Here is a 144179-nt window from a genome sequence, read left to right on the forward strand (position 1 = left end):
CAGCTCAGCAGAAATCTGAACTACAGTAGTCACGGCACCCACTGAGGCCCCAGTTAAACCAAGACAAGACCAGATACTGAAGCCAAAGGTGAGTGTAAGCCTGAATGGACCTCAAGATATACCCTGTTTGTGGGAGTTGAGTACAGAAAGTATGTACTTGAAACAACATGGACTGCAATATTACACTTTGGTTTGAATCTTGACTTAGCCACTTCCTAAGTATAACAGCTAGGCAACCTTGGGCAGTCCTTTAACCTAGCTGAGATTTAGTTTCCTCATCGATAAAATGTCAGTCATAACACCTACTATACAGGATAGTTGTGAAGATTAGAAATTCCATTTATGGCGTGCCCAGGACATAGCAGGTTTGCAAATGGTGATTATTATTATTACTGGAGTGTCTTCCAGGGACCCATGGCCAGAGTCATGGATCAGGGACTAGGGCTCTATCTTAGCTTGGTTCTAATGGATGGGGTGTCTGTTCCCCCACCCCAAATCCCCAAAAGGGAGTCAGATATAAGAAAGGGATATACTAAGGGATCAGATCCTTTTCCCCACCGGCTCCCCTACTTCCAATCTCGAACCCTGTTTGGCACAATTTGGCAAACCATGAAACAGGCAATATGTGCATTTCTCTACCTGGTAGACAGCCTATGAAACCTCTGTCCAATAAGTTAACTTTCAATCTCATTTTCTTCATCTGTCAAATAAGGGTAATAATAGTATCTTCCATGGAGGGTTATTATAGATAGGAAATTTAAATAATGCATATAAAACACTCATCAAGGAACCCAGTATATGGCAAGAGCTCAGTAAATACTAACTGTTGCTGAGGCTGGCGGCAGTGAAGGTAAGCCTGAAGATGCTAACAGTGAGGATGGTGAGAGGGATGAGGATGAGGGTGCAATGAAAGTGGCTTCCTGATTAAATCCAGGGGACAACCTGGGAGTTGACACTTCTCACACAGCCTTAGGGCAGAACTCTTTTTGGAGGGACGATGTTTAAAACGACACAAATTTATTCTCTTACAATGGTGCAGTCAGAATTTTTAAATCAGTCTCACTGAGCTAAAGTCAAGGTGTCAGCACGGTTGGTTCCTCCTAGAAGCTCCAGGGGAGAATCCATTTCCTTGTGTTTTTTAGCATCTAGAAGCCACCTACACTCCTGCGCTCATGGCCTTCGTCCATCTTCAAAGTGCATCACTCTAACCTCTGCTTCTGCCATCACACTTCCTCCTCGATCCTTTGACCTTCTTACCTCCCTCTTATAAAAACCCTTGTGGGGCTTCCCTGGTGGCGCAGTGGTTGAGAATCTGCCTGCCGATGCAGGGGACACGGGTTCGAGCCCTGGTCTGGGAAGATCCCACATGCCGCGGAGCAACTAGGCCCGTGAGCCACAATTACTGAGCCTGTGCGTCTGGAGCCTGTGCTCCGCCACAAGAGAGGCCGCAACAGTGAGAGGCCCGCGCACCGCGATGAAGAGTGGCCCCCGCTTGCCGCAACTAGAGAAAGCCCTCGCACAGAAACGAAGACCCAACACAGCCAAAAATAAATAAATAAATAAGCCTACACTTTAAAAAAAAAAAGAAAAAAACAAAACAAAACCGTTGTGACCACATTTATGACCCACCAGACAACCCCGAGTAATCTCCCCGCATCTCAAGATCCTTAACTTCATCACATCTGCAGAGTTTCTTTTGCCTTCTGAGGTAACCGTCACAGGTTCTGGGAATTAGGACGTGGCTTTGGGTGGGGCAGAGAAGGCGTCTCCACCTCCCCCGATCACCCGCCATCTGTCCCCACGTCCTCACGTCCTCAGCGTAGATTCCAGGACCCATCTCTGTGAGGCCCCCATTGCAGGCACCCTCCACACCCTGCCTCTCCCTTCTGCTGTAAGCTTCAACTTTACCCAGTCCTCCAGGTGCTTGCATCCAAGCAGCTTGACCAGTCTGGAGAAAAACACAACCGTGCCAGCGGGTCCCACCTTACGTTTTTTTGCCCCAGATCTGAAGCAGGCCCTCAGCATTACAGCAGACAGCTTGACACAGACCAGGGCACAGACAGGTAAGGGAGAGGTAGAATGACTCATTTTGAGATAATAAAGTCCAAGGAAAAAAAGAGAGCAAAGGTTAAATGGGGATAAGGCAATCTCATTTGGATTCACAAATGAATTGTGAGGACCATTTGCCCTGAGTGGGAAGAGTTTTTATGCAAAGCCCTCTGGGTGATGGAATTCTAAGGCAGAGGGAAAGTTATGTGGCCAATGCAGAAAAGGGGAATCTTTCCAGGTCTGCTAAGAAGCTAGAGGAAAAGGTCGTGTAAGTACAGGGCTTAAATTCTTATCAGGGAGACAGAACATGATAAGGTAAACACATAAAGATAAAATACAATGCCAGGTAGAGAAAAATGCTGATAAAAATAAAACAGGGAAGAGTACGGAAAATAACAAGGATTGTTATTTTAGAAAGAGGAGTTGGAGTAATGACCTATACGGGCAAAGAAGCTAAAAAAAGAGGGGATATATGTATACATGTAACTGATTCACTTTGCTGTACAACAGAAACTACACAACATTGTAAATCACCTATACTCCAATAAAAATAAAAAAAAAAAAGAAAGAGGAGTTGGAGAGGGCTTCTCTGAGGAGTGGCACGTGAGCAGTGAGGGAGGAGGAAAGAGATAGGCAGGGAAGGAGGGGAGGAAGTGCAAAAGCCCTGGGGCAGGATCTGGGTAGTGAGTTTGAGAACCTGCCGGGAAGTGGGTGTGGCTGGAGAGGAGTGAGCATGGAAAGGACTGCTAGGTGAAAGTGGACAGGTTTCCAGGGGTTGTACCCCGGAGGGTCTTAGGGGACCTTCTGTCTGCTTGGTTGCTCCTCTGGTGGGGGAGACAGATGCCCCTCTCCCCGTCTCAATGGCACAGCTAAGCTGCCTTCAGGAAAGCCCTCCTCATGTGTCATCTCTGCTGAGAAGCCCTCCTGTATCCCCTGAAGGTGTAACTGATCATAGCCGCTTGCATCCTTCCGTGGCCCTGAGAGCCCCCACCTCGGGCAAGTCTTTATTTCTCAAGATCCCAGCCTCTGCATCGGACCAGCTCAATCTTCCTGCGAGAGTCGAAAGGAACCCTCCCTTCCCAAGCCCTGATACCCAAGTCATCACCCCATGACAGCGTCTTGCAGAGGATTTGCTTCTTCCTCTTATATTTGGAAAGATATTTGGCTTTCTTCTCCATTGTCTGGTTTGCTTTACTTCTCCTATTGTTGATTTTGTTCCATGATTAGCATCTTGGACACAGGGGATGAAGGAGGACTCAAAAGTGTAAGTGGGGTCAGGGGGAGGTGGGAGAAAGCTGGGAAGGTGAAGCTGAGAACATGTGATTCAAGGAAGGGTAAAGAAACAAAACAGAGCAAAGAAGGAGAGGCCGACACCCCTGGGAATCAGCTTCCACACCACTGCTGCTCGCACCTTCTGCCTGGTCCAGGGGCCAGAGGGGACGTCCTTGCCTGTCCTCACCAGGTGGCTCAGCCCCGCCTGCTCCTGCAGCTGACATGCCAGAGGGTTGGGGAGCTCATCTTTGAGGATGTGGAGGATGAAAAATGGGCCACAGGGTTTTAAATCTGCTCATTACACTGGTCACAATTGAGGACTGAGGGCTTCCCTGGTGGCGCAGTGGTTGAGAATCTGCCTGCCAGTGCAGGGGACGCGGGTTCGAGCCCTGGTGTGGGAAGATCCCACATGCCGCGGAGCAACTAGGCCCGTGAGCCACAACTACTGAGCCTGCGCGTCTGGAGCCTGTGCTCCGCAACAAGAGAGGCCGCGATAGTGAGAGGCCCGCGCACCGCGATGAAGAGTGCCCCCATTTGCCACAACTAGAGAAAGCCCTCACACAGAAGCGAAGACCCAACACAGCCATAAATAAATAAATAAATAAATAAAAATTAAAGAAAAAAAAAAAAAGAATGGGGGAAACACCTTACTTCCTCCACACAAACGATATTTGGGTTGTAGTATTCTTTAAAAAAAAAAAATTGAGGACTGAAAAGGCAAAACCCAATATTAACAACAACATAATTACAAAAACCAAATGTAATTTTTTTTTTTTTTTTTTTTGGCTGTGCTGCGCAGCTTGTGGGATCTTAGTTCCCCAACCAGGGATTGAACCTGGGCACTGGTGGTGAAAGCACGGAGACCTAACTACTGGACCACCATGGAACTCCCTGAATGTAACTTTTGAGACAAATCTCACTACTCTGGTTTATTGTACAAAATAATCCAAAGAGTAGGCCAGCTAGGCAAGCCTGGGTTCAAGTCTGGATTCCGAAACTTCACACCTGTGTAACTTAGGTATCTAAGTACATTGTAAGATGTAAGTACAGGGCTTAAATTCTTATCAGGGAGACAGAACACGATAAGGTAAACACATAAAGATAAAATACAATGCCAGGTAAAGAAAAATGCTGATAAAAATAAAACAGAGAAGAGTACGGAAAATAACAAGGATTGTTATTTTAGAAAGAGGAGTTGGAGTAATGACCTATATGGGGAAAGAAGATTTACTTCTTACAATGTAAGAAGTTACATTTCTTCACACTTGAGTTTTTCTTGCGTGTAAATGTGGATAAAATTATCCAGCTCACAAATGCACAAATTAACAAATGAGATCTACCTAGCAAGTTGCCTAGCCTGTAGTTAGTGTTCTTTCTCTTTCCTTTCTAGCTTTCCCTCCCTTGGTCCCTCCCTTCACCCCTTCTTTCTGATTTTTTAGAGTGGTATGACAGTCTAAAGATATTTAGAAAGTACAGATATACCAAAAAGATTTTAATAAACATGTTGACATGTTTCTAAGAAAAAGTTTCAGTGTGTATAACAGGTGTCATACCAAACCAAAAACATTAAGGAGAGAGAGACGGAGAAAAAGAAGAGAGGAAAGTAAGAAGGAAGGAAAAAAGGAAGGAAGGAAAAGACTACATAATTCTCTTTCTCCCCTTCCTTTCTCTCTTGGAATATAAATTCCTGGGGGGTAAGTTTCCCAAACATATTCTTGTTTTTATATCAGCTCAAGTCAATGTATCCCAGAAAAAAGTTTGGATTTACTGCTAATCTTGAATTAAGCAGGCAAATGTTTCTCAAGCCCCTGTTTGAAGAGTATTGTTCCAAGTGCTGTGAGGTAATACAAACACGAATAAGAAATAAGAACTACCAGCAATCCCACTTCCGGGTATTTATCCAAAGAAAATGAAAACACTAATCCAAAAAGATATCTGCACCCCCATGTTCACTGCAGTACTATTTACAATAGCCAAAGTATGGAAACAGCCTAAGTGCCCATGAATGGATGAATGGATAAAGAAATTCTAGTATGTGTGTAAAAACAAAGTAAAGCTTGCCATTTGCAGCAACATGGATGGACCATAAAAAAGAAGGAAATCTTGCCATTTGCAATATAATAACATGGATGGAACTCGAGGGCATTATGCTAAGTGAAATAAGTCAGACAGAAAAAGACAAATACCGTATGACTCTCTTATACGTGGAATCTAAATAAACAAAACAGGGACTTCCCTGGTGGTGCAGTGGTTAAGAATCCGTCTGCCAATGCAAGGGACACGGGTTCAAGCCCTGGTCTGGAAGATCCCACATGCTGCAGATCAACTAAGCTCTGTGGGCCACAACTACTGAGCCTGCACGCCACAACTACTGAACCCGCATGCTACAACTACTGAAGCCCATGTGCCTAGAGCCCGTGCTCCGCAATAAGAGAAGCCACTGCAGTGAGAAGCCCGCTCACTGCAACAAAGAGTAGCCCCCGCTCACTGCAACTAGAGAAAGCATGCGCACAGCAACAAAGACCCAACGCAGCCAAAAATAAATTAAAAAACAAAACAAAACAAAACTCCCAAAAGACAAGCACATAGATACAGAGGACAGATTGGTGATTGCCAGAGGTGGAGGGTAGGGGTGGGAGAAATGGGTGAATGGGGTCAAAAGGTAGAAAAAAGCCAAACAAACAAATTTGAAAAACTTTCAACAGTGTGGATATATAATGGCTGGGGGCAGTGTACATAGTGAATTTAGAGATCTGTCTTCAGGGAGGGTTGGAGGTAAAGGGAGGATGGATCTCAGGTTCTTTCCTGATCTGAGCTGAATAAAGTTGCATTTCTCAAACTGGGTCTTAGCTTCTGCCACCAGCAGGAGTCATCGCCAAGCAGCTGGGTAGGATTCTAGCTTTACTGCTTGGCTGTGTGAGCTTGGACCAGTTGCTTGCCTCTCTGAAAATTTGTCTCTTCATCTGTAAAATATGATTAAGGATTCTTGCCTCATAAGATTAATGTAGGATGATATTTGTGAAAATGTCTGGCATATAGTAATCACTCAAACTAAGAGTTTATGACCTGTGAAATTTCAAGTTATACGTTTCTCTGAGTTCCACAGAGATAACACTCAACCTTCTACCCATGGCTTCCCCATCCTTAAATTTTGCTCTCTGCCTTGCAAAGCCCTCTGTCTTCAGCCCACCTGACAGGAGAATTTGGAAAAAGAAGCAATAGGGAATTCCCTAGTGGTCCAGCGGTTAGGACTTGGCGCTTTCACTGCCAAGGGCTCGGGTTCAATTTCTGGTTGGGGAACTAAGATCCCACAAGCCGTGTGGCACGGCCAAAAAAAAAAGCAATAGGAATTAGGGTGCAGTTATTTTTTAAAATTGCTTGTAAACAGATATACTTATTTTATTAGGGAAACAGGAATTTAATGCCTTAAAATGAAACTCATTTTTACAATTACTTCTAAGAGAAAAATTGCATAAAATACCATTTTAGCAGCCAATCAACTCATTTACAATTCTTAATTTTAAAAGCAGTAAATGTTTCTATATTAAAAACAGGGTCTAATTGATTTGGGAAAAGACATAAGAGGAGGATGGGTTTTTAAACAACCCTGTTCATAAATCAGTTCTAGAAAAGACTACATTAAGATACAAATATCCATTGTGTTCATCATTATGAATCTTTTATTTAATATTAGTTTTAGTGCTGTGAAGACAGATGGCTGAAAATCTCACAAAGTGACAACCACATTGTTGATTACTCTAAGGCTTTTGAATATTTCAGATATTTCCATAAAATGATTATTTTCCAAGCAAAGTTCATGCTGCTTTAAAAGTGACTTCAGATACAAGCAAGTTACTTCAATTGAGCCTAAGGCACAGTGTGTGCAGAATGTCCCCAAAATCTTAAGGTGGTTTCAAGCTTTCATTACTTCAACAGTATATATGTTACAAACAACAAAAAAATCATTTGAAAGTGTTAGTATTTCAATTTCTTTACCTTTATGCATTTTGGTGTATTTTGAATGACTTTGTTTTTTGTTTGTTTTTTTGTTTTTTGTTTTTTTGGCTGTACCACGTGGCTTGCAGGTGGCTTGTGGGATCTTAGTTCCCGGACCAGGGGTTGAACCTGGGCCACGGGAGTGAAAGCGCCAAGTCCTAACCACTGGACCGCCCGGGAATTCCCTTGAATGACTAATGTTTTCATTTTTGTTTGTTTGTTTGTTTTGGTCAATGTTTGTTAACTTCAATTAGAGGGACAAAAATTAAAATTAAATATGAATTATTCTGAAACATTAAAAAGTGTAGTAATTGCACGAAGAAGTAAAAAAACTGAACTTTCAAATGGTTTTTAAAGTTTGTAACGTATATACTTCTGAAAGTATGAACATTTAAAATTGCACTAAGACCTTTGGGACCTCTTTTGTCAAATACTATACATAGTAAGTGCTGTGGAGAATAAAAGTGAAAAAGATCGAATCAGAAGGGAAAATTCCCTCTAAAGAAAAAAAATCCCTTTTTCCTTAGATCAGTTGATGTAGGCAGGGAACCAAAGAACAATCATCCAAAAAAACCCTAAAGGCCCTTGAAGGGGTGAGGCAGGGTGTGTGTGGGATGGTGAGTTGGGGGGTATGTGATTATACTGCCTAAATTTCCATTGCTTTAAAGATTCTGGGTCCAATATTCTCTTGCTAATGAAGTTGTTTCTCTGTCCATTCCTCTGCATGGAAGAGATTATGGCATAATGAGAACATTACAGGTATGAACTCCTAAGGTACATGGATGATGGGCAATTCAAAGTCAGGGCCACTTTTCACAGCGCTGCAGGTGAAAAAGAGAAAGGAACTAATTTAATCACCTCACTGTTCCTGGGAGCGAGACAAAGATGTCATACCTTCAAATGATCGGCTATTTTATTTTTTCAAAGCATCCCTCTTTTACCATCCAAGAGAGAAGGAAGCTTCCAGAACCGTGCCTGCCTTGCAATCCTATTCCCATTTGATCTTATCCAAGAATGCCTTCTTTGTAGAATGTCATCATGGAGACTTGATCAAACCATGCCCATGCACTTAATCTTGCAATCTGTTGTGGAATTGGCTGATACTCCTTCTTAGGCCAGAGAACGGCAAGTTCTTAAATGAACTAGTTTAAGGAAACAAAGCTGTGGAGAAAACACTTAACCCAAGTCCAGGACACGGCACTTTGGCAAAACACAAGATTAAACCCGTTATTATTTGTATAACAGAACTCAGGATGTTTGATTTAAGGCTTGGAAAAGGAAAAGGTACATCAGGTGTGTTAACTGTTCCATGGTTTGTTAAACTTTCCAAGTTTGTTTCACTCAACAAATATTTATTGAGCCAGGTCAATATCTTGAATCTTGACTATGCAGATAGAAGATGATTAAGACATAAACTTTGGACCCAAAGAGCTCAAGATCTGGCCAGCGACACAGAGAGGTAAACTAACTATAGTATAATGTCATACATGCTATAACAGAGACATGTAGGATAAAACTAGAGGAACAACTGTCTTTCCATATGAGGGTAGAGAAGGTGAGGAGAGGACATTAGGAAAGGCTTCTGAGATGAGGTACCACTTGAGGTTGGTCTTAAAGGGTAGATTCATAGGGATTCAATAAGCAGAGGAGGGGAATTGAAAAGAAAACAACACCTAACAAAGGCTCAGAAGTATGACAAGGACAAGGTAGTTAAGAAACACAATGATCTAATGAGATTAGTGTGTAGAATCTGCGGTTTGTAGGGATTGGCAGGTAGTGGGGATGGAACTAAGCCGGATGTAGGAAGTAAAGGCTCTATGTGCCATATTTGTACATGTTTACTCAACCTTGTAGCAGTGGGGAGGGTTGAACAGAGATCAGAATGAATTGTTTTGTTAGGATTTTGAACTTCAAATTGAGAATAATGGGGAAACTTTGTTGGGGTTTTGGCGAGGAAAGAACATGACCAGATTTAGGTTCTAAAATGTTCATTATCCTTAGGGTGTGAAGAAGAGATTTATTGCAGGACTGAGAGGTCCAGGCAAAACTAGAGGCAGGGATGCCAATCATGAGATTTGTGTAATCGTCTAGACAAGAGGCCTTGACCAGAGCAGAAGGGATCTAGAGGAGGAGCAAGGGGGAAAAAATGACAGAGATAGAATTAGATTAGAATTAACTGAGATAGAATTAGCAGGTCTTCATGACCTTGGATGAGAGGGATGATGAATAACTAAGGTCTAGCCAATGGGAATGCTTCCCAGAAGACACACTTGGCAATTCTACTTGGCCCGAATTTTAGTCACATGGCCATACCTAGGAGCACTGGAGGCTGGGAAAAGTAGTCTTTTATTCTGGGCAGCCACATGATTGGTTGAAATAAGTATACACCTATAATGGGGCACAATAGCCATCTCTAACACTCAGACCTGCTGTACTATTTTAGTCATCTTTTAACCTTTCTCCTTCCTGAGACTGTGAATTCCTCAAAGACAAGATCAGTTCTTAATATTGTTTCTGCTGTACCCAACAGTGTCGGACACATAGGAGTTACTCAGTAAGTGTTGAAACAATCTTGTTGTTGCTTAGATGAATTTCATGCTCTTTTTCCCTTTGAGCATGGCTTTAAGCTGATTCTTGTACCTTTTGTATGCTCACACCTCTTCCCATCAAATTCCTGTCATTCATTCCTTCACGGATCAGCTCAGGATGTTGACCATAAAGCAGGCACTACTAAGAATGTGAACTGTTATTTTCATTGTAAAAAGTGGGCACTTACCATCTTTTTTTTTTTTTCTATTTTAAAGTCTCTTTATACATGACAAAACCAGACCTCAAATAGCTAAATCTGCATACTTCCTATATAGCATAGTAGGAATTCTACAGTGTTGGGTCCAAACATATATCTTAATAGTACTTAAATATTTCAGTGGATTATTTTATAATACATTTAACTACTGACCTGTGTGCAGTCGTTTCTGAGGCTCCTTTTCTTGCAACATAGCCTCTGTTAATATACTGAGGGTTTGTTTGTCACACTTCCTCTTAGCAGGGCTTTAATAGAAATACGCTTTTCAAAATTGTTTTATCAAGGTCCAAAATTGCTATTTGCCCGTAGCACACAAAGATGCTATGACTGGCAAAAATTTTCTGCTTTTTAGTAGCCAGCTCTCATCAATTTTAGGTCTTCTTTATGTAACTTAGCAGTTCATCTTTTCCCATTTGGTAACCACTTTTCTTCCACTGTTCTCGCAACTGCTGTAAGAGAGCTCCAATTTCTTTTCCGGAAGAAATGCCCACTTTTCTGATGTCATGGCCACTTATAGGAAATGGAGGAATGAACACTGCTGCATCTCCTTCAGAAGACCGTGCTCTCCTTGGTACTTGAGGAGTTCACACACACGAGCAGTTGCATCAGATTCTCTAGAATCTATAATGAAGTCTTGACAGGGTTTCAATGGTTCTGAACTATCTGTTGCTTTAATTAAATCTTTCCTGTTTTTACTATAAATAAACCAAGATTCTTCTCTTTTTTTGAAACCTTCAACCTCCGATCCAATTTTGTGATATCATCCTGTACTTTGAACAATGAGGTCAAGAGAGTCATTGGCTTTGGTGAAAAACCTTCAACACTTTTACTGACTTTGTTAAATTCTTCTAAACTTGCACTAGCAGATAAGCCTATGAAAGGAGCCACACCAAGATCACAGATGAGGTGAATCAAATGATTTACATGCTTACCAGTAAAAATTTTTTTCAGGTCCACCCAAATCCTCTCTCCCGATATTCCAGCCAAGCCTTTTGCATTTTCTGCAATTGCTTCCAAAGTCTCAGGATCGTGGTCACCAGGTGTGTCTACAATTTTCCCATAAAACCTGAAATATCTTAAATCAAAGATAATCTTTTTTTTAATCCTCTAGCTTGTCCAACAAATCTAACTTTCTTATTTTTTAAATCTTCATAACCATTAAAGTAGTCAAATAAAGTACCATCAAAACCTAAAAACATAGAATTTATAGTGAGATCTCTGCGTTCGGCATCTTTCTGCCAGTTGTGAATTCGACCTCAGCACGTCTTCCCTCAGCGGCAACGTCAATCTGTAGTAACTTAAAATTTTCTTCATGAAGCCTGACGGTGATCGTCCCGTGCTTTTTTCCTTTGTTGTTGATCATACGAATGCTGAATGTCAACCGACTGAAACAGCTCCTTCATTTGAGCAAGGGTTACAAAACCCACATCCTGCGGCTTTACTCCACTTAATAAATCCCTCACTGCTCTTCCTGCTATTCTTAGTTCATGATTTTCTTTGACGAATAATTCTGTCAGACTCTTCAAGCCTTCTGTGACAAGTGACTGGAATTCTGGAGACTGCAACTTCATCGTAAACAGAGAGTGCTTCAGGAGGCACAGTGTCGTCCAGCTGCAGCTCAGTAACTGCCTGCGTCAGGGATCCAGGCACCTCAGCGTCTGGGGAGAAAGTCACCAACCACACATGGGCCCCGCTGCGCCGTCCTCGCCGCACGCACTTCGTCCTTACATTCTTAACAATTGAAATTTTACTAGAATTGTCAAACATGTGCAGGATAAATTAAAAAATAAGGCAAAACTCAAGGCAAGATGTAATTTTGGTGATTTCTCTGGTGTCCAGATAGATAATCAGAGAAATGGAAAGACTGAAAATGGAAACAAGAGGATAGAAAAAGCAGATTGACTGGAAATGGACTAAGGGAGAGGAAGGAATTAACAATGACTTTGAGGCTGGGAAACAAGGAGAACTGGGCAGCATTGGCAAAAATAGAAAAATCCCGAAGCCACTATGTGTGCGAGGAGATGGGGGTTGAAGGGTGATTTTACGGCAAAGATAGGGCAAAGGTAATCCTTATGCGTTATTGAATTTCTATCCTTTCCCAGAAAATACACATGACTAAGTGACCATTCTGAAAATGTGGCAATGAGTTAATCAACAGTTGTTGAAGAAGTTTTACAAAGTGAAATGAAAAGCATTTATATATTTTAATTCAAAGTAATAAAAGTTTCACACTCTACTGAGATTCTAACTATTCACAATCTATCACTCATATAGGGAGACAATTATTTAAATGTTAGTAGTAAACAGGATTGAGGGAATTTTTCATCTCTCAAAGTGGATGTTCGATTTCAAATTTATGTGAAATGATGAAATCTGAAAGCACTGGAAGCACAATTCAGATTTCTTTCAGATTTCAGGAAGACAGACAGTTGAGAAAGGACTTCAACATAGGAACCCAAACTCTAAACTCTAAATTTGCTGGACTTCATGGAGTGAATCAATCAGAATCTACTTTGAGAAATGTAAGTTTGGATGAAAGGAGTTAAATGGACTAACAAACAACTGCTCTCTTATTTTTTTTTTTACACCTATGCAACTTCTTTTAAATAAGACTTTTTGGGGAGGGCACTCCACGGGGTTTGTAGGATCTTAGTTCCCCGACCAGGGATCGAACCCGGGCCCCTGCGGTGAAAGCACCAAGTCCTAACCATTGGACTGCCAGGGAATTTCCCAAACAAGACTTATGATGGTACTGACCAGTCATTTGAATTTTTGAAGAAATAATTGAAGCTGTTATCTATGGAGGCACAATGCATGTCCCTCCCTCTTTTGAACTTCTGGAACTAGCTAGAGAAATTCAAGTCCAAACATAATCCTTTCCCCCAAACTCCATATTTAGTGGTAATGTTTTCTAGAACTTCTTTGACTTTCACCAGAGGTTACATATTTTGGCTCTGCCTGCTCCAATATTTATGGACAACCCTTTTCTTTACTGACAGATGTTTGAAAGAACAGATTGGAATTAATCCTCAGATTAATTTTTAGCATCTTCCAAGTGTGCATAGGACAAAGGCCAAAGCACAATATTTTAATAAGAAAATAAATAGCTGGCACCTCTGCCTTGGTAAGTTACCTTCAGGAGTACTGTATTGAGTCTTGAAGCAGATAATTGAGAAAGTGTGTTATCTTGAAGTAGAAGGGGTCAGGGAAAGCTAGAAGAAGCCCAGCACCATAGGGTTCACAAATGAGTGGTATGAGCCAGATGGCCAAAGAGGTAATTTCAATATAGTGTGCCCTGTGCTGGCAGAACCTAGAGGATGGACACTGTACCAGAAATGGTGGCCACTCTCAGGAGACTCTGCCTCCCCCCAGGAGAGACAAAGAAAGGGAGGCCAGGTCCTCTCTCACACTGAGAAACGCAGGAGATGCCAACCAACCAAGGGAATGCTCCGGTTGCTCTTACTTCTGAGGCAGAATATTACCTCCCTCTGTACCCACTCACATCCCACAAAGGCATTTGGAACTCAACTCAAAATTTTTTAACACTTTTTTTGAGGGGAAGGGTGTTTCTTATCTCTGTGATAGTCTGATTCAAAACTTTGGATCCTTTATTTAGGAAAATGCACCGGCCCACGTATTTCAAGGATTTCCAAGACCTCTGGAAGACCATCCACGGACCCAGCTTCCGCGGACTCCGGGTTTGGAATTCTTTAGTCTGGATTTCCTTAACTGCATTCATTAGCCCAGAGGATTTCAAACTTTGCCCCATAATCTCCTCAAATCACCTGGAGAACTGAAAAAAATCCCAATGCCCAGGCCACATCCTGTTCCAAGTAAAGCAGAATCTCTGGGGTAGGACCAGGCATCAACGCGTATGTTTTAAACTCTCCAGCTGATTCTAAAGCGCAGCTACGTTTGAGAACCAAGTTGCTGGTCTCTTTATGGCACACAGTTGATCTAATGCTTTATGGTCGTTTGCTGTCCTTAATCATTGAGCCAGAAGCAACAGAAAGGCGTCTGTCGCGGAAAATAATTTACTGAGAATCATCTTAGAAAAAGGAAGTAAATTTGGGTCAAGGGTGTGCATACCTTCGCAAAGTTTTCCCCGGGTCAATAAGCAGCTGCAATTTCTTCGGCGAACGCCAGGCGGCATCTTCTCCCCCCTCGCTCCTCCTGGACCGCCTTCCCACTTCTGATCGCACAAAGAGCCGGCCTCCTTCGCGGTGACATCACAAAGGGCCGATTCCCCGCCCCTTCAGCACCACCACGTGTGTCCCCGCGCCCGGCGGCCACCCGACTCATTCCCTCGCCGGCCGGTCTGGGCAGCGGAGGAGGGTGGTTGGCAGCGGCTGGAGGCTTCGCTATGGGAAGTTGTTCCTTCGCTCTCTCGCGCCCAGCCCTCCTCCCTGGTTCTCCGCAGCCGCTGTCGGAGGAGAGCACGGGGAGGCGCGGGTTGCAGCCGCGGCTGCTTCTCCCCGCCCGGGCAGCCGCGCAGCTGGGCAGGTGCTGAGCGCCCCCGGAGCCTCCCTCGCCGCCTCCCTCCTCTGTCGGGCTGTCCGGCTGCCGCAGTGCACATGGGGTGTTGGAGGTAGATGGGCTCCCGGCTCGGGAGGCGGCGGTGGATGCGGCGCTGGGCAGAAGCAGCCGCTGATTCCAGCTGCCGGGGGGCCACGCGCCCCGGGCGCCCTGCGAGCCCCGGGCTCAGCCATGGGGATCTCCGCGAGCAGCAGCACCGCCCCGGCCTCCTGCAGCCGCATCGCCGGAGCCACGATGATCGCGGGCTCCCTTTTCCTGGTGAGACGTCGGGGTTGCTGGGGGCGGAGGGGGTTGGGGGGGAGCCGGGGGCGGCGGCTGCGCGGGAGCAGAAGGCACCGCGCTCCGGGAGCCGGGCGGGTCCCCGGGCCGGTCCCCGGGCCGGGGCTGCGGGGGGCTGGGGTCCGGCCGGCTGGGTCGGGAGGTTTGCGACCGAGGGAAGGCAACACAGCGGAGGGCTCGGATCGGGTCATTTGGGGGAGCAGTAGGGCTCAGCCGGGACTCCGGCATGAAGGCGAATTGTTTTCCTTGCAGTCTGGCTGCTCCGGGCGAGGTGCGGGAGGTGGCCACCGGGCTTCCTGCGCATTTCAGGGCTTCTCCCCCTCCTCTGCCCCTCCGGGGTCCTCCACCCCCTCCACGCACCCCCACGGCCACCGGCCGCTGTCCCCGCCGCGTGGAGTGGGGCTGGGGCCGCGGGGTGGGCGCCGAGGCTGGCGGCGGCCGCCGCTTTGTTGCAGCTGCAGTGTCATGTCGGGATGCTACCGCAGTGGGAGAGCGCGGGACCTGTGCGCGCCGGCTCCCGAGACCGCCGCGTGCAGCCGCGCCTAGCCTTCCGCGCGGGCGCCTCGCCCCCTCCCCCACCTCTCCGCCTTGGCTGGGTGGGTCCCGGTTTCGGCACGCCCAAAGAAGAACCCTGAGACCCGCTCTCAGGCGCCTCCAAAGCGCCGGCTCGCAGCCAGGCAGCCAGCGCGTTGGCACTTGTGTGGGGGGAGGGGGAGAGAGCTCTCCATAAAGGAAGCTGAATTTTCTCCAGTCTTTCCTATCCCTCGCTTACCTGTGGCCGGGCAGGTGAGCCTGCAGGGTGAGGCAGCTTCCTCCTTCTGCACTCGGTCTGCTTTCAGCTCCAGGGCGTGCCCTGTAGGTAGTCCTCTCCATCAGTAATCTGGTCAGAGCCTGAAAGCACCTTTGACCCAAAACTTATCCCCAACTTCCCCAGAAGCCTTCCCCTTCTTTGCAAATGTTAAGGGGGATGGGATGAGTTAGGGGGAAGAACATTGATTTAAGATCAAACCCAAGCCACCATAAGCTTCCTGTGCATATCTTTTTGTCTCCGCAAGGAGGATGGAGATTCTTAGCTAAAGACCGAACAAAAACAAAAAACAAGAGCCTATTTTCATGGCAGGGCTGTGTCAGGGAAAGGCAGGCTTGCTGTCTCCTTCCCGAAAAGGGCTTAATGCCTGGCCAGCCAAGATCTCTTAGATCCCAGGGCATTGCAGTTGCTATGGCCTGGGAATTCATCCTACAGACACTCTGGTTCCCTGTGTGAGGGTGTGTTTTAAAGGGGAAGAGAGAGACTAAAGAAAAGTTTGGTGCTGTTAGCATTTATAATGAGGCAAGTCCCAGTCTTCCTTCAAAGACCCTTTTCTGCCCATTTTATAGAAATGGCGAAGTCAAGATTTTTATCCTTGACACAAGGGTGGTGGATGATGAGTAGTAGAGGGGGAGGGTCTCATAAAGCAGTGAACCTGGATTGGACAGTCTTGGTGTGGAGAGAAACCCATCGAAGGCCCAGGGAACATTGACCCTAAGGTGAAGTAGGTCCATCCTTCAGCTGCCTCCTTGTCAGCCTTAGATCTACTACTGTACCCCGCTACGTGCCACCCCACTACATGCCTGTCCAATCCCTCCAACACATCTGATCATTATGCTCCCCATAGAGTCCATTTCTGGATTAAGTCTTAAGTCAGTGCACTATTTCATTGACTTTCCATTTCTGCATGAGATGCTTAAAGTAAGGTCAGAATGTAATCAAAGTGCAGCTTGCTTTAACCTCCGGAGAAAGAGCCCAGCTCCTTTTCCGAAATCATTAAGTCCGGTTGACCTAAAAATTGTGCACTGGATTTGCAACTGAAGACTTGAGAATGTAAGTTTGGCTGTCTTTTAAAAAAAAATGAAATTTACAGTGGAGTTTAGAAGCAATCTCGAGATATTAACTAAAATAAAGAGTCCTTATTCTTCTGCTAATTATGATAGAAAGGTTCCACTTCAGTTCATGGAGTGGCCTAGAGTTGACCCCTTTTCCTGAAGGGAAACTGACAGGGTGGACCAGGGGTCACCAGGGTGGGGAGGCAATGTCTTTTATTTTTCCCATTCCCGCTCTGCAAGCTCCAGTCCTCAGCCCAGGCATTGTTAGTGTATAAAATGGTGATCTCATGGGACTTCCCTGGCTGTCTAGTGGTTAAGACTCCACGCTCCCAATACAGGGGGCACGGGTTCAATCCCTGGTCAGGGAATTAAGATCTCGCATGCTGCAAGTCACAGCCAAAAAAAAAAAAAATGATGACCTCATGACATTGTTATAAGGATTCTTTATCCCACTGGGATTCTTGGCCATGTGAAAATGACAGACTCCAGGTACTGGAGCTCAGGTAGACACGGAAGCACGCTCAGAACACTACCGGGGCCAGTGGGGAGATAATGCCCTACCCATTCATTGCCGTTAGCTTCAAAAATAATAAACCCAATAAAATGTCTTTTTATTAGGGCTTTCCATCACTCCTCTTCTTTCAAATATCTCCTTTTTTGGGTGACAGTATTTGTTATTGTCATCATTTTTGACTATTTCTTTCTTGTGATGACAGGCTAACTGAAAGAGAACTTACTATAAGCTTTAAAAAAATCTTTATATAATATATAATATGTATATATATAACATATAATATGATTGTTATTATCGTATGTGTCAGGTGCTTTAGAGAGAGTATCTCTCTTACTCCCAACATCTCTGAAGCAGGTGGGATGATTTCCATTTTACAGTTGGGAAAATGGAGGCTGCAAAAACTTCACTGGTTGTCCTGGGCCACCCAGCTCCCAAGGGTTGATGGCACTGGGGCTGGGACCCACGACAACCTGACTCCCTCTCCCGCCTCACGCCTCCCTCCTGTGCCACTCTGCGGGTTTCACAACTCCAGATTGCCTGATGATGAAACGTAACAAGAGAGAAGGCTCACTGGGGGAGAGTTGAGCCTGGTGGTTTGGGTTGTTGCAGGACATTGATGAGAATTACATGAGTGCCTTTGGAGGAGAGTATTTTCGCTGCTTGCACTTCTGTTTCTGATGCGTTTATTTTTGTTGTTGGTTTTTTTTTTGGCCACACCACGTGGCTTTTTTGTGGCCACACCACGTGGCCACACCACCAGGGAAGTCTGAAAGCCCCTGTTTCTGATGCGTTGAGATGTCTGTGTGATATTGGAAAGTGAACCACACACTGAAAGGCAAAATATTGCGTGTTTCCGGGCTTCCCTTGTGGCACAGTGGTTGAGAATCCGCCTGCCAATGCAGGGGACATGGGTTCGAGCCCTGGTCCAGGAAGATCCCACATGCCACGGAGCAACTAAGCCCGTGCGCCACAACTACTGAGCCTGTGTGCCACAACTGCTGAAGCCCACACACCTGGAGCCCATGCTCCGCAACAGGAGAGGCCACCGCGATGAGGGGCCCCCGCACCTCAGCGAAGAGTGGCTCCCGCTCGCAGCAGCTGGAGAGAGCCCACACGCAGCAACGAAGACCCAGTGCAGCCAAAAATAAATAAATAAAATATATTTTAAAAAAACCAAAAGACAAAAAAACAGTATTGCGTGTTTCAGGCCAAAAGTCTGGAGAGCAGATAAATGAGACCTAAGGTTTGTGCCAATGTTAAGGAATGCCCTAGAAGGGCTTGCCCAGTATGACACAACACACTCAAAGATGTCTCTTGCCCTCAGGGAGTTGCTTTGACTGGACAGATAGAATACTGGCAGTGGGACAGTCAGAAGAAGGGAGCCGTAATTGATAAGGGAATGAGGTCTGACATTTTAGAAACCACTAATCTGCACAGATTATGAATTCCAGATAGGACAGTTGCTGTAAGATCCTTCGGCTGTGCTAGTCTAGAAAGTTCCAAGTATGGTGTTTGTCACTGTCTTTGAGACTAGATGTCTAGCTTAATGCCATCTCCTGACCTTTGCTTATCAAAGTTAATTATCTAGTATCTTGGCATTTGACTTTGGCTATTTGACTAGGTAGGTGTGGAGTAGCTGGCTGGAGCTGAAGTCCTGGATGGACTTAGTGACAAGTTCGAGGAGAACTTTAAATTAGAGCTGATGTTATATCCAAAAGATTTTCTCTTTTTTATGTACTTGAACTCCACAATCCTAGAGTGTGAAAACCGGAAGAGAAAACTGGAGGGGTAAAAAGAGCCTGGATTGGGGAAGCAAATTATTTTTTCACGTTGACAAACCTACATTGAGCGCTTACTGTGAGAGGCACTGTGGGAGCCCGGGGATGAATTAGGATTTGGATCTTGCCCCTCAGGCGCAATTCATATGGTGTATAAACGTACATGGCTATCAACAGTGCTGGTTGGGTTTCACGCGTTCAGAAAGAATCAGTGGATGAATGTACTATACTCAAAGTAATACACAAAATGTGATAGATGTTAACGTCTTTAAACTACTTGAAATAATTTTGGCTTTTAGTCTGAAAGTCAGAAGAAGAAACGTCTTCCTACTCTCAGAATCATATCTACTAGCCTTGGTAGGGAAAGTGACTTATGACTCAGAAGAGTAGGGAATGCAGACCTGTCCCGGAAGGCAGGGTTTCTCATGTACCCCGTGAATCTCCCATCCCTGTTGTCAAAATGTATAGAATGGGATCGAGCTTTCTCATCTGAATTCTCATCTCAACTGTTTCTAAAGGCATATGGCTGAATCTGTCTCAGGCCCAGTCCGAAACAAATAAACTAACCTACCGTGTAAAGAAAATACACAGGTGCACCAAATCAGCAAGAAAACGATTCCTTGTCATGGAATGCATGCTACCTTAAGTTGAGAAAGTACACGGGACTAAATCGGCATAGGTCCACCAACCGGCTAGATTACATATTTTAGTGTGGCTAAGTTTGGACAGAGTCTTTCAAGCTGGCTGTGGTTAGCACGGTTAAGGCTGTCTTTTCCAGCACCGTTTGCAGAAGGCCCCTTTCTCCAGGTGGATGGGGTGAGTGGGCATGGGCTTGCACTGGCTCCAGCAGGTGCTCTGTGTACCCCTACTGAGCGTAGGCTCAGTCTGCTTGTAGATCAGAAGACATCACATTTCACCTTACACTTGACTCCATCTGTGAGGATGAGAGGTAACATCTCTTCGGAGATTCCATAGAGAAGTTGCAGATTGGTTTTGTACTCAGCCGGCCCTTTATAAAGCATTCAAACTATAATTGGCTCAAGTAAACTTTATTAATTGTGTGTGTGTGTGTGTGTGTGTGTGTGTGTTTGTGTGTGTGCGTGATGGGAAATGGTCAGATGCATCATCAGATTATTCAGGGGCCAGTGTGAATTGAGTGACTTTTCTTTCTGTCAGCTGCCATGCCTTTTTTTCCAGTAAGCACTAACTCTGCTGGCCCTCTTCCCCCAAGCAGGCCTGGCAAACTCCGGTCATGCCAGGTCACCCGGCAACTTCCTGGAAAACTCAGGTGCTTCTCTTCGGTGACAAGAGTCTCTCATCATCGTCTTTGGGCATGTGCCCGATGACCATTTGGAGCGGATGCAGTCTGGAGCATTAGGCGCAGATATGTGTGTTTGACAGAATGAAAACGGAAGCCGTAATAGGAGTTAACCTGGTCCCCAAATTGAATCCCCATTTAGCGTTAGCGGGACACTGGGCATTATTGTTGCTGGGATAGCAGCTGCTGAGCTTCGATTCTTTAGGAGCGGGGTGAGATCGTGAATAAATACTGGCCTTGCCCCAGTGTTTGTATTTGTCAAATACCAAAAAGTAAACAGGCATCCTAAATTGGCTTGTGTGCTGCCACCTGGCTACTCTGCCACCTCCCATTTCCAGCCTGAGTCCAAGTGGAGAGGAGCCAGGCAGGGATTATAAGTAGGGAGGAACCTGGCAGATGTTTAAGTGTCTGCTGAACGCTCACGAGAGCTGTAGAAACCTGGCGCCCATGGATGTTTAGGCCGTTGCTTGAAAGCAGTAGTGATCTCACTCTTCGTAAGAGCTGCTGAAGGCCTCCAGGAACGGTCCATTCTCCTGGATTCTGGCTCTCTGGAGTTTTTCCACATGTCAGCACCCTGGCCTTGGAGATGATGGATGCTTGCAGTGATGGGAAAGTTGTGCTCAGGGGGTCCTCAAGCAGGGGTGGGATTGGGCAGGACATGGGTGGGGAGTCAGGGCAGTGTGCTATAGCCCCATCTTCTCTTGAGAATATCTGAAAATTTTGTCCAAGGCTTTGTTCTAAACGAAAAAAACAAAACCAAATTTAAAAAAGAGGGGGCTTCTGGGACTTCCCTGGTGGTCCAGTGATTAAGACTCTGCACTTCCGTTGCAGGGGGCATGGGTTTGATCCCTGGTCAGGGAACTAAGATCCTGCATGCCACAAGACGTGGCCAAAAAGTTAAAAAAAAATAAAATAAAATAAAAATAAAAAAGAGGGGGCTTCATAAACGAAGTCACAGCAAGGCTCGAGCTGATCTTGATATAATTTTTTTTAAATTTATTTAATTTATTTATTTTTGGCTGCGTTGGGTCTTCGTTGCTGTGCACGGGCTTTCTCTAGTTGCGGTGAGTGGGGGCTACTCTTTGTTGTGGTGTGCGGGCTTCTCATTGCGGTGGCTTCTCTTCTTGTGGAGCACGGGCTCTAGGCGCATGGGCTTCAGTAGTTGTGGCACGTGGGCTCAGTAGTTGTGGCTCATGGACTCTAGAGTGTAGGCTCAGTAGTTGTGGCGCGCGGGCTTAGTTGCTCCGCAGCATGTGGGATTTTCCCGGACCAGGACTCGAACCTGTGTCCCCTGCATTGGCAGGCGGATTCTTAACCACTGCGCCACCAGGGAAGTCCCGATACAATTTTCCATTTGCTCTTTTGCCACCAGGACTGCTTGGTGGCTCTAGTTCTTGGAGCCATTTGCTAATCTGTTTTGGGAGAAGGAGCCTGAGTTGAATGGATTTAGGAGAAAGGAAAGGAGTGAGTTCATGGGTTCTGGAATCAAATGAGCAGCGGTGGCTTCAAGAGGGCTTTGGCCCTGACAGCCCGGAGGGAAGGAATATTAATGGCTCTTAATATGAATCATCGATGTTGGTATTGTTAAACTTCTATTTATTGAGCATGTACCATTGACATTGTGTTGAATGCCTTCTACAAATGATCTCAATAAAACCTTCAAGTCCATGAGGTAGTAGCATTAGCCCCATTTTATAGGAAATGAGGCTTAGGAGAAGTTATGGTCAAGCAATTGTCAACTGGCAGAGAGAGAATTCAGATCTAGGCCAACCTGGCTTCCTACACACTGCTCTTTCTGCCAAGATGTGGGTAGGGCACAAGTAACCTTAATTTACTGGAATTTTGTTTCCCGTTAAAGGAATGCTTTTACCTGAGAGTCGAACATTCTCTTTCCACTGGGTGAACAGTTCTGCTCCACGATGGCATTTGGAAGTTTAGCCAAAAGGGCTGATTATGAAGTAAGAGCAACCTGTGTGTGTGTGTGTGTATTGAAAGGGGAGGGCATGGAGCTATTGGCAAGCATTTTCCTATGGTGTGATTCTGACGAAGAATGGTGCCATGGTTAAGATGGAAAGATACTCTTGCAAATTGAAATGTTATAAATAGGGAATAGACGCTTTGCTTTCCTGCTCCTTGGGTCATTTTGAAAAATATTTGCTTAGTGAGTAACAGTATGACATGGGCTCTGCTTAGCATGGCAGTTTCAACTCATCCTGAGAACTTGAGGACCTCTTGGGGTTTTTTCTCTGCTGCCAGCCTGATTATTTGTATAGGATCAGTGCATGGGTTTGCCTCATCTGTTATTAGTATTTTCTTTGTTAACTTTTCATTTCAGGTCTCTTAGAAACTGGTTGGGCTCCATGATTTGCATGGTCTTGTATGTGATGTGTTTGTGTGTGGTTTATCACGCTTGTAGTGCTCTCCTAAGCAAGGTTTTCATAGATTGTAGGTGCCGAGTAGACTAAAGAAAGGCATAAGGTGAGAAGAAATGTTATCATTGGTTCCAGGAAAGAGGTTAGCATTCTGGTTTCCCAAAGAACCCTTTAGAGACAAGACCATAATCTGTTATCAACTTAGGTATGGCCAGTTCAGCATAACCAGGATTAAGAGAGGCAGGAGGATGGGAAGGGGGAAAAATACTCAAAGGCAAATGGTGACAGGTTCCCAGAATAATCTAACTGGTCGTTAGTCACTCCTTGCTCTTCCTTTACTTCTGGAAGTCTATGGCTCTTCTCTCTTTGGTTGAAATCTTGTGTACCTGGTCCAGGAGAAATACCAAATAGGACGAGATTTGGGTATGCTTCCCTCCCCATATGGAATGCTCAGGGCCAGCGTTACTCCATTTCAGCTTCTTACGGATGACAGACAACGTGCTATTCATCTTTGTGTTTCTGGCTCAATGCCCTGACACATAGTAGTTAAGCAATAAATGATTGTTGAATGAATTCCAGAAGGATTTTGCTGTGAACTAACTGTTCATTCATTCTAGACAAGTTAGAGGGTAGAGGGAGCTTGATCTGTCTCTCAATACTTTGAGCTACATCTCAAGGGTATTTGAGTTATTAACAAGGAACATTTTATTTATTTATTTATTTATTTATTTTTAGCCGCATTGCACCGCTTGTGGGATCTTAGTTCTGTGACCAGGGATTGAACCTGGGCCCTCGGCAGTGAAAGTACGGAGTCCTAACCACTGGACCGCCAGGGAATTCCCAACGAAGAACATTGTAAACATAAGCAAGTTGGCAGACTAGAAGAGCCTAGTGGACGTGGACGTCTCTTTATGTGTCTTCCCAATTCATTCTTATTCTTGGATGTTACACAACCATTCATGTACAGCTAAAACTAATATGTGCATGCTTGTGCTCTGTGTTTCTTTATGTAGCTACTTTTCTGTGATCTTACAGGGATACATTTTTCATTCATTTAATAAATATTTATGGTGCATCTGTTAAACATCAGGCATTGCTAGACTCTGGGTATGTGATAGTAAAAGGCTATTAATGGGTCCTCCCTCTTGAAGTTTATAGTTTATCAGGGAAGACAGAAGGGTTGATATTTAAGGACTAATCTTCTGAAAGAGCAGAAGCGTGAATATTCCAGTAAGAGGGAGCAGCACGTGGAAGGGCCCAGAGGTAGGAAAGGGCCTACATGTCCAGAGACTGGAAAGAAGCCTATTGTGGTTGGTGCTCAGCGAATAGAGGCAGAGGGAGCACGGACTGAGGTCGAAGAGGTGGGCGGAGGCCAAATTGTACAAGATCTTTAAAGATACGAATATGTCAGGATATCACTCAGAGTACAGTGGGAAGCAGGGTTATAATATGGCTTAAATTAGATTTTTTTTTTTAATAGATCACTCTGGCGGTTCTGTGGAAAATGGGTTGGAAAGGAGGAACGTAGATGCAGGAGGCCAGTTGGAACCTTTTGCCATAGTTCAGGGGAAAGATGATGGTTCTGGGGTGGTGGCAGTGAAGATGCGGGGGTTACCAGTTAGATTTGCAAGAGTTTGAAGAGAGTTTCCTGATGGTGAAATACGAGCGGGCAGGTGCAGTGAAAAGAAAGCAGTCATCAAGCCTGGCTCCCTGGCACCGTGTGGCTTGTGGGATCTTAGTTCCCCGGGGGGCACAGGGGTCGAAACTGTGACCCCCGCAGTGGAAGCTCGGAATCCTAACCACTGGACCGCCAGGGAAATCCCATGACTCTCCGGTTCTTGAGTTGAGTCTTTGATGGTCTGATTCCTTTGAAGGGGAGGCTGGGGAAAGAGTGGGTGGGATTGGGGCACCCAAAGTTTGGATGTGAGTTTGAGGTGCTGTGATTTATGTCAGTGAAATCTTCATGCCCGCCAGTTTTTAAGCCCACCTCTTCTCTGGTTGGCAGTGTGTTGAGTCATCCCCCTGTTGTTGGACACTTGGGTTATTGTCATTGTTTTCCTACTGCAGGCGAGCAGCACTGATAGAGCTGTCTCTGTACAGACGAGTTGCTCTTTTTCCTTTTGGGTTGTTCCCAAAAGTGAGGTACATTTGAAGTGTATTCCCCAAAGTGGAATTGCTGGGTCGCAGGAAATGAATGAACCATTTTCTGGTTCGTGCTGCGTGTTGCCAGATTGTCTTTAGGAAGACTAAATTCATTAAGAGCATCACCAGGAACCTATAAATGTACCTTCTACCCCACAAGCCTGCCAACATTGAAGTTTCTCATTTTAATTTATTTATGCTGCTTTAATATAGACATGTAAAGGTCCTTGGCTGTGCAAATTTACATTTCAGTAGTTGCTAGGGATATCATCAATTTATCCATGGGATAATTTCCCTTGTAATTATTCTGTCTCAACTATTGAGTGGAATTTGTGTTAACCTCCTTTGCATTAATTCTTTACATTTTCAGTTATAAGCTTTTATTAGCTGTATATGGCATATATTTTTCCAGTCTGCTTTTAATGTTTTTATATTTCATAATGCAAACATTTCTGTTAATTTCTTTTCTTTTTTCTTTTTCTTTCTTTTTTTTTTTCAGCCATGCCATGCGGCTTGCAGGATCTTAGTTCCCTGACCAGGGATTGAACCCAGGCCATGGCATTGAAAGTGTGGAGTCCTAACCACTGGACTGCCAGGGAGTTCCCTCAGTTAATTTCTTAAACCTATTTTCTGAGAGTATCAGAAAATGAGAGTATTGTCTTTTGTGTCTGAGAGTATCTTCTTTTTTGTTGTTGATTTTTGTTTTCACAGTCAGACATTGATCTCCTTTTTTTTTTTTTAACATCTTTATTGGAATATAATTGCTTTACAATGGTGTGTTAGTTTCTGCTTTATAACAAAGTGAATCAGCTATACATAAACATATATCCCCATATCTCCTCCCTCTTGCGTCTCCCTCCCACCCTCCCTATCCCACCCTTCTAGGTGGTCGCAAAGCACGGAGCTGATCTCCCTGTGCTATTTGGCTGCTTCCCACTAGCTATCTATTTTACATTTGGTAGTATATATAAGTCCATGCCACTCTCTCACTTCGTCCCAGCTTACCCTTCCCCATCCCCGTGTCCTCAAGTCCATTCTCTACGTCTGTGTCTTTATTTCTAGACATCGATCTCTTTACAGATGGGCTAAATCAACTATTGCTCTTACTTTAAATTTTATATTTGATCTTTTTAATGTTGGGTTTATTAACCTTTCTGGAATTCAGCATCATGTTGGTGGTGAGAACTACATCAGTGTGTTCTGCAGAATGTTCATACTCCTAGTGTGAGTAAAGGATTTCATGGTCAAATAAGTTTCACCATATTCTGCAGCCCTCCCGCTGGGCCTCTTGGAGCCATCATCAGGTTGCCATTAATTGTGCCTCTGCAAGAGAGGGCTCCAATCAGGAGGTCTAACCTTTTAGACCAGGGGTTGGTGAACTTTATCTATAAAGAGCTAGATAGTATTTTCGGCCATGTAGACCATGTGACCTCTATGGAAACTACTCAACTCTGCCTCTGTACTTTGAAAGCGGACCTAGGCAATGCCCAGAAGAATGGGTGTGGCTGGGTTCCAAGTAAACTTGATTTGTGGACACTGAAATTTGAATTTCAAATCATTTTTTTCATGTGTCACAAAATTTTATTCTTCTTTTGATATTTTTTCCCCAACTATTGAAAATGTAAAAGCCGGAGTTTGTTCACCGGTGTTGTAGACCCTAGAATCGTGAACATCTTGTGGGACAAGATCAGGGAATTTCACTCTGCAAAGTGCTGACTTAACTTCTTCTCCCTTTGTCTCCAGTGTACCTACTAGTAACAAATCCTTTCTCCTCTTGTGTTTTCTCATTTGCTGTATAGTAAGTTTATATTCTAAATCTGTTTGGAAACGCCGGTTGGTCCTTGCTTGTCTTTTACCTCCTTGCCATGCAGTCTGTATGTTTTGTTTGGTGTGGGCTCCTAGCCTAGTAGGGTGTGTTTTAGGATTACAGTTTTTCTTTTTTTAATCTAGAGTCTTTGACACACTTATCAAGAATCGGATATTTTCGTGTTTTTTTTCTTTTTGGCCACACCACACAGCTTGTGGGATCTTAGTTCCCCACCTAGGGATGATGGAACCCATGCCCTCTGCAGTGAAAGCATGTAGTCCTAACCACTGGACCTCCAGGGAACTCCCGTGTTTTGTTTTGTTTTTTAATAAAAAGGAGGCTACACGTTTATTCTTTAGTTAGTGTTGTAAAAAAACAGGTATTATTCGTTATTATTATTTTTTTATTGAATGAAAGATTCTTTAAATTCTGTAGTGCTTTACAATTTTCAAAAGTTTCATACACATGATTCGTATTCGTATAATCCCATAGTGACCCTTTTTCCCCCATCCCCATATTGCTTCTCCCCCTTCCCTCTTTCCACTGGTAACCACTAGTTTGTTCTCTATTGGATATTTGTGTTTTAATTGGGGTGTTTTAAAAAGTTGTCTAATCCCAAGGGACTGAAGCTCAACTAGAGTAAAATGATAATAGGAGTGATGATTAAAATAACTAACATTCATGGAGAACGTCCTTGGGTCATGCGTGTTCTACCTGTTTTATGTGTAGTAACAATTAATTGTGAAAACAACCCTAGGATTGTTACCCTATGTATTATTTTTATTGCATTATTATTACAATTATTTAATTGTATGATTATTATCGCCATTATGTTAATGAGGAAATGGAGACACAGGTCAAACCACTTCCATACCCTCCCCCCCCTCCCGCCTCCCCCCCCAGCTCCAACTCAGGATCTGGTAGAGCTGGGCTTGCTCAGATGCTTCAGGCTAAATTAGGTTTTGTTTATACTTTCAGGCTGGAGTTGCTGGCCTGGCTGGTGGTGTTAGTTTTGCCTTGGTTTATATGAGGATTCTATAAATTCTTAGTGAGCCCAGAGGCATGTTTCCCCTACACCTTTACCACTGTCTTATTTATAACTTGGCTTCTCCATGTAGGTGGGGTCTTAGCCTATAGAACTAGCCATCGTGATGGATGGAGGGAGATGCGTTTCTGTGGTCCAAGGCCTGAAGGCTGAGTACACACCCTTCTGCATTGTAGGTTCCAGGGAAGACAGCATCTGGGTTAGTTCAGTCTTCCCCATTTTTTTCCCTTTTCCCCTGTGTCCCCTGAGCTTGCCTCCTTCCGGTCCTGTTGTCAGCACATTCTAGCCTCAGCATTCTCTAGATTTGCCAGCTTTAACAGCAGTCCCTGCTTTTGCCCTAGCAACAGAAGGCTTTTTTATATCAGAGAGGATAGCAGGCAGTGCCAGAGCCAACCAAATTTATATAACACAACTGAGAACAGGTCTGTCCGTGCTTTGTAGAGGCTTTATCCCTGGTGCCTTTCTCTTTGTACATTCTTTTTCTTTCTCAAGTCTAGAGAATTCCCAGCAGTCAGTGTCTTGCGATTACAAATTTAATGTGATGCTGAAAATAAAATGGTCAGAACTTCTGGGGGTGTCTCTACCCTGCCAGGCTTTTGCTGTTTGAGCATCTATTAGTATGTCTTATAGTCACCATCTCAGGAATAACTTGGTTCCCTTTTCTTTGTTATCGTATCCACAGTAGCTGAGATTCCTTCTGATGTACTAGTTTTAGGCAGCATTAAACAATTGCTCATTTTCCATGAAAAGTGATTGGAATTTGATAGGGAACAAGAATGACATAAACACGTTGTACTTATAAACTGCATGGAATTTTTTCCCCATTTGTTTGAAGGACGACGTCATGCGATAAGAATTGTTAAAGAGAAATAGGCATCAGTATTCTGACATGTATCAGCACATCTGGTGCTTCTTGGGTCCATCTCTGTGCCCCTAGAGTAGAAGTGATATAACAGGACAGGTGTGACGTGTATCACCAAGGTGAGTGTGGAGGCCTTTATAGCTGGTCATTTTAGAGCTACCTCTTCCCTCCTTTGAAATTTGCTTTGTCTTGGGTTTTCCCTTTTAATCACTTCATAAGTATTTATAGTGCTCCCATATCCTGTGCAGTTTGGGGTGGTACACTGATATTTGCTCATTTAACCATGATTGGTGGTGAAATAAGTGTCCTAAGTACATGAAATTTTTCAAATAACTAAAGTTGAAACTAAGATGGGACATAGGTGACTTCTGGAGAATAATCTCATTATACTGCTTATAATTCCAAGCACCAAGTTAGTGTAATCTTTTTATGAAATGAAGGGGAGATATTTGAAATTCTTCATTACGTTTGCTTGTCCTCTTAAGCACCACACAGAGCATAATTCTTTTTTTTTTTTTTTTTAAATAAAAAGAAATTCACGTTCTTTTATTTATTTATTTATTTATTTATGGCTGTGTTGGGTCTTCGTTTCTGTGCGTGGGCTTTCTCTAGTTGCGGCAAGTGGGGACCACTCTTCATCGCGGTGTGCAGGCCTCTCACTGTCACGGCCTCTCTTGATGCGGATCACAGGCTCCAGACGCGCAGGCTCAGTAATTGTGGCTCACGGGCCCAGCCGCTCCGCGGCACACGTGGGATCTTCCCAGACCAGGGCTCGAACCCATGTCCCCTGCATTGGCAGGCAGATTCTCAACCACTGCGCCACCAGGGAAGCCCCGAGCATAATTCTTATAAACCAGTTTTGGTTCTGTTAAAACAGAGTGATATCCTCAGGGGCTTTGGAGGTGAAACTAACTATTTGCCCTTCCACCAAAGGGTGCCAGCCTGCTTTATCTCTTTTGAGTGATGACGGCTACGTGGTGGAGGCATTTTGGTTTTCTCTCACTTGCCTTTATATCCGTGCTCAGGCCCAGCAACCTCTTCCATCCCCACCCTTTACTTTGCTGCTTCTAATTACTTATGGTCTACAAAGCCATTCATTCATTTAGCCAACAAACCCTTGCCAGTTATACCACACATTGGGTACTATCCTCAAGGACTTGGAGAGCATCAGAATGTAACAGAGAGTCTATTCTTATCCTCATGGAGCTTGTGGTCCAGAGGGGAAGACACACTAAGCAGATGAATGTGTAACTACAAAATGAGGGTAGTCGTATAGGAAAAACAGGAATGAGGGGATGGATAAACAACAAGGTCTTACTGCATAGCACAGGGAACTGTATTCAATATCCTGTGATAAACCATGCTGGAAAAGAATATGAAAAAGGATGTATATATATGTATAACTGAGTCACTTTGCTGGACAGCAGAAATTAACACAACACTGTAAGTCAACTATACTTCAATAAAATAAATTAAAAAAAAATAAAACATTTATTAGCCTAAAAAAATGTATATGAGGGGAGAATATGAGACCAGTTTTAAGTTGGGGAGGGGAGGGCAGGGACGGCATCTCGGAGGAAGTCCTAACTCTGGTCAAGATTTTGCATTCCATCGTAAGTCATGTGGGGGGAGCCATTGAGAATTTTAAGCAGGGGATGGAAGGATCAGATTTGGCGTGTCAGTTGGAATGGGTGTCAAGAAAGGAAGCCACGAACTCCATACTCTTTGCTAGACTCTCCGAGGAGGTATGAGTGTTTCTGTGAGTGAGCTCCTGGTCCCTGAATTTTTTGACATTTCTTTTGACTGCTGAACACAGGTATTGGCAGGCTTTTTTTTTTTTTTTCTTTCCTGTAAAGAGCCAGATAGTAAATACTTTAAGTTTGCAGCCATATGGTCTCTCTTGCAACTATCCAGCTCTGCCGTTATAGCATGAAAGCAGCCATAGACAGTAGCTGAACGAATGCCTAGGTTCCCATAACACTTATTTACGGGAACAGGGGGCACGTAGTTTGCTGACCCTTGGCTCAGAGGATGCTTTGTTTATCATTTCCATGACCTTCATCACTGAGGTGGTTGAGCAAGGGAGGAAATGCAATCTACGTGGTTGACCCTGGCCTCCAGCTGCTTATAATCATTATGGGAAGATAAATATTTACATTGAGGAAGCCATCAACTAACATTACAAGGCAATACGTCGTTAGGCACCAACATGATGAACAGAAGAAACAGGAAATGCGATGAAGAGTTTGCTCGTCGGCTTGGAATCTGGGTGTCTCGGAATGGTTGTAAAGGCTTCATAGAGAAGGTGGAACTTGATAAACAATCACAGACACCTTGAAGGCTAGAGGTGAATACAACCTAGTCCAACCTGATAATTTTGCAAGCGTGTAAAACCAGGTCCAATGGATCTTAAGGCAGAGTCTGGACAAGAACACAAGTCCTCTGTTCTCTAAATCTTTGCCCAGGTATTCTTTGTATTTCAGGTCTGGTGCTCTCGTAGGCTGAAAATACGTGTCTAGTAGATTCATAGTAATAAAGAGGAGAAGGAGTGAGAGGTTCCTAGTTATGGGTTGTATGGTGACTTCTTTGGTCCTTGAAGACAGGGGTTCTCAAAAGACTGTGAGAGCAGCATGGTTGTAGCTGTCATTTGGGATGAGAAGGAAAGAAAAGGGAAACTGGGGTGTGGAGTGGGAAGGGAAGGAGGCGAATACGGGTTATAGAAAGACACATGTGTACACTGACACATGGACAGAGGAGCAATCTACATGTCCTCGTTAGGAAGAATCTCTAAATTCTTTACCATGCGCATGTTCAAAGGCATATCCATACTGTTGAAGAGAACTTGACCATTATAAAGAAGGAAGTACCTACGTGTTCAGACATGGAAAGATTTCAGTGATGCAGTATTAGAAGGTGAACAAAAGCAAGTCACAGAATGGTGGGTATGGCCTGTCCCCTTTATATACGTAAACCAAAACCAAACCCAAAGTAGCTGAACTGGCCAACTGAAAGCATGTATGTGTGTTTTATGTGTAAATGCTCAGAAAATGGTCTGGAACGGTGCACGCCAAAGTGAACAGGGCGCTTCTCTGGGGATGGGTGGATTTGAGCAGAGACTTAAACATTTCACTCTGTTTCATAATTATTAAAATTGTTACAAGAATGTTTATTTTTGTTGTAAAAATAATAATTAAAAAAGAGCAATATTAAAACAGTAAAAAGTGCCAGGTTGGGTGAGAGGCAGAGGGAAGGGCTCTGACCGTGGACCTGGGCTGTCTCAGAATCATAGGTGATTTAGAGCCCGAGGAGGCCCGTCGTGGTTCAGGGGGTCTAAAACTTAGTTGGGGATGAGAATCACTTGGAAAGCTTAACAAGCAAACCAAACCAAACCAAAACAGATTCCTGGCCACACTGCAGAGCCACATGATCTCAGGTGATGGGCTGGGGATGTGGATTTTTAAAAAACTTCTCAGGTAATTTTGATGCTGAGTTTGAGGCCCAAGTTTCTGGTTTGAAGCTCTGATTTAGTTTCCCTGCCTCTGTATCAAGGAGAGAAGTAAGGATCTCGATCAGGGAGAACCAGCCTCAGGTTTTCTGGCTCCTGTTCTCCTGAACTTTTCTCAGTGACTGTGTCTCTTGATTCAGGTGTTTTCCCTAACATCACATTTTCGGTATCATCTAAATTTGTCTTTACATTTCATAGGGAACATTCTTAAATACTGTTTTTGAACTTGACTGCCTTCCTCCCCAAGTTTTGTGCTTGGGCTCCTAGGTGGCTGCAGGTTGACTGTGGCCTTCGGAGGCTCAACAAACAGGATGTGCATCTAAAAGCATTAATTCTATTATTTAAAGCTCGTTAAGAATGCCAAGGGCCTGCCTCTGTTTTACAAAACACAAGCAAAAAACATTTACCTTTGTCTATTGGTTAACTCCAACCGGGTCCCCTGTTATGGAAGTAGCAGCTCAAATATTTGCCATCCTGCTTCTCAGCTGACTTGTCTTGGTATCAAGAAATGGCCACGCAACATTTGGGTCATAGAAGGAGGACACTATTCAGCAAGTTATTTTCCTCGTGCATTAGGATTTTGACTTCTGTGTAGCATTTTTAATACGAGTCCCAAAGTGCTTTCACATTCATATTCTCCATTGATTTTACAATCAGTTCGAGAGGTACTGTCAGCTTCATTTTACAGATGGAAAAAAAAGGAAGCTGAGGCAAAGGTCAGGCAACAAAACCAAAGCTTCAGAGCCAGGAGGTCAGGCCCCCATACGGAACTGGGGTCTGTTTCTCTCTCTGTTATGTTGCAGCCGCAGTGTTAAAAGGGTACAGAACGGCTCAGACCTTTCATGGGAATGATGATGGTGGGGATGGGACTCTTCCATCCTTTCTCCTCCTCTTCCCGTGTAACACCTTCTTGGTTTTTGTCCCCCCACCTGCTTTTTCTTTCTTTCAGCTTGGATTCCTCAGTACCACCAGGGCTCAGCCGGAAGAGAAGGCCCCAAGTCTCATTGGCAAATACCACCATGTCGACCGTGTCACCGGCCAGGTGCTTACCTGTGACAAGTGTCCGGCAGGAACCTATGTGTCTGAGCACTGTACCAACACAAGCCTGCGTGTCTGCAGCAGCTGCCCCATGGGGACCTTTACCAGGCACGAGAATGGCATTGAGAAATGCCACGGGTGTAGTCAGCCGTGCCCCTGGCCTATGATTGAGAAATTACCTTGTGCTGCCTTGACTGACCGAGAATGCACTTGCCCACCTGGCATGTTCCAGTCAAATGGTACCTGCGCCCCCCACACGGCGTGCCCTGTGGGTTGGGGGGTGCGGAAGAAGGGGACAGAGATGGAGGACGTACGGTGTAAGCAGTGTGCTCGGGGGACCTTCTCTGATGTGCCTTCCAGTGTGATGAGATGCAGATCATACACAGACTGTCTGAGTCAGAACCTGGTGGTGATCAGGCTGGGGACCAAGGAGGCAGACAACGTCTGTGGCACGCTCCCACCCCTCTCCAGCACCACCCCTCCTTCCCCTGGCACAATCAGCCTTTCCCGCCCTGAGCACGTGGAACCCCACGAAGTCCCTTCCTCCACTTATGTTCCCAAAGGTAACTTAACCTCATGAGTTATGTATGTGAGGAAGGCTTTGTGCCCCGTGGAGGTACCGAGAATGGGCTTGGACCCAGGATGTTTTCTCCATCTGGTCTATTCCAAAGTCACCCCTTGAAGAAAGGGCTTGCGTTTTGTGGCTATTTAAAGTCTAGCTTCTTTGGACCTGTTAGAAACATTGAGACTCAGAAGTTATCTATTGGGGGGAGCAAGTATCTGAGAACTAGGTGACATCAAGCTAGAAAATAAAAACTGAGAGAAACAAGGTCAGCGTGTGGCCTTATGGAAGTCACTGAACTTCTCCAGGCCTTGGTTGCAAACTTGTCAATCATATGACACCATAAATGAGTGATTTAGCTGTTTTAAGGTCCCTTCTAGATTAAAAGTTTTCCAACACCCAGTCAATCCTCGGGGGAGACACAGCCTGAAGGTCAGAAGGAGAAGGGGAGAAAAATACCATGACATCTGGAAGGGAGGGATGAATGTTGGATCTGAGGTGGGCCAGAAAAGGAAAGTAAGGCAGAAGCTTCAGGAAACAAGTACATCCGTGTCACGTTGAAGGTAACTAGCATTCACATCTAGAAAAGAATTTCTTTTTTTCAAAGGACTTTATATCCTCCATTAAGTATATCCCAGTTTTCCTCAGAATTCATTTTGAACCTCAGGCAAGAATAACATTGTTTTTATTTTCAAATCCTTTTTGATTAAATTTAATTTTCATGAGATGACAGCCAATGTGAGCTGCGCCTTCCAGCAGACTCTCACGTGTGGTTACGTTTGACCTTCCTGATGACTCCATAAGGAGGGCCTTCTCACAACCGCCAGTTGAAATGAAGAAACAGCCTCAAAAAGATCCCGTGACCTGCCCAGGTTTCCTCAGGGGTTGATTCAGGCCACGTCCCGTCTCTTGGGACTCAAATTCCCAGGCTTTCACTCCTTAATAGAGAATGCTTGTGGAAGCTTCTCCGAAAGCAGTCCACTAAGCTGCCTGCCCAAATCTTGTTCCTCTTGTCACTAGCACATACTAAGCAAATCCTGCCTTATTTTATTCACTGACCTGTCTCACCAAACTTTTCACTAGTCAAACTTAGATTGGAGTTCGAGCTCTTTTCTTTATTTTAGTCATATTCTCCATTTTACCACTGCATCATGAAATAGCCAACTGGTGGGAGAGTAGCACTAAAGAAACTAAAGGACAAAGGAATTCAATTGGAACTAGTTTTCTGAATAATCAAAACAATTAAGGGTTGACCCAGTACGTGCAGCACAGGAGAAGCTGCTGTGAAACTCAGACACTGGATCCCTGAGGATGCCCTTGGTTTTGACATGAGGAAGTGAGTTTAGCTGTTAAGCTGAGTTTTTACCTTCTACGTAAAGGTGCTGTCAGGGTCTTTATGAAAATGTACAATGCCATTTATCTTAAGCTCCAAAGGTCATCTTTCCTTGGATTATCTGGCCTGGTTTGGAGATGACTAGGAAGAGGAGGGAATGTATAGAGCCCCACATATAGAAAAGCTCTTCCCCCCTCCTTACTCTTTTTTTCTAGGCATGAACTCAACAGAATCCAACTCTTCTGCCTCTGTTAGACCAAAGGTGCCGAGTGGCATCCAGGAAGGGACAGTCCCTGGGAACACAAGCTCAGCGAAGGGGGAGGAAGGCATGAACAAGACCCTCCCAAACCTCCAGGTAGTCAACCACCAGCAAGGCCCCCACCACAGACACATCCTGAAGCTGCTGCCATCCATGGAGGCCACTGGGGGCGAGAAGTCCAGCACGCCCATCAAAGGCCTCAAGAGGGGCCATCCCAGGCAGAACCCGCACAAGCATTTCGACATCAATGAGCATCTGCCGTGGATGATCGTGCTTTTCCTGCTGCTGGTGCTCGTGGTGATAGTGGTGTGCAGTATCCGGAAAAGCTCGAGGACTCTGAAGAAGGGGCCCCGGCAGGATCCCAGCACCATTGTGGAAAAGGCGGGGCTCAAGAAATCCATGACCCCCACCCAGAACCGGGAGAAGTGGATCTACTACTGCAATGGCCACGGTGAGCCTCCCATCTTTTCCCCTCGATACCAGATCCCCCGCCTCTCCCTCCCTAGTCCCTGTGGGCGGAAGGAATGGGAAATGCAAAGTTTCTGGAATCTTTGAATACCAAGTGCTGTTTGATCTCTCGTTGTGTGGTCAGCATTCGACATAATATGTTCAGAGAGAATAACTCCTCTGCCACCTGTTCCCATGGCACATTTAGAGGACAGTGTTTTGGCATCAGAGACGTGAGAGTGACCTTTAGGGACTTTGTTCGACCTTGTCATTTGACAGGTGAGGGAATCAAGTTCAGAGAGGTTTGGCTGCGTTGACCCAGGGGAGTCTTTTGTTTGGGACAGATGGGACTGAATCCATGTCTCCTGACTTTGGAGCCCTTGCTTCTTCACAGGAGACTGCTCAGAAAATTGAGGGAGGAAAAAAAACAACTTGTCTTCAATTTGCCTTTTTGAATTTGAACCTTGCTTTTAGGTTCCTATCACTTTTCTCACATGTACTTTTTCCCCCTTATATTTTTAGGATCCCATTTCTATCAGGAAGATAGAAAGGTCTTTTGGGTTTTAGACATTCAAAGCTTAGTATATCGGTTATCATCTGAGGCTGGGCCCTATATCTTTTACCTAGCTGTCAGTGTGTGTGGATACAGGCTGGACTATTTCAGTTCTTCCTCTTTTGAGGGCAAAAAATAGCTTATAGAACTTGTCCTAGCAGCTAAGTGTGATCTGAAGACTACAGTTTTCAGACTATGGCAGTAACGTCCCTTTCTTTAATATTAAATGATATTTCAGCTCAAAGTTTTGATAATCCCATTTGGGATCATTTTCCTTAAAGTTAAAGCTTAACTTCCTAAAAGGTGGTTTGACCTTTTGTATTGAGTCTTAAAAATGTTTATACTCTTTGGCCCAGCAATTCTATTTTTGTGAATCTATCATAAAGATATAAACCAGGAATACTAAAAAAAAATTTAAGCACAAAGATCTTGAGCTTTTAATTCAGCATTATTTATAATAAATAAAAACTGGAAATACTCAAAGGGCTGGTTTTAGGGAAATGGCTATGTAAATTATGGCATATCTATATAGTAGAATATTATGTTGACATTGAAGATTTTATTATGAAGTTTTTTATATTTTTTACCCATGACATAGGAAAATGTTTATACTAGGCTAAAGAATGGGGGGAAAAAAAGCTCAACACTACACACTTTATAGAATATTATCCTAGTTCTCTTAAAATTTGGGAATAAAGACTGAAGGAAATATGCCAAAATGACGATGATGTTTCTTCCAGTTTGGTGGGATTTGGTGAGATTTATGTGGATTTTTTTTCCTTCTTTATTAGTTTTCTGTCTTTTTCCCAAATTTTCTGTAATAAGTACATGTTACTTTTATAATCAGAAATGTAGAGAAAGTTTAAAAAAACAACTCATTTTGCTTCTTTTTGCTAATTTATATGAACGATCAAACCAAGTGAAAGTCAGACTGGGGTGAACCCCTGACTTGGGATGAACCTACACAGACTTGAATAAAACAACCCTTTGCAGGCAACCAGCTGGGCAAGGGAGGCTCCAATTCTTCCTCCTTTTTAATAAAAAATTTTAATTTGGATATAATCTCAAACGTATGGAAAAATTACAAAAATAATACAAAGAATATCTATATACCTGTGCCCAGATTGACCTATTGTTAACATTTTGCCCTTTTGCATTATCATTTGCTCTCTTTCTATAAAACTATAAATTTTATATTATAAAATGTGCCATGTAGAATAATCTATGTTATATATAATGTTATATAATATAACGTTACATAGTACACAATATATAGCATGTATATGCACATATATACAGACATAAAATAATTTTTCTGAACCATTTTATGACCATTTATGCCTAGATTCTTCAGTATGTATTTCCTAACAATAAGGATATTCTCTTAAAAAACCAGCACAGTTTTCAACTTCAGTAAATTTAACATGGATACAATATTTTAATTTGCTGTCCGTATTCCATAGTTGTCAGTTGACCCAGTAAGGCCCTTGATAGACAGCATACTTTTTCCTCTGGATCCTGCCTAGGATCCGATATTTCATTAAATTGTCCTTTAAGGTGGCCAGGCAGAACACTTGTTCTAATATATCTAATTAGCAGAAAACAGTGTTCACATCGTGCTTAATTATGTAAATATTTGGAATTCTCCTCTTATTTCATTTTATTTTTTAATAAATTTATTTATTTATTTATTTTATTTTTGGCTGCGTGAGTCTTCGTTGCTGCACGCGGGCTTTCTCTAGTTGTGGCGAGCGGAGGCTACTCTTCGTTGCGGTGCGCGGGCTTCTCACTGTGGTGTCTTCTCCTGTTGCCGAGCATGGGCTCTAGGCACGCAGGCTTCAGTATTTGCAGCACGCGGGCTCAGTAGTTGTAGCTCGAGGGCTCTAGACCACAGGCTCAGTAGCTGTGGCACACGGGCTTAGTTGCCTCGGGGCATGTGGGATCTTCCCAGACCAGGGATCGAACCCGTGTCCCCTGCATTGGCAGGCAGATTCTTAACCACTGCGCCACCAGGGAAGCCCTCACTTTGTTAAAGAAGCGACTCCATTCCTTTAGTAGCTGGATTTATAGATTAGATTATGGTCAGCTATAGTTCTAAACTCTCTTGCAGTGCAGTTTTCAGAATTCTTGAGAACACAGGGAGTTGTAGAAGTGAATCTGGTCCAGCAGCAGAAAGCAATTTAATACAATGATCTTAGGCATTCTTACGGCCACTGTAACCTTGTAAACTACTATGTCTGTGTCCTTGAAACAATCTTATTTTGTAGAAAGAATGGAAGTGCCAAATCAAACAAAACCTGACCCTACGTTCTGAGAAAGCAGTATTTCAGCAATACACTTTTCCAACTAAATCACAGTCCTCTCACTCAGATGTTATTATCTCTTCCAGTAGTTTAACCTTTTTCCCCAGGATTGTGCATTAGGAAGTTTATGTTTAAGGTGTTTTTTTAAGGAAGGTCTGTTTCCAAATTGCTATTCTCAAAGGTACACCCAGGTAAAATCCCATAACAAAGAGAGGTTCTGTTTCAGAAAAACCATTCCAGGTGCTCAGAGAGGCCTCTGGAAACAATACCTTGTTGATCTGATTGCAGTGAGTTCTGGGCAGCAGATAATCTTGTATAATAAGATCGTTTTCTGGTCCTTGTCCATTTCATGCTGAATTGTTCAAGAGGATGAGGGTGGGGATAAAATTGCCTAGTCCTGTGTATTCTGTATAAGAGGTCGTGTAGGACCTCACTTGACCCTTACCCACCTTAAGCAGGTGGTGCCGTGCTCCTGAATGCCATGTAGACCCCCAGCACTGTGAAGCCAGGCCAGTGGTTCCCATCTTTCTCACCAACAAGAGCCTCTTCTTTTGGTTCCACTCACCCCTCTCTGCCTTCCATGGGTTTATGGTTTTAAAGTTGAACTCCACAAAACCGCTACCCTACTTCCATGGAATCCTAGTGTTGGAAACACAGGACGAGACCTTATGTGGCCAGGAGGATGGGAGACTGAGGGGCTGTGGCATTTTGTATGTTTCCTTCCTTTCTGGAGTCATAGCAGTTTTCTGTTGGTAGATTGGGACTGTACTGTGGTTTCCTGTAATATGTCCTTTTCAGCAGCAGGAATTGAATGTCCATTCAGAATTTATTTAAGAGTTTATTACCAGGTCCAAGTAACATCAAGATGTAAGTCTATTGTTAATGCTTAATGTGCCATGTTTTTGTCTTTTTTTTTTTTGGCTGTGTTGGGTCTTTGTTGCTGTGCACAGGCTTTCTTTAGTTGTGGCGAGCAGGGGCTACTCTTTGTTGCAGTGCGCGGGCTTCTCATTGCGGTGGTTTCTCTTGTTGGAAGCACGGGCTGTAGGCGTGTGGGCTTCAGTAGTCGTGGCCCGCGGGCTCAGCAGTTGTGGCTCGTGGGCTCTGTAATAGTGGCTTGCAGGCTCTAGAGCGCAGGCTCAGTAGTTGTGGCGCACAGGCTTAGTTGCTCCGCGACATGTGAGATCTTCCCAGACCAGGACTCGAACCCATGTCCCCTGCATTGGCAGGAGGGCTCCTAACCATTTTGCCCCCAGGGAAGCCCCTTTTTGTCATTTTTGAAAACTTTAGTTCTTCTGATAACATAACCCAAGCATAATGGGGCAAGTGGGAGTCCAAAATGTTCAACTTAAAGATTAATGTGGGTTCATGCTATTTGGGAAGTTACACGGAAAACAATATTTCTTGTCTGATCGGTTTGGAAACAAAAAGCACCAAAGTAAGGAGAGTGACACTTAGCGTGTACACACTGGCCATCCATTGCGCTGAGAAAGTCTCACATGATCTTAAAACAGTCACCTCATTCACTTCGTTAGGATTATGGATCATACAGAACAGTGGTCCTGTCCCAGTTAAGGACAGATGGCTTGAGAACGGGAGCCAGTGCCATTCTCTCGTTGCCGTTTCTAATATGGGTCCTTGCTGTTGACTTTCCTTCCTTTGTTCCTCTCCTCCCTTCTGCCTTCCCCACTTCTCTCTCTTCCTATTTGTGACCTGTAACTATTTGTGTTAAGTATGAAGCTGGGTTCCCAGCAGCCCCGTTGCCCTTGGGATTTTGAGGGGAAGTTTGGAAAGCAGGTGAGGCGTGGAAATTGCCCTGAAATACTTGTGGAGGAGGTCCTGGATAGTGAGAAAGGGAGCAAAAAACGGACAGTGTCTCTCGGTCAATCGCATTCCCTTTTTCTTTCAGACTTCAGGCTATGAAGAAACATGAGGGGGAAAAAAGGGTGAGAGACAAAGGAATTGGATTTACGTTGTTTAAACTGCACTTAGTTCCGATGAGCACATTCGTAGTCCTGGATCTTAGGGAGATCGGAAGCATTTGACAGGGACAGTAATCCTTCCCTGTGTAGTTTTCTTAAAGCACGTGTTATATAAAGACAGCATCTCCTTTCAGTGGACTGCAAAAGGGATTGTGAAGGCAGCTGGTGGATGTTTTCTCAAGCAGACCGTTTTGTACCTGCAGCAGCAAAAAGGCAAAGGGCTCATTCTGTAGAACGAGATACTAAGATGCTATTTCTTTTTTTTTTAATTTTTAAATTTAAAAAAAATTTAAATTGGAGTATAGTTGATTTACAATGTTGTGTTAGTTTCTGGTACAACAAAGTGATTCGGTTATATCTATCTATCTATCTATCTATCTATCTATCTATCTATCTATCTATCTATCTATATTCTTTCTTAGATTCTTTTCCATTATAGGTTATTATAAGGTATTGAATATAGTTCCCTGTGCTATACATTAGGTCCTGTAGTAGCCTGTATCTGTTAAACCCAAAATCCTAGTTTATCCCTCCCTCACCCTTTCCCCTTTGGTAACCATAACTTTGTTTCCTATGTCTGTGAGTCTGTTTCTGTTCCGTAAATAAGTTCATTAGTTCATTTGTATCATTTTTTTAGATTTCACATATAAGTGATATTATACGGTATTTGTCTTTCTCTGTGTGACTTGCTTCACTTAGTATGATCATCTCTAGGTCCATCCATGTTTTTGCATAACTTTGTCATCCCAATCTGTACCTAAAGACTGTTCTTAGGGAAAACAGTGCTGCTTAAGGAACAGGATAGAATTGGCTTAGTGCACTTACTTAAAAGGTTCAGATATTGTCCTGGCACTGAGCTCTATTTTAGATCTTGAGTTTCTGGTAATATATTTTTTAATTTCTTCCATCCTTTCCCCCATCCACAACTCACTGCTCAAGCAAAGCAAAATCGGACATCATCCTGCCTTACCCAGCAAACAAGCAGAAACACATCCCCTCCCATCTCTGTTGTCTTTAGGTTTTACTCAGTAACGACCACGTTCTCAGTTCTGGGTCCTTACAAATTCCAACAATAGGCTGTGAATAAATGCTTCCTTCTTTAGGATTAGCCCAGTGTGGGAGAAGTGGTTTTTATTGGGGCTTATGAAGCAAAACCATCCCCCAGTTTCGCAACTCTGCAGACTTCATCCTCTTCCGAGGGGAAGCAGTAAGATGCAATTGAATTGTAAGAGTGGAATTGTGATTGTGTTTCTCTTATAAATATTTCCCCAAAGTTGCAGGGGTTGGTTAGGGACAGATGCTGAGTAACTGAAATCTGTGCCTTGGATGTATTTGAACAACATCAATATACTCTTCAATCAGGTTTCAGGAATGACATAACATTTCGCCTGAATTATTAAAACCACCATAAGCAGTGTTGAGAAATGAAGAACGAATGAAGTGCATTAGGAATTCAATAATAAGTACTTTTCCACTTTACATTTTTCTAAAGTGAGATTAGGGAGTGTTTGCTACCACCCACATAGGCAAGATCTTGAGGTGATTTTGGGGTGCAAAAGATGGAATAAACTGTGACTTACTAATATAATTTTCTAACCTTATGAGAAAGGTTTCTGCTACCGTTAAGTTTTTCTTTTTTTTTTTTAAAGATTTATTGATTGATTGATTGCTATGTTGGGTCTTCGTTTCTGTGCGAGGGCTTTCTCTAGTTGCGGCGAGCGGGGGCCACTCCTTATCGCGGTGCGCGGGCCTCTCACTATCGCGGCCTCTCTTGTTGCGGAGCACAGGCTCCAGACGCACAGGCTCAGTAATTGTGGCTCACGGGCCTAGTTGCTCCGCGGCATGTGGGATCTTCCCACACCAGGGCTCGAACCCGTGTCCCCTGCATTAGCAGGCAGATTCTCAACCACTGCGCCACCAGGGAAGCCCAACCATTAAGTTTTCATTGTCTGCTTTTCTTTAACAAAGACTTGTATCATGCTTACTGAATGCCATATCCTGTTCTAAGCATTTTTTATAAATATGAACTTAATTTTCTTGACCATATGAGGTAGACAACTATCATCACCATTTTGCAGGTGGGAAAACTGAGGTACAGAGAATCGCTTGCCCGAGGTCACACAGCTACAAAGGGGCAGTGCTAGGCTTTAAACTCAGGCACTGATCTGACTCTGGACACTGCCCCTTGATTCTTAGAATCTGGATTTATTTTTCTGGTTCTTGGAATCTGGATTTTAATTTTTCCAATGTTAGAAATTTCTAGTTTCTATTGTTGATTTTTTTAAATTGTGCTCAATCAAGAAAAATTTATTTCCCTTAGCAAAACCCAGCTTGTTCTGAAATAAAACAACTGAAAAATTGTCACCAATAATGAGTTTTCCTCCATAGAAGTCACCCCGATTTCCTCCTTTTCACTGTTTTCTTGGATTGCTTGAAATGGAAAAATTCTAAAGCCAGATACCCAATGGCTGAAGGCTCTGAGGGCTGTTTGAAAACATAAAGACTGTTTCAGATAAGTCAGAGGTGATGGAGTCGTGCTAATCGTGCTAATCGGAACTCACATCTGTTGAACTTGGGGGTAGTTTTCTCAGCCCCAGACAGCAGCAGCTGCAACCAAAGAAACTCTCCTTCCTTTGCCAGAAGGCTCCTGGACTCCAAATTCCAGACAGTCATCCTGTCTGTCAGCCCAAATTTCCTACGGGAAGTAGACTTGAAGTATAAACACCGGGAAGCCGGGCTGAAGGGAGCAGATTATTCCATTTAAGAGGTTGCTGTGCCCTTGCTCTGCCCCCAGGGCCGTAGTCATTTTCGGGGAGCAGGCAGGAACAGGCAGGCTGTTCTCCATCCCCCGCTCCCCAGCCCTGGTCTTTGCCACCTTTGCCTCCCGTAATGCTACTTCCAGCCGGATGGCACCTTTCGGTTGAACCTCTAGGATGTTTGAGAATTATAAAGCACACACAACCACTGCAGGAGAAAAGCCTCTTATTGCGACAGCCTCAAAAGCATTATCTCACGCACAGAGTCAAGGAAGGTGTGGCCTTTGCCCTTGGAAGGCTGTTGTCCTCCCCAGGCCCACCCACCAATGGCTTCTTCCTCTAGGCTTTAGAGGACAGGTATTTATGTTTTAAATGTATATTTTATTCTCTAATTTATTGAACAGCTTTTGAATTTAAGCTGTTTGGGACACTGAAAAACACATAAGCATCTTCCCCACGTAGGGCTAAAATACAAGTAGAAAAGAAAATCCTTACAGATGAGTGTCCTTGAATCAATCTGGTCAGGTATTATGTAAGCAGATTTTGCAGAGAAGGAGGAATTTCTCTAATTCTGTTGATTGTTCTTCACGAGTAATTGGTCGTTACCCTTGCAGCGTATGAACAGAATTTGACGTACTAGGTTGTTGATGGTATGTCAGATTGTAAAAATTAGGTGGGTTCAGGTTTATAAATTAGAAAAATAATAGTTCTTACTATATTTCGTCAAATCTAAGACACCACTGATTGTGAGACGCACCATTATTTTATATACCACTAAGGAAAAAAGCATACTGCCACCAAGCTACGGAAAGGCATTGGTTAAAAACATATATATCACTTATACGTGGAATCTAAAACACTGATACAAATGAACTTATCTCCAAAATAGAATTAGACTCACAGATTTGGAGAACAAACTTGTGGTTACCAAAGGGGGAAGGAGTTGGGGAGGAGCGAACTGGGAATTTGGGATTAACAGGTACACACTACTGTACATAAAATAGATAACCAACAAGGACCTACTACTGTATAGCACAGGGAACTATATTCAATACCTTGTAATAACCTATAAGGGAAAAGAATCTGAAAAAGAATACTTATCTATCTATCTATCCATCTATCTATATCTGAATCACTTTGCTGTATACCTGGAACACTGTAAATCAACTATACTTCAGTTTTTAAAAAGTGCATTTAGATGTTTTAGCACCTCTAAAATATGGTAGCGATGTTTTAGCCCCAGTCTTGCCTCTTTTTCACGCAGTCTGACAGCACGATTCTAACTGCATTGTTCAATTCTGAGTTTTCCTCTACGGCCTATTGGGTCCCCTGGTTCCCTTCTTCCTGAAACACTTCCTTCCTTTGGCTTCCTGGACTCCACCCTCTCTTGCTCTCCTCCCACCTCTCCGGCTGTTCCTTCTCCAGCTCCTTGGCTAGTTCCTCCTCTTGGACCCCACCTCTGAATAATGGAGAGCCCCAGGGCTCAGGACTCACCCCTCTTTTCTACCCGCACACACCCCTTCCCTGGGTGACCCATGGCTTTAAATGCCATCTATCTGCTGCTAATTCCCAAGTGCATCTACCCAGCCTGGATCTTGTACCTGAACTCAACATACAGATAGCCTCCCACCTGCCTGATGGACCCAGATGTCCAACAGGCACCTCTCACTTAAGATGTGAAAACCTGAATCCCGCATCAGTTACCCAGCGCAGAAAATGGCTCCTCTGGCCTTCCCGCTGCTCCGAGCAAAACCTTAGCAGCGTCCTTAACTCCTTTCCTGCTTTCTCACCCCATGTTCGAGCCATTAGCCAATCCAATCAGCAGTACCTTCAAAACAGATGCAGAAGGCGGCCATTTGCCCTCATTTCCACAGCCACCACCCTGGCCCAAGGCACTGTCACCTCCCTCCTGGATCATTGCCATGGCCTCTGGACTGGTTGCTCCACTTCTGCCTGTGCCCCTTTGAGTTTATTCTTTTCACAACGGCCAGAGTGATCCTGTCCAATGTAAGTCACATCGCCGCGGTGCTGTCCTTGAAAAGTCAAAATCCCCAGTGACTTTTCACTGCACGCGGAGCCGCAGCCTGAAGGCCCAGTGCAACCTGTACTCCCCTCCTGGCCATCCGTATCCGGCCTCTGACGCCCGCCACCCTCCCCATCGCTCATTGTTGCAGCCACACTGGCCTTGCTGCCCTCCTCGAACATGCCAGCACCCTCCCTCCCTTTGTACCCGCTGTTCCCTCCGCAGGACTTGCTCCCTCACCTCCATTAGGGCTTGATTCCAGCGTTAGCTCAGTGGAACCTTCTTTGAGATATCAGGGAGAAGACCCCATACCTAAAATTGCAGCCCTGCCCCCTCGGTCCCCTTCCCCTGCCGTCTTTTACTCCTTAGCACTCCTGGCTGTGCAACGTATGGAATATTTTATTACTTCCCGCGTTCCCCAACAGAATGCAGACTTCACCAGGAAAAAGGATTTTGTTTTGCCTCGTTCGCTGCCACGTCCCCAGTGCCCAGAATCGTGTCTGGTGCTCAGTAAGGGCTCAGTACATTTTCATTACATGAATAAACGAACGGCTTCATACAGAGGCTAAGACAGGGAGGAAGAGGGCATTTTTTGTTCTGTGTTGTTTTGTTTTCCTCCTGGAATGAAAGAAAAGGTTATTAGTTTTGTCCTCACAGCCTCAGTGAAATGTATATCTTCCATCTGGAAATGGAAATTTATATCTTCCATTCCTACTGCTTTGATAGAGTTTGCCCTTGGTAAACAGTTCTTCCATTAACCGCGAGACCTTTGCACGGTGGTTTTTAGCGGCTCCCAAGATTCATCTGAGCTTGTAATGATTGTCCATTGAACCTTCAACAAGATACTGATGAATTCAGCTTTGGAAATCACTTTTGGGGTTTCAAATGAAATCTAAACAGTTCCTCCAACTTTTTACCCCCATAGGGAAGGAGTATTTTTAACCTGGGGCAAACCAAGCTCCTGGCGTGGATGAAGCAGTTTCCTGTGTGATGCTTTGGGAGTGATCACTTTAGATATAGTGTGTTTTTTGTCTTTTGTTTTTGTTTTTGGTCACGCGGGATCTTAGTTCCTTGACCAGGGATCGAACCCGTGCCCCCTACAGTGGAATTGCAGTCTTAAACACTGGACCGCCAGGGAAGTCCTGATATAGCATGTTTTAACCATCCTATGACATGCTGGTTACTGCAAAAAAAACCATGCACATGTGGGGTTGTTGCTTTTAGGAGCATTTACTATGTTATCAGGCCAGACAGACCGTGGCCTGGATAGCTTATCTCTGGAGGAGGTTTCCGCCATGGTGGGACCTCTTTGCCTCGTGAGCTCTGGGCCCTGACATGGATTCAGTGGACTGCCCTCAATGGGAAGAGGGCACCAGCAGAGGGAGAGGTTATTGCACAACAGCTGGGTTCCTGTGCCAGGAAGCCCCTGTTTCCCCCATTGGCAGCCACACGTGGGCCTTCCTTCTTGTCATCATAGAGACTGTAGATCTGGCAGGGCTACACAGCAAGGATGTGATAGCATTTTGGTCCCTCTCATTCTCAGGGACTTAAGTTACAGGGCTAATGGGATAACAAATGGTGGGGAGGAGTTTCAGGCAAGAGGGGAGGGATGTAAAAAGGCTCTCATTCATTCATTCATTCACTCATTCAGTCAGAGATATTCATTGTACTTTTGTTATGTGCTAGGCTCCGGGAGTAGCTGGGGATAATGGTGTTCAAAGCAGACATGGAGGCTCGGGCAGAAGGTGGCCAGAAAAGGCATCTCTGAGGACATGACCATTGTACAGGGAAGACCATCATGGCATGCCAGACTTCTATTCACATTTGTGAACTTGACTTACAAGTTGTTGTTCTGTACAAATGTTTTATGTGTCATGTCCATCTTTGCCCTTGTGTCCGCAGTTGGCAAGCCTGGGGTCACAGCACTTGCCGATGAAGGGCATGTTTGGGGTCAGGCTGTTGGTAGCAGGGAAGTCGTTTTGAGCTCATACGGCCTGTTTTCGACATGTGTGTCTCAGGAGACTGTGTGTGTGTGTGTGTGTAAACCAGCAAACCAGCACAGGGATAACTGTGGAGTCATCTGTCGCGGGAGGAGTTTGTGTACTAATTGCCTCCATGGGAGTTTTCTCATTATTTGTTCTCACCCCCCCACCCCCGCCATTTCTTTTCCTAGCAGAATAATGATAACTGCCATGACATTTAACAAGGATGGGAGGTGCAGTGGGAATACCTGAATCTTTTTTTTTTTTTAAAGACAATCAGATGTTTATTTATTTATTTATTAATTTTTTAAATTGATGGCTGTGTTGGGTCTTCGTTTCTTGTGAGCGGGCTTTCTCTAGTTGCGGCAAGCGGGGGCCACTCTTCATCGCGGTGCGCAGGCCTCTCACTATCGCGGCCTCTCTTGTTGCGGAGCACAGGCTCCAGACGCGCAGGTTCAGTAATTGTGGCTCACTGGCCCAGTTGCTCCGCAGCATGTGGGAGCTTCCCAGACCAGGGCTCGAACCCGTGTCCCCTGCATTGGCAGGCAGATTCTCAACCACTGCGCCACCAGGGAAGCCCCTGAATCTTTTAAATGATGAGAATGTGGTACCAGCAAAAAGCTTATAAACACATTCGCCTCTTCGATGTACCCATTCTGTACGAAATATGGTTGTACAGCATGAAATCCAGAGGGCTGTGTCATGGGGTCCAGACGGCCTTTGTTTCCTCCAGTTCTGTCGTCACTGTCCTTCATGCCTCTTCCAGGGAAGGCTTTACCATGGCTTCTTAACGATGGCACTCATTTCAGATATTTATCTCCAAAAGGAAGGAGCGTTAATACCTTCTCTTGTAAAGGTCAATTCAGGTTCGTATTAAAAGAGGAGGAACTTTTTTTGCATACTGACGTTGACATTGAGCCTCCGATGAGGGTTGTCACCCAGATTATATCTGATTCAGGGTTTTATAACACATGGGAGAATGCCATGTCTTCCACGATAACCCAACTGCTCACCTCGTGCCTCTTCCTTGAGCTCCCTCACATCGGAGCTGGGCAGAGTCCGCTCATTCGGAAGAGCCCCCCGAGTCCTGTTGTGATGCCCTGTGTGTGGCAGGGGGGGCAGTGTTGACCTCTCACGTGTGCCTTTCTGTGGGTGGTGCCTCTCTTGTGCAGTGGTGCCCCTTCGGACATATACTGATGAGGTTCTGAAAAAACCCAGGAGGCGAGGATGCTGGTGCCCGGCTTCATTGTTCAGTGCCTGTGGTCCTGGTGCTAAAACCCATGTCTATGCAGAACTCCTCCCGCCTGTCAGCTTCATTGCCCCAGTGACCCTTGTCCAGAACTGGAGGGGACAGAGGAAGGAGAACCAAGGTGCTTTACGGGTTTAATACTTGACCCCATACATCTCCTTACCCAGCCTATGAGATAAGAGGTGGTATTTTCATTTTACTGATGAGGACACTGAAATCGTAGAGGTCATTTGCCCAAGGTCACACAACTAACAAGTCATGGAGTTTGAAACTGTATCTTGGGATTAGCAAGTTTATGATCTTTCTACTACCTGCACCTTAAAAGTCACAAGCCGTTTCCCTGGTGCCAGGACCACCTTCTCAGACACAGCCCCTGGCAAGTACAGCCCCTGGTTTATAGGGCTTGGCGGCTTCATGACTTCTTTGGAAACTTCAGCCATTTTCCAGAGCTCCAGGACCTGCCATCACAAGAAAAGCGAAGTTAAGCTCGTTGCCTATCAATCAGCACTTCCGTGGGTTGACGGTTGTATTGCTTTTCAACCTGTTGACGGTTGTATTGCTTTTCAACCTAAGAAAAAAGAGATTTGGCATCATGCTAAACAAGTTAGATTAATTCAACACATGGTGACTATCTCCATTCTGGATGAAAATTATCGGAACGCTGATGGACAGATGACCAGGGCACCCAGCCACGCAGAGATTTGGTCTCTATTTTACTATCATTTCACATTGAGATTAATCATTGGGGTAGGAACTTTCATTTTGGGAGCTTTGTGTGTGTTTGTGTTTGTTTTAACACAATGCTTTTCTAAATCTTTTTGCCGTTTGACAGTCTAGCTATGGTCTCTCTAATTTGCTACGGTTTCAGGGGTTGGAGAACTACAGCACATGGGTTCATCTGTACTGCTTATGGCTGCTGTCACCTAACAACAGAGTTGAGAACTTGCAACAGAGACTGTATGGTTCTCAAAGCCTAAAATATTTATTCTTGCCCTGTATAGAAAAAGCTTGCTGAAACTTCCTTTTTTTTAAAAAAAGGGTACCATAGTTTTAAAGGAAAAAACTACACTTGCTAGCCCTAAAGAAAAACTTTCCAAGCGTCTGCTTGGTCAGTAATAACAGGCCAGGAAGAAGCACACACACCATCGTCTATGCCGAGTGCATTCATATGTGGACTATGCCCTAGGAGCATAATTCCAGCGAATAGCAATGTTCCTCTGCGATACCATATTCCCTATTAACCACAACAGAGGTACCACTAACTAGCTGGGCAACCTTGAATTAGTCACTAACCTTTCTACATGAGATTCCTCACCAATAAAATTAAACATTTAAAAAATTATGTATCCCACATCATAGTATGTATAGGTATAAAGTATATGTAAATATATGTCTATATATGTGTGTTATATATATGTATGTAGCTTTAAAAGGAATAATAACATAAATATCAAATACAATCATAAAATAAAAAGAAGACCCATTTCCCCACCATCCAGCTTAGGAAATTGAACCTCGGGAATACCTTTGAAGTCCCCTCTGTGCCCCTGCCCAGTAGTGGACAGCTAACGTACCCCCCTCCCTCCCCAACAGTAGCTATCTCAATTTAGTTTAATCATTCTACTGGTTTTCCCTATAGTTGTATTGTTTAGTTTTGCCTGAAACTTGTTTTCTAAAGGAAGAGCACTTTCAGATCCCATCAAATTTTGTGCTTCATCAGTGTGACTTCATTTTCTTGGTGCTAAACTCTTTGTCTGAAAATCTCCCAAGGGCTTTCAGTCCAGCAAAACAAAGTTAACACACAGTGGCTGCTCCACAAATACTCTTGAAATATTCTGTAGGTTTTTCTTTTCCCTTTGGTGGCGATAGTGGGGTCGGGGCAGGGTACACCAAAGTCGTGGGCTAGTTCAGACTGGTCTTCCCTCCTGCTGCTGTGGTTTGTGATACTGTGCTAGGCTGAGAGGCTGGGATCTCCGGAGGTAGTGGTTGTCTCTGACATCTTTGTATTTATCAGCTCCGAAGTGGGAGGGGCCCGTGGTGAGGAACCTTGTTGATCCAGGCTGGCTCACATAAGTTGACTCCATGTTTACATAGTAAAAGAATAAGGTGAAACCTGATTTGTGGACCTAAAATTTAGCTTCCAGTCAATTTCAGTTGAAGGAAAATCTCATTGCACCCATTCTTCATGTTTTCTTTTTTTTAAAAAATTTTGTGGCAGAAAAAAAGTATAAATACTGGCTTTTGGAAGAAGGAGCTATTGTTAAGCGTAAACCTTTTAAACTCTGTAATTACTCTGTAAAGCCTGTGTGTTTCCATCAGAAATGCATTTAGTCTTAAGTTGTAGTGCCCAGTGTATGGAACATTTATAATGATGGGGTACTTCCAAAAATAAATCCACTCTATAGAAAATGTTAATCAGCTCATTCCCAGGGACCATACTGAGTATCTCCATTGTACAAATGAGGAAATGAACATGACAGTTAGTGGTCTGCCCAAAGCTACACTGTCACTGGCGCTACGAAGATTTAAGCAAAGGGCCCACATACAAGAAAACACAGTCATGTTTCCATGTAAGACACTGTGGGCCTTCGTTAACTTGACCTAAATTAAGATTCAGGGGCTAAGAAGACTTTTGGTGTTTGGAAGAATCGACCACACCAACCGCAAAGAACTGGCTTGCTCCTGAAAGTTACCTGCGGGGTTTTAAATAAGACATGTTTTTTTTTTTTTGAGGTGTCTGTTTGCTTGAAATCAGAGGCTCTGTATCTGGCTAAACATTGCTATGAAAACTGAAAAGCAGAGGGTTCAAGTGTATTTCACACTGCCAGGGAAAATAGTGTGGGAAGTACAGTCGGGTCTCAATCTGTGGCATTCTACTTTTACAGTTGACAAGAAAGCAGACTGCTACCAGGAACTTACTTTCCGAAACCATTTTCAGGAGGTTGGTTCAGGATGTACACGCAAGTCTTCCAAGTCATCTGCTTCAATGGGATTGCGTGGCAGAGGAAGGGTTTCCATGGAGGAACCACAAATTCCTCCACTTACGAGGAAACTTCGGGAATTGTTATTGCTCTTTTCTCAGGCAAAAGTTGATAGCTCATTTTATAAATATTTTCCCCAACAACTGATTGGAGCAAAAAAGGTTTTTTTCTTTCCCTCCCGACTAACCTCTATTTAACTGAAAACTTCAATTAACCATCACCGTAAGCTCCTCTTCTCTTCTTTTGCTTTCTTCCCCAAGTTTCACTTGGGAACTTGACTTCATTTTTTTTTTTTTTTTTGGCCTCACCCCGTGGCCTGTGGGATCTTAGTTCCCCGACCAGGAATCGAACCCGTACCCCTTGCAGTGGAAGCACAGAGTCCTAACCACTGGACCGCCAGGGAATTCCCCCCACCCCCCCTTTTCTTTTTGAGTAGTAAATGTTTTAAAGACTTTTTTTCAACTTTCCTTTTAAATTGAAGTGTAGTTGATTTACAGTGTTGGGTTAGTTTCTGGTGTATAGCAAAGTGATTCAGTTATACCCATGTATATTCTTTTTCAGATTGTTTTCCATTATAGTTTATTATAAGATATTGAATATAGTTCCCTGTGCTATACCGTAGGACCTTGTTGTTTATCTATTTTATATATAGTAGTTTGTGTCTGCTAATCCAAAACTCCTAATTTATTCCTCCCTCACTCCCTTTCCCCTTTGGTAACCATAAGTTTGTTTTCCACATCTGTGAGTCTGTTTCTGTTTTGTAAATAAGTTCATTTGTGTCATATTTTAGATTCCACATATAAGTGGTATCACATGGTATTTGTCTTTCTCTGTCTCACTTCACTTAGTATGATAATCTCTAGGCCCACCCATGTTGCTCAAATAACACTATTTCATTCTTTTTTTTTTTTTATTCGGCTGCACCGGGTCTTAGTTGTGGCAGACGGGCTCCTTAGTTGCAGCTCTCGGGCTCCTTAGTCACGGCTCACCAGCTCCTTAGTTGTGGCGTGTGAACTCTTAGTTGCGGCATGCATGGGGGATCTAGTTCCTTAACCAGGGATCAAACCCGGCCCCCCTCCACTGGGAGCTCAGAGCCTTATCCACTGCACCACCCGGGAAGTCCCTATTTCATTCTTTTTTATGGCTGAGTAGTATTCCATTGTGTATACTCTTTGTTAGCTGTAGTTAGCCAAGACATTGTTAACTATAATAACTCTGGTATCTGGTACCTGGGTTTGTGAGTATGGCCTCATTCAAAGATACGGTATTGATTCAGAAGACTCGTTCACCTGTTGTGATACCTACCAGAGCCCTTACTGTGGGGTTATATATACACTCCATGGATAAATTTGGGAAAAGCCAATGCGTAATTGCAGAGAGAAGGTGCCTTAAAGAGGAAGACACCAAAGTGTGCCACTCAGGGAAAACCCCACCTCACAGAGGGTCGGTGCCAGGTGCTTATCCTGAGTTGTCAAATCCCAAGATTTGATTTTTGGCATTTTCACCCTCTGTTCATCAGATCTGGGGATTGCAGACCCATGCTGATTGAGTTTATAAGTAACTGATGAGCCAGAATGACTCCATTTATAATATTATCCAGTAAGTTGGGTTCAAAACCCAACCCACCTACCTTTGTGATATTGGGCAAGTTGCTTGACTTTTCTGTTGTTTTTTTTTTTTTTTTTCTTACCTGGGCAATTGGAATGTTAATGAGCGAATGCCTTCACATAATACCTGGAAGATAATAGCTATTGTTAGTATATTGTCATTTTGCTGTTGTCTTCATTATTACTGTGCAAGTCAACTTTAGGAGACTGACTAATAGATCAGAAAGTTGCCTTTTGAGCATAGAATTTTAGAGCATGGGAAGTTAGAAGTTCTGAAGGAATGCCCCCATTGGGCTGGATCAGTTGGGAATTTCATCAGTTTGATATACTGGACACCATAGCCAGACTCTCACCACGCATTACCCAGACACTGCTGGATAAACTCCACTGCAGTTTGAACCTGTGGCTTACCTTTTCTAGATTTTATAAAGTCGCCACTTTTTTCATCTGAGAGTCTCTAATGTATTTGGTTCCAGTTTTTAGCAGTGATAAAGGAATCACTCTGAGTACTTTGTTTGGGTTTGACTTTTCAAAATATTGTTTAGGGGCGATTTATTTTTCTTCCAGGTTGCTTCTTCTGGTTCCATGTTCTGGAAGTGACATTTGCAGGAGGGCACCTAACTAGTCTCCAGGATGGCCTGCGTGTGCAGTAGGAGGCACTGCATCCCTTTGACGGTCGAGAGCCATGGGAAAGCATGCTTCTTTAAGTTCATTAAAACAGATTGGCCTTCTGTAAAGACCTCACATATCTGTATTTGTGTTTTATTTTATTTTGTGTCTGGTATAGGTATTGAACATCCTGAAGCTTGTAGCAGCCCAAGTGGAAGCCAGTGGAAGGATATCTATCAGCTTCTGTGCAATGCCAGCGAGAGGGAGGTGGCCGCTTTCTCCAACGGGTACACGGCGGACCACGAGCGGGCCTACGCAGCGCTGCAGCACTGGACCATCCGGGGCCCCGAGGCCAGCCTGGCCCAGTTAATTAGCGCCCTGCGCCAGCACCGGCGCAACGATGTCGTGGAGAAGATCCGTGGCCTGATGGAAGATACAGCCCAGGTAATGCAGCCCAGATTGTGTGTCTTTCCCACTAACCTTTAGGTCCCTGTGCTCCAGATTTTACCAGGTATATGTAATAAGGAGAAAGAACTGATAGTAGGTGTCTAGGTTCTCTCTCTCTCTGTCTTACTCACACACATACACCCCTCTTCTAGGGCAGTACTTCTCAATGGTTTTCCATTAATCATCTATAGAGAACTTTTAAAAAATTTTGGTATTTGGACCCCACTGTAGACCAGTCACTGTAGAATCTCTAGGGACAGGACAAGGAACCAGTATTTTTAGGAATCAGTATTTTTAAAAGTTCTCCAAGTGATTCTGATGTGCAAAGTTGAGAATCTTTGCCTTTGGAGTGGATTCTGGCATCAGACTGTATGGTTAGATCTATTCCTTGTTACCCAATTTACAGTTTCATTTTGCATAACACACTTTGAACAAAAGCAAGAAGGAAGACTTTTTTCTATTCCCTTCCCCTTCCAGACGATATTTTCTGTGATGTGGTTTAAGAAGGCTCTGTCTTACCCCTGAGTACCCCCAAGGATGCAGGTGGCGCTGGCAGTATTTAGTAACAGGATTGATATTTCTCCTTGGGCTTGTCCAATCAGTGCCTCAGATGAAACTGAGGGGACCCCAGAGTGTGATTTATTTATAATCGTTGGTCCATGAGCCCTGGCTTTGGAGTCAGACAGCACTGGATAGGAATCCTGGCTCTGACACTTACTAGCTGGGTGACCAAGGGTACGTTACTTCAACTTTCTCTGCCTCTGTTCCCTCCCTTGTAAGCCAAGTTTATAAGGTTAATAAAAACTGGAAATAAAGTATATAAAATGCCTGACACATTGAAGGTGTTCTGCAAATCGTAGTTATGGTCATGATGTAACTCATTTTACTTAGCCTTTCCTTAATCATAAGGTACTTCCCTGAAAGGCCATGAATTAAATACAAATTTGGCTATTGAATCATATTTCTTAGACTTCAATTGAAGTTTTGTAACGTGTTCCCAAAGGAAAAACGCTGTCCCTGAGACCTGATAAAACCCACTTAAAATTTAAAAGGCAATTCTGCCTGTATTCTTTTCCAGTGGTCCAAACTCATTACCTAAAAGTGCAAGGGAGAGATTTTCCCCCTGTCCACTCTAATCTGCTATCATTCTGTACCACATTTGTATATCAAGGGACTCAGTTTTATACATTTAAGAAGTCCAAGTGCCTTTATCTTTCTATACTAACAGTGTAATGTTTCTTCATTATTGAAATAAACATTCATCAGGTGGATCTTTTATCTAAGTGACTAGATAAAAGTTCATCGGTGCTAATTGACTCTGAAGGTCGTCTTTGAAGCCCCTGGTGTATTTTTAACTTTTTTGAAATGTGGAATTTCAGAAAAAAGATTTACTAATAGACTCGGGGGTAAATATTCAAAGGCACACACCAGTGTCTTGTGACTTTCTGCGAAACGATCTCAAGTATGGTTCACAACTAAAACAAGGCTTTGAGTAGCTGGATTTGGGGAAAGGAGAGGGAGATGTTTGGCCCCCAGTTGAGTAAAATGGCTGCAGTTCAAACAAAGGGACTCAAGAGGCAAAACATCATTGTGCTTACTTGGAGTGCTGGCTTTAAGGAAAGAACTGCTAGGGCGAGCAGTAGATTTGAAGAAGGATTTAGATGCTTGAGAGTAAGCCACTGGATCGCCTTGATAATGCCTCCAAAAAAGAGAAAATGTAATTGATGCGATGTTTCTCAAAAAAGAGAAAAGGTAATGATGTCGCTTCAATGGAATATTTAATAAGGTGGAAGGATGATCATGATGTATTGTTAAGGGTTCAAAAGAAGGTTTCTCATTAGAAAAAACAAATATAAACATAGGAAAATGCATAAATGTTAATGTTATCTTATTAAATCTAGGTGGTTGAATTAGAAGTGATTTTTAAAAATTATTTTCTGCAATGAAAACATTACTTTTGTGGTTTAAAACATTTTTTTAAATGACAGCTGAAAGGGCCCATGAGGAAAGATAGGTAGGGCTTTGTTTTACCATGCTGAATTGAAAGACGGAACCATCCTCATTTTAATTGAGGAAGAGCAGACAGTGGTTTATGTGCCATCCATTCTTCCTTAGGAGGACTGGCTGAGGTTTGCTATGTTGGGTCATATTTGCCTAAAACTTACTTTACTTTCGGGTTCTGCAGATCTGTCTCCTCTCTCTGTGTACACTCAGCAATCACTTAGAAATTGGGCCTAGTCTTTTTTTTTTTTTTTAATTTTATTATTATTTATTTATTTTTGGGTCTTCGTTTCTGTGCGAGGGCTTTCTCTAGTTGCGGCGAGCGGGGGCCACTCTTCATCACAGTGCGCGGGCCTCTCACTATCGTGGCCCCTCTTGTTGCGGAGCACAGGCTCCAGACGCGCAGGCTCAGTAGTTGTGGCTCACGGGCCTAGTTGCTCCGCGGCATGTGGGATCCTCCCAGACCAGGGCTCGAACCCGTGTCCCCTGCATTGGCAGGCAGATTCTCAACCCCTGCGCCACCAGGGAAGCCCCTTGGGCCTAGTCTTTAAGGTACTTCTTAATGATGGTAATAATGGTGGTAGAGTATTGTCTATACCAAATGACGTTGGTATGTTTCTCTTATAGTTCCACTGAGTTTCATCAATGTTTATGGAGCACCTACTTTATTCCAGGCACTGTCCTAGGTGCTGGGAAAAGAGGGCTAAAGGTGCAGACTCCATTTAGGAGACTACATGTCAGGGAGAGTGATTATAGCAAAATTCACTGGGTCAATGAATAAGAAACCAAAACCCTTAGTCCCCGAGTGCCGAGCTCTTGTTCCTTTTAGTTTTTTCCTTCCTCTTATCGCCTCCATATACAAAAGATTCTAGTATCTATTTTTTGTTGTTTATTTTGTAAGAAACAGTGACATCAAGACATCTTGTAGCTTTCTCCTTGGTTCTAGTGTAGCCTGCATGTTAGGATGGAGGCTGAGAAGGCAGTATTAAGCTTCTTGTTCCATGTTTTAATCATGTCCATCATTGTCTGGCAGTGTTGTGGACCCTGCTCTTACTCTAATTTTAACAGCCAGTGAGCATGGATTTCTGGCTGCCAGCTATTATTGATTGCACAGTTTGTTCATAGTTTATCTCAGATTTGTGGAGTCAAACGAGAATCAAAACGCAGGGGACATAATTGAGACCTAGTTTCCATTTTCTAGTGGATCTGTAGTCTGTGTGTACGGTGGTACTGCTGACAATTTGAGACTTTGCCCCCAGGAGTTAATGGGCTCTTTTTTTTTTTTTTTTTTTTTTTTAATTTTATTTATTTATTTATTTATTTATTTACTTATGGCTGTGTTGGGTCTTCGTTTCTGTGCGAGGGCTTTCTCTAGTTGTGGCGAGCGGGGGCCACTCTTCATCGCAGTGCGCGGGCCCCTCACTGTCGCGGCCTCTCTTGTTGCGGAGCACAGGCTCCAGACGCGCAGGCTCAGTAATTGTGGCTCACGGGCCCAGTTGCTCCGCGGCATGTGGGATCCTCCCAGACCAGGGCTCGAACCCGTGTCCCCTCCATTGGCAGGCAGACTCTCAACCACTGCGCCACCAGGGAAGCCCCTAATGGGCTCTTAATATGCAAAAATGACTCCGTGTGTGTGTTTAAAATGGTTAATGTTTTTTTCCTATTCATGAGCCTGAGAACACCTATGTTATGTTCCACTCAAAGGGTTAGCCCTGGTGTTCCTTTTAGTTACCTCTGTCAGGAACAGCTGGTCCATTATTAACCATGGTGGCCTATTAGCCATTTTTGAGTTAAACACATCCAGAGTCTTACTTTAAAAAAAAATTTATGCATAACAAATTGTACAGTAAAATTTACTTTTTGGTGTACTGTTCTTTGCATTTTTTTTTAAAACAAGTTTTTAGAGCAGGTTTAGGTTTAAAACAAAGTTGAGAGGGAGGTTACAGAGTTTCCTGTATACTCCCTCCCCTCACACATGCACAGGCTCACCCGTTATCAATCTCACTCACCAGAATAGTACAGTTTTACCAAGAGTGAACCTGCATTGACACATCATAATTACCCAAAGTCCATAGTTTACCTTAGGGTTCACTCTTGGTGTCGTACATGTGCTATGGATTTGGACAAATGTATAATGACATATGTCCATCACTATACTATCATACAGAATACTTTCACTGCTCAAAAAATCCTCTATGCTTTCCCTATTTCTCTCTCCTCCAGTACCCACCTGTCTCCCACATCAACCACTAACCTTTTCCTTGTCTCTTACAGTTTTGCCTTTTTCAGAATGTCATATAGTTGGAATCATAGAGTGTGTAGCCTTTTCAGGTTGGCTTTTTTCACTCAGTCATATGCATTTAAGCTTCCTCTGTGTCTGTTTATGACTTGAATGCTCATTTGTTTTAAGCACCAAATAATATTCAGTTGTCTGGATTTATCACAGTTTATGTATTCATTCACTTGCCTGACTCTTTCCTTCTCTGAGGTATGAGCTGGGTTTTTCAGTTCGCTCTTCTTTCAAGTTCAACATCAAAACTGAACCCAGCCTTCCAGAATCATCTGAATTCTTTCCTTCCTGGTCATGAGCTTTTGGGAGAAGCAGTAAAGCAGTGGGACAATAGTTTGGAAGTTACTGGGACTTTGCTGAAACTCTTTAAAAAACAAAACAAAACAAAAACCTAACACAGCCTTCCAAATTTCATGTTATCTCTTTTTTTCCGTCCTTTTACTTTGATTCTTTTCTGTGGCTTTATTTCAAGAAAGTCTTTTGTAAGGAGCATATATTTAAGGTTTTAAAAAATCTATTCTGACAGTTTTTGTCATTTAACTAGAGAATTTCAGTGTGGTTACATTTTTAACGTAATTACCCGTGTATTTGGCCATCTTATTATTTGTTTTGTATTTGTCCTATCTGTTCTCTTCCCCCCTTTCCTTTCTTGTTCATAAAGCATTTTTTTATTATTCTACTTTTCCTCTTAACTTCTTAGTTACACATTTTTTCTTTACTTTTAATGGATACCCCAGAGGTGACAACACGCCTACTTAAATTATGAGCCATTTTATAAATGTGTACTTTCTACTATTTTTCAGACCACACAGCAGCCTTAAAAGACTTTAATCCTGTTTATCCTTCTCTTGTATTGTGTTTTTGTTGTCATACGTTTTAACACTACACATTTCTTAAACCTCCCAAAGGCATAATAATTATTACGGTTTTACACAGTCACGACCCACATAGATTTACCTGCTTACTGATATTTTCTGTTGTTCTTCATTACCCATCTCTGCCTGAGATCATTTTTCTTTGGCCTAAAGAATACTTAGTGTAGGTTTCCGGCAATCAACTCTTGTTTTTCTTCATCTGGAAAATGCCCACTGACTAAAATAAATTGCATTATTTGCCCTTTGTTTTTGAAGGTGAGCTGGAAAATAGAACTTCAGCTCGTATAGTATTTTTCTTTCAGTACTTTCTTGTGTGGTTTAAGTTTCCCCTGCTAAATAAATAGCAAAGAGGAGGGTATGTGATTTATTTTAAATCTATATTACATAACAAATTACTTGTGCATATTACACCAGGGACTTTGGACAATGCAAGACAAGGAAGACAGGAGTCATTGCTGTCAGGGGAAGCTTACCATTGAAGGGAAAGAAACGTATTCATATCATGTTTAATCTAAGGGAGTAAACCCAGGAGGGAGGGAGGAGGGAATTGGTGGATGTACAGTTTATCAACATTAAGGCTCCAAATCGGGACGTCAGTGTGGAGATGTGTGCCGGGTTAAATTCCTGTCCAGGCAGCATATCACACTGGGAACTCAACGCTCAATTACTTGACCTCTCTGCCTGAGTTTTATCCTGAGAAAATGGGAGCACCCTTAGTGCCTGTCCTTTGAGTTGTTGTGAAATTAGGTGAGTGGTGACCCACAGAAAGGCTCTGGTGAATGTTTACCATGAATCAACTGCAATTATTCCCAGGCTCTAGAGGCAAGAGAGGTGGAAGAATGTTCCTGACTAGCTCCAACTCACATGATGGATCCTTTAAATCCTGAACGCCAAGGGTTACTCAGTGTCAGGTGGGAAGGGACAGCCAAGTCCAAGACTGCTTGACGGGTAGATCGTTGAGCATGAGGGTTTTGCCATCTGCATTCAGTGCCCAAGAACTGGAAATTCCAGTAGTTGTAGATATTTATTCCTTACTGCCTGAGTGAGCGTTCCTAGGCTGGCAGGGATGTTTTCTCTAGTGAAGAAGCAAAGGTGATGGTGTGTGTGTAGACAAGTACACTCTCAAGGGCTGTCAGAAAAAGGACATGAAATTGAGCAACTGGATTTCTAGGTTTCCTTTCATTTTTTTTTTTTTCGGGACTTTGTATATTCAAATAGGCTTACCCAGTGCTATCATTTTCTTTTTTTTTTCCCCTCACCTTGAACTTGTTTTTTTTTCTCTCTAGGAAACCTTGGGCAAATGATTTCTTCTGACTCAGAGTTTCTATTTAAAAATGGGAATTCAAGTGCTTTCAGGATTAAATCAGATAATGGCTTGTTGAACTGTGGGATGTAAAAAAATGAGGTAATGAAAGTGATGCTTACTGGCTAGGTTTGGAAGTCATGGTGATTTTGAATTTTCAGCATTCCTTTATAGTTTCATTTTGAGAAAGGGAGGAAAAAGGAATTTTAGGTACATTAAAAATGATAAACAGCAAAGGTCCTCTGTATAGCACAGGGAACTATTGTAATAAGCCATAATGGAAAAGAATATGAGAAAGAATATATCTATGTATAACTGAATCACTTTGCTGTACACCAGAAACTAACACAACATTGTAAATCAAACTACACTTCCATAAAAGAAGTGATCATATTAAAAACAACCACAATCATTTAAAATAATATAAAGTGTTACTTTAGCTGCCTGCTTTGACCAGAGGTTCATAAATGAAAAGAGTTGGTGTTGATCAGGCAGGGGGTTTGGGTAGCTCAACCCCCCCTGCCCTCCTTCCATAGGATTAACTAGATTAAAACTACACTGTAATGTACCAACCAGTGGCTCTGAAGCCAGTATTGTTGTGGTTAACTTCTATGTAGTAGAATGATTCTTTGTTAGAGATTCTTAATCCTTTCCAGAAACCGCATAGGAAACCTACATCCCAGGGACAGAGTTTTTTCTCTTTCTCCCTCTCTTTCAACTATAGTGGACTCTGTGTTGGAGACTGAGTGGTTTTGCTCTGTATAATCAACAGGGAGAATCTATCAGTGAGGCGAGTACTGGGCATTCTATTTGTGAGGACGGTACCACTGCTTTTGCTGCAAAGGGAACTACGTGATTTTTTTTTTTTTTTTTTTTTTTTTTTTTTTTTTGCTTACCAGCTGCAGGATGCAGCTGTCTTTATCTACAGTGTGACTGAGACCAGCTCTTTTCAGAATTTAATACAGCGAGGGTGAGTGGAGGCAAATACCAGCTGTACCTTAGCTGTTGACTTTTTGGCTTTTCAAATCTGTCTTTAACTTGCCAGTTGATCATCTCTTAGAAACAGGGATTATTGTCCTAAGGCCTTAAGATGTTAGCTAAACTCACGTGTGTCGAGCCCCCCTGACTTATGCCGTGTGACCACTGCGTGGAAGGTCATTTCAGGTCAAGTTACTTAATTTGCAGGGTGTGACTGTGGGCTCTGGGGAACTTGTGAGGTGGTGAGAAGGGGACATTGTAAAGGCATTGCTGACACACAGTAGGCCCAAGTACATTGAGTGATGCTTGTGTTTAAGGTGGTCATTGTGTACAAAGGAGCCATGTCTATGAAGAAGCCTTTAGACTTTTAATGACATTTCAGGCCATTCTACTTGTTATCATACTCCAAGGTTTCATTCAGTTAGTCAACAATCTTTTGTCGAGCACCAGCTGTGTTCCTGGTACTGTGTAAAGAAGAAAGGTGTGTGCCTTTCAATAGCTCACTCACTGAGATGGAGACACGTGCAAATAATGACAATTCAGTGGGATAAGCAAATGTATAATAGAAGTGTGCACGAGGAATTGTAAGATAGCATCAGAAGGCAGGGGTATGCGACCCACCAAAATATACCTAGAAAATAAGAACAGATGTATATATATTTACTTTTTTTTTTTGGACACAATATGCAGCATGCAGGATCTTAGTTCCCTGACCAGGGATCGAACCTGGGCCCACAGCAGTGAAAGCACCGAGTCCTAACCGCTGGACCGCCAGGGAATTCCCTACTTCTTGAATTCGTAGCCGTCTTGTAAGCATCTGGTGAGATAGAGTGTACATAGTAGAGGTAATGATTGTAGTGCACTTGACATCTACTAGGGGGGCTCAGTAAATCTTAGCTACTGTTTTCCATGTTGGAATTTGAATTCTACACTCTCCTTTTTTGACTCAAGAGCAATACCACTCTACTTTCTGTAAAAGGAGACTAAGGAGAAAGGGGACCAGTGTTTGCTGAGTATCTCTTATGTCCCAAACACTGTCTTGGGTGCTTTGCATCTGCTTTTATCTAGCAAGCTTCATGGCCCTGTGAGATATAGGTCAGTATTAGAATTAAGATATATTTCTGTATTTCATTGAATGTCATGGCAACCATGTATGTACCGTTATTTTAGGTACCACTAAGAAAGCAATAAAAACATTGCTAATTATAGTTGTTAGATACATCCCTATTTCAGAGATGTTAAAATGTGAAAAGAAATATCCACCATAGAATTAATGAAATATGGTAGTTGAGCTTGAGGAGTACAGGTTATAGGGGGTAAAGTCTGGGAAACAGATTCTTGGGATCTTGGGATTGATATACCCTCCCTCCCCAACACACACAAACTTACACATGCTTTTTGTTTTTTTTAGTAGCCTTTAAAGATGAGATAGTTTAAGACAAGCAATTTATTTAGCATTCGTTAGTGGAACACCCATTTTGTTTCAATCCCTGTACCAGGCACCGGCTATACTAAATGAAAACACACACTATATACATTGGAATACTACTCAGCCATAAAAAAGGACAAATTTTTGCCATTTGCAGCAACATGGATAGACTTGGAGAGTATTATGCTTAGTGAAATAAGTTAGACAGAGAAAGACAAATACTGTATGATATCACTTATATGTGGAATCTAAAAAATACAACAAACTAGTGAATATAACAAAAAAGAAGCAACTCACAGATATAGAGAACAAACTAGTCGTTACCCACATGAAAGGATGCTTAACATCACTAATCATTAGAGAACTGCAAATCAAAACTACAATGAGGTATCACCTCACACCAGTCAGAATGGCCATCATCAAAAAATCTACAAACAGTAAATGCTGGAGAGGATGTGGAGAAAAGGGAACCCTCTTGCACTGCTGGTGGGAATGTAAATTGATATAGCCACTATGGAGAACAGTATGGATGTTCCTTAAAAAACTAAAAATAGAACTACCGTACGACCCAGCAATCCCACTACTGGGCATACACCCTGAGAAAACCATAATTCAAAAAGAGTCATGTACCACAATGTTCATTGCAGCTCTATTTACAATAGCCAAGACATGGAAGAAACCTAAGTGTCCATCGACAGATGAATGGAAAAGAAGATGTGGCACATATATACAATGGAATATTACTCAGCCATGAAAAGAAATGAAATTGAGTTATTTGTAGTGAGGTGGATGGACCTAGAGACTGTCATACAGAGTGAAGTAAGTCAGAAAGAGAAAAACAAATAACGTATGCTAACATATATGGAATATAAAAAAAAAAAATGGTTCTGAAGAACCTAGGGGCAGGACAGGAATAAAGACGCAGACGTAGAGAATGGACTTGAGGACATGGGGAGGGGGAAGGGTAAGCTGGGACAAAGTGAGAGAGTGGCATGGACATATATACACTACCAAATGTAAAACAGATAGCTAGTGGGAAGCAGCCACACAGTACAGTGAGGTCAGCTCGGTGCTTTGTGACCACCTAGAGGTGTGGGATAGGGAGGGTGGGAGGGAGACGCAAGAGGGAGGGGATATGGGGATATACGTATATGATAGCTGATTCACTTTGTTATACAGCAGAAACTAACACAATATTGTAAAGCAATTATACTCCAATAAAGATATTAAAAAAAAAAACCACAACTAGTCGTTACCAGTGGGGGGGGCAATATAAGGGTGGGAAATGGGAGGTACGAACTATTGGGTATAAGACAGGCTCAAGGATGCATTGTACAATATGGGGAATATAGCCAATATTTTGTAATAACAGTAAATGGAAAGTAACCTTTCAAAACAGTATAAAAAAGAAAAAAAAAAAGAAAACATACACACACACCCCCCAAAACACAAAAACAGGGAATCATCCCTCAAGATGCTGGCAGTTTTATAGGAGGGATGCGTATGTGAGCCAAACTTTAGAATACATTCTGTGAGACAGCCTCATAGAGGACTTGCAGTGGACTTTTCTTTTTTTCCTGAGACACAGTGTCTCAACATTCAGAAAAGTCTGTGTCTATCAGTTGACGACATTTTCTACCCCTTTAATCCACACCCTTATTGGCTTTGTCAAAATGTGCATTGGAGGGAAATCAGAATCAATATTGTGAAAAGAAGCTTATTTTCTCAATCAATTACCAGTGCTGGATATCATATTTTCTTTTTATTTTAAAGCCAAAACTTATATTCAGACAAAGCTTAATACCTTTCAGTTTTGGCCTAGCTTCTCCATCCTATGTTTGTGAGACTGTCTGTTCATCTGTCATAACCCAAGTTCCAAAAGTATGTACACTTACTGATGAGGAAGTGTATCTCAGTCAGCAGTAGGTTTTATTGTACACTAGTTAATTTCAACGTTTTAATCGCTTATTCCTCACCATTTCCTTAGGAGAGACAGCTGTCACTACTGAATTCCTCATTAATTTTTTTTTTTTTTTTTTACAGAAGGAACTTTGATTTATCCACAGTTGGGCTGAGTCAGGGGGTAGGCCGGAATGACCAACCATTAAAATGGCTTTAGGGAAAAAAGTACTAGGGAAAAAGACGGAGGAAATTTTTTATCTTTATAATCACAACAATAAGTAAGGCTCTTCTGAGAAGGATATAAAACACAGAAGCCATACAAGAAAAATTCAACTACTTAACAATATATATACAAGCCAGAAAACACCATATGTAAATCAAAGACAAAATAATAACTGGGAAAGTTGTTTGCAATATAGGGTTAATTTCCTTTAATAATGAAGAGCTTTTGCAAATTAATTAAGAAACCAACCATCCAAAAGCAAAACGGGCAGTCTGTGAACAAGACAGTGCACAGAAAAGAAATACTGAAGGTTCTTAAAGGTATACAGATTTTTTTTTTTTTTTTTTTACCTTGCTCAAATAAGAAAAATTCAAATTGAAACCTACACTGAGATACAACTTTAACCTTTTAGACTGGCAGAGAGGGGAAGGTATGACACCATTCTTGTACTGTGAAGGGAATAAGGAAAGAGGAACGACATCCATTGCCATCGGGTGTGTACATCAGCCCTGACCCTTCAGAGGGCCGTCTGGCATCATCTACCTAAGGACATGTCCATTGACCACGGACATTCCACTCTTAGGAATACGTCCTACATATATTCTTTTTTTAAAATTTATTTTATTTATTTTTATCTTTGGCTGCATTGGGTCTTCGTTGCTGCACGCGGGCTTCCTCTAGTTGCAGCGAGCGGGGGCTATTCTTCGTTGCGGTGCTCGGACTTCTCATTGCGGTGGCTTCTCTTGTGGCGGAGCACGGACTCTAGGCGTGCGGGCTCAGTAGTTGTGGCTCGTGGGCTCTAGAGCCCAGGCTCAGTAGTTGTGGCACACGGGCTTAGTTGCTCCACGGTGTGTGGGATCTTCCCGGACCAGGGATCGAACCCGTGCCCCCTGCATTGGCAGGCGGATTCTTAATCACTGCGCCACCAGGGAAGCCCTACATATATTCTTCTTTAAAAAAAATTATTTTATTGAAGCATAGCTGATTTACAATGTTGTGTTAATTTCTACTGTACAGCAAAGTAATTCAATTATACATATATATATATATACACATTATTTTTCATATTCTTTTCCATTATGGTTTATCACAGGATATTGAATACAGTTCTCTGTGCTATACAGTAGGACCTTGTTGTTTATCCATTCTCTATATAATAGTTTGCATCTGCTAACCCCGAACTACCAATCCATCCCTTCCCGACCCCATCCTACATATATCCTTATATACATCCCACATATGTGCAGAATGATGCAAGTATAAGTATTCATTGTAGTATCCCTCATTAATAACAAAAGAGTGGAAGCAACACAAATGCTCTTCAATAGAAAACTGGTTATGTAAGCTATGGAACATCTACACAGTGTAACAGTATGCACTTATCAAAAACAGTGAGTCAGCTCTTTATGTACTAACCTCAAGTGTTTTTAAACAAAAACCGGCAAGGTACAGGGCAGTGTGTATGTATACGTTGCCACCATATTGTAAAAAAAAATTGTAAAAAATGAAAGAGAAGGTCTGGAGTGGGGTGGAGAATATATGTACCTACCAATTGGTATAAGTATAAACCATTTCTGGAAGAATACACAGGGAATTGGTAGCAGTTAACACTGGGGGCTGTGTACTGAGAAGCTAAAGTCAGGGTTTAGTGAGGGGGAAGTATCTTCAGGGTCCCCTTTTGTACCTGTGGCATTGTGTACCACGTATAGTCTAATTCTAATGGCATGAATCCAATTAACGGTTTTATTAAAACAACACTAATTTAATCTAATTTGGGACGTTCAGAAAACTTGAGTCACAAAGATCGGCTTGAGCCTTCTTATTTCAAGGTCATGCATTTCCTTCATGAAATTATTTTCTATCCTCCACACTTTTTAAAAAAACATTCTAAAGGCTTTATTTAGCACCAGGCAGACTATTTCATTATAACAGTTGTTAACTTCAAGACAGCTATTAAAATAACTTACTGGCAGCTACTGAAGGCCCCTTGGAGCAGTATCTCAGTCTGGGGTTGGGTGGATAAATACTGTAAGATTAATGTAGCCCAAATAAAGGGTCAAAGCTACTGTACAGAAAGTGTCTGTACATAGCTTAAGTACCCAGGTGCCTTGCAAACTTGAAATGCACAAGACCTCCTTTTATACAGTTGGATACTTCTATCTTGTCTTAAGGCAAGCTTATGATTCTTGCAACCTTTTTTCATGATTAGAATTGTCCAAAGGCTTTTTTGTGGGAAAGGCTTCCTAATAGGTCTCATCGAGTGAAGTTTACGAAAACCCGAGGCATTTCCAACAGCAGGATCTCCTCCTATCATGATGGGGCTGCGCTCTTTTAAAGCTGGGCGGTATATTTGAGTGTGAGCGGGCTCGGGCTCTGAACCCAGGGAGCCCCCTGACTTACTCTCCTCACTTCCTTTTTTGAGAAAGCTAGTCGGTGAGTCAGCTCAGGGCTGCAACATTACGGTTGATGTCAGCAGCCTGAACTGCTTGCAGACACATGTGCCAGCAGCTGGTGGCCACGCCCTCCTCTCCTCCCTCCGGAGCCAGCTGGTTCTTACCAGTTTTGGCAGCTTTGCACAGCACTGCTTGTGGCTTCCTGTGGCTGCGCCGCCCCCCCACCCCGCCCAGCCGTGCACCTAGTTCTCTTAAGTTCTCTTGCTAGGCAAGGATTGGCCACCAACCGCACCTTGGCTTAAAAGTGGGTGGATTTGAAATGAACTGTTAGACATGATCAGAATTAGCAGATGACATGTATACACAGGACTCGGACAACTGCCTTGATTGGGGCTTGACGTCCTTAAAGGAGAAACCAGCCATGGCCAGCTCGCCTGGGCTAATGTTTAAATGGCATCTTAAGTGAGGTTGCAGTTGAAACAAAATTCTTTAATTATCCTGTGCTTGGACAGATGTAGGGGGCGTGCAGGGTGTCTTTTAAAATAATTCCCCAGTAGTTTGGGCAGTTTTGGGTCACGTTAATCCTGTGAGCTTCCTGAGGGTGGGGTGAGTTTGTTCTGCAGGTTCTGCTGTTGGCTTGCAGCTTACCTGGGCAGTGCATATAGCTCAGTGTTCACTCAGCTCTGTTGCCTCTGTGGTCTAGCGCAGGGGTTCCCAGGGAAGCTGAACAGGGCATCTTGGCATTGTACTCCTGTTCCTGCTTGCATCCCGTGACCTCCAGTGAACCCAGGGAGATCTAGACAGCATAACGCTGCAGTGTCCGCTTGCCCGCTGATGATTTACGTTTAAGTGTTAGCTCTGTTCCCTACTTATGCAATGGAAGCCCCTCGGTGCTTCCCTTTCCTATGGTCTGGGCTGGGCTGGAGAAGAAAGAAGGAAGGTCAACAAAAGACTAAATAATCAGAAGCCTAGGAAAAGTTTGGGGAATTTCTGTCTTCGGGTTATTTGGCCCTTAGCCCTTCCTTTTTATTTATTTATTGTCCTAACTTTTAAAAATAAGACTTAGGAAACAAAGAAAAGTTAAAACACAGTACAACAATTACCCAGAACCTACCACCTAGATTCAACTATTATATTTTGACATCTTTGCTTTATCTATATATGTGTGTATATATTTCCAGCCCATATTCCTCTTTCTAAGACTTCCCTCCAAAGTTCTTATAACTGATAGCCCTTCTTTTAAAGGCTTAGGAATCAGCGTCTTCTCAATTTCCTCTTAATTTTTTTCTTTTTGTTTGCAAAAAATTTTGCTGAGTAAATTTGGGTTATTCTTCTTAAGACCCCTTTCTCTGGGTTGGATTGAACAAGAATTCACACTCGGAAGAATAATTAAAGTCATCGTCCCTATCAGCTGGAACTTTAAAGAAACCTACCCATTTTCCCCCTTTTCTGTTGGAGGCGGTGTATTTGTTTTATTTTGTTTAGGGAGAAATCATCGTATACAGGTATTCTTTAGCATCTGAACTTAGGAATTGAATAGATTCAGGTACATGTTTTGTGATAGGGCTGGTAACCGTCATTATCTGAACCCTCATGTAGATCTGAAGTCCCGGAACCACATAGCTTTGGATGACAAAGCGTTTCTTATCATCCGAATTCCTGTTCTCTCAGGGTAGGAACCACATAGATTCAGATATCAAGAGATACTTGTATAGCAAGGAAGAAAGTGCTCGTTTTTATCAGAGCCCAATCTTACATACCTACATGGACCTATGGGAGGTCATGAAATCTAATTTGATCTTGATTACATGGGCAACTGGGAGAATGGGGGAAACAAGCTTCAGATAATATCATCATCCTTAAGTAGCTATAGTCATGTCTTTATTTGTGACTGTAATTCCTTTGAGATAAACCTTTAGTGGAAATTGAATTTGTGTTTTTTTTTAAATAGTCACTGGTCTGTTGGGATCGGAAATATTTTCTAATAGAAAACAGTTATTGGCCACAGTTGAAGTGTCTGGTTATTTACATAAATCTCTCATCTTTATTTATTTTTTTAATTTTAATATCTTTATTGGAGTATAATTGCTTTACAATGTTGTGTTAGTTTCTGCTGTACAACAAAGTGAATCAGCTATATGTATACATATATCCCCATATCCCCTCCCTCTTGAGCCTCCCTCCCACCCTCCCTATCCCACCCCTCTAGGTGGTCACAAAGCATCGAGCTGATCTCCCTGTGCTATGCAGCTGCTTCCCACTAGCCATCCATTTTATATTTGGTAGTGTATGTATGTCAATGCTACCTTCTCACTTCGTCCCAGCTTCCTCTTCCCCCAACCCGTGTCCTCAAGTCCATTCTCTACATCTGCGTCTTTATTCCTGCCCTGCCACTAGGTTCATCAGTACCGTTTTTTTAGATTCCATGTATGTGCATTAGCATACGGTATTTGTTTTTCTCTTTCTGACTTACTTCACTCTGTATGACAGACTCTAGGTCCATCTACCTCATTACAAATATCTCAATTTTGTTCCATTTTATGGCTGAGTAATATTCCATTGTATATATGTGCCCCATATTCGTTATCCATTCACCTGTCGATGGACATTTAGGTTGCTTCCATGTCCTGGCTATTGTAAATAGTGCTGCAGTGAACACTGTGGTACATGAGTCTTTCTGTATTATGGTTTTCTCAGGGTATATGCCCAGTAGTGGGATTGCTGGGTCATATGGTAGTTCTATTTTTAGTTTTTTAAGGAACCTCCATACTGTTCTCCATAGTGGCTGTATCAGTTTACATTCCCACCAACAGTGCAAGAGCGTTCCCTTTTCTCCACACCCTTTCCAACATCTATTGTTTGTAGATTTTTTGATGATGGCCATTCTGACCAGTGTGAGGTGATACCTCATTGTGGTTTTGATTTGCATTTCTCTAATGATTAGTGATGTTGAGCATCTTTTCATGTGTTTGTTGGCGATCTGTATGTCTTAGAAATGTCTATTTAGGTCTTCCACCCATTTTTGGATTGGGTTGTTTGTTTTTTTGATATTGAGCTGCCTGAGCTGCTTGTATGTTTTGGAGACTAATCCTTTGTCAGTTGCTTCATTTTCAAATGTTTTCTCCCATTCTGAGGGTTGTCCTTTCGTCTGGTTTATGGTCTCCTTTGCTGTGCAAAAGCTTTTAAGGTTCATTACATAATCTCTCATCTTTATCTCAGGGCAGTCATCCAGCTGGGTTGCAAGATCTGCCATTGAGTTACAGGTCCTTGCAGACCCTGGCTCTGACCCCTTCACCCTGGCTGATGGGCCAGGGCAGCCCCTTGTGGTCCTGTGATGTCTTTGTATTGAGTTTACAGGGTTTGTCAATTTCTGTAAATGCAGTGGGTCCAGACAGGGAAGTGACGTGACTCAGCAAAGAGGATTACTTGGAAACTAGACCAGACCTGATCTTGAGTCCTGGCTTCTGTGATCTTGGGCAGGTTACTTAAACCTCTTAAAGCCACAGTTTTCTAATCTGTAAAATGGAGCTAATAAGAGCTACCTTAACATCAAATGGATTCCATATATTTCATGCTGAGTTGTTTAGCAGAGTATTGATGATGGCTTATTTTTTAAAGTCCCTTTTTGTTTACTGGATCTGAGTAACAAGCTGGTCAATTCAGATGGAATAGCAATTAGTTTCCATTGAATTTAGCAAATGGGTTTTTGAAAACCATCATTAAAGTGACAGAAGTTTTCACAAATGTAACAAGAATTCTTCCTTCTTTCTTAAGTGTTGGATGAGGTCTGGAGGGAAAGTTCAGTAGGAAGGTGATTTTTAATTGTAAGGAGCTTTCTTCTTGAGTCTATCAGACATATCTGGCTACAGAGGGGAGAGAAAAGGATCTTGTGGAATCTGATTGGGTGATGCCAGGAACCAAGGGGTTAAGTTGAACCATTTTAGCAGATTGGCAAGGGGCATCAGGGCTGGGTAATTAAGGCTTCATTTCAGGGGATCACTGATGCATCAAAGTTGTTAATTAGTTTTATGAAAACAAATTGTACAACCACAGGGAGATTGTAATTAGGTAGTAATTGAAAATAACTCAGTGGTAAACCTTAGTTGAGGAACCAGTGGAAGTAACTTGGAAGGAGAAAGGGAGTTGGGGTCTGTAGGTGGGGAGGGGGGAGAATGAAAGAGCCGTAGTGAGACAAACCATAAGACCATTTGAAGAGAGATGACCTAGAGTAACCTTTTTCTTTTAGAAATGAGGAAACAGATCTGAAAAGGGGTGCGGTTTTTCTAAGACCACACAGCTAGTTAGTGGTAGATTTCCTTTCTTTCTTCCTTTGCCATGATGTTCAGGATTGTCATGAATTGATTTTTTAGGAGTTGACTATGAAGATCATGAAACACACTGAAAAGAAGGCTTCTGGGGCTGGAGTCTTCCACCCCTTCCTGTTTGCAGAGTATCCTCAGAAATGCTGCTCCATCACAGGAGAGAAGCAAAGTAGTCTCAAACTCTTTGTTTCACTTATATACCACCCTCGCCATGACAATGGCTTCAGCATCCATGGCTCCACCATCCCAAGGGCTGGAGAAACATTTCAGCCTTCCACAGTGTGTCATCCTCGGAAAGGCCAGTCAACAGGGAAGTGCATTTTGTTTGATGTTAAAAGAGGAGAGTTATTTATTTTATTTTAATTTTTATTTTATATTGGAGTATAGTTGATTTATGATGTTGTGTTAGTTTCAGGTATACAGCAAAGTCATTCAGTTATACATATACATACATCCATTGTTTTTCAGATTCTTTTCCCATATAGGTTATTACAGAATATTGAGTAGAGTTTCCTGTGCTATATGGTAGGTCCTTGTTGATTATCTATTTTATCTATAGTAGTGTATATTTGTTAAGAGGAGAGTTATTTTTGAGTTTCAGTTCCAGGTTGTGATTTGATTGTGCACCCAAAGCGAGCATGTCAGTTTGGGGAGCTGGCTGAGGGAGGAGTGGACGGTTGCAAGGACACAGCTGGAAATGGCTCTTTCCAGGGCAACCCAGGACAAGTTATATCATTGTTCTCACTGATACTGCTCAAACCTCTGTAGCCCAGAGGCATTCAAGCCCACGAATTTTAATCAATAGCTTGTTTACCTAATCCGTTTGGATGGCTCCTCATACTCAGTGGTTCTGGGAATCCAAAAGGAAAATAGTCAGATCAGCAATGGAGTTTTAGGTATGACTCAGCTGTCCAGTAAGGTGAACCACTTATCTCTCTTTTCTTATCAGTTTAGACCAATAAATACAGTATCTGGAAGGACAAAGTGTATTTGTATGGAAGCTAATCAGGAGGACATTTGGGGCTCATTTGGCCAAAATAAATTTCATGGTCTTGAAGTTCATACAATAGACTCGTACTGATTTGGGTTACTTAGAGAGCTCTCCCCTCATGATCCCTGCCTTCTCCCCCTTTTTGGTCTGTCTTAACTGTCTCACCCTGATTTCTCAAATGAGTCTTCTAAATTAGCATGGTTACCACATGGTTGTAGAGCAAAAAGAACTCTACTTTTCAAGTTTCTCCAAAGGGACTTCAAATATCTGGTGGATCCATTGCCTTCATTGGCCAAGTTTTCCCAGAGGCCTTTCTTTTAAGTCTTAATATTTGCTTCACCACAATAAGTTGGGAGGAGTGTTGTCCTTTTGTGCCTGTGAATGCTTAAAAAAAGTAAAGAGAGGAGCTCAGCCAAGTAGATGATTTTCCAACTGTCCTGTTCCTTGGCTACCAATATAAATAAGAGCTGTTGCAGCCACATTTTCCAGTTAACATGTTGAGGGAAAATATACTTATCAGTGGTGACTGCTTTTAAAAATAACATTTATTGTTTTTCTAATTATAAAAGTTAATATGGCCCTGCAGAGAATTTGGGAAGCTTAAAGGAGAAGAAGGAATAAATTAATTTACTCAGGATCTCTTTTGTGACTATTTTGATAAGTTTATGTTCAAATCTTTTCCAAGAGGATACAACCCACTTCTGTGGACATCTAGCTTTCTTGTTTAGAGCATTTGTCTTCTTTTTTAGTATCTGAATCTTATAAGTGCTCTTTATTTACTATAAACTCAATACTGAACCATGAACTTTCTGAACTAAGAAAATAAAGAATTAATTTATTCCACACATCCTGAGGCTTCAATTTCTCATTAGAGAAATCACAGGTAACAACACAATGCTTGAGTTGCAGTGCTGCAAAACAATTTTGATGGATATTGTCAATAGTAAGGTAAGAGGGCGGAAAGAGTAGTTCTAGGGGCAAATTTTTTTTTTCCTGCTAGGAAAAAAAATGCAAGTAACTTTAGAGAAATCTGGAATGCAACCAGCTACTGTGTATCCTGTACATAGTGACAGATATCTATACTTGGTAGAGGAATAGATTTTCTAGAAAGATGCTTGTCAGATGGTCTCTGGCTTTAGCTGTGGTTGTGAGCTCCATTGTGGAGATGCTAAAACCATTCCTAGTGGCATTTTCCCATTCACTTGACTCACTGTTAATGATTGGACAACATCAATTCAGCATTCTGCCTTCCAAATTATGTTAGAAGTCATGTACTTAATTTCCACTGATAATATCCTTTGGCAAAATTGGGGGGAATATTAAATATTGAAGGTTTTGAACTGAGTTCAGGAAATAGGTGGGTGGACTTCTCAGGCTGTTGGCATGTGATTTGTGGGCAGGAATTTCTTTTTTAAGCCAGAACAGTGCACTATATTGACTGGCCGGGTCATCCGATGTACTGTCCCTGAGAACCAGAGTGTAGACAAGTGTTCTTTGTCTAATTGAGTGAATAAAACACATGTTTTGGCATGAATGGCCTTGTGCACTTTCAGGGAGGAGGGGCACATGCATGCCAGGGCCTAATGAATTCAAATCTTAAAAGCGTATCCATAAATCTTGTCTGTGGATCAGAAGGGGGCTGGTGGGAATGCGTGCTATCCAAGCCTTAAGATTGCAGAAGCAGGATGTGGGTGGTTGTACAGGGAAAATGCTGTCGGAACATTAGATTTGCCATGTCAGAGGCCTTCAGAATCTGCACAGTTGCAAGAATTTCTCAGGCCGTAAAGCTTGTAAAAGAGGCAGTTGTGCTTTGCTTTGTGCGTTTTACAACTGGTGAACGTCATCCTTTGAAACAAGGGTCAATGTCTTCCTGATTGAGGAACTTGAAAATGTTTCCCTTGACAAGTGGGAGTCGAGTCATGAGGTTTCTAATGAGCGGTGATTAACAGCTCGGGAAGAGCACACGTCACTGTCTGCAACCTGCCCCGTGTCATCTGGCCACCTGGCTCCCAGATTTCCCTCTGTGCTGGAAGAACCAATAAAAATATAAGTCAGCCGACTAGGAGATGCCACCAGTGTCTCCAGATTTCTAGGGTATGGTGTCAAATGACAGGGACAACTAGAGATGTCCAGCTGGCCTGAGTTGAGCACTGACTTTCTCCCTGGGTCTGTGTGCCCTCTCTGGGCCGTAGTCATTTCACCTGCAAAGTGGGGTGATACCACTCATCACTTACGCCCATCTCCACTGTGCACCCTGGTACAAGCCATGATTACACCTCACCTGCCCACTCCTGTGGCAGTGTCTTCCTGTGTTGATTCTTACCTCCCTAAAATCCAGCCTCCACTGGCTGCTCACTGTCGAGACATCTGAAACCATCTTGGTTTTTTTTTGTTTTTTTGTTTTTTTAACAGAAACCTATAAACATTTTTTTATTATTTTTTTTTAACTTTTTGGGTTTATTTATTTATTTATTTATTTATTTATTTATTTATTTATGGCTGTGTTGGGTCTTCGTTTCTGTGCGAGGGCTTTCTCTAGTTGTGGCAAGCGGGAGCCACTCTTCATCGCGATGCGCGGGCCTCTCATTATCGCGGCCTCTCTTGTTGCGGAGCACAGGCTCCAGACGCGCAGGCTCAGTAATTGTGGCTCACGGGCCTAGTTGCTCCACGGCATGTGGGATCTTCCCAGACCAGGGCTCGAACCCGTGTCCCCTGCATTGGCAGGCAGATTCTCAACCACTGTGCCACCAGGGAAGCCCCCGAAACCATCTTGTTTGCTTGCTTTCTTGTTATTTTCTCTCTGATCCCTGCCCTGGAATGCAAGCTTCACGGTCTCCCCTACATCCTGAAGAGCCTATCCACTGGCTCCAGAGGAGGTGGTTCTCCCTCTCTCCTTCCAGCTGCTTTTGCTCTGGTGTTCTCCTGTTCTCATTTTTTTCAAGCAGTTTTATTTACTTCCTGAGCTAGTTTGAAATGGGAATCAGGAAACGGAGGGTTTAGTTTTTAGCTCTGCCACTTCCTGGCTGGGTGCCCTAAAGACAGTCACTTACCTTCTCTGGGCCTGTTTCCTTACTTGTAAAGAGAGGGTGTGTTCGTTTGCAAGGGCTGCCATAATAAACTACCACAGACTGGGAAGCTTAAACATCAGAAGTGTATTTTCTCACAATTCTGGAGACTAGAAGTTTGAGATAAAGGTGTCAGCAGGGTTGATTCTCCTAGGCGTGTCGAAGATGGCCATCTTCTCCCTGTGTCTTCAACATGGCTTCCCCTCTGTGTGTCTGTGTCCTGATCTATTCTTATAAGGACATCAGTCATATCGGATGAGGGCCCAGGTGTACCTTAATTACATCTTTAAAGGCCCTATCTCCAAATATAGTCATGTTCTGAGGTACAAGGAGTTATGAGTTCAACATACAAATTTTGGGGGCACATACATAATTCATCCCGAAACAGAGGGGAATATGCTGGATAATATCTAAGACCATTTCCAGCGGTACAAAATTATATATTTGTTGGAGATCTTCCTCCTCACTTTCTTGCCCAGTTTCACTCCTGTGAGGTAACAGCTTGGTGCATATGCTTACTAATTTTTAATGTTCATACATATCCTCTCGTGCATTTTGAAGTGTGTGTGTGTATCTAGCAATAATGTAAGTTATGGACTCTCAAAATGGGAGAATTTATCCACAAAATACTAAGTGGAACCAAAAAAAAGCATCCAAGAAGGGCTTTTAATTTCATTTTTTTTCTATAATTTTTTAATTTAAAAATTATTTCTATCTTTATTTTTTATTTTGTTTTTTTAAAAATTGAAGTATAGTTGATTTAGAATCTTGTGTTAGTTTCTGATGTACAGCAAAGTGATGCAGTTATCCACATATATGTATATTCTTTTTCAGATGCTTTTCCATTTAGTTTCTATATTTTTATTTTTATTTTTTTGGCTGCATTGGGTCTTCGTTGCTGCGCGCGGGCTTTCTCTAGTTGCGGCGAGCGGGGGCTACTCTTCGTTGCAGTGCGCGGGCTTCTCATTGCGGTGGCTTCCCTTGTTGCGGAGCACAGGCTCTAGGCACGCGGGCTCAGTAGTTGTGGCTCACGGGCTCTAGAACTCAGGTTCAGTAGTTGTGGCGCACGGGCTTAGTTGCTCCTCGGCATGTGGGATCTTCCCGGACCAGGGCTCGAACCTGTGTCCCCTGCATTGGCAGGCGGATTCTTAACCACTGCGCCACCAGGGAAGTCCCAGTTTCTATAATTTTTGAAGTATATAATTCAAAAATGTTTGTTTCTTTCCACAGCTGGAAACTGACAAGCTGGCTCTCCCGAGGAGCCCCAGCCCGCTTAGCACGAGCCCGGTTGCCAGCCCCAACCCGAAACTTGAGAATTCCACACTCCTGACGGTGGAGCCCTCCCCGCTGGATAAGAACAAGGGCTTCTTCGTGGACGAGTCCGAGCCCCTCCTTCGCTGTGACTCCACGTCCAGCGGCTCCTCGGCGCTGAGCAGGACCGGATCCTTTATAACCAAAGGTACGGATGGCTCGGACCCACATTCATTCTTCAGCCTCCCCTCAAAGAGCCCATGGGATCTCTCCCTCCATCAGTTCCCCATTGCAGTAGGGGCTGGGTCATCTAAATGACCTGCCCTGGACTCCGAGGTGAGGCTGACCTGCGAGAGACCACGTCATGAGCCAGTCGGGACCTGTCTAGAAAATCTTTACAGCCCGGACCGTCTGGCCGGGAGCCTGCGTCCAGGAGTATCGGTCACCCTTGAGCCTCATGATGCTATCGAGTGTGTGTTTCGGGGAAGGTCCGATAACATGTAGTCTGGCAGGTTTTTTTGTGTGTGTGTGCAAATTATTTACTAGGCTTGCAGAATCCGGGGATTTAAAGTATAACTTATCTTGAGAGTCTGGAGTAGAGGTTTTAGTGACTCAAGTTAAAATTCGCTCTGTTAGGCTTGGTTGCAAATAACACTGTTTTAAACATCATGGGTTGGTACTTTCAGTAAATAATTTGCCACTTGCAGTTTTGAATAGCAGGGTAGGGAATTAGCACGTACACTATACTGATGACAGGTTTTTGTTAGAAATTTCCTAGTTTGGGTGACACCGGTTATATTTTACCGAAAGGGTTATATTTTATGTTGTTTTTTTATATATTTATAAAATAATTCTATTTTACATAATTATATTTTATACTTTATATATTCATTTATCTCTATACTTATATAAAGATTTATATTTTAGTCTATAATTTATGTTACATATTATATTTTAGAGAATACATTTTATAAATGGTAATAGAAGTTATAGTTCTTCACTCCATTGTAAGATATGACCCAAGAAGCAATATTTTCTTATTTATGTACTTTTGCTCTTAGCAGTTTAATTTTAAAATACGGCAATGTAATTAGGAAGTCAGATAAGCCGATTATTGACTTGGAATGTTTGAGGGGAAAGGCTGGGCCTCATATCTTTGCTTACTAACATGTTACAGATGGGGAAAGTAGTGAAGTTTTGTTTTTGTTTTTGTTTTTTTAAAGTTTCTTTACGTATTTCAGCATTCTCCTGAGTTTTAGGAGAATTTCGGAGACGTCATTTGAGTCTAGGCAAATGTCATGTTCCATCAACAACGCATTCAAGCAGATAAGCAGATCCTTGTCTGATCTCTGTCAGGCACATCTTGTTTGTTATCTTACGTGCAACGTCGGTAAAAACCACTGTGGTGTTTAAAAATGTGCCTGAGCTTCACTCCCTCACCTCGCGGGGTGGGATGGGGACAGCCTGGGGAGAGGGTCGCTGTCACCTTAGCTCTCCTCCGTCCCCCAATACAGTCCCGTTACAGCTGTCCCCTCTCCTCTCTTCCCTGCAGAAAAGAAGGACACAGTGCTGCGACAGGTGCGCCTGGACCCCTGCGACTTGCAGCCTATTTTTGATGACATGCTCCACATCCTGAATCCCGAGGAGCTGCGGGTGATTGAAGAGATTCCTCAGGCTGAGGACAAGCTGGACCGGCTGTTTGAGATCATTGGAGTCAAGAGCCAGGAAGCCAGCCAGACCCTCCTGGACTCTGTTTATAGCCATCTTCCCGACCTGTTGTAGAACACGAGGAATACTGCACTCTGGAAATTACTCAATTTAGTGGCAGGGTGGCGTTTTTATTCTTATTTTTTTTTAATTTTTGTTTTTTGGTGTGTGTGTGTGTGTGTGTGTGTGTGCGCGCGTGTGCGCGTGTGTGTGTTTAACAGAGTATATGGCCAGTGTTTTGAGTTCATTCTTTCTTTTTAAAAACCCTCCTGGGAAGTTAGCATATAAACCTTTTCAACTGTTTCAGAATATCCACCACTGAAGTTTTTTTAGGTTCCATATTTTCTCTGTTTTGCCTTCGTATGTATTCTCAAAATTGTTCTGTGCACTTTAAATTCACTTAATGTATCACAAATACGGTGTGGCTTTTCCCACACACTGGATTATGAGGCTCTTAACTTCTTAAAAGTGTCATAGCATCTTGTGAATGCTATAAGCTGTCTTCATGTCTCAACATTCACATCTGCTTTATTATTATTATTATTATTACTACTATTTTATTATTTGTCATTTACGAATTTTCTTAAGGTTTCAAGAAACATAAGACCCCACTGAGTTACTGTAATGCAATTAGATCTTGAGGTATCTTTTTAACATGCCTTGTTGGATAGTTCATATTTATGGCTGAAACTTGACCACACTGTTGCTGATTGTATGGTTTTCACCTGGACACCATGTTGAATGCTTGATTACTTGTGCTCCCCTTACGCTAATCTGCTCTGGGCTGGAGACATGAAATCCTCACAAGCCATCATGACTTGCTATTTGAGTGGCTTGACAACTGGGCCACCAAGGAACTTGAACTTCAACTTTTAGAGATTGAGCTGTTCTGGAACATATTGCTGCACTTTGGAAAGTCACAATTGAAGTGCTGGTGACAAATGGCACCTTTTCCAAAGGGAATTTGTCCAGCTTTGCTTTACAAGATGTCTTGTTTTTTATACACACATAGTCAATAGGTCCGGTCTGCCCTCAAGGCCTTGGTCTTGGTGGGTTTCCTTCATTCAATCACTTTAGTTAAAAATGGCTGCAGCTGTAAGAACTCTTGTCTGATATATTTGCAACTCTGCTCCCATTTATAAACGTGCTCTTTGATGCTTAGTTGCTGAATTCTAATGCAAAGGTGGTGTGGACTCCCTTTGTGTGGGTGGGGTTTGTGGGTAGTGGTGAGGGACTGATATCAGAAAAATGCCTTCAAGTGTACTAATTTATTAATAAATATTAGGTGTTTGTTACTTGAGTAGTTGAGTATATTTAATCCTTGCCTTGTTTGTGTGCTCATGTTATAACTCTTTGATTAGTCTCTTGGAAAAGTGTATTCTAAAAACCTGAGCGTTTCTAAACTGTGAATCATGCACATTAGCGAAGGTTTGTGTTTGGAAAAGTACCTAGAGATTCATAGAGAAAAGACTTCCAAGCATTGAGGATGAACAAGCATTTCCTAGTTTATTGCGGGTAAATCTGAGGCTCCTGCTTTTGAGATTGTCTCTGCTTTAAGAAATGAGGATTTGGAGGTGGAGAGGTATAAATACTGACTAGGTTTTGGATTATATTCTTCTTAACTCATTTCCATCTTGGAAATTAATACTCATAGGTGGGTCTATATAAGTTCATGGGCCTATCTACACAAGCTCATAGGCTTCTATATGAAACCTTATTGCCCCTGATTAACTTCAGGGGGCTTTCTTGGCAGTATGGCAGGGTAACATCTTATGTTGGTGGGATATATTACATTATATTTTATCTATTATGTTATATTTTATATTTCATTGCTTATCTCCCTTAGTTTGGGAACCCTGGCTCTACAGAATTCCCACAGCCAGAACCCTCAGCAACTTTGAGTTCCTCTTTCAGTGAGAAATTGGAAGTAGATACCCTGTCTGAACACTTTGACACCCATGTCAGTGACATGAAAGGGGTTTTCTGGTTTTGTCCACTTCCATGTGACTGGTTTCTAGAGCGCCATCCTGGGATTTGGTTTCATGGTTCTCGGGCCAAGTTTCCTTTCCTCTTTGTCAACAGAAGACAGAAACTCTTCACAAAAGGAAAACAAGCCAGAATGCGTCCTGGATGGTAGTGGAGGAGGCAAATTTTTTGTTTTTCAGAGGATTTCAGGACTGCCACTTATTTTATGTGGAGTTGAGAACATCATAAGTGAATGAATCAGCGTTAACGGTAATTTATAAATTATTCATAGCTTGGAGATGCTTTTATTAATCTTTTACACAGCTTTATACTTTACAAAGTACTTTTCATATTATGTTATTGAATCCTCACAACTATCCTATAAGACAGGGACTATAATTGTGCCCATTTTATAGATGAAAAATAGGCTTATTTTAAAGGCTAAGGAACTTGCTTAAGGGCCAACAGCAGAGTTGTAGAGATCAGACTTGAATCTGAATCCAAGACTGTTTATTCAGGACTGTTTATCCAGAACTCTTTTGTCAGGCTGAAACAGTGGACACAGAGATCATGGTGATAAAATTTATCTGGGTTAGAAGGAAAGCCCTATGCTTAAGTTCAATAAATAATTGTGGAAATATAGGGAAGGGGTGGCATCTCTTGATGACCCAGGGGAAAGGGACATAGGAGTTGTGGTTAAACAGAAGCTGAATATTGAATTAACATGATATATAGCTTTTCTTTAAAAAAAAAAAAAGGCAACCTTTAACTGCAGTATTAAAAAATAGAATGTTCTGATTGGAGCTGATGATAATCTCATTTGTATACTATCTTGCTCACTTTGGAGGTTTTCTCTGATTGGAGCTGCCCTGCTTTGAGGGGTCTGCTGAACTGGAAGGTCTCCACTGTGGGTTTGGGGGGAAGAGTAAGAAACAGAATTGGGAGCAATGGCTGAGAAATCTACACTTGATGAGGAAGATCCATGGAGGCAAGGGAAAGACTACCTTCAGTGATTTGAAAGGCTAAGCAAGAGACTATTTTTCTTTAGAGAGACATACTGTCTTCTCTAGACCAACTTAGGCTAAATACAGAGGAGCTTTGACACAACTAGGTGAGGCTGGTTTTCAAAGAGCATGATTCCTCCTCTGAGGAGAACTTGGACATGCTTCAGTGCTTCTGAACCTTTCATGTAAGTAAGCCTCGTCTGGGAATGCTAAATAGGCAGATTCCCGGAAAGTTCGATTCAGGAGATTCGTGGTGACGTGGAGATCGAGCTTCCCACACAGTTTTTCTGGAAACCCTCATCGGGTCACATTGAGAAAAGTGCTTTAGATCCTTGCCACTGTGGACTGGGGACCAGCCGAACTACATCTGGGAGCTTTTAGAAATGCATAGTTTGAGGCCACTTTGCTGTGCTTCTTAAACTTTAATAAGCAATGAAACACTTGGGGATCTTTTTACAGCACAGATTCTTTTTCAGTTGTTGGCCGGGGAGAGGAGGGGGGGATGCCTGGGTGGCATGGGTGCTGCTGACCCCCAGATCACATTGAGGGGCCTGAGATTAAGCTTCGGTTTCAAAGAGGCTTACAAAGAGTAGCACTGATATGGGAGAAGCTTACACCAGTTCCGCAGGAGAGAAGGGAAAAATCTCTGATGATCTAAAGAGATTTCCACCGTCAGGCAATCCAATCCTGGTCAGAATCTACAGCAACTGGAATCAGCCAGAGGAGCTTTGAGAAATCCAATGCCCAAGCTAAACTCCAGACCAGTTATGTCAGCCTCTCAAGGATGGGACCCCGACATGAGCATTTTTTAAAGCTCCCCAGGAGATGCCAATGTGTAGTCAGCTTGCACAACTGCTGATTTAAGAGCTCGTGAAGAGAGTGCTTCTGGAGCCTCACCCCAGATCTGATGGATAAATCTTACAGGGGGGTAACCTGGGGATCTGCAACTGTCATTTTGCTATAGCCAGTCCCACTCAACCCTGCAGACTTGCTTTAGGACACATAACCCTGCTGTAAAATGTTATGTAACTGTTAGCGGGCTTCCTTGGTGGTGCAGTGGTTAAGAATCCGCCTGCCAATGCAGGGGACACGGGTTCGAGCCCTGGTCCGGGAAGATCCCACATGCCGCGGAACAACTAAGCCTGTGCGCCACACCTACTGAGCCTGCGCTCTGGAGCCCACGTGTCTAGAGCCCGTGCTCCGCAACAAGAGAAGCCACCACAGTGAGAAGCCCGTGCACCGCAGCAAAAAGTAGCCCCCGCTCGCCTCAACTAGAGAAAAGCCCAGTGCAGCAACAAAGACCCAGTGCAGACAAATTAATTAATTAATTAATTAATTAAATTTTTAAAATGTTATGTAACTGCTAGGAATCGATACACTACCAAGCACAGTTGGGGCAACATCTTATGGCTTAATTGCACTGATGAACCCACCTGCAACTGATCCGTTCTTCATGGCTTTGAGCATAATATAAGGTATGATTGATCAAGAATATTTGGGAAGTGATGTTATGAACATATGACTAAACAAGAACACTTGGGAAGTGATGTTATCCTGATTTATGTTTCTATCTGTATATTTGATTGAAGGTTTGCCAACTTCAAAGAAATGAAATAAGATATCATGAGTCATAAACCTGCACTGACTATATCATAGAATCTCAGACTTTTGCAACACCTGGGCCACTGGGGCTTCCATCTCATTGTACAGTCCTGTAGATGCAGCAAGGTCCCATCTTGACCTTTGACTTGAGAAAAGTAAATGTGATCTTTTGTTTAGCCAGAACTGTAGCCCTTACCTTTGTAGGGAACACTGGATATCATCCAGGGAACCTGTGGTTTTCAGGTGGGAAGTTAGGGCACTGGTATAAATCATAACATTGTGGCATCCTAGAAAGAGCACTGGATTTGGGGTCAGAAGTCCTTAGCCCACAGCTGCTGTTGGTTAAGACTAGGGAGGTTTGAGCACATCTGAGCCATCTATCAGAGTAAGGTAATATCCCGGTGGCTAAAGAGGCCCTGAGAGTTCCAAGGAAGCAGGAAGCATAAGACAGACACTGTTACTGTGATCATCAGGTCAAGCTCTGGGTCAGAGACCAGCATTTGGACATATAAGAAATAAAATCGATACAGGGAAAAGCAATTAGAAAGTGACAGTGTGGAGCTGATAACGGAGGCAAGGCTTTGGCAGAGCCAGAGATTTCACCTTCACTTTCTCCTTGGCCTGAAACCAAGTCCAGGGTCATAGGCCTGGCAGGGGCTGGGACAGACTAGGGAATTATGGATTATGGATTATGAGCTTAGCTTGAGTCAAGACAGAACCTGAAGGTCCACATGGGAGCCCAGCTGGGAGACAGGTGGAGGAGGGTTCCAGAGGGTGTGTGTCCCAGGGATCTAGAACTTGTAGGTCACAAGGACAATTTTCAAGGCCTCCCAGTTTAAAATCAGTGGTGGCCCCAAGCAGGAGTAGGGTAGGAGATGAGCCAAAGCCCAGAGATGTTAATACTTAGAAGGCCAGCAGCATGGGTTCGGCAAGCAGCCCCTCAAAGATGGAAATAGGGGTGGAAACCCACTCATGATGGTTTGAGAGTGGGGGATTTAAAGACAGGGATTTTAGGCTCCAAGTTCTCCCCAAAGAGCCCTTCCTCCCCTAAGATCAGATCTATCCCTGGAGTTGGGGGCACAATTGCCGTTATAGATGAGGATGAGAGGTGGGTGGATGGCAATCAAGCAAGACAATACAATTGGGGCATAAAAAACCATGGGAATTGAGGGAGACAGGTGAGTGTGCCCCTGATTCAAAGGGGGAGCAAGTGAGTGGAAACGAAGTCACTTCTGGATGCAGGGGAACTGGAATTGTCCTGGAACAAGATTCTTTGTGGTCCCTGAATGTAAATATCATAAAATATGAAACTAGATCTCAACATGGTCAAACTCTTACCTCCACCATCCAAACTTGTTGTTGAGTCATGCTCCTGAAATTTAGTTTAATTCTAACTCCAGCCCACTTCTGGCTCTGCCCCCAATCCCTGGAGGGGAGGGGTCCATCAGGAAGGAGCCTATCCCATGGTACACGGTCTCTTCCTGATCACACTAGGGCTCAGGTAGAAAATAGCCTTTCCCTTTTTATAGAACATTAAAAGTGATAATACTAATATATAGATATAGATAGTTAAATTTTGTAGCTCCAGATCTCTGTGGTCCAGGAACTAGAATATTATGTAAATGGAAGGAACCTTAGAGGTCATTTAATCACACTTCTCACTCCAAGGTGCTCTATTGCATACTTCACTGCAATTCAAATTCATGACCCATGAAACTTAAAAACAACCCTCCAGCCCTTGAGCTCTAAAAGTAGTCAAGTGCAACAACTCAAGTGCAAAGTGTGGAATTTTCAACTGCCGAGCAAACTGGGGAAGTGACAAAAGAATAGATAATTCCATGGCAATGATTATCTACACACTCCAATTCAGTGGTCAATTGATTTCATTTTGAGTTTTACAAATCTAACTCAAAGCCTCAGCTACATGATTAAACAGCTCAAGGGCTATGAAGTGAACATTTCCAAATATATTTCCACAGGTGCATTACAGATACAGTCAACCTAATAAAAACAACCACCACCATAAAAATGATTTGTCTACATCACCAACTTTCCACCCTAATTAGCATTTTGCTGCACCAAGTAAAAGAAATAGATAAAAATAATAAGGTCTGGGACTTCCCTGGTGGCGCAGTGGCTAAGAATCCGCCTGCCAATGCAGGGGACACAGGTTCGAGCCCTGGTCTGGGAAGATCCCACATGCCGCGGAGCAACTAAGCCCATGCACCACAACTACTGAGCCTGTGCTCTAGAGCCCGCAAGCCACAACTACTGAAGCCCGCGTGCCTAGAGCCCATGCTGCGCAACAAGAGAAGCCACCGCAATGAGAAGCCCGTGCACCGCAACGAAAAGTAGTCGCCTCTCACCGCAACTGGAGAAAGTCCATGTGCAGCAGTGAAGGCCCAACTCAACCAAAAATAAATAAATTAATTTTAAAAATGTATTTAATAATAATAAGGTCTGGTCTAGTTTCTGTTTTGAAAATATTTTCAGGGAAAACAAATGTTTGCAAACAAAATAAATGTATCTGCTTTGGATATTATGCCTACTTTGACATGTAGGTTCTATATCAAGAAAAAAAATATCTGGGGGAGGAACCAGTTTTTAGTAAACTAGCAAACAGATATGCTAGTCTTGGGAGGTTATGCTTTCCCAGGAGATGCTGTAGGACTTGAAAAGACTTCCAGGTACTTGGAGAGTGCATCCTAGCTGTGTCTCCATCATATCTGGGCTCCTCACTCCCACCAGCCCTACTCCAACAAGCCCCCACCCTAACCAACCACTACTGTTCTCCAACGACTGGACTATGTTTAATTCTACCTTTTCAACCCTTATTATTCTCCCCCCTTTAGCCACTCAAATTTATTGGTCCAGCTACATGGTACATTTTGCAGTTCCCCAAAGAGACCCCAAATTTTCTTCCTAGACCCTTGTCAGGGCTGCTTCCTCTGCCTAAAATGATCTTCCTGCACCCTCACTGCCTTCCACCTCCTCCTTTATTGGCTAATTCTTTCTTATCCTTTAAGACTCAACTGCATGCGCCACCTTCCTGCCAGCTTTCAACCTCCAGTGGTCTGCTAGGTGTTCCCATCTCATTTTCATTTTGTCTACTGTACGCCAGGATCTGTGCCCAGTCAATGTTGATGGGATTAATAGAAGGAAGTTAGGAAGCTATTAGGAGGTAAGGAGATTGGTGAGGGTGGAAGGCAGGATGTTAAGAGGAAAGGGACGTGGAAAGGTAGACCAGATGTCACACAGAACATTAGAACGTACATTAAATTCAGTGAGAGGAAAACATGGTTCTTGCTAGCCATGTGTTTTCGATTCCATTGGAGTTGATGAAACAAATCCAAGTGAGACGACTAAAGCTACACATTACAGGGCAACATACATAACAGCAATGATAAAGAATAAATGGTGTAAATATAAAGTGAAGAAGCAATTAAAAAGGACTAAAATTAGTCACTTTCTGCTCATCCTGCCTCCTCTTTGCCGTGCATGCCTTGTTTTAGGAAAAGTAAAACTTATGTAAAAGGTATGTGTCCCTTCTCCCTTTCCTTTACAAAAAATATATCCTCATCATGAAATACTATGGTCTTTTGGATTTGCCTCAACATAATTTGGCTTTGGGCAGGGAGAGAGTGGGATGTCTGTGGAACAAGCCTGGCCATGAGTTGACTGTTGTTGCGTCTGGGTGATGAATACGCTGAGGTTTATGAAACTTTTCTACTTTTGTATAAATTATTCATAATAAAAAATACAAAATAAATCCTCATCAGGATTATGAATTCTGCTCTGGTTAAGTAATATTCCAGGCTAAATTATATACTAACTGCTTGTTTATGCATGCCTTCAACAAAAGTTAATGTGTCGGATACTTGACAAGGCATCACATATTTACTGTGATAAATGCAACTGTCCCTATGTTTCCTGCTTCCTCCTCAACGTGAATCCTGGTTGTCCTGAACCCTGACTCAGTTCAGGGATGATTTATTCTGGAGGAGATGGTAAGGGTTATTAATGGTCCCATGGCTGAAAAATGGGCAGAGCTTTCTCCTCTCCGTGGATGCCACAGAGGGCCTCTTACATATTAAATATCTATCAAATATGGGGACACTTAGCATGCTATCTCCCTTAATTGGTTCCACTCACCTACTATCCCTAGAAAGGAAATTTAAGGCACAGAGGGGTCAAGCAACTTGTCCAATATCACACTGCTAGTAAGGAGCAAACTGAAGATTTGAACCCTATGGTGTCAAACTCCAAAGTCAATTCATTTAATCGTTAAGAACTGCCCAAGTCAGCCCTATAATGCTTCGGCTTCCACATCCATTTCATTTGTGCTCATACCTCCCCACTCTCGAATACTGGCTTCAGGGACAATGTTCTCACTCCCTTTCTCCCATTTTAGAGGTTAATTTCTTCTCTCTCTTGTATTCCTGATGCCTGGATTGTCTTAGGCTAAATCTGATTCCTATTACTCCTCAGATGTAATTTTTCCCCACAGCTATATTATTTTTGGTTCCAGGGTCTTTGAAATTGCCAATTATGGGATGTGGTGATACGATGGCAAAGAAAAAAGAATAGAAGGAGGCAGAGGCATCAGTGGCTGTCTTAAAAAATTACTGAAGACCTTTCCTTTTTCTAGAGACATCTCATCAAAGAGATAGTGAAGGCTCATGACAGTAACAGCTAACATTTAGTGACTGCTCCATGGATTCAAACGCTGAGCACTTTATATCAGCTTTCATACTTAACTCAGAATAACCCAGTGGGGTAGGCACTATTACCTCCATTTTACAGATGAGGAACTGAGGCTAATAGAAATTAAGGACTTGCCTCAGGGCACACAGCTAGTGGGCAGCAGACAAGGGATTGGCACCAGGGCTGCTGTGTACTGCTGTGCAGGTGGGGCACCTCTTTCTAATGGGCACAAAGATGTCATACGGACTATCAGAGGCCCTGTGTGAACCTGCCCAGCAGACTTGGGAGTCAGACCATTGACTCTTCATCTTGCTGCCCGGGAGCTCTCTTTCCCCGGAGCTCAGAGTCTATATTCCCGGGTGTGCTCTGGATTGTTACAATGACATTTTGAGAAGGGAGAGATCCATGTGAATTCGTAAAGAAGCAGGATTCATGGGAGAAGTCAGCCCAAGCCACGCTTGAATGGATAAGCAGATTATTTTTAGGCAGAGGGAGAAGACAGGATTTCCTGGGTAAGAGAGGTGAGAGAAAGGCAAGGGAGTTAGGAATGAGTGGACAGAGTGAGTGTGCAGCGAGGGGAGGGATCTGAGGATGGGGAAGGAGGCAGGGCTGAACTAGAGGCGCCAGGAAGGGGGCAGAGAAGTTGAGACTTGAAGCAGGAGGCACTCTGGAGCCAGGAGAGTGATCTAATCCGGGGAGGGGTGAGATGAAAGCATTTTTTAGGAGGATTAGGCTGGCTGAGGCATAGGACGTCTTGGTCTTAGGCAAGTTCAGACCAAAGGTTGGCGAGAAGTCCTGAAGGAGGTATCCTATTCTGAGGTCTGGCCCAGCGTTTGTCCCCCAGGTACAGTGATGGCAGCCTGCTTAGGAAGGATGGACTCACTCGGGGGCACTGACTGTGTGTGTCTGGGACTCATCCCACTACCAGCTTTGCCTCCATGCCATTCCCTCACCCACCATTTCCAGGTCACGGAAACCAAACGACTCCGCAGGCTGGAGTGTTCAGAGGCAACTCCCAGAACTTGCCTAGTCTGGCTCTCCTCCCTTGCAGAGAGGAGAAAAGCATTGCTCAACTTGGTCTTTGCCGTCACGTGTCCAGGGCTGACCTTGGTTTCCCTTTGGCTCATCTTATACCCGCTCTCCTCTGTGCAGCCCTTTCTCCCACCTGTTCATTCATTGCCCTTCTTGAAACTTTCTCTAACTTTCTCTGGCTCCTTCTCATGGAGCCGTGGAGGAAAAATTCCACTGCCAGTCCCAGGGGCAAGGTTTGGAAAGACACTGTATATGGCCCAGCCTGGGAGGGTGACTTAATGAGAGCATGAGCCCATGATTCCTCCTCTCGGTCATTGGCGGTGTTTTATAGGTGACAAAGAAGGCTCCCGGCGGGCATTTGTGCCCCACCCCAGTCAGGTCAGGAACAGAGTCTGAGCTGACATTCTCGCTCACCCAGAGTCTGGTCCAAGCTCAGCATCATCTCCAGGTCCTACCTCTCCATTTTGCAATGGGGGGGCCTGGGCTTCTTGCTAAGTCCTTTCCAGCTGCAGCCCTCAGGATTCCCTGAGGACCTTCCCATCCTCAGCCCTGGCTGGGGTGGAATCCTGGCTCCAACCAGGGCTGTGGCTGCCCAGGGAGGGCACATGAATGCCACCTCCATGTAGGAACCACTCCTGCAAACAGCAGTCACACACGTGCTCACGCACATAGACACACGCACATCTTTGCTTCTTGTGACTCTGACCGCTCTCTAAGAGGATGCATTTGAACTACACTTCTCTCAAGAAGCTTCAGTGAACATATCAACTGTGCCCTTGTCACTAGAATCCTCCTGCACCGTGTAATGGCCCTTGGTTAAGACAAAGCTAAGGGAAATTCTATATGTTTCATGGACTCATGTGGTCCCTAAGTCATAGCATCTCTGGATCCTCGGATCTGCCCCATATCCTTGAATTGCCAGACCCTCTTTCCTGCTATTCTCATCCCACAGCGGCAATAGTCAACAGGGGATGGGTAAGTCGAGTACTGGTGACTCTGGCATGGCCCACCGTGCTGTTCCAGACCAGGGCAAGCCAGGGTTTCAGCTTGAAGGAAGATTTCAGTCTGGTTAAGGGAGACAGGTGAGCAGTCCTGCAGAGAGGCTTATGTAGTAACTACCCAGAGAGGGGAGAGGATGTCAATGCCACAAGGGTCCTCCTTTCAGCTGAGGAGCTGATAGGTCCAGGGAAGTTTTCTAGAGGTTGTGCCTGCAGTGGAGATGTGAGGGCTGGGAGGATTTGTTGTGTGGGGTGGATACAGGGAGATTTCCCAGGAGAACATGAACCGAGATGCATGCGAGAAAGAAGAGGTCCAAGATGAGCCTGGACTTGCCTGTTTGAGGCAGGGTTTCATGGGCAGTGGGAGATGATGTTGGAGAGAAGAAGTAGGCATCAGTCAAGGACGCTGGGGATGAGCTGAACAGCTGGCACCTAGAAAGGTGGGCTCAGGTTGTGTTTGTCGCTGCTGAGGAAGGTCAGCTGACTGTAGCGACTTAGTTATGAGTTAGCACTACTAAGGAGTCCTAAGACAGCCTCGAGGAAATGAGCACTGACAAGAGCTCAGTTAGTTTTTTCAGCCAATATCTTTCCTTAGAGTTGAGGTTGGCCTTCCTTGGCTCATTCAACTCCCTACAGCTGCTTAAAGTGATGCCTCATAGACTTTGAACATGGGTTTCTTGTAGGCAGAACAAATTGCTAGCAATATTGGGAATGTGTGTGTGTGTGTGTGTGAGTCTGTGTGTGTGCGAGAGGGAGAGAGAGAGAGGGAGAGAGAAAGAGAGAGAGAGAGATTGGGATTGATTGAGAAGGATTGATAGAGAGATAACACATTGAGAAGGTGAGGGAGAAAAGACGGTGTAGTATCTTACTGTTGGCACTCAGTAAAAGCTCGTGCTTAATAAATGCTGCTGTATTAAACTGAAGGACAGAGAAGATTTAAAGAGCTGGACTGGGACCACCAGGCATTCTCTCTCTTGTTTGGTGGACTCTTCCACCAACAAAATCAGCACTATCTAGTCACCTCTTCGGCAACAGAAATGCTGCAAAATGAGGAAGGTTGGATGTTAATCTCCTTGCGGATATTTTTGCTCTTTCTTGTCCTTAGGTTCTGTAGTTCTTCCTATCACTGGATTTATTAACTTTGCTCCACACGGAGGCTATTAACAGCACCCATAACCCCAGGTAAGTCACCTTATAAATTCACGGCCCCTTGAGAGTGTGATTTCTTCCACATTAAACTCTCACCGCTCCTGAAGTCACACAAAGGTCGCCTGAGTCTGGTCCAGCACTGCCATGGTCAGTGATGAATGAAAGGTGACATCTGCCATCTTTCTCAAAGCGCTGAGCTCTTGCTCCTGTTAAACAAGCAACCAATTAATCAAATCACTGCTAACTGAATGTCTATTATCCTTTCAGTATTTGGACGCAGCCTCTTGTCCTTTGATACTCCAGGAATTTTAACTCTGACTTGAACTTGCACCTACCTTTACTCCAGAATCATTTGGTTTCTCTTAACTACTTTTGTTTCTTCCTCTGGAAACTGAAGAAATAGCTCTGCCCTAAGTGCTCATGGGGCAAGTACAGAAATTGGGTAACTAAGAATCAGTACAAGAAATTCTTTCAGTTATTGAGTTCTCCAGTAATTTTGGATGACATGAATATTTTCCCTCTCATTTTAAAGGTATGAAACATTTCCCACCAAGAGAAAAGAACAGAGAGTAATATCACTATTGCCTGGGTCCCCACTACCCAGTTTTGTCAGATATTAACATTTAACCATAGTTGCTTCCGAATTTTGTTTTCTAAAGAAATGGAGTTTTGGACTTTAATCCCAATTCTATTGAGTGACCCAGAGATGAGTTGGCTACTTCTGTGCTTTTTGTTTAAAATGCGGTGAAAGATGGGGCTTTGAAAGGGGGGAGGTGACAAAAGTTCCAGATTCCATTGCAGAAGAATTATGTAACATGCTAATAGAAATTCTAAAATATTTTAAAACTGGAGTTTATCAATTGTATGAATTTAACAGAGTTTAAGTTGCTCTTAATTTCCCCAACTACTAAATTTTTGAAAGTTTTTGGAAGTCTTTCAGTCTACAACATAATAAATCCATCGAACATTGTATGGTCCTTGCCCTCTTCAAATCAATCAAATCCAAATAATCATCAGGTACTTAGAATTTAAGAATATGACTTATTCTTTTGGTTTTAGTCCTTAGAAACCCAAAAGTTCAATGTCATTTTTCTATTTTGGCTTGGCTTAACATTTCCTAGGTTGTTCTTTGGAAAGAGAGATATGTGTGAATATTAACTTAATTTCATTAATGAGTTGCTACTTGAGTCTTCTGAGCTTAAAAGTTGAGTGGGTTGTTTTCCTTCAATCAGAAAGTTGGCTTGTAGAGTATTCATTCATACAGAGATCCAATCTGATAACATTTTATAGAATTTAGAATATGTAAAGCATGTGAATAATAATGGAAAGATTTTGAGAGGTTAAAGATGACTCTAGCAAATCCTAGGATTATAGATTCCATTAAAAACCATTGTCTCCAAGGACAAAGATCATGGTATACATAGCATGTGCTTACATCAATGCAAGCTAGAGAACAGTCGGTAGAGTTCAATTTGGATGATGCCACTGCCCAACACACTTAGAAACTATGAGAGGTTTAAAGGTGACTAATACATAGCTAGTTCATCATCAAGTTGTATAGTCAGGGAGACAGGTGTGTATGACTAAATAGATTACAAGGTAATAAGAAGTCAGTGCTATAACAGACATACAAAGGAAATTCCATATGATCAGTGCGATGAGAACAGTTTGCTAATTCAGCAAAGATTTATGTAGCCAGTACTGAGTAATCCGTTTTAACTGCCAGGAGTGCAGGGAAGCTCAAAATAAGATTGTATCTGGGGACTTCCCTGGTGGCACAGTTAAGAATCCGCCTGCCAATGCAGGGGACATGGGTTCGAGCCCTGGTCTGGGAAGATACCACATGCTGCGGAGCAACTAAGCCCGTGCACCACAACTACTGAGCCTGCTCTCTAGAGCCCATGAGCCACAACTACTGAGCCCTCGAGCCACAACTACTGAAGCCCGCACACCTAGAGCCTGTGCTCCTCAACAAGAGAAGCCCGCGCACCGCAGCAGAGAGTAGCCCCCACTCACCGCAACTAGAGAAAGCCCACGTGCAGCGACGAAAACCCAAAGCAGCCAAAAATAAATAAATAAATAAATTAATTAAAAAAAATAAAGTATGTTCTGTTATTTAAAAAATAAATAAATAAAATAAGACAATACATGGAAAAAAATTTCAAAAAAGATTGTATTTGATTTGATCTTTAAAAAAATGACTAGGTTTTCAATAGGAAGAGAATTGGGGATGACAGTATAGGTAAAATAGGGAAAGAAGCAGGAGAGGAGGAAAGTGGTGTAAATGAGGATACAGCATAAAGATGTAGTGGTTTTTGAATTTCCTCAGATTTGTCTGTAATTCCAATGCTTCATTTTTAATTCATTTCTCTCTCCACTGTGATCTAGCTTCTGTCTACATCACTTGCTCAGAGGGCTTCTGGTCAGGTCATCAATGATTTCTCTGTTCCAGATCCAATGGACACTCTTTAATCCTCATCTTATTTGACCTCTTGGCAACATGGACGCTGTGGTCTGCTCCTGTCTTCTCACTCCTCCTTTGGTTTCTACAACATCTTGTGTTTCCTTCTTCTTCTCTAATCTCTATTCTCAGTTCCCTTTCTCTGGCCATCCCTTCTTGCCCCAATTCTTTATGCATACATTTTCTTCTCTTGTAATAGACACTCCCTTCCCATATTATATCTGAATAATTCTTATTTACGTTTCAGGTCTCAGCTCAGGAAGTCTTCCGTATCTTCCTGCTCCCCAGATCTTGCCCCTGTGTGGTCAGGAGCCTCTAGATGAATGCCCATAGTACCCAGCTATCTTCCTAGATTGGTGCTTACAACACTGTATTTTCATTGCTTGTATCATCTAAATCTAAACGCAGAGGTCATGTTCACCATTATATTGCCAACACTTAGGACAGAGGTGGGCTAATACCAAGTACTTAATAAATACTTCTTGAAAGAATGAATGGTTTCTTCAGGTGACATCAGGAACTCTGGGTTGGTTACAATAGGGTGTATACAGAAAGAGAGGAGGGGACAAATAGGTTGGGAGAGATTGTTGACTTTCAAATCAAAAAATTTTAACTCCATGCTATAGACAAAATAGACACTTGGAAGAGACCTAAGAGAGAGTGTGTCGTGTTCTAGCGTTAGTCTAGTAGTCTGTTCTGTTAACTGGTGCAGTATGACCTGAGAAGTAAGGCACACAGGATAACCTGGTTGAGCAACTGTAAGAAGAGAAAGACGATGATCCACTGAAGAGGCATAGTGACCAAAGGTATGTTGAGGGATGATGAAAGAGAGGATTTATTCTCTTCTATACCACTACCATTCACTGGGACAAGGGGCACAGAGGGAAAGCCAGGATTAGAAGGAAGAGAGTGAACTCATTCTTTTTTTTTTTTCATATACAGTTTGAGCTGCCAGGATATTTTGGAGATATTGCCAAGAGACATTTGGAAATTCCAGCCTGTAGCTCAGAGGAAGTTTGAGCAAGAGATGTGGATTTGAGAGCCATTTGACAAGAAGTAATGGTTGAAGACATGAAGGTCACCAGGGAGAGAGGAGAAAGGAAAAAGAGGGGGACCTTGAAGAAATCTCTCCTTTTCAGTGGAGAAACACAAAGTCAGCAAAGAAAAGATGAAGAGATTTTTCAAGAAGGGTAGTCACACTCAAATATTGTTGGGGTCAGAGTCTTCAGAGTGTGGAAAAGTAACTTGAAAGTTGGTGGACAGCAGGGCAAAGATGGAGAGAAAGTGATAATCTGACATGAGTTTCAAGAGAGGAGAGATTGTTGAGTTTAAAAGGTAGAAAGTTATGCGGAGATGATCCAGAAGCAACAGTGGAGTAGAGGGTAATGAGAATGTGCCCTTCCTTGACTGAGATATAGGAGAAATTAGGAAGTAAACTTTACTTGAGAGTGTGAAAAGCTAGGTTAAAGAGAATGGTAGGTGTTCAGTAGTGCAGAGAAATGAAAGGAGAGGAAAAGGTGAAAGTGTTTAAGGCCAAGGTCCAAAGTGTAAAGGAATTTACTGACAGTGGAATGAGAGGTCCTAAGGTTACAGTAACAAGGTTTAACCAGTCAATACATTTTCACTGAGTCAAGTCAACCTGAAGATAGAGCACACCTCATCAGCTATCTGCGCAGGTATGTAAACTACAGGTCTGTTACCTTTTATCATAGTTAATTAGGTGTTTTATAAAAATAATCATTAATTGGTCATTAGCATTCCACCTTCCTGATTTTTGTCCTTTCAGACAACCACTCTCCTTCTGTTATTTTCTTTAAATGGACTCATTGCTTTCTTATCCTCATTCTAAACAAGAATATCCATGAAATCACTGGCTCATATTTGTATTTTTATATTCTGTAAATTAAATACATAACAGTTAAAATACAAAAGGTTTATACAGGTAGAGCCTGGGGTCTGACAACTTAATTCAAATCTTACCTCTACTACTTACTAGCTGTGTGACCTTGGGCAACATACTTAACCTCCCTGTTTCTTGGTTTTCTCTTACGTAAAATGAGGATGTTGTTGGATGCTCCGGCCCACTATGATCTCCTCCTTTTCTCAAACTCTTCAGTCACTCTTCTTGTTTTCTGTACAACCTACTTGTCACCTGTCATATACTACCCTCGCTCTTTTTCATTCCAGGAAAATTACTGAGCACTTACTATGTGCCAGTCACTGAGAGGTTGAAGTCTGGGCTGAGTGCTCAGTAAGGTCACCAAATAAAACTTAACTCACAACTTTTAGGTTGTGCGTTTTTCTTTAGCTGAAGTTTTCAACATCGAAGTGCTCATGACTTTCTTATTTTGATTTGCTATCTCACTCATAGGACCTGGGACTATACTGCCTTGTTAGAACTCCAAGGCTTACCTGATTCAGAGACAAGTGAGAAGCCACTTAGATTTGGGCTGGGGAAGGGTGAGGAACAGGACAGAAGTTCTAGTGCCCAGAGAAATAATGATTCAGTAAATAGCAGGAATGTCCCCATCTGTAGATAAGGTGACAGACTAGTCTTTTAGCAGACCTTTCCTCCCTGCCTGGGACTTATTGGTGCAGTGAAATCTTGGTTCACATTTCAAATCTCTACCTGAAGAGTTTCAAGACAAACACTCTTTAGTAGCTCTGGTGGATAAACAAAAAGCAGACACAATGCTTCATATCAACAGATTGATTGTTGCTATCTTTCTCCCCACGTGTAGAAAGTTTTCAGGCTCTGAATGAGCCCTCTTCATCGAAGAAGCTGTGGACTTCAAAGGCAGTCCATCACGGTCTTTGATCTTTGTTGAATTGAATTTTGGAAACTGCAGGGAACCTCATTTCCAGTTCAAGCTCTGGGTAGGTTCTGGATTTTAAACAAAAGGGGTGAAACTCTTCTGGAATCTGCCATCTGTCTGGTTAATCAGAAGTCCTTTTGGATAAACACCAGCTAGTTCTCTGACATCTCTGAAGTACAAAGTTTCTTCTGAGGGTCTTAACTGCCTGAATTCTAGAAAAAAGAAAGTGAAAGTGATGATACTTTTTATAACTTTCAGGAGCTAGATTTTAACGTATCATGAATTGATCTATTTTCCCTCTACTTTGTATATCAATAATATACACCATAAAGCCAAATCAATGCTCATCAACGATACTTAGTTATAAACTACATTCAAATTAAGATCTAACTGATTATTACTGGGCATCTGTAACCAACTATGTCATTTCATACATGTCATCACATTTTATCATATTAATCTTCACAACAAATTAGTGAGATATTATTAATCCTGTTCTAGAATTGAGGAAACTGAGATTCAAGGTCACTTAGCTAATATCTTCCTCAAATTGTAACTACAAGAAAATACTTTTTAAAAGAAAGATATTGTTTTCTTATAGTGAACCTCAAGTATCCATGAACAAATACAGAAAACTGTACAAATAACGATTTTAAACGTATAAATTGTCATGAGATGAACTGTAAACTACTTCGGGCCTTAGGCTATGTCTTGTTTTTCTTTTTATCCCCAGGTCCCAGTATAAAGAGAGATTTAATAAATGTTTGTGGAACAACATGGGTGAATAATAATGATTTCCTTGGGCCTTGGATAGATGTATACACTTGAAGGAAATAATAGAATTCTAGAACTGGAAGGGATCTTAGAACCATCTACACCCGTGGTTCTTCAAACGTTAACATGTGGCATCAGAATCCTCTGGAAGGTTTGTTAAAACACAGACTGCTGTGTTCCAGACCCCTAGAGTTTCTGGTACACAATGTCTAGGATGGGTTTGAGCACTGGCATTTCTAACAAGTTCCAGGCTGAGGCTGATGTTGCTTGTTTAGGGACCACACTTTGAGAATCACTAACCTGTAACAACAATAACTAACATTTATTAAGTGCTGATTATGTGACAGGCACTGTGCTAAGGGCATAATTCATATTATGTCATTTAATTCTTACAATAAGTAAGTCTAAGGATGGTGACATTATTAGCATCCTTATTTTATTTATAAGAAAAATGAGACCCAGAGAAGCTAAGTATTTTGCCCAGATTCATCTCTCTAACAATTGGTGGAACCAGCGTTATGCATTCAGGCTGTGTGATGCCAGATCCGGCACTCTCACCTGATGTTATAGAACTTCACAGAGTGAGCTGCCTCGTACATTGGTCCAGATGAAGAGACAAAGGTTCACCGGAAGTGACTCACCCAAGGTCACACAATGAATTGGAAGAGGAGTGTGAATGAGGACACAGGCTTCCTAATTCAGCATCTGCCTTCTCTTGCCATAGAGTGCTAGGAGCGGGCAAGGGCTCCACGCTTTCTTTCAATTTGGATTTCCCAGGCCATCACCTTCTAATCAGTTTGAGTGGTACAGATGTTCCTATGGTGTTCTGATATCTTAGTTGTTTTCCTTATTTACTCACTATTTCATAACTAAGGGAGGTGTTGGTTTCCACAGAGGAGAGAGTTGAGGTTGATGGATGAGTCATGAGGCTGGAGGCTAAACCCCAGAAAGGAAAGGGGTTAATCAGACTGATGAATGGCTAAAGAGTGGGTGGAAGAAATGTCTCCATGTGTCTTGACAAGTCCTCTGTAATATCTTAACCCACACTTAGAAAATCCAGCTCTCAGGGACTTTAGGTCACTGTACCTCAACCTCCCGAGTCTCCCAGGGATGCTGTGAAGGAGAATTAAGAATGTTTGGTTCGCAGAAGATTGGGCCTGGGAGGGCTCTAAAAATCCTAAACTCAGTCCCCAGAGGCTCTGTCCTTAGATGTGCTGTACCTAAGTCCCAGAGTGTGCCCTCTCCTGGGCCAGCTGTTGGACAAACGTTTATAACGAGAGGCAGCACAGTGGACAGAGCCCTGGCCTTAGCTCATGTTCGTCCTCCCCAACGACAGCCTCATGAACTTGAGCAGAACTATTATCTTTCAGAGTTGGCTTCTTCATCTCTAAAAGGGGTATGGGAAGCAGGATAATGTCTGCATCTCAATCCCTAGAGCAACTGGGTGAAAAGATGCATTTTTTGTAGCCAAGATAAGGTTAGAATGACTGTTGTCATGACCGAGCTACTCATCAGAAAAGCATTTTCAGAGTCAGCACAATCATGGACGAGCTTGTTAAACTGCTTTTTTCTTTTTCTCTGACTTACAACGGAGAGCCCACTGTTGTAGCTTTTCTGGTAAAAATGAGTGCAAAATGGAGGCGGTGCCTGGAATACTGATATTTAGTTGAAGCCAAATGCATCTTTGGCCAATAAAATGCCATGGGACTGCTTGGTCTTCAGTCACACCAAGTTACAGGTCCTAAGGATGTCCATGCAGTGTATGAGCTTGGGGTGGTGGGGACAGACAGCTTTGTGACCCTGCCTCTCTCCTGATCCTCAGTCCCAAAGGTCCTGGAATCCCTCTGTTAGCTATGGCTTGGGCACGTAGTGGCCTTGGATGGTTGCATCTTTCCTCATACTGAGTTATTCTTAATTAAGCCCACAGGATTCAGCCTGGCGTTCTAATCCCTGGGCAGTCTGTTCCCAGCCAGCCGTTGTCCCTGGCTTCTACCTTGTGTGACCTGGGTCTCCTCTCAGTGGTAGAATGTTATAGGCATGGGCTCTGGAAACAGAAAAACTTGGCTCCTAATCCAGCTCAATTCACTGTTCTTAACTAGATGGAGCCCCTACTTGACTTTTCCCCGCTTCCGTGCCCTTGCTCACACCATTACCTTGGCCTGAAATGCCATCTCTGCTCCTTCACATAAAGGCAAACTCTATTCGCCTCTAAGGTCAAGTGCAAATACCGCCTGTGAGCCCTTCCTATTTTTTTTTTTTGGCCGTTCCACGCGGCTTGTGGGATCTTAGTTCCCTGACCAGGGATTGAACCCGGGCCCTCGGCAGCGAGAGTGTGGAGTCCTAACCACTGGACTGCCAGGGAATTCCCAATTCTTCCTTAACTGCACAACTAGGTGTGATCTTTCTTTGGAGTTACCTCAGTGTTCTATCTCTTCACCATTTTTTATATCTTGGCTTTAATTGTTCCCAGAGCTCTCTCTCTTCTGAATTTCTACTTTGAATCTCTGCCATGGAACCTATCACACAGCAGGGTTGCCAGATAATATACAGGACACTCAGTGAAGTTTGAATTTCAGATGAACAATGAGTACATTGGTTTAGTATAATTATGGCCCAGATATAATAGGGGGAATACTTATGTTAAAATTTTTCTGTCCGTTATCTGAAATTAAAATTTAACTGAGCACCCTGTATTGTGTGTGTGCGTGTGCGTGTGTGTGTTTTAACTTTTTAACAGATAGCTGTGCACTTTTCTGGATCCTTCACTGAAAGGTACAAGATGTGACGATAGCAAGCTTGTCACATTTGCATCCCCCAGTGTTTCTTCCTCAAAGAAGTTGCTTGGTAAATTCTTGTTGATTAGTAAAGGGACTGTCGCACCAGCAGGTATGAGCACAGATCCTAAGAGCCGTAGCTTTGGAATCAGAGGACCAGACCGTGTTGTGTTCCCATCACTAGCTTAACCACGTGTGCCTTAGCAAACCACCCACTCTCAAATCATGCTTATCTGTAAAATGGTAAGAAGACACGGGTATCTATTCTGTAGTCACTATCTACCTTCTGTCCTCTGAACGCACATTAAGGGCTTAGCAGAGTGTCTGCTCCGTAGAAAATGTTCAGTAATTGTTAGCTGTTACTACTGGAAACACTGAAATACATTCAGACTAGATAGCTGGAGTTTAGCAGCAACCACTTTGCTACAGACAATAAGGACTCTATAAAGGAATCAGCTATATATCATTTGGAAACATAAAAATGCAGGATGGATCCCCGTCTTCCTTTGGAGAAATGTCTTAACTCATTTGGTTTTTCTTTCCAGTGTCCCAAGCCAAAGGTATGTCCTACTCTCAGGCTAAAGTATTGTCTGCTTTCTAAGATGTCAGTTCTTCATCTCTTGTTCTAAGCCTGTCTTGTCAGCACCTTGAGATGTTGTAGCGCCTCATCCAGCCCTTCACGACCATAGTTTACTTCCCTTTTCTCCCTTTCCCCTGGTCCTGGGTGCTTTGTTCCCCAACTAGAAATTATTTGCAGCTTCCTTTGGATACTTTTGCCTTGTGTGTGTGTGTGTGTGTAATGTGTTGAGTGTGTGTGTGTGTGTGTGTGTGTGTGATGGGAGAAGAAATAAGTCATTCTGGCATCTCCTAATTATCCAGGCACAGTTGAATGGGTGGCCATTAGCAAAATCACTCAAATCTGACATGTATTTATTGTTACTCGGCTATGTGCAAAACCCACTCTCCCCGAATTTAATGACCCCTCCACCAGGCACCATGAGATACTTGGCTTACAAAGTCCCATCGAATACTCACAAGAGCTCATAAGGTAGATGTGCTCAATTTTGTGGATGAGGAAACAGAATGAGCGAGGTGAGGAACTCGCTCTAAGGCCTCAAGGCTGGTACCTTCTAGCTGCGATTCAAACCCAGTTTCTTGACTCCAACCCTCCGGCTCTTTCGCCGAAGCCAAGAGTTCTTCACCCTGGCCGCACGTTTAAAATCAACCCAGTACATCCAACGTATTGACGTCCGGACCCCGTCGTCAGAGATTCTGATTTAGTTATTTTTGACAATCATCGCAATTATATTGCTGTCCTCTTGTCCAGTTTACTAGGATATAAGACAAAAAGATCAAACACAGTCTACTTTGATCCCCCATAGTCCCCACTTGTGGAACTTGGGCCCTAAAACTTTCCTATGATTTGTAGTCAAGGATTATTTGTCTCAGTTGCTGGAATTAATCCTAGATATAAACACGTTCTGTGTAACTGTGGAAATATGGACACAACTGCTCAGAAGTGCTGAGGTGGAAGCAACAGCATGTTCTGCTCTTCTGCTGTGTGAAAAGAGTTCTTAAGAAGGTATTTCGGTGACTTTTCCCTCCCAAGTTTATTTTACACTGCTTCCTTTGGAAATCTTTTGCAGCAAGTTACCCAGTATTCAGAGACTTGTTTCTTCTCTGTTGATCTTCACTCTGCGTCATCTTTCTCCAGGCCAGGATGGGAGCAGGCTGAGGCTGTGCAATTCATTTTATGTGCTCAATTGACTTTGTCTTCTTTTTTGTTTCCATTTCTTTTTAAGGATTTTGCTGATTGTATTCCCTTTTCCCTATTCTCTCATCTTCAGGATACCTTAGAAAGTCTTCCCCGCCAAGAAAATTGTCATGTGCCATTAATGATCTACATTTGAAGTTGATCTTTGTTTCAATACCATTGGCCTACTTCTTTGGACTGTGATCTTTGACCAATTTCATTTTGGGGAATTTCAGGGGTTTTTTTTTTTTATTGCTGAATGAGGCGTAACAAAATCTAGCACTCATGATTTCCATGAAAAATGTATTCACTAAACAAAATTGGCGGAGTGGTGGCACAGTGGTTAAGAATCCGCCTGCCAATGCAGGGGACAGGGGTTTGAGCCCTGGTCGGGGAAGATCCCACGTGCCACGGAGCAACAAAGCCCGTGCGCCACAATTACTGAGCCTGCGCTCTAGAGCCCACAAGCCACAACTACTGAGCCTGCGTGCCACAACTACTGAAGCTTGTGCGCCTAGAGCCCGTGCTCCACAACAAGAGAAGCCACCGCAATGAGAAGCCCGTGCACCACAATAAAGAGTAGCCCCTGCTCGCCGCAACTAGAGAAAGCCCGTGCGCAGCAACGAAGACCCACCTCAGCCAAAAATAAATAAATACATTTATTAAAAAAAAAATTGGCCTGTTTATTTGTTTACTATGTCTCCTCCGCTCAACTGTAAGCTCTTCTAGGCACCGAGTCTGTTTTGATTACCGCTGTGTACCTGGTGCCTAGAATCATGGCGGGGTTTAGCAGGTGCTCTGTAAATATTGCTGGAATGTTGACTATTGAGTGGGCTTGGGAGTCTGACATGTTGGGTTCTGAGGTTCTGCTGCACCACTTACAAGCTGTGTGTTTGTGACCTTGAGCAAGTTAACTTCTCTGAACCTTCATCTCTACATTTGTAAAATAATAAAAATAGTAGTAATAGTGATAAACCTCATATGGTGGTTGTAAAGATTAAATGATCTGTGCATATAAAGAAATCAGATCAGTGCCTGGCACATAGAATATCCTTGTAAGTGCTAATGAAGATGATGATGTTACTTAGAAATATTGATTTTCATGATAATATTATTGGGGAACAGAAATATATTCCAGAATTTAAGAGCTACTAACTTCAAAAAATAATAGCTATTCAGCTCCAGTGAGGCAAATAATTGAAGCAGAAGTTTGTCCACTTGCCTCTCCCTATATATTTTCATCCTGTAATGGGTTTCTACTCAAGAAGAAGAAAACAAAAAAGTTGATTCAATTCATTTACATGTAAATAACCAAGAGCTTACTCTGATAATTTAATGGAATATGAGTATCTTCTCTTGGCCATAGGAGGCTGCTGATGGTGTGCCGGAAGACGTTAAAAAGAAGGTGGAAAGGAGCACGCGTGCTATGGAACCAAAGGGCCCTGGGATCATAGGCAGCTCGTTCAAGTGGCAGTTGTGAGGCCCATTTATTTGACTTCCTTCTGTTTGCACAGATAGAAACACCCTGAAGGGTTTATTATGAGCAGATGTATTAAATATCAACACTGAAAACTGGTTTAACCGGGAAACAAATGAGCATTTAAAAACAGAAAAAAGAGAGAATGAACAGGAGTCGAGAGAGAAATGTGACAACTTACAGGAATCCTAGCCAGGAAAAAAGTACCCAAGTCAAGGTCATAGCCAGAAACAGTCAGTCACATAGGGAAGAGAGAAAATACCACTCACTTCTTTACCATTTGGGCAAGACACAGAACCAGCTTCCTGCCTGGGTTCTTTGATGTCTCCTTGACCATCCAGGACTTCTAAGGGTAGAGCCCATGGGCTTGTGCTTTAGGGTAGGTTGTAGTTGGCAAGACCACGCCGCTCTATACTGCAAAGTGCTCAGGGCCCTGTTAGCCAGTGAACATCCTGTGTATGTTACAAAAGGCACCTTCAGAGTGGATGAATTACAAAAATGTGCCCCTTCCTCTGGGCTGGCACAAGATTTGAGGGGGGGAGAGTAGCTGCTGGATTTCAACCTCCAGCTCCCCCTCAGCTTTGTAGAGGTACACACTCTGTAACTGTTCATAGTGGCCATGGGAACTTCTTAACTACTTCTCTCTAATTGTATCCCCTCTTTCACCAGTGAGGAAGCTAGGAGAATAAAACATCTTATTGAAGGCTACCAACTAAATGATGATAGACTTTTCTTGGGAGGTAAACCATTCCCAGAGTGGCCTTCATCAGCCTTCATCATTGTATAGAGCACCTACTACATGCAAAGTACTCTGCCAGGTTCTAGATGTTTCGAATCTAGCTTTGAAGGTAGGCAGTGCAGGCTCTGTGCTGCCTGGGTGCTGTGGACCATGAAAGCGACAGGAGCTCCCTAGAGAATGGACCATCACTCTATTTTGGTACAGTGACAGAAGGTTACACGAGGTGAGACTTGAGTTGAGTGAAGAATGGGCAGCGCTTGGAAAACCAGAGAAGCCCAGGCAGGATTGCAAGCAGAGAACACAGTTTGAGCGGTGCTGTGGGGAAAGGCTGCACCTCAGTGACCCCAGTCACTCCGTGGCATCACCCACGCTCCTTCCCCAAACACAGCAGGCCCCTCTGAAGCGCAGTCTTCACTCCAGAGCACAAGGTTCCCTCCTACAGAACCGCCCCATCCCACATCTCACGCGTGTCACGTCTGAAGAGCGGTAGTTACGTAAGAGAAGCTGTGGTTAGGTATTAATGTATAAACCCACCCACAGAACTGAGCTACATTGTAATGAAGCATTTCTGGACCTATTGCTATAAAACATTTCTACACTTTTGGAATCACAGGTAGGACAGAGCTTATGTTTGGTATCTATTACTAGGCAGTAAATTCTCCCCAAACTTAGCAGCTTTAAACAATAAACATGTAACTCACAGAGTTCCTCAGGGTCAGGAATTCAGGGGCTGCTTTAGCTGGGTAGGTCTGGCTGGAGGTCTCTCATGAGGTTGCCATCAAGATATTGGCCAGGGTGGTGTCCTCTGAAGCCTTGACTGGGGCCGTGGTTGTGGGCAGGAGGCCTCAGCTTCACGAGTCTCTCCACGCATGGGTGTTCTCACAACACAGCAGCTGGCTATCCTCAGAATAAGTGATGGAAGAAAGAAGGCGTGAACAGGAAGCTCGGTGCCTTTTGTGGCCTTTTATGAGTCTCCGAAAGCATCACTTCTGCAGTATTTTATCAGTCACACAGACCATCCTTGATGCAACGTGGAAGGGAATTACACCAGAAGGTGGGACTGCTAGGGAGCGTCTGGAATGCTGGTACCACTGAATTCATATTCTGGGGAGATTAGAGCTTTCCAAAAATATACAAGAGGTCATAGGGGGACCTGGATATCCTAAAAGTTTTCTTCTTTAAAATACCTACAATTTCTGAATTAAAATATTTTTTAAAATCTTATACTTCAATAAAAAATTTGTTTAAAAAAAATTTTTTTAAGTCCTTCAAAATGTATCACTATGCTGATTGCAAAGTAAGAGGCAAAATAAATGAACAGATGAGGAAGCAGAGACATAAGTGAATGTTGAAGCTGACGGCTCCCCTGTGGGTATCCTTCTACCCTCAAGTGACCCCCAGAGACTTGGTTTTAATATCTGCACAGCCTACGTGAGACAAAGTCCAGAGAACATGAGAAGTCAGATCAGAGACCCTCTTATAAAGTACTTTAACCCCAAAGGATATCTCCTCGGTGACAGTTGAAACCAGGAATTCCTGCAACTTCATTTCCCCACTGAAGAGGATAGAAAGGAAACTTGCCTGCCTTAACAGGCTCTGGATAACAGGAGGAACAAGCTGAGAATTTATGACTACCGGTTAACCTTTTGCAGGCTTGCAGCCAACTTCACACTTTCCCTGTAGTTTGAAAAACCCTACTTGATAGTTTGTTTTAATGGGGCCAAGTTTCTCAGTCTAGAAACAAATCAAATCCACACTGAAGGAATCACCTTTATCATAGACCTTACCGATGCCCAGATGTAAAATTCCACGGAACTGGAGTTCACAACTGAAAAAAGGATCACAGGGCACTTGAGGAAACAAGGCCTCGTGAGAGAGAACCAGCAAAAAGAACAGACAACAGGTACGGCCTGTCAGACACTTCAGCTATTCGGTTATTGATTATGGAATAAATTGAAGTATATTTAATATGCTTATCAAAGAAAAGATGCTATCAAATGGATGAGTAAAGAATAAGAGATTGGGCTTCCCTGGTGGCGCAGTGGTTGAGTCTGCCTGCCAATGCGGGGGACACGGGTTCGAGCCCTGGTCTGGGAAGATCCCACATGCCGCGGAGCGGCTGGGCCCGTGAGCCACGATTACTGAGCCTGCGCGTCTGGAGCCTGTGCTCCGCAACAAGAGAGGCCGTGACAGTGAGAGGCCCGCGCCCCGCGATGAAGAGTGGCCCCCGCTTGCCGCAACCAGAGAAAGCCCTCGCACAGAAACGAAGACGCAACACAGCCATAAATAAATAAATAAATTTTAAAAAATTAAAAAAAAAAAAAAGAATAAGAGATTATTGAAAATGACTGGGCCAACTGGACAATCAAATAGAACCTTCAGGAACAAAAATTGAAATTAATAAAAGTAAAAAATTATTACATTTGAAAGGGTTGCATAAGTACCTACATGATTTCTTTGATTTTGTCTCTTGGTTCCTAAAGCCTAAAATATTCACTATCTGGCCCTTTACAGAAAAGCTTTGCTGACCCGCGTGGTAGAGGCCCACGGTCAGCCTGAGGGGTCAGCTGAGTACCACGCAGGCTGGGCTGACCACAGCAGACGAGGGACACAAGGGGATTGAATGAGGGAGGCCAAGGAAGACTCAGTTGGACACAGTGTTGGGCCTCACAACAGAAGGGAGGCTGGTTTCCTGTGTCCATGAATATAACCAGATGAACAGCTTGAATAACCCCAGAGGCATGATGGAACCCGGAGGGCTTGTCTTCTTAACTTTGATGTATGGGGTGGGGACATAAATCTCTGTTGCTCAGGAATATCAAAAGTTGAAAGCATGAGTGTGGAGAGGTCTGGGGCAGGAAGAGATTGGTCCATGAATATAATTATTAAGCAATTACGGATGGCATTCTGCAAATAGAACAAATTAAAAAGGAAAAGGAGAAAGGGGATTTCTTTCCCTGAATCGCATGTCTCTGCAGCGTACCCTCTGATGCTCCCTGACTGCCAAATGTGGATCCAGGCCAAGTGAGTTTTATGGCCATTGGCTGCACCTGGATGGGCCTCAAAGCTTTGTTTCTGAACACCAGGTGCTGACATGTTTGCCCTGGGAGGACTCAGGGAGGGGCGAGGACGCTGGCAGGAAGCTTTGTGGTGGCCTCAGAGTCATGTGAGCTGTAGGAAGCCGGTGGGGGTAGTGACTTGGGGAAAGGAAAGCAAGAGGCTCGCCACACCCCAGGGTGTCTCTCTGAATGTGGACACCGCACCCAGTCTGTCCAAGGCCCTCCCAAACATGTGTGCTCACGTCTCCCCCTCGCTTCAGAAGGGGGCAGCAAGGATGGAGTCTTAGAACAAGGAGACTGGTCGTGAGTAACCATTTTCTGAGCCTCTATTGTATGCCAGGTGCTTTAGACAACAATATCATGGAGTAGATATTCACTTCCCCATTTTGCAGATGAGGAAACCGAGGCCCAGGTAGATGCATTAAGAACTGGGTCCAGGGCCACAGAGTGAGTTAGCAATGAATTCAGGTCTCCCTCCAGATTCATTCAACTCTTTCTTCCCTACCAAGCAGGTGTAACCAAGAGCCACATGGAGTGAGCGATCCCACTCCTCCGGCAAGAACATGGAGGAAAACAGAAAATTAAGTCCTGCTGCCCTCATGCCCCCTCCCACATGCCCTGGTCTGACATCCAGGGTTACTCTGCTAAACAGAGTAATTTGCCCCTAAATGTCTCTAGTGACTCACCACGGCTGTTTTTGTCTGACATGTTAACACGAGCCTCAGTGTAACAAATGATGAAAGGACAACAACAGCAAAACTACTGTTATCAGGAAGTTGTCACGGAAATGCTCACGGGTTGGAGTGGAGAGGTGCAGAATGGTATACTGAGATTTCCCGCTGGGAAAGATGTATGAAATACTTGGGTTTGCGGAAAGTTAAGAGAGTCTAACCCTGATGCTGGAGGAGTTGACGGGTAACACAGAACAGAAGGAAGCTTCTAGCAGGGAATAGAGGGTGGATCACCATGACAACACCTGAGTAAGGAGGGCAACCTGGGGTCAGTGTGTGGAGACAGTCTCCATTCACAAGCTTCATGGCTGTCTTGAAAGCTGGGGTTAGAGCTCCCCTTCAGCTGGATGGATCAAAAGGACCATGGGAATTCTAGCAACAGGTAGAGGGAAGGGAGAGGAAGGGCATCGTGATGGCTGTTGCCCTTGAGAGCATCGTGCTAAGTGAAATAAGTCGGACAGAGGAGGACCAATACCATATGATCTCACTTGTATGTGGAATCTAAAAAAAACGAACTCATGGAAACAGAGGACAGGTTGGTGGTTGCCAGACTTGGGGGGTGAGTGGTGGGGGAAATCGGTGAAGGTGGCCAGAAGTTACAAACTTCGTTACAAGATAATTAAGTCCTGGAGATGTTATGTACAGCATAGTGTGTACAGTGCCAATACTGTACTGCATACTTGAAAGTTGTTACGTGTCAATATCACAATTAAACTAGAAAAATGTATTATATATAATTCTATGTATTATGTACTATATTATATAGACTATATATATTTTGTTACAGGTGCACCTCGTTTTCTTATTGTGCTTCACAGATATCGTGTTTTACACAAATTGGACATTTGTGGCAACCCTGCCTCAAGCAACTCTACTGGTGTTGTTTTTCCGAAAGCATTTGCTCACTTCATGTCTCTGTGTCACATTTTGGTAATTCGTTCAATATTTCAGACTCTTTCATTATTATTATACTTGCGATGGTGATCTGAGATCAGTGATCGCTGATGTTACTATTGCAAAAAGATTATGACTTGCTGAAGGCTCACATGATGGTTAGTGTTTTTTATCAATAAAGTATTTTTGAATTAAGCTATGTACTTTGTTTAGACATAATGCTATTATACACTTAATAGACTACAGCATAGTATAAACATAACTTTTTTATATGCTCTGGGAGACCAAAACATTCATGTAACTCACTCTGTTGGGGTGGTCTGGAACTGAACACACCATCTTTCTAGAATCCTCCTAGGTTTGTGTCTTTTAAAATTTTTTTTAAATTGAAGTATAGTTGATTTACAATGTTGTGTTAGTTTCAGGTGTATAGCAAAGTGATTCAGTTATACATATGCATATAAAAACTCTTTTTCAGATTCTCTTCCATTATAGGTTGTTAGAAGATATTGAATATAGTTCCCCATACTATCCTTGTTTATCTATTTTACATACAGTAGCGTGTATCTGTTAATCCCAAATTCCCAATATATCCCTCCCCTCCAGGTCTGTGTTTTTGACATGACTGACATAGAGAGGAATTTTTTCCCATGGGAATTTGTTCTGTCTCCTAGATTACTGTGTATTAGTGCTTTGGAAACTGGAAAGCAGAACAGGTATCTGAGAATCTTTGTGAAACAAAATGTTAAAATGGTACCATCCTAAGAATAGCAACCAAAAGAAATTTGCCAAGTTTCCCATATCGTAAAATGAGATGTTAGACTATCTAATTTACTGTTCCCTTCTGAACAACCCGATGGGGACCAATAACTCTAAATCAAATGGGTAAAACATTTTTTTTTAATGACTGTGAAAGGAATATGTGATTAAAATGAAAATACAGAAGAGTAGAAGGAAAAAAATACCTTTAATTCCTTGTACCAGAGAAAACTGCCACTAATGATTAAAGCCTACGTATAATAATCATGGGATCTCGATCAGGGGAACGACATTAACTCTTGGTTAATTTAATTTAATTTTATTATGATCTTATCATAGTACATTATCATATTATTTTAACTTTCAATATAGGAAGCATTTTTGCATCTTATGATAAACTTCTTGATATAAACAAAAAATTTGATTTCCCACAACTGGATTTTCCATCCAGCTGACAGCTCTAAGACCTTGGACAAATCCATTCACCCCTATGAGCTAAATTTTCCTAACTGTAAAGTGAGCTGGTTAAAGTAGACAAGTTCTAAGGTCACTTTCAGTTCTGAAATTCAATAATTCTAAGGCATGCATGGTCTAGTGCGTGACCCCTTTCCAACCCTTGTTATCTGATTCTTGTTTTCCACTCTTCTTACTCATCCACCTTTCTTTCTGTTCTCTTTTTACCAGTTTATGCTATAGTTCCTGACTGAGCAAGCTGTCTCCTGGCAATGTTATGAGACCCCCCCCGTATCCCATTCCAAACCTTTTCCCAGAAGCCTGTAAACAATATATCCAGGCTGCTTGGGGCACAGTCCTCTCACAGACCCTGGAAGTTGACTTGTTTTGATGACCTCTGCCTGGTGGAGATAAAAATGAAAGACTGTGCTTGATGGCTCACATAATCAGTATGGAAGCCACTTCATCTAAATCTTCGCTATGCTCTCCAAGTCCTTCCTGGCTTAGAGAGAATCTAGTTGGTAAACTCCAGGGCCAATTACACATGCTTTCAATCCCAAAATAGCAACGCCTAACACATGTTTGATCCTGACAAAGGAGGAAAGTTTCCAGCAGTTCTCTTAAAGCTATAGAAAGGGAATCAATAGTAAATTCAATAGAGGAACTTGCCTTTGATGACTGGGACAGCTATATAAGCCGGTAGAGAAATTTCGGATGGTTGGAGGAAGAAAAGAACAAGATCAGAGTAAGCTGTTCTGAGCATTGGTCAGTAAATTTCAAGGTGGCAGTGTGATTGAAGGGGAGAATGTAGAAATGACTGATACACCTGGACAACTTATAAAGTCACAACTCTAAGGGGAGATGAAGTTCACTAAAGGAGGTACAGGCATGGCTCCAAGGGGTGAAGTCCAGATTTCATTAGGTGTTGTAATGACCGTGAGCAGGTAACATCAGAGTGGAACTATCCCTCCAAAGGAATGGAAAAGGAGGTGTGACTTACTTGAATAATGGATGATTTGTGCAGACCCAGAACTCATGGATATTTGATCTTTCACTCTGGGGGACTTCCACTGGAAAATCTGGAAAAGTATGCTAGGAAAACAAATATCTTGGCCCCAAATAAAAATGAAATGGAAATGGGTATACAAATATATTTGGCCAAGGAACCAAGAACACCTGAATTATATACCATTGTCATATTTTTCTGGAAGAGCACTGAAGGAAATACAACAATAATGAACATTTATGTAACACTCTGTGCTAGGCACTGTTCTAAGTACTTTGGACTTATTAGCTTCTTTAGTCCTCATAACTGATGTCATGTATAGAGAAGGCTAGCGTGTTGGATGGGTCATCCATTCGGGAATTGAAGTAACCTAAATGGTGCAGGACATGAGGCAGAGAGGAAAACGGTGGGCCAGGGATCAAAATCCTGATTATGGAAAAGTCACTAGGAGACTGAAAAGGGACAAACTTGAAAAAGAGGTCGAAAGTATCTTAACTAACTCTCTGAGTGATGACTTACCCATTCAGGTATTCATTTAACATTTACTGAGATGTGCTACAGGGTATGCCAATGTTCAGCTTTAACAATAATGCGGAGTTATTTTAAATGGTGTTGGTACTTATACTCCTATCTGCAATGTAAACAAGATCTTAATTGCTGCTCATCACTCCAAACCTTGATCTTGATAGACCTTTTCATTTTTGACATTTCAAATAATTTTATACCTAATGATATCTTACTGTTTTCATTTTTATTTCTCTCATCATTCTTGCAAACGTATGCTAGTAGACCTGTGCAAGAATGACTATAGCAGCATAATTCATAGCAGCAAAAAACCTGAACTCAACTCAAATGTCAGACAGTAGAATGGATAAAATATTGAGATGTTTATACAGTACAATATTATACAGTAATTAAATAATCACTGCTATAAATAAGAACATAGGTGAACTAGATTGAAAAAAAGCAAGTTCCAGGAGAATGTATACAGTATGATATACCTTTTTTTTTTTTAAATGTATTTATTTTTGGCTGCGTTGGGTCTTCCTTGCTGTGCGCGGGCTTTCTCTAGTTGCTGCTAGCTGGGGCTACTCTTTGTTGTTGCAGTGGCTTCTCTTGTTGTGGAGCACGGGCACGAGGCACGCGGGCTCAGTAGTTATGGCTCATGGGCTCTAGAGCACAGGCTCAGTAGTTGTAGCGCACGGGTCTAGTTGCTCCACGGCATGTGGGATCTTCCCGGGCCAGGGCTCGAACCCGTGTCCCCTGCATTGGCAGGTGGATTCTTAACCACTGTGCCACAAGGGAAGCCCTTTCTTTTTCTTTTTTTTTTGATATACTTTTTATAAAGTTCAAAAGCCAAAACAATATACTGCCTAGGTCTATATATGTATGATAAAATGGATTAATTTTTTTAAAGCAAGAAAATGACCCTCAACAGAGGGTCTTTGCTCAGGGACCCAGGTTGATAGAACAATAGAGATCCCAAATGCTGGTGATTACTATATGCTTTGATCTCATTACCATTCTACAGCTTCTCAGCTTTTTCTCCTTTAATTTCTAGCCTTGTGTTCAATGAATGGAAAAAAAAGGAGTTAAGAAGGGGCAGTGATGAAGAATCTTAAATACCAAATCAGACATTAGAGTGGAAGACTTAGGTTGAAGTACTACTAGATATGGAATTTTCAATTTCCAACAATATTCATATACATATACATGTCCTTTCTTATGCATTGTGGTCATGATTTCCATAGTTTATTCAGCATTTCTAGCTCTGGTCATATTCAATTAAAGGATTCTTAACTGGTAGTTCCCATTAAATGCATTCAAACCAATCTCTTTTACAGGAGATCTGAGCTTATGCAGGAGTCTCTGCTAGTTTGTTTAACTTTTCATTGACAATCCCATCAAATAAATTAGTAACTGGCTCAAGCCAGAATATACTTGAGTTTTCAGGGGTTCAAGCCAATTTAGAGATCTCTCAATACAGTTAATTAGAGGATTATTGCCCTTTTTTTTTTTCAGCCAGATTTATTCTCTGATAAATGTGCACAATCAGGGTTTTGTTTTGTTTTTTAACTTAGTAGGACCCTCTTTCACTCATCCCCTAGCTGATCCATTCATATAGTTTGTCAGTTTCCGGTTACCTAATGGTGACAATCCATTATTGTTCAATCACTCATTCAATAAACATTTGCACTAAAACTTTTCTAAAAAGTACATGTATAAAACATAAAATTTATAGTAGCATGGCACTTGATATGTCGTCAATAGACGTTCATGTCATTACTAAGCACAAATGGAATTAGAAAGTACTTCGAAATGATCACCATGGACCTGTTAGTTACCATGGATTTTACAAGCTTCCCTACTCCAGCATTGAAGCTATTCATCCTTAAGTAGCAGAAATTGTGAAATAAAATAAAAGGAGTCACAGAGTTTAGTTTGAGATTAGGGAGACTGGATAGAAAAAGGAAAAAGTTCTCTGAGAATCTGTTGAAAATTAAGACCATCTACTTTCCTATTTCCCTTTCTCACAAGTTGCCCACCTTGGGGACAGGCTGTGCTCCAGGAAAATAATCATCCATTGATGTGGATGGAGGAGTCTCTGAAAAAGTCATTGCAGGTGTTTGGGGGAGCAGTTCTTCTGGCTGTCATAATCATTCCTACCCTTTTGAAATATTGTCTTATTATCCTGCATCTTAGCGAGCCCAAGATACAACAGGGAAATGCTCCTATATCCCTTCAGAATAGATTTTCAGCTTGTGACAAAAGGAGCAAAGTGTCTACCCTTCCTTTCCCACTTTGAAGACTCCAATCTCAGGGACAAGAGCCTGAAATCTCTGCTTTGTCCACCCTTCCCGCCCCAACTCTGACCTAATTTGCAGCCCCCTGGCACTCTCTTCTGCAACTTTCCCACGTGAAGTTATTTATTTTCCTTAACTGTCAACTCAATTTATTCTGGGAGAATGTTCCCCCAAGCTCTGTTGATAATCCATTCCATTGCTGAATTACTACTGTAATTGCAAATTTCCTAAAATAGCTTAGATTTCTCGTGCAGCTTCAATCACCTCTTACTCTGCTTGAAACCCTTCCACATCTTCCCGTTGCTCTTGAGTTAAAGTCCTTAATAAGCCTTGGAAGCTTATATGATCCAGCTACTATATGCCCCTCCAACCTAAATTTGGGCCCTTGCACATTACCCCTGCTCCACCCTGACACTCTCAAGGTTCCAGGCTATTTCCTCCTAAGTAATTCCTGTTCTTATTTGGTTTCACCTTATTTAATTACCAAGGAGCATGATTATTGGACTGTATAGTAGGAATGTGTTTAGTTTTGTAAAAAACCACCAAACTGTCTTTCAAAGTGATTGCACCATTTTGCATTCCCACCAGCAATGAATGAGAGTTCCTGTTGCTCCACATCCTCCAAATCAAAAATTGGTGTCATAAGTGGTTTGAATTCATACCCTTCTAATAAGTGTGCGGTCGTATCTCATTGTTGGATCATGCTTTTGGTGTTGTATCTAAAAAGTCATCTCCATACCCAAGGTCATTTAGGTTTTCTCCTGTATTACCCTCTAGGTACCTTTTTCATTTTCTGATGAGGAAAGTGAGGGACAGAGAAGTGGAGTGACTTTCCTGGTCACTTAGTAGCTGAGGAAGGAAAGGTCAAAATCTTTGTCTCCTGAATCTTCAGGCAGTGCCTTTACCTCGCTGACTCAGCAACCTTTCTTCAATTTAATCCACACAATTTTTCTAGACAAAACAGTCCTTTTCTGGGCACATGGCCTTCCAGGGTCAGCTGTTCAAAGTTGGTCCTCTGAAGCTTCTTAGCTCTCATTAGTTATCCCATCTCCTTACACAATGAAGAGAGTGGCTGGAGTAGATGCTGCAATGTGTCACCTAGGTCCCTTGGTAACACTGAAGGACCCTCTTCCCCCAGTTGCAGGGAGCATTGTCCACAGAGCCCTCAGCTGTCCATCCTCTTCAGAATTATTTAAAAAGGGTCACCTTGGGCTTCCCTGGTGGCGCAGTGGTTGAGAGTCTGCCTGCCGATGCGGGGGACGCGGGTTCGAGCCCTGGTCTGGGAGGATCCCACATGCCATGGAGCGGCTGGGCCCGTGAGCCGCAATTGCTGAGCCTGCGCGTCTGGAGCCTGTGCTCCGCAACAAGAGAGGCCGCGATAGTGAGAGGCCCGCGCACCGCGATGAAGAGTGGCCCCCGCTTGCCACAACTAGAGAAAGCCCTCGCACAGAAATGAAGACCTAACACAGCCATAAATAAATTAATTAATTAATTAAAAAAAAAAAAAGGGTCACCTTACTCAAATTGAAGACCCTCTTCCTGAGTCAACCTGTATCTAATGCCTAGTTGATGTGGATACAATGCCTGGCCCCTTGCCCCAACTCTGCACAACCCTCCAGGTCATCCCAGATTCTGAGCTGCCTGATGAGTCAACTGATGCTTTGTCAAAACTGCCTTCTAACCCAGCGTCTCCCTCTGCACAGTCCTGCTTCTGAACCCTTTTTCTTCCACAGGTATCACGCTCAGGAGCAATCTGGAATAGATTTCTTACATGCTACCCTGTGTCTCAGAGTCTGCTTCCTGGGAACTCAGCCCATGACAGTTGGTGCCAGGAGCGGTTTGAGAAACCAGATGCTAGGATGAGATTTTGGAGCTGGGTCACTTGCCCCTCAGTTGGCAATGGGGACCTCCACCCACCACCAGACAGTGCCTGTCACAAGACAGCTGTGCACTTGTGAACACATAGACTGGAGGTGAACTGGAAAAGTATTCTTGTGGGAGAGAATGTTCTCGAAAGTGCCATGTCTGGGAAATATGGGAAGTGTAACTCTAAGGATAGTGAAATTGGGTAGCTCTTGCTAAGCACAATGTCCACTAGCGCATGGACTCAGCCGGGAGTCCTTCTTCCAGCCCTTGGTATATAATTGAAGAAGACATATTTGGTAATAGGCACAATCTTGACATTGGTTCCTTGGCCTGTGCAGTAAGAGCTATTGTAATGGGGAAGACTGGATGGAAGGAAGCCTCTGAAATTGCACCCTGCTCCCCTAGCAGGGTAGTAAGTGAAAAAGAATACTACATCCTTGGGGCACAAAAGAAATGAGTGTCATCCTTGAAATTCTTTCCCATCCTATCTCCATTACATTCACCAGTATGAGCCTGAAAAAACCAGATGGCTCCTGTGGGATGCTTGTAGATACCACAAGCTCAAGCAAGGACTGGTGCTAATTGCAGCTGATTCCTGAGAGTATTTTTTTAGATCAGGTCAGCATAGCCGCAGGTTCATGAAATGTGGTCCTTGATCTGGACAATCCATTCTTTTGTATCTCTATCAGAAAAACATATCTGGAATACTATAAATTTACTTGGACAACTGTATAAATTTATAGTCTGGCTCTAAGGCTGTGTTAACTTTCAGAGATCTGGACCGGCTGGACATTCCATAGAACATCCACTGGTCCACTATATGGATGGAATCATGCTAATTGGACCAGATGAAAAAAAATAATGGCTAGTTCACTGGAAGCCCATACACTTCAGAGGATAGAAAAAACCCTGAAAATTTTTGGGGGCCCCGTATTAGCAAAAATGTTAGGTGTCCATTTATTTGGGGGTATATCAGAACAGGGCAAATTATTTCATCTTGTGCCTCCTGGCACAAAGAAGGATGCTCAACATCTGGTGGGCCTCTTGCTGTTCTAGAAGCTGCACATTCCACACCTGGGAATATTGCTCCAGCTGATATACCTAGTGACATGGAAGTTCACTAATTTTGATTGGGGGCTGGGGCAGGAAAGAGCCCTGAAGCAGGTCAAGGCTGCTATGCATTATTTGGCCTTATGACCTAGTAGACCTATAAGATTAGAAGTATCCCCAGTGGTGGGAAAAGACTCCTCATAGAAGTTATACTAAGTGCCAAAGAAGAATCACAACACAGACCATAGGATTCTAGAGCAAGACCATACCAACTCTAACAATAATTTTATACCTTTGGAAAACAGCCTCTGGCGTGCTACTGAGCCATGGAAGTGATGCAATGACTCATCAGGAGACACCAATGATCATGGAGTCAAAAGTGTCCATCATGGGCAGAGTTCTGTTGGATCCACCTAGTCACAAAGTTGGACAGGTCCAGCAACCATCCACTGCAAGATAGAAGCAGCATGTGAAGGACGGAGCTTGAGCAGGGCCAGTGCTGTAGAAACTAGAGATTTTTTTTTGAGCAATAAAAATAGTCAAGATTTCTGGACAAGCAAGATTTCTGGACAAGCAAGATTTCTGAGCAAGTAGCCCAGATAGGAGATAAAGAGGATCACTGTTGCAACAGAATCTCTCCCTCAGCTCACACCTATGACCATATGGCGGATCCCTAACAACCAGCTGACGGATGAGGCAAAAGCCTCAGCTTGATTCAAGGGTAGATGGCTGTATATGTGAGCTCACGTCACAATCCAACAGGGGTAATTAACCCTGATTATCAGGATCAAGTATGGTTTCTGTTCTACAATGGAGACACAAGTAATTCACCTGGGCGCCTCTCGAAATTCCCTTGTTTGATGATAAAAGAGGGCAGCAGCCACAGTCTGATAAAGGCTGGATGACCAGGGCTGAGATTTCTCAGGGATGAGGACGTGGGTGATGCCACGAAGTAAGCCACCAAGACCCCGGAAGTGCTGGCCAGGAGGTAGAAGAATCTACAATGGTTGAAGAGGAAGGAAATAATGACTGTTGGTTTTGACCCTGAAACCAGCGGTAGTGCCCAGGGCTAACCTTCCTCTTTTAAGTTTCCCTCAAAAGAATCTCCCCATCCCTCACAACCCACCCTGGGATTCTAGAGATGTTTCCAGAACTTAGAGTAGTGGATTTAAACGGTATAAAGGAAAGACTAGTGTATGCAGTGATGCCCTGCCTAGCTTCCCCATCAGCACTTGAAGGGTTTATTCCTCTACCTGCTGGGAGTGCTATGTGCGGATGCCCTCAGCTGTCTGTCAGCGCTTCGCAATATTTACCTTGGCTAAAGAGAGCTGCTTTGCCCAAGGCCACACGCCTCTTTTCTGCAGCAGCCCACATCCAAAGACTGAAGGTGAGTGTCGAAGAATGCTGGTTTCTTAGTGATCACCGTGTCCTCAAAAGAAGGGAAGCCCTTTGCATGTGGTCGTTTATTAATACATGTCTGTTTATTTGAACTGGAAGCTAGTAAGGGATGAATGTCTGAAGTCTTTATGGTTAATACCAAAGCAAGGTGCCAACTGGCCTGGCAGGGAAGCCTCCAGGCTCGGAGCTGGCCTCGTGGAAGGGGTAGGTTGAGGCTGAGGAGTTTAACGAACCTGATTCTGCCTACCCACAGCCTTCAAATCAATTCCCCTTCCTTGTGAAACCTTACAGCACTTGTAGTATACGCCAGAAAGTGTAATAATTTAATATTTTAATTGGCTCACTCTTGTTTCATTTGTGATTATCTTTTTCCATAAAAGTATATACACCCTTTCAGCATAAGGACCAGTTTGTAAACAACTCTATTTTCTCTAGCGCTTGGCGTAGTACTGAGGACTTAGAAGAAGAATATTTGCCCATCAGCTGACCTCAAACCCACCTAGTGGGTACAGTGTATACCCCCAAATTTCCAGGTATGATGGCAAAGCAGTTTTCACTATAATTTGCTGAGTATCTGTCATACGGAAGGATAGTGGGGAAGAAAGATGTAACAGATGAAGAGGGGGAAAAGACAACACTGTGATTCCAAAGGTGGAATACTTCTCTGTCTCTTTCAATCTCTCTCTTTGAATTTCATCACCAGGGGTAAAAGATTCCTTTGTTGTTTTTCTAGATCTGGAGTGAATCAGCATTAATGTTTCTGGTTGTTTGTTTAGCAGAACCATCTTCCATATTCCTTGAACCCTGAGGTCCAGGCAGCACATGCTCAACTGAAAAGAAAAAAAGAAGAAAAAAGTAAAAAGGGATGTGATGAATTGGGAGATTGGGATTGACATATATACACTAATATGTATAAAATGGATAACTAATAAGAACCTGCTGTATAAAAAAATAAATTAAATTTTTAAAAAAAGTAAAAAGGAAGGCTTCCTTCTCTCTTTGCTTCCCAGACCTTTGAAATTGATTCAGTGCATAATATTGGGTTGTTGTGGTAGTTTAAAAAATCCCTGGTTTATGCAAATAGGGATAACACTTGGTTTTGGAGGCAGAACTCTAGAATTCCCAGTGTTTTCTGGCTGTAGGCTTTTCATTTATAGTCCATTAAAAATTTCCCTCAAAGACAGGCCTGACAGTGTGAAGACTGTGCTAGCTTCATTTTCCTCCACATTTTAAGGCCAGCTTGGGCTTAATGTTATTTTCCTGGTGCATTTTGCTAGTGGTGTCACTGTGAGATATATTAAGATGAATGAGATATGTCTGTGCCTGAATCTCTAGACTTGTCAGCTAAGGAAATAATTTTTATGAGCTATTGCATGAAATAATCCAGTTTAAGGAAGAAGCAACCAGCATCTACATTTCTCAAAATACCCCAAAGCAAAAACAGTCTGGACTTTAAAAGACAAAATCTTTGTTTATCTGCATTTTATTATGCTGTGTGTGCTCTAAGAAAGGAGGTCTGGTTCAAAAGTTTCATTTTACTGTGGTAGAAATTTGGGGATCAAAAGTTCTGAGTTCAGTAAAAAAGAAGTCGTACATATATACAATGAACTACTACTTAGCCATAAAAAAGAATGAAATAATGCCATTTGCAGCAACATGGATGCAACTAGAGATTATCATCCTAAATGAAGTAAGTCAGAAAGAGAAAGACAAATACCGTATGATATCACTTATATGTGGGATCTAAAATATGGCACAAATGAACACATCTATGAAGCGGAAACATACTCACAGACATAGAGAACAGACTTGTGCTTACCAAGGGGGAGGGGGGTGGGGGAAGGATGGAGTGGGAGGTTGGGGTTAGTAGATGCAAACTATTACATATAGAACAGATAAACAACAGAGTCCTACTGCAGAGCACAGGGAATTATTTTCAATATCCTGGGATAAACCATAATGGAAAAGAATATAAGAAAGAATGTATATATGTTTATAAATGAGTCACTTTGCTGTACAGCAGAAATTAACACAAATTGTAAATCAACTATACTTCAATAAAAAAATAAATTTAAACAAGTTCTGAGTTCAAATTGTAGTTCTGGTAGATATTACCTGTATAACTTTGATTACTTGTTCTCTTATTGGCTCAATTTTCTTATTTCTAAAACTGAAACAAAGAGATGATATTGTGGTGGTGTTGTGAAAATTAAGGAAAAAACTGAAATCATCTGGCATAGAGCATAGCACATACAGGAAACTTGGGAAATATTAGTTGCTTATTTTCCACTTCTCTTTTTATTGTTTCTATGAAGAATGAATCAATAATGGCCACAGTGGGTTAACATCTGCTTGAGCTGCTGTAACAAAATACCATAGACTGAGCAGCTTAAACAGACGTTCATTTCTCACAGTTCTGCCAGTTTTGGAGGTTGGGAGGGTGCAAGATCAAGGTGTTGGGAGAGCCCTCACAGGGAGTCAGGGCTTTAAGACGTAAGTTTTGAGGGGCACAAACCTTCAGTCCATAACAACGTCTGCATGACAGGCAGTGATTTCAAAGACTACAACTTTCTCTGTCTCCATTCCATACTTCCTTTCTCTGGTCTCATTTGTAGTGCCCACCTCGTGCTCACTAGTAGGGAAGATTCCAGAGAGAGAATCCTAAGCCCCAAAGGACCCTGTGAGGTTGTTGAACTTTGAGGAGCATGAATTCCCCAAATCTCCCTAGAGGTAAGAGAGAAGAAGGGAAATGGAGGAGGTGGGAGAGGTGGAGCCTAGTGTGGCTGGCACATGATCAAAGACCTCATCTGCTGCAAGGTGGGCGGTGGAGGGGGGGGGGTCCCAGTGGCTTGTGACTGGTGACACTGAAGCTAGAACACAGGCTTCATGTTAGGCAATTAACAACCGCTGCCAACTCCACTTGGAACGCCAGGCTGGGCAGATCTTGTTTGCTACACCGCTATGAGGCTTAGGACACCCTTGGTCCAATTGCCCCAGAGCTGACAGCAAGGGGAGGTTAAAGGAGATGAACTCATGAAGAGTTCGGAGGGAAAGTTTTGAGTTTCTTTGGAGGCAAGAAGATTTGAGTGACTCAGAGAGGCTGCGGCAGGTATGCATGAAGGGGTGGGCGTAGCTGGCAACAGACCACAGCTGCAAAAGGAGAAATGATGCTCTTCTGCATCCCACCAGCAGGCAAGATGGAGACGGGGTACCTGGCAACAATATCCCCCTCCTTCCTTCCTTCCATGGATTTCCATAGGCTGCGTGCTGATTTTAAGACGTACACACTGAAATGTTATCTATCATATTTTCATTTGAATTAGATTTTAGTTGTATAAAAATGATAAGTAAGAAGAGGGGGAAGAGAAAAGAGCTAGCTGTGATATAACATAAGTATTAGATAGGGTCCCAGCAGCTGAAAGTTCACATTGAGAGATAAGACCTAAGTGTCTAGAGCAATGAGAAAGAATAATGGTTGCATTTGGGGTAGAATACCAGAGGCAGAAAAATCAAATAAAGTATTACTCCAAGTTCACTGGAAGATAGGGAGTCCATGAAATCGGAAAAAGAAAACATCTCAGCTTTCCCATTTATTAGGCTTAGTGACTGCTAAGATTCTCTGTTTTCCCCTCTGTAAAATGAGGTTAACCCTGTTCTACAGGGCTGTTATGGGGGGTTGAATGAGATGGAGCATGTTGTATAAGTTAGGATTCTTAGTTGCAGGCAACAGAATCCAATTTGGACAAGTTTAGGCTGAAAAATAATTTATTGGAGAATGGGTAACCTACAGAATCTCCGTCAGGACTAGCGAACTGGGCTTAAGGGCTATGTAGTCAGAGATGGCTAAGATTTGGTAGAGGATCTAGTCTCGGGGGGGCCAGAGGACTGGCCCCCCTCTTAGTGCTGGGACACTGGGAGCTACTGCTAGAATCCCCCATCACTGTTGCCCTAGGAAACTGGATCTGCCTGCCAACATGCTCACCAAAACGGAATCTGCACGGTACCCACTCCTTTATGCTACAGGCTTCAAAGCAAAGTCTGAAGCAGGTGGTCCTGATGTCAAAATCTAAGTCATATGCCAGGGCCCAGCTGCAAAGCAGTCCAGAAGAGAATGTCTGGTGTCTATATTGAGGAATTGCCCAGTCACGAGAAGGGTGTTGAAGATGTTGGGAGACTGAAGGAAAATGACAGATGTTTACTACATACATATAAGTCTGCAGTTCATATTCATTTGAGAGCAAGGCGTTCAGTTTGGCAGTGAGGAGGGCACAGGAGGAGGCTGAAGGGGCCCCCCTCAGAGCTGTGGGCTGGGAGAACCACTAAAAATAGAGCAGCGTCTCTGGACCCCACTGATTGAGGGATGTTGCTTTGGATTCAAGCTGATGAAATTTTTTAACCTCAGCGTTAATTTCCTCCTCCTGTGAGAGGCTGGTGAACTCGTTTTTAAGGGTAAGCAGAAGCAGCCCTATGATAAAGTCCACTAAATAATTCGGCTCGCTCTTTAGCGTCCGCTTAGTCCCCACTTCCATTCTTCATGCGAACATCGGAGTAGAGTTCATAAATGGTGCATCGCTGCACAAGCCTGGCTATAGCAAAATACTCATTGAGAATCCAGGCCCTTCCCCTGTAACCAGAACCTGGTAAAAACAAGCAAATCAAACAAATAAACAAACAGAAAACCTATTCTCCAGGAAAAGAAAGAGACACACCTGACACCCACCAGGGGAGTCTGCTTAGTGAAAACAAAATATTTTTCTTCTCACTGTTTCTTTTGTTACCATATAAAGAGGCTACTGAGATTTCACAAGCTGGCCGGGCTCTGTCATGGGCAGAGTGACAAGCACTATTCCTGTGGGCATAACTGAGTGAGTTTTCCTTTTTTTTCGTCATTGTTGACTGAAGCAATCGATGGTTTTTGGTTCCTATTTAACATCCTTTTTTCCCTCTACCAACCCTCTGAACTGCCCAGTGCCCTGATTGAAAATTCGTGGGTCAGCATAATTCTGCTTGAGGACTTGAGCCCGAAGTAAAGTTTGTGTGGTAGTTGTCGCCACCATACCCTCGGATCTGGGCTCTGTCTTGGCACCAAGCTGACATCTGACACAAGTCTTGAGCAAATGACAAAGAGGCAGTGTGACCTGACACAGCAATTCCCAGATGCCAGGCCCTCTCAGGGGACGGGAAACTGGGTCACTCTTCCTGAGATGGATGCTCTGGGGAAACATCTTTCCTTCGGGGCCCTGGCAGGTGAGGGTGATGGCTGAAGTTGGGGAGGGGGACAGAGGGGAGGAAGCTCTTCCAGCGGTGTGAAAAAGGCAGCATCTCATGGGTAAACCGCAAACCCCCAAATCCCTCCGTCAGGCAGACCCAGATGGGCTGAAGGGCAATCCTGTCTCCTGCTCCCTCCAGGTGCCCTGCAGACGGCATCTCACTTCCTTGATTTCCCTGCCCACTCCACTGCCACCACGCTTTTTTTAAAAAACATTTTTATTGGAGTATAGTTGATTTACAATGTTGTGTTAGTTTCAGGTGTACAGCAAAGTGAATCAGTTATACATATACATATATCCACTCCTTTATTTTTTTTATTTTTTATTTTTTATTTATTTTTTTTTTTTTTCACTCCTTTATTTTTAAGATTCCTTTCCCATATAGGTCATTACAGAGCACTGAGTAGAGTTCCTTGTGCTATACAGTAGGTTCTTATTACTTATCTATTTTATATATAGTAGTGTGTATATGTCAATCCCAATCTCCCAATTTATCCCTCTCCCCCTTATCCCCTGGTGACCATAACTTTGTTTTCTACGTTTGTGACTCTACTTCCGTTTTGTGAATAAGTTCATTTGTACCCCCCCCCTTTTTGTAGATTCCACATGTAAGTGATATCATATGATATATGTCTTTCTGTGTCTGACTTACTTCACTCAATATGACAATCTCTAGGTCCATCCATGTTGCTGCAAATGGCATTATTTTGTTCTTTTTACCATGCTCTTTTAAACAAGATTTCAGCTGCTAAGATCGTTAAAAAATGCACGAGCAAGTGATGGATTCCTGCTTCCCTGGGGTAACTCTGCCCAGTTAGGGCCCCTCTTGCTGGATTGCCTTTATGAAAGATGGTGAGAGTTCTTTCTGGAGCACTAAGGCCACTCCCCCCGTTCTTCTATATTCTTACAAGTACAAAGGGGCAGGAAGTCTCTCTTTCTCTTCCTCCTGTGCTCTCTATTCTCCAGGGGAGGGGAGAAAGCACATGCTGTGTTACTCACAGGCCCTTGGAACAGGCTCCGTTGGACTATTTTTAGAGGAGGGCAACAGAATCTGTGAACACACCAGTTCTGTATGCACTGGTGTGAGCTCACTGGGCTGCCACTGACAGCAGAATCATGGCAGCAATGCGAGATTCTTCCTAGAAAGCCCTGCTGAGACGGCTGTTCTGGTTTGAAGGAGAATAGAGGCAAGGAAAGTAGTAGATGCAAATTTAGGGGCCCTTCATCAAATACCCTTGAGAACGACTGGCCTTGTGCACCGGTTCTCAAAATTTGGTGTGTTTCAGACTCACCTGCACGGCTGGCTAAGACTCAGGTCATTCTCTGGGGCCACCTGCAGAGGGTCTGATTCAGTAGGTCTGGGGTGAGGTCTGAGAATCTGAATTTCTTTCTTTCTTTTTTTCAAATTTTATTGAAGTAGAGTTGATTCACCATGTTGTATTAATTTCTGCTGTACAGCAAAGTGATTCAGTTATACATATATACAGTCTTTTTCATATTCTTTACCATTATGGTTTATCACAGGATATTGAATACAGTTCCTTGTACTATACAGCAGGACCTTGTTGTTTATCCATCCTACATGTAATAGAATCTGCATTTCTAACAAGTTCCCGTTTTTTTTTTAATTTTTATTTTTTATTGGAGTATAGTTGATTCACAATGGTGTGTTAGTTTCAGGTGTACAGCAAAGGGATTCAGTTATACGTATACATGTATCCTTTTTCAAATTCTTTTCCCATTTAGGTTGTCACAACAAGTTTCTGTTAAACCCGCTGATGTGGCTGGTTTGAGGACCACACTTGGGGAACCACTGGCCTGGAGCCTCATTCCCTCAACCTGCTGTTGGTTACACAGTGTGATGGAAAGACTTTGGAGTTTGGAACCAGAGAGCTACGAGCACAAAGCTTGTTCCTATTCCTCATTACCTGCATGACCTTGAGCAAGTTACTTAACCTTGCTGGGAATTAATTCCCTCCTTGCTGTAAGTACACCCACTGATGAGGTCATCTCTGTAAAGCCCATAAGCACAGTGCTTGGCAAATGGTAGGTATTTAAAGAACAATCACTCCTTTTCTTTCGCTGCCCTTACTGATACCTTTGGAAAAGTCACTTGAAGGGGGAGTGCTAGGCCAGAATGACGCTTCCAAATCCTGACCGTGCACGAGAGCCCCTGGGGAAAGTTTACAATTATACACGTCCCTGTTTCCTTGTTCACTACCTGACTCACAAGGGGTGGGAATGCCAGCCCCTCCCCAGGCAAGGACAGAGTCTCAGAGCCCCGAGGGGGACTCCGAGGGGCAGACCTGCCCACCTGTCCAGTGTACTTCCACCTGCCTGACTTGAGCACTTCTCATTCAGTCCCTCGTGAGGTTCCCAGCTCCTTCCTAAGAGGAGCCTTTGCCCAAATCCTTCCCTCTGCCTCTTGTGCTTTTTCCTCACTTTCAGTCTGATAAACGCCTATCCTGCATTTTCTTCAGCTCTCAACTCAATTACCATTTCCTCAGGGAAACTTTGACCATCTATCTAGGCCTGAACATGCTAAGCTCTCATAGAACTGTGTACAATTCCTTATATGTTTATATTTGATTAAATTCTAATTAATATCAGTATCTCTGTTGAACTATAAAGCTCCACAAGGGTGAGAGCCTTTGTCCATATACCTTTATCCTCATACTGGATGGTAGACGTTTATCATGCATGTGGTCATCTGGTAATTACAAATGGTAATTGAGATATGATTTGAATCCAGGCATTTTTACCTGGGAGCCCATTATATCTTAACCATATGCTAACCCTGACCCAGCTTAATGAAGAAGACAAAAGTAAAAACCAACACCATTCATCAATATAATTATAAATGAGAAATTAGAAATAACCACACATTCTAAGGATGTTTAAAGCACTATTAAACAGCACCTTACAAGACAATATGCAAATGTATTTGGAGACTTGGATGAGAGGATAATTTTCTACAGAACAGAATTAACCTCAGAAGATAAAAAGACATGAAACAGAATGACCACCACAATAGAAATGGAAAAGATTATTAAAGATCTACTACCCACCTCCCTGACTCCTACACCTGCTGGCCACTGCTGAAAATACAGCTTAGATTCCTTCATGGATGAATTGTTTCAAATCTTTAAGTAACAGGTAATTCCTGTGCTATTTAATCTGTTCCAGAGCATTGAGAAATATACAAAGCTTTCAACTTATTTTTAGAAAGCCAAAGTAACACTGTACCAAAATCTACAAAGATAGCACTAAAGAAGAAACCTAACATCCAATCTCACTTAAGAATAGGGCTATTTAGGTCTTCTGCCCATTTTTCCACTGGGTTGTTTGTTTTTTTGTTATTGAGCTGCAGGAGCTGCTTGTAAATTTTGGAGATTAATCCTTTGTCAGTTGCTTCATTTGCAAATATTTTCTCCCATTCTGAGGGTTGTCTTTTGGTCTTGTTTATGGTTTCCTTTGCTGTGCAAAAGCTTTTAAGTTTCATTAGGTCCCATTTGTTTATTTTTGTTTTTATTTCCATTTCTGTAGGAGCTGGGTCAAAAAGGATCTTGCTGTGAGTTATGTCATAGAGTGTTCTGCCTATGTTTTCCTCTAAGAGTTTGATAGTGTCTGGCCTTACATTTAGGTCTTTAATCCATTCTGAGTTTTTTATTTTTATTTTTATTTTTTATTTTTTTTTTAAACTTTAACAGATGAGGAGTTTCATCTTCTGGTTTTTTTTGTTTAAATTTATTTATTTATTTATGGCTGTGTTGGGTCTTCTTTTCTGTGCCAGGGCTTTCTCTAGTTGCGGCAAGTGGGGGTCACTCTTCATCACGGTGCACGGGACTCTCATTATCACGGCCTCTCTTGTTGAGGAGCACAGGCTCCAGACGCGCAGGCTCAGTAATTGTGGCTCACAGGCCTAGTTGCTCCGCGGCATGTGGGATCTTCCCAGACCAGGGCTCGAACCCGTGTCCCCTGCATTGGCAGGCAGATTCTCAACCACTGCGCCACCAGGGAAGCCCGAGTTTATTTTTGTGTATGGTGTTAGGGAATGTTCTAATTTCATACTTTTACATGTACCTGTCCAGTTTTCGCAGCACCACTTATTGAAGAGACTGTCTTTTCTCCACTGTATATTCTTGCATCCTTTACCAAAGATAAGGTGACCATTTCTCCAAAGAAGATATACAGATTGCCAACAAACACATGAAAGAATGCTCAACATCATTAATCATTAGAGAAATGCAAATCAAAACTACAATGAGATATCATCTCACACCGGTCAGAATGGCCATCATCAAAAAATCTAGAAACAATAAATGCTGGAGAGGGTGTGGAGAAAAGGGAACCCTCTTGCACTGTTGGTGGGAATGTAAATTGATACAGCCCCTATGGAGAACAGTATGGAGGTTCCTTAAAAAACTAAAAATAGAACTACCATACGACCCAGCAATCCCACTACTGGGCATATACCCTGAGAAAACCATAATTCAAAAAGAGTCATCTACCACAATGTTCATTGCAGCTCTATTTACAATAGCCAGGACATGGAAGCAACCTAAGTGTCCATTGACAGATGGATGGATAAAGAAGATGTGGGACATATATACAATGGAATATTACTCAGCCATAAAAAGAAATGCAATTGAGTTATTTGTAGTGAGGTGGATGGAGTTAGAGTCTGTCATACAGAGTGAAGTAAGTCAGAAAGAGAAAAACAAATACAGTATGCTAACACATATATATGGAATCTAAGGGGAAAAAAAAAAAGGTCATGAAGAACCTAGTGGTAAAACAGGAATAAAGACACAGACCTACTAGAGAATGGACTTGAGGATATGGGGAGGGGGAAGGGTAAGCTGTGACAAAGTGAGAGAGTGGCATGGACCTATATACACTACCAAACGAAAAATAGATAGCTAGTGGGAAGCAGCTGCATAGCACAGGGAGATTAGCTCAGTGCTTTGTGATCACCTAGAGGGGTGGGATAGGGAGGGTGGGAGGGAGGGAGATGCAAGAGGGAAGAGATATGGGAACATATGTACATGTATAACTGATTCACTTTGTTATAAAGCAGGAACTAACACACCATTGTAAAGCAATTATACTCAAAAAAAAATAAGAATAGGGCTGACAAATCTTAAATTAAATATTAAAAATACATAACTCAACAAAACATTAAAATACAGCAAATGAAATTCATTTCGCAAGCTAAGTACTTGACATATATTATGATAATGCACTCTACTAATATAGATCAAAGGAAAAAATGTTCATCTCAATCAATGGCCAGAAGACATTTAATGAGGTTCAATAATTAGTTCTGATTTAGAAACACAGGCAAACATGCAAACACGTAGGAAAACTATAATAGAAGAACACTTTCTTCACCAAACAACAATAAAAAATGTATTTCAAGCCCTAAGTCAGCACATTATGTGACTTTAAAAGACACTAGAAACTTTAAAACAAGGCTTCCCACTCTCAGGACTATTTTGGGACATTGTTTGCTATGCACAGTCTACTACGGTTAGGTAGGAGTAAGTGACAGAAATACTATATCAAGAAAACTAAGAAAATAAATTGAAAAAACTATGAGAACAATGAGATCTCAAAAATGTAACTGTTTTTACAAAAGTAATAAGTACACATACACAGAACTTTTGTTTCTTCTTAAAATAGAATAAGAGGGACTAAATTTACCTTCCTAATGAAAACAACCCAAAACCTGATGAAATATATAAAACAACAGTTTTTGGAACAATGGTCATCAGGCAATGAAGCACACTGATTCCTGAAACAGGGAAAGCAAACGATGTGAGTCTTCTGATTTCTCCAGTTTACTGCCTTTAGACAGTTTCCAGCCTGTGGTTCAGGGAGAGGAGACCAGGTGGAACTCAGCTGATTCCCTGAGTTGAGGAAATTGTTTTAGGAAAGAGCAATAATTCAGGGAATAGAAGAAAAAAATTTTCATCTATAATTAAAATCTTCAGAGGATCAGGAGAAGTTACTGCATCCATAGAATAAGGCTAACATCTTAGTGAAAGGAGCAGTTCAAGACAAGAAGAATTCTTGGAAGTTTGAAATATGAGAGAAGGAAAATAAAGGAAGGTTGGAAAATAAAGTTAGACAAATTTTCTTGGATATAGAGCAAAAAGTAAAAATAAAACAAACAAAAAAGAAAACCCCCACAAAAAAACCCTGAAAAGTAAAGAGAAAAATTGAGAAACTTGGAGAATCAACTTAGTAAATAATAAGAATTCCAGAAATAGAAATTTTAAAAAAAACAAAAAACTGAGAGGAGGAAGAAGAGTATTAAAATAATACAAGTAAACATTTCACAAGAGAAGAATTTGAGTTTTCTGATAGAAAGAATACACCAAGGACACAGTACAATGAAAGAAAAAAATGACTCATATCAATGTGACTCATCATGAAATACCCATAAACTGGGAATAAAGAGAAAAAAACATAAATGTTTCTAAGAGGAAAATTAGATCATTGCTGGAAGAATAAGAATGGTATTTGTCTTCTCAATGTACACACGGGAAGCAAAAAAGACAATGAAGAAACATATTCACAATTCTAAAGAAACGATTATTACTATTATTTCTGTGTGTGTAGAGGGGGAGCTGAATTCTATACCCAGCCAAACAAAACAGGAGTAAGGGACTTCCCTGGTGGCGCAGTGGTTAAGAATCCGCCTGCCAGGGCAGGGGACACAGGTTCGAGCCCTGGTCCGGGAAGATCCCACATACCACGGAGCAACTAAGCCCGTGCGCCACAACGACTGAGCCTGTGCTCTAGAGCCCACAAGCCACAACTACTGAGCCCACGTGCTGCAACTACTGAAGCCCGAGCACGTAGAGCCTGTGCTCCGCAACAAGAGAAGCCACCGCAATGAGAAGCCCAAGCCCGCAACGAAGAGTAGCCCCCACTCGCCGCAACTAGAGAAAGCCCGCACACAGCAACAAAGACCCAAAGTAGCCAAAAATAAATAAATTAATTTAAAAAAAACCCAAAACAGGAGTAAGAGTAGAATACGACTATATTTTAAGACTAGCAATGTCTCAAAAATGTATTCCTCGTAAACTCTTTCTCAAATGATACTGTAGGTTGTGCCTCTCAAAAACAAGGGGTTAAAAAAAGAAAGAGGAAAACATGGGACCAGAAATTCAGAGAGGGAAGGGAAAGTCCCAGGACTACAGTGGAGCAAATCATCCTCAGTGGGAGAGGAGGAAGGATGGCTCAGGTGAGATTTCTTTAGGAAAAAAATTGAACTGATAGATTTTTCTGAGGGAAATGACTGCAAGGAAATAGACTCAGACGGGTTTTACAATTCTTTGGGAGGGCTTGCTGGGAATTATCATCAGTAAATTTATCTACTTACATGTATTAGATAAGTCTTGCTCTAAATTTTTTTCATTCTTTTAAGTACAGAATTAGTTATCAATAATTTTTATACCTTTCCAATGTTAAAAGAAAAAATTTCAAAATGGTAAAATTATGACTCTCCTACAACTATAAAGTGAACACATGTCAAAGATTTTATTTAAGCCATCAATTAATGAGGAAACCAGTAAGATGCTACAACCAGTTCAAAGGAGAATCCATAGAACAGATGTTTAAACAGGCGATTGGTAATACTGAAGAGGATTTCCTAATAAATGCAAAACCAGTCTCTTCCATTTGGGAGAAATCAATTGAATTTCTGCCGGGCACAATTCATTTGCATCTTTATTGACAAGATTCGTTTGCATTACTATCAGTTTTCTGTAATTTATAAAGTTGTAAAATGGCTCAAAGACAATGAAAGGCACCTATCCTATGGCATCAGATAACTCTGAAAGGTCCACTAGATAATGTATAATATTTCATTGAAAGAATATTCAGGGGTTTTTTTTTGCCCATTTCAAAGTTTTTGACATTTTTTTCCTAACAAACACACTATTTAAATTTTAAATTCTATTTTTATTTAAAAATATAATGGAGGAAAACACATGTACTATTAGCCATATGAAAGGGATACATACCTTTTGGATAATTTACCCATATTGAGTTAGTAAATCTTAGAGCAGTTTATCAAAACTGCAGGCAGAATTCTAAGAGGGACAAATTTTTGAGCTACTTTAGCATTCCTAAGTCTTTGTGACATGAAGCCTATTGTAATTAATCCTTATTGCATATTCTAAATGTATGTGCTAGAATCTTAAAGTCAAACATTTTAGTCTGTATTGATACTGATCTTTTCCAGAGCAGCTAAATGGTAATAGAAGTGGTCATAAAAGGAGGGAGAAGACAGGTACCAAACAGCTCAGGGAGCAGAAACCAGTTCTTAGTCCAAAAATCTCGTGTGCGAGACACAAAACCTAAGTACAGTGCTCAGTACTTTCAGATGGGTGTATAGCCAAATATTTGACTTTAACCGTGAAATTTTCTTCTTCTTCCATCACTGTCTCTCTTTCATCTGGCCTTTAGGATTTGTTCTTGGAGACAAATAAGAATGCAGAGTTGGTGGAGAATCCTAACCATATGGAGGAGAATGTGCCTTAAAACCGTCACTATTTTTGAGTAATAACGATCAAGAATGAGAGGAAATTGTAAGACTTGGAGGAGGAGTTACTATAACTCACCTCCAAGAAAAGACCAAAGCTGATGCAGTTATTAGATGAAATAGAATATTGAGGGTTAAGGAAAGGGAGTGACCACAGCTATACGAATCTTGATTTACTAACAACATTCCTATTTGTAGAGTGCTAACTTCAACCAGAGATGTTCTCCATTCCAGATACATATACAATATCTATTTTCTTTGTTACTCCCAATGGTGGTTTTTCTTAAGAGATACAACCTAAACGATGTTCTACCCCTATACATTCAGAATCATTTTACATCTCCTCTAGTCCACTCTCCTAAAGACAGTTTACAGCACTGACTTATGGATCAAGTTAAACAGGAACATATGATGACTGTCCTTTCTCTTCCTAGCTTCTTGGGGAGGTGTGTGTGTGTGTGTGTGTGTGTGTGTGTGTAAGGATCTGGAGGTCAGGGGAAGGGACTGAGCTTGTGTGACAATCTCACCATGCATCAGGCTCACTGTTACGTCTTTTATCCTGTGAGATAGGGGATTTTATCCCAATTTTACAAACAAGGACACCATGGCACTACATTGAGCCCAACACAAGACAACTAGTCATCTGACTCAAGGCTGTTCTGATGGCAAACCCACTGTTTCTGCTTTACCAAACTGCCTTGATAGGTATGGTGGTTGGGCTTGTGGGAGTCTGGTTCCCAGCTGTGAATCCTCTTTTGGAGCTCTCCTCCTCACTGCAAGTTTCATTTTCCTGTGTTGTGCAACCTCATCTTCTAGCTACCCACCTTTGGAGCCCCTTATTGGCCCCAGTCCCACCATCCCTTTTGCATTGTCTGTGCCTCTTGCAATATCCTATTCAGGACCCTCTCTTGGGGTAGCTTTGAACCTCTTCAAAGGTCTTCTCTCTCCTCTGACTTCTTGCATCACTTAGAATTGACTCTACTTTTCATTGGGCACCATGTCCTGCCTTCTGGTAAGTGTTCCCTTTCCTACAGTTCAGGGCTTACTTAGATCCTGAGCTGTACTATCAGATTCCGAGGGCAGTCATGTTGTCCTAAGCCTTTTTGAAAGTCCCCACTACACTTCAAGTCTAGGACTTCGCCCAGAGAGGGTGCTTAGTAAACATTTGTTCTGGGGTTTTTAAAAAATTTTTATTTTATATTGGAGTTCAGTTGATTTACAAGGTTGTGTTAGTTTCAGGTGTACAGCAAAGTGATTCAGCTATACATCTATTTATCTATCTATCTATCTATCTATCTATCTATCTATCTATCTATCTATCTATTCTTTTTCAGATGTTTTCCCATATAGGTTATTACAGAATACTGAGTAGAGTTCCCTGTGCTATACAGTAGGTTCTTGTTGGTTATCTATTTCATATATAGTAGTGTGTATCTGTTAATCACCAACTCCTAATTTATCCCTCCCCACCACCTTACCCCTCTGGTAACCATAAGTTTGTTTTCTGTGAGTCTGTTTCTGTTTTGTAAATAAGTTCCCTTGTATCATTTTTTTAGGTTCCACATATAAGTGATATCATATGATATTTGTCTTTCTCTGTCTGACTTACTTCACTCAGTATGATAAACTCTAGGTCCATCCACGTTGCTGCAGTAAACACTTGTTAAACACATTCATGAATGAAAACCTTTGCAAGCGTTTTCCTATCTCCTTCTCTCCACTGTTAATACAGAAATAAATGTACCTATTTCGTCAGAACTCCTGCAAAAGGGATAACTTCTGGTAAATGCAAATTTTCCAAGACACTCATGAGTAATCAAGGTTTAATTATTCCAACAGTCCCAAGAACTGCTTATTTGCTTTTGCACCGGGGTCTACATGTTTACTCTTAGGGAAATAGGTGGGGATTTCAGAGCAGGCTGAAGGGGAAATTGTTTTATTCAGAGATGTGTACACTCCGCTTGTTGGGGAGGTTGACAGGGACCCCTGGGCTCAATCCTGCACAGAACAGGACTGTCACAACTGATGCCACCACACTTACTATGCTACTCCTTCCTTTGTCCCCTTCCACTTGAATTCTCAGGACCACTCTGCTTTTCCTACCTACCATCCTTTTTTCCCTCTATTCCTGCAAACTGAGGCCATGCGGGGCTGGCCTGATCCCAGCACCCTGACTACCCCTTTCCAGAGTGTTCCCAGAAGAGATTCACAGCCAATCCTGACTTTCTTCTACATGCCTCCAATAATGACAGGCTTGGCCCAGTCACTTCCTGGGTATTTTCCCACAACAGAAAACTTCAGGGTAACCCCTAAAACCCGGGTCAGCCTCTGTAACCGAGACCATCCACTTCAGTAACTTTCATTCCTTTCCCATCATTTCCAATAAATTTCTTTCCAAACTACCACTTACAAGACACGTAGCCACCTATCAGTTTAAAAAATTTTTTTCATCTGTTTGGTTCCAGGAATTGGATTTCTTCACAGAAGTCATTGCCCAACTTCTTGTTTAAATGATTTAAGAGAAAGCTTTCTAATCTAACATGGTGGGCTTTAAGAGAATAGGTTCCAGTTTTCCACGCAAAGAATCTGAGATACCCGGGCTGAACCCCTTTTGTTGGCTCCCACAGAATGGGAAAACCAGTGTCTGAACCTCAGGACACACTCTTCTGGGCTCAGCTCCCCTCCCTGGACTAACAGCTTTGTAATTTGCATTTGCATTTTTACTGTCTCAAGCCATTCATAGGAACATTCCATTTTGCCTTTTAAAAGCCAGGTTAATAATGTTAGAATAATTTGGCAGTGAAATGACATTCAGCTTTCAGATTTAAATAAGGTAGGGAAGGAAAGCCACTAGTTTCCTATCCATCCTTGGGGGGGGGGGGGTGGGCGGGAAGTGTATCTTTAAGAAATTAAGGGAGAGAATAGTTCTATTTAGAAAGCATTCAAGTTTCTTTCTGACATGTCACGCTTAATATCAATTATCCATTTTCCTTCTCTTTGTGCTTGCCTCTGAATACTTCCTGACTCAGAAGCTAACTTTAATCTTCTGCTTTGTTTCAAGGCCTGTATTAGATTAACCTCTTTTTCTTTCCTTTGGGAATGACTGATTAGCAAGCAGACATTAAATTTAAAAATTCAACTCTGTACAGTGGATTTTCTCAAGCTCGCTAGACCTTGCTAGCGATAGGGATGGGATCCTCTGTAAAACCATCACTTCATGCTGGGTGTGGTTGCCAGAAAGACAAAATACGTTTTGGACCACATCTGGAATAAGAGATACAGGGCGCTATTAATCTATTCTTCTGTCCCTGCAGGGTGAGATTTCAGATTTCTTAAAGTCCAGGGTCTTGGAAAGAGGATAAGAAATTTTCAAAGTCCCAAGGACAAACGAATTCGATAAGAAATACTTCCAATAATTGTAGAATTCAAGACTAAATGAGTCCAAGTATATAATTTAACTCCTTCATTTTAAAGATTAAGAAAAGGAGATGCAAAGTTAATTATGGGTGCGGCTCGCAGATTTTTGCAGGTCTGGCTAGGTTGCCCAAGAGTACTTTCTCTAATGCACTACGCAGTGAATACAGGCACTAGAATGTATAATCCGGTTTCATTCAGCCTGTTCTGAATTTCAATTAATTGCTCCTTCTTACAGGGTGTTCCCTCAAATGTCCCCCAATCCCACAGTCCATTCCGTTCTGACCGCTGTTTTTTTCTATCTTCCTTTCCCTCCGATCTTTATTTTTCCTCTTTCTGATTGCTTTTACTTATTAAAAAGGCTAAGGCCTGAATAAAGTACCAGGTAATAGATTTAAGGGTCGTGATAAAGATGAAGATGTTGGTACTGATAACACTACCTCGCATTCCTTTGTTCTTTCCAGCGTGCAAAGTTCCTTCAATTCCATTTTCTCCTCTCATTGCAACCTAGGAGATGAGTTAGGCCAACATTATTTTTGTCATCTTATATGGAAACCAAAGCTGGGGTAAGTGAACTGATATGCCTGAGGACGCCACCTCAGGAAAAGAGATGAACTCAGGGGTCAAGCCTGTGTTTTAGGACTCTGAACCCAGGACCACACTGTGTCTCTGGAGTGTGGTTCACTTAGAGAGCGAGTCAAAAGACACCTTGCTGCCAGGAAGTGCAAGGTGATTAAACTATCACAAAGGTTTTGGGTAAATGTAAGGGGAAAACAAATTTTGATGGGTCAATAAAACATGCAAATCGTTCACTAAAGGAGATTGTATACCGTCTCCCTTAGTAAAGGGTTTACCTGATGAAGCAGGTTCCTAGTTATTCCCTGAAGCATTCCAAAGTGTGTTTCCAGAAGACAATTTGGCAATGCGTATCCAAAACAGTAAAGACATGACTCACAGTAGTCTCGGGCAAATTACTCAGTATCTTCTAGGTCATTTCTTCATCTGGTAAAAATAGGGTTTGGGAGAGGATTAAATACAGTAACGTTAAATATCCCAACATATCTAGTGCATTCAATAAATATTGCCAGTGTTTAATCATGATATTTTCACTTGTGTGAGGAAATAAGCACAAAGATTTAGCGATAAAGACATTCTTAGCTGTGTTTTTGTAAATAATAGTGAAAAGTTGGAAACAACCTGTCCAACAATAAGGAATTGGTAAAACAGGGCCTTCTGGTACCACAAGGTGCTAGACTGTTAGACAGTCATTTAAATGATTATAAAATATGTTACTACATGGTAAGATGTTTGTGGTTTATTATATTTTAAAAAAGCAAATCATAAAGCATTAAGGATGCTGATTTTTTTTTTAAGTGTATATATACAAGAGAGATACAGACATAGATAAAAATCTGAATGGGGTTACGTCACTATGTTAACAATAATTGACTGGGGACAGGATTATGAATGCTTTTAACTTTCTTATTTTTGCTTATCTGTTTAAAACGTTTTTTCCAACAATGAACATGTAGTTTATGTGAAAAAATGGTATATTTATTTGAAAAATTTCAGGCTTTCTTGCCTCCCATTCTCTTCGTCAGTTTTGCTGCCAGGCACTGGAAACAGACAACATTCCCTAAACCCTCACTTAACAAATAACCCTCACTTATCCATTCTAGGCCAGGCACTGTTCTACGCACCAGTTGTAGAGGTACACAAGATGGGCAAAGCTGCCCCCATAGAGCTTACACCTGAGTGGAGGGAAGCCCTAAAATAAGCCCATAAAGAAGGGGGAGTAGACCCCGCATCCGGATGAGGTGCGTATTGCTGGGGGAGCTGCCCCTCCTAGCAATTCTAGCAATTCTCTCCCTCCTCCTCCAAGCGCCAGCAGCCTGAGGCCCAACGTCATTTACGTGGATAAAGGCGGCTTATCTCTTGTTAAAGTGCCTGATCTCCTTGCAGGGGAATGTGCTGTGTCAATACTGGTAACTTACACCTAAGTATGAGTCATTTCCTGAGCGAAGATGATCAGACCTTGTTGGGGAAAAAAGGAAAATGTGAAAGTACACTGAAGACCAGGTGGGGGTGAAGGGGTCTGACTTTACAGCCCCTCCGCCTTCAGAAGAGTAGGGGGCATGAAAATGGGGTGGGGCTGGCCTGGGTATGCAGTAGGCACGAAAGCGGGCAGGTGAGTGGGGTCCAACCTCATGCCGTTTTTAGTTTGCCATGGACTGACCTTGGTTCCGGCAGCTTCCTTTCAGATCTGAAAGCCAGTGTCACCTTCTCTTCTCTTTCCCTGTTGTTCTGAAGTGAATTCATGTTTTAAGTGTACTTTAGATGTTATCTCTGCCATAAGGCTTGATCCTCTGGATTCCCTGACCCCACTTCATCACATGACATTTGTCCACGTTTCTCCTACTCAAGGATTAATTTTTACATTGTGTTGTAGTTACAAATGGAGGAACTCCACTTCTCTTCTAAAAATAGATGATCATTACGGACAGGGTTTGTATCTATGGATCTTTGTAAGGTTCAATAACGTCTTTCAGCAGACACAAAAATAAATACTCTCCTCACGGTGGCACAGTTTGGGGTACATATCAGGTGTTGGATAAGTATTTGTTGGATGAGTTGAGTGAAGGAACAGATGAATGCAAAATCTGCTACACATGGGTACCACTCAACTATCCACACTGGGATTTCACGCAACAGCAAGTTGCCATGGCAACGGCCAGACTGGATCCTCCACCACTGTGTTCCATTCCCACCCTCTCCTCTGGGCCACAACATGTGGAAAAAGGCAAAGCCTGGATCTGAAAATATTTGAGCCACGGGGCCCGTACTTAGCTACGTGGTAAAACAGAGGATCTAGCTGCAAATATGACTGGCTCCGTAGGGCCAATACTGTGGAAACTGGGTGGTAATCTTGCAAAGATCAAAGGGAGCTTTGATTTTTCTGAGGGAAGGGAAGAGCCAGGAGGAAGAGAACTATGCTTGGATGGGAAGAAATTTCAAATACCAGCTAGGTGTTCAACAATTCAGTTGAATTTCATATGGCTCAATTGAATGCCTGCCAGTTTTTCCCCACTAGCCAAACCCAATGGTCTTGTCAGGCTCGTGAACTCCGACAAGCAGAAAGAGGCTTGAACCTCTGGCATGTATATTTACAGACCATTAGAGACATGAGAGCAATCACAATAATTCCTGGAGTGTATATCCTCCCCTCCCATCACCTAAACAAACTGCACCCAGCCTGGGCATTCTAATCCCTCCTCACCCTAACCATATCCCTGCCCTTTACTGTTTCCCTAGCAACTTGACAGCATGGGGAAAGGGATGGGGAGGCTATAAAAGGAGCCACAGTACACAAAATGAATTATAGCGAAGGTGTATGGCTGGGAGACTTGGTGTAGTAGAGGGTGGAGGGGTTGACCTTCCGTGGGCTTTATCTGTGTTTCTCATCTTCATCTCCCCCAATCCCCTTGGCTGTGTTACTTCTCACATCTGCACCAGGCAGACAGAGCTGAGCACTGATAACTTCCAATTTTCAGAAAGGTGGCTCAAAGGAGAACAAAGAGTGAAGGGTGACTTTTCCTAAATCATGAGGTTTGACCAAGATTATTTTTAGAAACTTTGCATTTTTATTCTGTTATTGTTTTTTGGTTCCAGTATGCAGATGACACCAGTGAGACTACTGGTACCAGGCAACACTCCAGAGAAAGTGCCGTTTATTATGTTTTAAAAGGTCCAGCCTTTTATTATTATTATTATTATTGGAATATAGTTGATTTACAATGTTGTGTTGGTTTCAGGTGTACAGCAAAGTGATTCAGTTATACATATATATATATATATTCTTTTTCAGATTCTTTTCTATTATAGGTTATTACAAGATATTGAATAGAGTTCCCTGTGCTCTACAGCAGGACCTTGTTCTTTATCTATTTTATAAAAAGGTCCAGTCTTAATATATGACATGGTTGAGGCATCCGGTCCCACTTTTCCACAATTTCCTTGTTCTACTCCACGGGTTACACTTATTTCTTTGTCAAGATCCTTTTGTTGTTGTCGTTGTTTAGTTCCTCATCAAGAGTGTATCACTGATAGAACACACCCCTATGGAGTGTCACGCAATGATTTCCAACAATTATGCAAAAGTAATTTTCCTTGATGGTTCATCATTGATTGTTCCAGGCACTGATCTAGGCCTTTGGAAAACCAAGCAAACAGATGGAAACCTCTGCAGACATTCTAGTTGGGGAAGAAACGGTAACTACTAGACACTATAAATTACAAAAATTTTGTTAGAAGGTGACACATGCTGTGAACAAAATAAAGTGGCGGTAAGGGGGAGGTAGAGTGGGACATAGCGTTTTAACTTTAAGATAGGGTTTGCAGAGCGGTCTGCACCGAGAAGGTGACACTCATTCAGAGAGTTGGAAGAAATGAGGGACAGAACCATTCTGAAATCTGAGCAAGGACATTCGGAACAGGGGAAGCCCGCTGTGGAAAGGTTGGGGGGCATGTAGCTGGTGCATTTGAAGGGGGCTGGGGCTCAGGATGGGGCGCAGAAGGTACTGGAAAAGGAGTAGGAGGTCGGGGCTCAGATGAAGGAGTGGGGCAGGGCTTGTCGTGGGCAGATAAGCCCCTTAGCTTTTACTTTGAGGAGAATGAGAATGTTTAGAGAATTTAGGTCCAGAAGGGACATGCATCTTTTGTTTTAACAAATTCTAAAGGGAACAGGAAGGCCACTTAGGAGGCTACGACAGTAACCCAGGCCAGAGATGGCGCTGCTCAGACTGGGGTGCTGACCGTGGAGGGGGTGAGTGGTCAGATTCTAGATGCTTTGTGAAAATATTTCTAATAGGATTTACTGATGGGCTGGAGTAAAAAAAAAAAAAAATCTCACTATGATACGCACATGTATGCTTGCTTGGTTATACTGAAGAGTGGTGGATGGAATGTATACCAAACTGTTAATAATAGTTACCTGGAGGGCAGGGAAGGATGGGAGGGGAGCAGGATCTTGGCTTTAGATGTGTACATTTCAGTGTTGTTTAGCCGGTTGTAAATCACGCTGTTGCTTTTTGCGGTTTAAAAGCAAAAACCAATAACTTATTCGTCAAAAGAGTACCCCTGACGCTCCTTTGACTTGCTGTCACCTGCCTTTCAATAATGGTGGGGCTCACAGCGATGTGTCCCTGGCCCATTTCCCAATCCTAAAAGCAGGGCTTTGGCTGTCCGCATTGGTTTTTTTCACCATCTGCCAGGTGCTCTGGCACTGCAGGGAATAATGTGCACCCTTTGGCTCCACGTATATTAAACGCAAATGAAAAAAAAATATCATCTCTGAACACTCCTGCTGTCTTTGGTGGCACTGGGCACCCCAGAAGAACACCCCAGGCAACTTGGGTGGCTTTATGCCTCTGGATGCAAGTTGCTTCTCAATATCTGGTGTCATTAACACAGAGAAAAAAAGGAAGCTTGATGTACCCCAGCCTCTAAGCCAAGAGATGGGGGGGCAGGCTGCCGACATTTCCTTTCCTTGAAATTTCTTTCTTTTCTTTTCTCTCCCTTTCTTTTTAGCTATTGCAGGTCTCAGGAGGCAGAGATGACAGTCACAGGAGACAGCGGAGGCTTTGTCCTGGATCTGCCCTCCACCCATATCCCTGCTCGGCTCACAGAAATATTATCATGGTGAAAGGCGGAATGCTTTCTCCCGTGCAAGGAGTTCTCTAGCCTTTGTTTACCCTAGTCCATGGGTGGGGATGGCGGGTGCGCTCCGCATGCTGCCTAAAAATATCTCCAGTGTGCTTCAAAATATTTGTCACCCACACAGAGAAGCCTGCAAATCCTCACCGCAGCGGCCTGGAAAGGAGAACATAGAAAGGTCTGCTGAGAAGGACTTCCTCTCACCTGTGTCTCGCAACAGCAATTCTAGAGATCAAAGGTCTTTGTCTTCTAGGCTAAGATCTCCGCTTTCTGCCTGTTTGTATCCGATTTTGCTCTGTGTTTTGCTCTCTGTGCTAATTGCAAACTTGGATGAAACGCTCAATATCACTTCTCCACGAACCCAAGGTTCTTCGGGGCATGGGGGCACATAAGACCCGGGTACAGTTTCGACCGTCCTGGTCAGGTGCTGCCTGGCCTCCATCAGATTGGCCGAAGTGTCCCAGGTAGCATTCTGTTGACATCCTCTGTCAGGTCTCTGCCAAGGGGTTCCTCATCCAGGTCCCGTTTGGCACCCTGGTGCTCTGCGCCCCTGATCCTTTTCTCAAGGAGCAGAAGCTCAGTTTGTGATGAGTTAAAAACACTCCTTCTATGAGTGTAAATGACTTCTATTTATACTTGGGTGCCTTTTCCAAAGACAGTCCTAGTACTGGGTCTAACATCCTCAGAGCTGGGGGGTCTTCAGACTTGACGGTACAGAGTGCTGGTGTCACCCGCCCTTGGTTGTCCGTGAGACCCACAGCAAAGCACTGGTTTTCTCTTTTTTCCTTTCAGCACGTACAAATGCAACTGTTGCCAAATCCCTAAAAGCAACTTTTCCCCAAATTCTCTTATGCGTGATGAGACATCCCTCAGCTCTCTTTGGATGTTACTTCCATTTTTATTTATTTTTCTTGTTATTTGTAAACACTAAGAGAAACCAAACGGCTGGTTCCTTCTCCCATCCGTTCTGAGGGCATGTTTCCCCTGTATTAAACTAAAATTAAACTCTGTCCCTAAAGAGTAAGCTGGTTTGAGAACTCAGAACCCTTTCACACTGCCTCGGTTTATCCAATGATAAACGTTGAACTACACTCTTGGGCGTAATTGAGTTTGACTCCAACGTTTGCTCATTAAAGAGTTTATTTGTTAATAACCCAACTCTTAGACTGCATATGTCTCTGCTTCCCCCAATTTACTGCTTTTAACCTTAACTCTACAATTAATCCTTTCAGTACCCCAGGAAGTAAAATGGGAATTATCCCTTATTTAGTGGGTATGTATTGAATAGAAGGTAGGTATGAATTGTGACCCTTGGAACAAAGGGCCTGGTGAAGTGAAAGCACCACTATGGTTATTATAATGAATAATAACAGAAAATTACATCACCGACATGCAGATACACGGCTTCTCCCCTGCCAGTAGTTTAACTTTGCTTGTAATATTTTATGGCACAATCTTTCTGAGCAGCAACCAAATGCAATACTTATTTTGCAACCTGTAGGATCCACAAGCCAGAACCTGAAATAAGGGAGTTATTAGTGATATGGATAGCCAGGGCCAAAGAGAGAAAGAGAGAGAGAGAGAAGAATTTTACCTGTAGAGAAATGTCTTTTTTTTTTTTTTTTTTGCCATGCCATGCCACCTGTGGGATCTTAGTTCCCCCACCAGGGATTGAACCTGGGCCCTCGGCAGTAAAAGCAGAGTCCTAACCACTGGACCGCCAGGGAATTCCCCAAGAAATGTCATCTTTTGAAAGATCTGGGGGCAATTATCCATATATCTTCTATAATATTAGGTAATTGTCAACTCATTACTCCTTTTTTTTTTACAGTATTGATAAGATCAACACTAAGTATAACTGTAAGTTTATTTATAATTGCTTCTGAAAAACCATGCAAAGGAATTTAAATGGAAGAAGATTATTTAGCCATTTGTAGAGACCACTAGGAGCCTAAAATAAAATTTTGAAAAAGTCTGTCTTACTTGAAACTTTCATAAATTTCTAGCAAATAAGAGTCATAAGTATAGGGGTTAAGAATATGAGCTCCAGGGACTTCCCTGGTGGCACAGTGGTTAAGAATTCGCCTGCCATTGCAGGGGACACAGTTTCGAGCCCTGGCCCCGGAAGATCCCACATGCCGAGGAGCAACTAAGCCCATGCGCCACAACTACTGAGCCTGCGCTCTAGAGCCCACGAGCCACAACTACTGAGCCCATGCGCCTACAGCCCGTGCTCCTCAACAAGAGAAGCCACTGCTCAAGGCAACTAGAGAAAGCCTGCTCTCAGCAACAAAGACCCAATGCAGCCAAAAATTAAAATAAATTAATTAAAAAAAAAAAAAAAGAGAGAACATGGGCTCCAAAGAAAGAGTGTCTGGGTTCCAAGCCTGGCAGAGCTGCCAGGGTGACCTTGGAGGAGTTGCTTAATGTCAGTTTTCTCATCTGCAAAATGGGTATGATAACAATAAGTAACTCACAAGGCAGTAGAGAGGCTTTTATAACAATCATCATCATTTCCTGAGCATGTCCTGTTTATTGGACACTTTCTGTTTCTAAGCCCTTAATTTCCACAACAACCCCAGAGGATCGTCCTTAGAAGTCAATTAGGCTACATGCACGCAACGCCCTTTAGACTGTGCCCAGCCATGCTAAGACTTAATCAAAGCTACTTGTTTTTTGTGTCCCCAAAGAGAGCGCAAAGTGAAATCATCACGTCTTTGGAGCGAAATAAATAATTTAACAGGAGGGAGGCGATTTCAATAGGAGGCAATCTCCGTGAATCTCGCATATGAAGTGAGTTCATTTGAATTTGCCAACAAGCTCCTGCTAAATGAAATCAGTTGGAGAGCTATAACTTAAGGCTACAATTAAAGGGCGAATTAAAAACAGTGCCAGCAGGTTAGGTAGTGGGGACAGGCCTCGCAGCGTGCCATGCACGCTAGCTTTTGGCTTCCCG

The 144179-nt window shown here is 42.7% G+C and overlaps 1 protein-coding gene and 1 pseudogene across 1 annotated transcript; one reads left to right on the plus strand and one right to left on the minus strand.

Annotated features, from left to right (window-relative positions):
- Positions 1-10478: 10478 nt before the first annotated feature.
- On the minus strand, positions 10479-11744 carry LOC118903727 (annotated as a pseudogene).
- Positions 11745-14422: 2678 nt separating this feature from the next.
- TNFRSF21 (TNF receptor superfamily member 21) lies at positions 14423-80302 on the plus strand. Its single transcript, XM_036869101.1, has 6 exons — positions 14423-14917; positions 33094-33745; positions 35293-35787; positions 54004-54269; positions 77275-77503; positions 78848-80302. Exons 1-6 carry the CDS (start codon positions 14831-14833, stop codon positions 79075-79077), a joined length of 1959 nt encoding a protein of 652 aa, XP_036724996.1. The 5' UTR covers positions 14423-14830; the 3' UTR covers positions 79078-80302.
- Positions 80303-144179: the final 63877 nt, after the last annotated feature.

Source organism: Balaenoptera musculus, chromosome 11 (genome assembly GCF_009873245.2).
Source record: "Balaenoptera musculus isolate JJ_BM4_2016_0621 chromosome 11, mBalMus1.pri.v3, whole genome shotgun sequence".
Taxonomy (NCBI): Eukaryota; Metazoa; Chordata; class Mammalia; order Artiodactyla; family Balaenopteridae; genus Balaenoptera; species Balaenoptera musculus.

Coding starts and splice junctions, on each gene's coding strand:
- TNFRSF21 (XM_036869101.1), top strand. CDS start 14,831: ATGGGGATCTCCGCGAGCAGCAGCACCGCCCCGGCCTCCTGCAGCCGC. Junction 35,788..54,003: donor CTACTACTGCAATGGCCACG/GTGAGCCTCCCA, acceptor TGTCTGGTATAG/GTATTGAACATCCTGAAGCT. Junction 54,270..77,274: donor TGATGGAAGATACAGCCCAG/GTAATGCAGCCC, acceptor TTCTTTCCACAG/CTGGAAACTGACAAGCTGGC.